At 39.5% G+C, this 114,451-nt stretch overlaps 1 protein-coding gene across 4 annotated transcripts; it reads left to right on the top strand.

Annotated features, from left to right (window-relative positions):
* The first annotated feature begins 41,939 nt into the window (after positions 1-41,939).
* Positions 41,940-112,134, top strand: SULF1 (sulfatase 1). Of its 4 annotated transcripts, XM_082284566.1 has the most exons (21): positions 41,940-41,968; positions 46,345-46,404; positions 46,721-46,955; positions 52,387-52,626; positions 65,227-65,378; positions 67,354-67,523; positions 77,061-77,211; positions 78,209-78,384; positions 78,947-79,075; positions 79,322-79,378; positions 80,362-80,491; positions 95,364-95,580; positions 98,766-99,012; positions 100,693-100,789; positions 100,875-100,969; positions 101,380-101,445; positions 101,942-102,114; positions 103,132-103,274; positions 103,381-103,504; positions 104,407-104,440; positions 109,737-109,848. In XM_082284566.1, exons 3-21 carry the CDS (start codon positions 46,784-46,786, stop codon positions 109,765-109,767), a joined length of 2,604 nt encoding a protein of 867 aa, XP_082140692.1. In that variant the 5' UTR covers positions 41,940-41,968; positions 46,345-46,404; positions 46,721-46,783; the 3' UTR covers positions 109,768-109,848. The 4 variants fall into 4 exon arrangements, with proteins under 4 accessions (XP_082140692.1, XP_082140695.1, XP_082140694.1 ...); XM_082284569.1 differs by lacking the exon at positions 104,407-104,440 and having other exon boundaries at positions 109,737-112,134; XM_082284567.1 differs by lacking the exons at positions 41,940-41,968; positions 46,345-46,404 and adding an exon at positions 47,568-47,628 and having other exon boundaries at positions 46,831-46,955.
* Positions 112,135-114,451: the final 2,317 nt, after the last annotated feature.

The following is a 114,451-nucleotide window of genomic DNA, read 5'->3' on the forward strand; positions in this document are numbered from 1 at the left end:
CTCATCCATTATGCAAGTGATGTGACCACCTGCACCATTCATCCATTTCTTGAATATCTACAGAGGAATAAATGTTTCCTGAAGCTCAGTCCACATCTGAGCCAACTTTGTCAGAGTTTCACAGTGTGAGGAAAGTGAAAGAAAATTCCATGGTTCTGTATAGGGTTGTGGTAAAGGGGAATACTTATTTATGAGACTTGTTTATAAGGTTTAGTATTAAAGACTCAAAATAACCTAAACTTGAGCAACATTTACTTCTTAAAACCTGGCTACTGTCCTGCTATTGTTGACTTTTTTGCTGAATTGAGTTGCTAGCAAGCACGGTCTTATTCAGTTTTTATCCATGCTTCTTCACTACCCTTTCTTTTGTAACTACTCATAGGTAACCATAATGTAATAGCAGTCATCACCACAAACCTGTAAATGTCTCTGAAACTCACAGCTTGTCTACAGTGGCATTTATTGACTTTTTGTACCAGTGCAAACTCGCTTGTACAGATGTATTGAAACTGGCTCAGCATTCCTCAAATAAATGTGATACTGGAGCCCCGCAGGCGTGTGGTAAGGGTACTCCTGTAGAAGAGACACATGTGACCACTCTCATCTGAAGGATGTTTCTAATTTCTTTAGCAGTGTTCTTTGCACCACAAAAGCTTTGACCATACAAGGGTTGAGCTCCTCCTATAACTTCCTGAAGAGTCTGGGTTGTCTAATCCTGAGCAGGATAATTTAGACACACAAGTTCTGACAAGGCAAAAGTGTCCTTCTCACTAGCAAGTTAGGTCTACTCTTTGCTCAGCAAGATGATGGGTCTGAAATACTGTCTTAGACTCCTCACTTCTAGCTTGTAGCCTCAACACAGATCTTAATTCTGCACTGATCCATGATCTCTGATGCATCAGGGAGATTTCAGAATCTCCCCTCCCAGCTCTTGCTCCATTAATGTCCTGGAAATTAGAAGTTCCATTGTAAACAAAGATGAATGTGCTCCATGGCATCTCCTCAGCTACTCTGCATCTTGATGCACATTGAAGTATTTTAAAATGGTAGTTTATATGCCAAGCTATGAACAAGAAGCACTGGGGAGCTCTCCCATCGGGATAGACCTCCGATTCCTCTGACTCTGTTAGAGGGTTAGTACACTTGTCCAGAGATAGGGATATAGAAATTGGAAGAGTTGAAAGAACTAATTTATTCATTTAATAGCATACAAATTTCCAAAGTTATACATCAGAGCCTTGAGTTTCGCTGGTGAATTGATACTGTGTTATCCTGTATACCATGATATTAAGGGAAAAATGCTAATACCAGTTTTCTGGCTGTAGGCCTCAGGAAAAGTTAACAATATACAATAGAAAATCTGCATGAAAGAAAGTAGATGTGAATTTTTAAGATCTAAAGTAGTTTTTATAGCTAAGAGCTTTCACAGCCCTTCCTATTGCTGGAGAAACTCAAAAGATACATAGACGTTCAAGAAAAAACTATTTCTTGGGAGAGGAGACAATGCAGCTGAAGCTTGACTCTTATCTAATTTAGATTTTTTGAGTAGGATGTGGAAAAAATGGTCTTAGTAAGAACTAGTTTGACCTTTGTGTTTTAATATGGAAAGCAAATGTTTTTTCGGTGTGTGTGCACGTGGGAGGCACAGCAACAGAAGTAAATCCCTGTATCTTTAGTGTTAGCATATACAATGTAGCTTTCACTCTTTTGGACTTACTTTAATTCAGAAATTTCCCATTTTTTAAGTTCATTATAAGGACACAAAAATAAACAAATTGCACACACATGAGAGAGGCAGTGCAAGCTATACTTCCCAGCCAATCCATGAGTTCTTTTGCCTCCATCTTTAATCCAGCTCTGCCAATATAGCAACATTTCAACAAAAGAGTATTTTTTTCCTGAGGAACAAAATTTGCTAGCACTCCTTATTATGCAATGTATTGAGAATGCAAAATGTCTGGTTACACTGATAAGTCACCTTTTTGACTTATAAAAATACATTCCCATTCTGATTACTAGAGCAGTGTTGCTTAAAGCTAAGGGTGTAATAGATACAAATTCATCCCATAATTCCTTTAACCTCAGTAAATATATTGCAAATGTTCAGTGTCTATTGTGGCAACATAAAGCAGAAGTCATAATTAGCCTAAACAAAACAAATCATAGGAGAGTTTCAAAGTGTGTTTCCAATTTCAGAAAAAAACTCATAGCTTTTTCCCTTTTTTTTTTCTTTCACATCTTGAATCAGACATGAGCAAATGTGTTTGTATGTGTGCATTTTCCCCAAAGCACTGAGAAGAATGCTGTGTGAGAATTATCTTTTCCATTCACAGTCATGCTGCTATTTGGTCACATTTCAATCCACTGAAAGAAAGAAAGAAGGTGGGGGGAATTGAGAGCACAACAGAACTGCTTAAATTATTTCAAACTTCAGTGGTGCTGCAACCCTTAACAGAAGGCAGAGCTCAGTTGTGTCCATGGAATGGTTCCACATTTCTTTAAAAAAAAAAAAAAGCTAATAAAAATTTTAAAAAGCACAGACATTAACAAGCTAACACAAAAGATTTATTACTTATATTTCTTTTATTTTCTGTCTTTTTCTAGCAAACTTGTGCATTTTCCAAATCAGAGAGGCAAATTTCCAGCAAGTGGGTTTATTTTCCTCCTTCCTTGCCTTCATGTTTCACTTTCCTAAATTGCTCCTTCAATTTTTAAATTAAGGTCACCTTGCTTTTTGACTCATTGATTGTAGTGACATTGTTCTTTATGTTCAGAAGGCAATAAAGAGTGGTCAAGTTTCAAGTCACATTGACTTTGTCATTTAAAGTACTGAAATATAGGAAAAGTCTGCTTTCTTAGACCCCCGAGTTATTTTTCTGTTTGAAACAGCCTTGTCAGTGGTTTGTGTTTCTTGCTAAACAAAAAGTTGGGTTTTGCTGCTGAAAAATCTGCCAGAGCAGTTACACAGAGGAAGATGCTGATATTTTATCAACTAAAAAAGTACACATGTAACTGGGGGCTCATTAACCCTCATCAAGTCACATCTAAGAAATTTCCTGCTTCACCTCCCCCTTCAGGTATTTTGAGTATCAGTTAACATTTTAAGCCTATTTTGTGGCTGCCAGGTCTTCCAAATACCTAAACTGAGATAGACATCCCTTCAAATGCAAATTAATAGTTTTCTGCCCTCAAAATTGCATACCAGAAACCTGAGAATGCTTTACACCCTGAAAAATTATAATAGTTGTGTAGAAGTCTATGTCAAGGAGATTCTGCTGCCTTTCTGGTGTTTCTAAGATGACACATACTTGTTTCCCCTTTCCTCAGTGATTGATCCTACTGGAATGATGATAACAGGAATATTCCCAAAATCTGCAGTTCTACTATTAGTACACTTGCCAAATAAAAGCAATCATAGATGCATAGAACGGTTTGGGTTGGAAGGGACCTTATAGATCATCTAGTTTCAAACTCTCTGCCATGGGCGGGGAACACCTTCCACTAGACCAGGTTGCCTAGGCCCCCATCCAACCTGGCACTAAACACTGCCAGGGATGGGGCATCCACAGCTTCTCTGAGCAGCCTGTGCCAGGGCTTCACCACCCTCATAATACAGAAATTCTTTCTAATACCTAATCTAAACACGCCCTCTTTCAGCTTGAAGCCACTACTCCTCGTCCTGTCCCTACACGCCCTTTTAAAATGTCCCTTGCCAGCAGTATGTAGGCCCCTTTCAGTATTGAATGGCTTCTCTAAGGTCATTTCAGAACCTTCTCTTCTGCAGGGTGAACAACCACAGCTCTCCCAGCCTGTCTTCAGAGGAGAGGTGCTCCAGCCCTCTAATAATCTTGGTGGCCCTTCTCTGGATGTGTTCCAACAGTTCAATCCTTCTTGTGTTGGGAGTCCCAAAGCTCAGTGGAGCACTCCAGGTGGGCTCTCATGAGAGCAAAGGGGAAGTAGAGGCAAAGAATCACCTCCCCTGACCTGCTGGACACATTTCTTTTGATGCAGCCCAGGATACATGTTGTGTTCCACTGTGAGGAACTGTGAGGAGTTCTTTTTTAAAAACAGATGGTCCGGAACAAAAATTAAGCCAAACAAGACAAACGTTGTCGCTGAGAACCGTTTATTGATAACAAAAAGGAGAAGGAAAAGGAGTTGCCCGAGTGAAAGAGGGCTAGAAGAGACAGAAAAGAAGAAAGAAAAATGGAAAAGGGAGGGGTGAGAGGAAAGAGAGAGGGGCAAGGGACAGAAAGCAAGAGACGGCGTTGCCACCAGCGAGTCAGGGCAGTGCTGTCGGTGTCCAGGCGGCGGGGGCTGTGCTCGCTGTCTGCCTGGGGCCGGGCTGGCTCTGACCGAGCCTGGGCGGCTCTCGGAGGGGCGCGGCTCCCGCGGCGACGGCACCGGGCACGCGGTGAGTGGGCGGGAGGACCGGGACCCTGGGCAGGGTCGTGGCGACCGGCTGGATCAGGGTGGCAGGACGGGCAGTGATCGGTGCAGCAGGGTTGGAAGCAGGCAGCCCAAGCAAGGACGCGGGGCAAAGTGGCAAGGCGGCAGTCAGGGGCACAGGAAGGCAGGACAGGTGCGAGGCCGAACCAGTGAGGGCAGGAGAGCCAGAAGGCAGGCTAGGACCAGAGCAAAGTACAGAACAAGCAGGAGCAGCAAACAGCAGCAAGCTGCCACAAGTCCTGATGGAGTTTTTATACCCCGCAGCCCCTCCCAAAGTCCTCCCGCTAACAGAGAACCATTGGCCCCGTCCAGCCTTCCTGTGCCGTCCATTGATGGAGACCTTTTCACGGCCTGATCGGAGCAGCCCCTCCGCTGTGTCTCCTGCTGCCTGCCTCGTGGGGGGTGTTGGCAGGCGAAGTCCCCCCAGAGACGAGGCTTTCCCCCACTCCTGGCTGCCTCCTGCCAGCGGCAGGTGTACGCTCCCTCCCCCCACATGCCTCTGACAGCCTCGGCAACCAGAGGTGAGGCAAACTAAAATGACTGAATTCAAACTGAATTGGCTCCTCACAACACAGTTGGCTTTCTGGGCTGCAGACACACGTTCCTGGGTCATGTTGAGCTTCTTGTCAACCAACATCCCCAATTCCTTCTATCCAGGGCTGTGCTCAATTCATACTCTGCTCAGCCTGTGCTTGTGCCCAGGATTGCCTCACTCGAGATGCAGCACTCCCTATTTGGCCTTGTTGGGCTTCATGAGTTTTGCATGGACCCGCCTCTCAAGGTGCCACTGGATGGCATCCCCACCTCAGGGTGTCAGCTGCACCCCACAGCTTGGTGTTCTAGGCAAACTTGCTGAGGGTGCACTCAATCCCACTGTCCATGTCACCAACAAAGATGTTAAACTGTGCCAGTCTCAATACCGACCCCTGAGGGGCACCACTTTTCACTACTCTCCGCTTGGACAATGAACCACTGACCTGCCAACCCTTTGAGTGCGACCACCCAGCCAAGTTTTCCATCTATCAAATCCACACATTCCAGTTTGTAGACAAGGAGACATTGTCAAATGCTTTGCACAAATTCAGGTAGATGACATCAATTGCTCTTCCCTTATCCAACAACGCCGTAACCCCTCATATTATATTAAAGTAGGAAAAAACACAAGTTGCATGTAAAGTAATAAAGTTATATTGAATTGAATATTTTTCTATTATTTTAGAGTGATTATTGTATTTCTATTGCCTACTATGCTGGCTTTATTGTATTTTTACTTTAATTCTCTTGGTGTTCAAATTTTTAGCTTCATTTTCTACATTTATGCTAGAAAGCAGAATTTTTCCTTTGTTCTTTTGAAGTTAAGAGTTGCGTCTAGTTTTGTCACCAGCTAGCTAGCAAAGCACTGGGAAACAGGCTTAAATCCTGTAGCCAGCATTTCTTCACAGTGTAGCAAAATAGATTCCTGCATCAGGCTAGCAAGTTTTTCCAGACATTCAGCTGCTACAGTAATTTTTAGTCATATCCACCAAAATAATGAAAAATTAAATTATCAGAGTCTTTTCTTTCAGGAGAAAAAAATACTTATGTAGCTTAATTTCATTTAATTTAAGGGGGTTGCTCATGGCTGTTAAAAGCAGTATTTACTCTTCAAAAAGGTGACAGCGAGTAGTTTTCTTCTGCACCTTCTCACCTAGAAATGGGGGTCAGGGGTCATTTAATGACTGATGCTGAATTGCTCCTTTTATATCCAGTATGTTGATAGCAGGTCATCTTTAGCAGTAAGTGATCAAAGCTGCTTATAAGTTAGTCTGCTGAGATAATCCTACTGAGTTATGAATATCTAAAAGCATGTGAGATCAGTTATAACTGTCACAGTTTTGCATATAGAAATAGAATACTGATCTTCATAGGCTGATCCATTTTTTTTAAACAATAGATGTTTCCATTGTTATGGCAATACTGCTGAACAAGTGCTGAAGTCAGTAAGGTTCATAAGTTGCTGACATTTGGTGCCTTTTTACTACTCTATCTTCTCAATCTATTACGAGCAAGGCAGATGGCCTGATAACAGTGCCAGGCAGTGGAAGAGCTCTGTGTGCACTGAAGGTCCCTTAAATGTCAATAATGGATTGCAGTTCTGAGAAATACTAGGGTATACCCTTACCCAGAAATACTTCCTGCTGCCTGCTGAAGACAATGAGAAAGACAAAGCCAGAAAAAAATTCAATGCTTGCATAAATTGTGGTCCCTCAGGCTGCTCTGCAATAGTGTAGATGGTCCAGCAAAAAAAGTATTGGATAACTGGAATCGGATTCTGCTGTCCATTTATTAGCAATTGTGACGTCCGCCACCAAAATATTTTCCAGCTCATTCTGCTTTCAGTGAGTTACTTTTGCAATCATCTTGCTCTTCTAACTTATGCATAGAATATTTTTACATATGGAAATGCACACGGCTGTCCACTGGAATAAAGTTGTTTCTGAGTGAAATAGGAAGCTGCATAAGGACCTTCTTTGTACATCATAGGTCTGAGGAAGTAATGAACATGTCTCTGGCTGAGTCTGTAGGAAGATGTAGGTCTGGTATTTTCCTGTTTTCTGAAAGATCTCCCTTCTGGTATGAAACTGAGTACATAAATTTAGGTCTGTCTGAGATGAAGTGAATCACCCACACCACTCTCTGCAGTCCCTCAGGTCTTCCTTGGAGGCTTTGTGACAGTGTCTCTTTTGTGAAATTAAATAAGATGATTCCAGCCCTAGGAGATGGTAACAACCATGTATTACCACTTCTGGAATGATTTGGAAAACTTTTTATCACCAATATGTCCCAGGTATGGAAAAAGTCCTGCACACAGTAACCTCTCCTATGTTTTGTGGGTTATCTATGTTGTACAGGGAGGATTTCTCTCAGTGTCACACATGCATTTACATTCCCCCAAATTCCCAAACAATATGCCATCTGGCAGTATCTAAACTCCTGCTGTTCCAAGGCAGAAACAATAAATAATAATTTTATGTATTACAGTGTGCTGTAAGCCTTTCTCATCCTGGGATGCTGTTAAGTTTCCATCTGTACCACAGTTTGGAAGTGTGTTGTGACAAGGTTCCTGGCTAAGGCTGTGTTAAGAATTTTTATAGTACATGGTTCACAGAAATCTGAGGAAGAAAAGTAAGAAAATAAAAAATTAAAATTCTAATGCAATTTCTTTAAACACAGCAGTGTTTAAAGCAAAGAATGAATCCCTTTTCCAAATAATAAAATTATGGTATAACATCCTCTCAAAAGTTAAGTCATAATGAACTCTTTTGTGCACCTACAGCAAAACATTATATTTTCATATGCTCATGAATGTGGAAAACAGGGATCTGAAAACTTTGACCATCTCCATACGTATTTTTCTGCTCTGTATGGACTTGTTCAGTGCCTATTAAGGTAAATGGAAAGATTCCTGTTGATTCCAGTGCTGTTGGATTCTTCTTCTATATGTCATTCAAGGGCTTATTTCATCATCACTCAGTTTCATCATCTGATATTCTTACTCTTTTGTATGTGTAGATAAAGAGATTCCTAAAGTCAATGTTTCACCCCAGATCGTGCAATTAGGTGATTCTTGCTTTTGTCTTATCGTGTGCTTGAAATTAGCATCTTCAGTGCAGTAGTGAGCAAAACAAAAATATTACAAAAAAATCATCTATCTCTCTCAGTGAAAGAGGGAGATATTTTTACAAGTGAAAAAAAGAGATTTTCTTGTCCACATGCAGTGAGTTTACTGACTGTGAACACGAATGATGTGAGGATGTTTTTTTAAGGATCTTCCCTGTGTTTAATTTGCTATTCTAACCATTGTTTTCTTCATTAGCTTAGTTTCATCTTAATAATTTGTTTTCTTTATTGTCTTTGCTCTTACATTCTTGGCCATTAGAAAACCATTTCCTTCAAAAAATTCTTTGCCCAATTTGTTTCCCATAACAACAACAATAATAGGGAAAAAATACTCCTTTTAATAGCAATTTAAGGGCCAAAATTCATCCTTTGGTACTTACATGCAGTCACCCTTTCAGTGGGATTTGCACTCACATTACTAAGGCTAAAAATCTGGCCTTATGCATCACAGCCCACCCCTCCACGTAACTACAACAAGCAACAGTAACAAAACAGAGCAGACTTCATTAATGTTTTAGAACTGAAGGAATAACATGGTTAATCATCTTGTAGTGTTTGCATACCTATCCTTCCTTCACATTCTCTCGTACTGTAGCCGATGGCTGATATTTCCTTGCATCATGAGGCTTGATCTAGCTAATACAGTAAGTGGGAAAAACATGCCTTTTTTGACTTCTTGGCCTTTCATTATATCACAGATTTTGCTGGGGGAACAGAATTGTTCTAACACTACTGTTCATTCACCCAGCTTCTGTGGGAAGGGCCCTGGTGCACTCACCCATCCCTAGCACTGGTCACCTAATAGTTATGGCACTCAGAAGGTCGGCAGAGCATTGCTGGCTCCTATGGTGTGGTCAGAGGAGAGCTTATCTGGCCATTGGGACAAACAAGTAGTTTTGAGGATCATTCACTATGAGAGTGCCTTTTTTAAATTCCTAACCTCTTGGCCCAAGCAATATACATGCCCAAGAGTGCGGAGGATATCCAGAGAGAAAGACAAGTCTTCGTTAGTTGCCCATAACTTTATAAGACATCAATGGTGAGCATAAAGGTTCAATAGTAGCTAGTGACAATGTCGAAGAAACCCATCAGTCTGATTATCCTAGACTGCCCTGCTAAAAAAATTGGAAATCAAGCAACAAAAATAATACATTATTAAAAGCTGGACAAACAAATCTTTCAATAAAGAGATCCAAAGCCACTTATTAGGTAATACAATAATATTAATTTTCACTTCTCTAGTTATTTCATGCCTATGTATTTTTTAAACATTAAGAGTGTTCAGTATAGATTCTGAGCTTAAATTTTCAAGGTGAAATTGCAGAAAACCTATTGGTTTTCACGGCCACTACCAAACTGAAAACCTAATAGCACATTGGTTTGTATTTTGATTTATTAGGAAGCAGGCTTAACTGAACTTACTGGCTGGAATCTAAATAAGTCTTGCTGGATTCCTGCTTTGCACCTGCAGAAGCACTTTAGAGAGCTATTGCCCTCTGTAGATACTATATACTGTCAGTATTATCTTCTCAAGAAAATAATTAAATAAGAAAAAGAATTGTTGATAAATGCAGAAAATTGCAGTACCAATGTACGTTGCTATAACTGCTCCCTGCTGTAATTTGAGACAATGGTCCCAGTGAAGTTTATGGGACAGCTCAAAAAAACATTACTGTAAGCAATGTTTTTCTTATTGCGCTGGAATTTACTCCTAGAAGTAATGTATTGATAAAGTGATTTGTTTGGTTTTTTTTTTCTTTCAAGTTGTTATTACGTTTGTTGCTTAGAAATTGTTATAATTTTCTACTGGTTTATTTATTACAGAAAAAAAAGACTGAACTGAGAGTGGAAAAATAATGATAATATTTCTTTCTTGCATAAGAAAAAGGTAAGATTTAGAGGACCATAATACTGCAGGTACTTATTTATGGCATACTAATAACCATGAGGTAATTTGTTAAGTTCCCAAATACTGGCAGCTTTTGATTTAAGCTTATTCAGACCTTCACAATCTTGGCTGCCTAAAAACTGATGATTTAAAATTCACAGTCCTTTCCAATTAACTGAGACAATGAATCCACTGTTTATGCCACTGTATTAACCTGTTCTGCCTTAGAGAAGAAAAGGTTACATTTCATTTAGCCACATATTAGGCTTGTATGTATTTCAGGTTCCTCAGTTTTGATTTATACTATCTCCAGCTTGTGTTTATTGAAGGGAGAGTTCATTCTCTTTTTTTCCTCCCCCTCCATTCCCTGGGAGCTATAAATGCCCCAGTTTTCCTGGGTTTGTTTTTTTTTTTGGTCCCAGGTACCCAGCTGTGAATGAAATAATGCTCCCCATCTGTGTTCATTGTTCGCATTGCTGGTGTCTGTGCAAGTCACCAGAGCTTTCCTAATAAGGTTCAGTTTGACCTTTCAGAGTTCTCAAATGAAGAATCTAACTGCACTCATCAGCCTCAAAAGAGATAGACTTCCCTGCCACTGCCCTTAAAAACAGCTGTAAGAAACAGTAAAGAATGGCTGTTCCAAAACCAAAGCCAGCCTTCTGAGCTGTTCAAGAGTGCACCAGCATTGGGCAGCCAGGGTCTGGCTGTTCTTCCAGAAGGGTGGTGCACCAGATGGAGAGAGAGAGATCCTGGAGAAGGGGAGCAGACAGACTGACAGACAAAGAGACTTCACAGCACAGGAAGCGAAAGTCTAGAGAGATGCCCTTTTAACAGATGAGCTGACTTTTAGGCAGGAAAGCACTGTCTGGTGGTTTTAGTGCCCACGTGTTCAAGGTGAGGCTTCAAGCTGCACATGTTGACTTCTGGTGTGGTGACTCCTGGTTCTCCTCCTTTCTTGTGACAGCACTGGAACTGGTGTGACAACACAGGCAGCCAAGTGAAAGAGCTGATCATCTGAAAACTAATCTTGCTTGCTGGTTTGCGCTAATGGTTTTGGCTGGCACAATTAGTACTTGGGCAGATTAGTTCTTTCACCTGGCTCTCCTCAGGCCCAGGAATGGGTGTGCTGACACATGCGGGGGAGTCTTGTGGCTGGGATGGTGGGGGAAGGTGGTGTTTCTTCTGTCAGAAGCTTGTGACTAGCTGAGGCTGAAACTATGGCTCGTGTCAACAAAATATTTCCTGTGTTCATGAAAATAAATGAAGCAAAGCCCTTTTTTTCTGTCATCTATCTGGATGTCACCTATGGAATCTGGAATCTTAATAATAGTTCAGTTCAGAAGCTGAGAAAGTAGATATTAACCAGGTGGTTTTTATCAAAGGAAGAAGATGAGCAGGGAATTTAGATTAATAAAGCAGATACTGGTAGCTACCTTTCAGATGCCTAAAGACAAAATAGAATAGTTTGTGCTAATTTATGTATGATTTTAATATTATCTCATTTTAGTAAAGAACAAGTGAACAATTATGAAAGCTAAGACAAGTAACTCCAAAACTGAAATTTCAATTAAAATATTACAAATATTCTCAGAAAACATCCCGACAAGTTATAAAACTTATTGATGGACATCTAGATATTTGAACTATTCATTAGAATCTGGGTATATTAAGGCTCTAAGTTCCTATTATTTTAGCAATAGCAACAAGCTAACTTGCAAGCAAGGTAATTACATGTTGATAAACTTGGTTCTGCAGAGTGATTCAGCAAAGTAAATCAGAATTAATAAGTTAAGTTTTGCAAAAAAATTCTAAATCCAGTATGAACAGAGCTTGTGTTACAACTGTGTGATTCCTAGTAATTGTAAGTATTAATGTGTTCTCCCCTTTTTGCAGGTTTTGCCCATAATAAATCCACTGAGCAAGACATACAGACTTCTATCCAATGCTATGAAAATTAACCAAGGCACATTAACTTCAGGAAATTTTCAAAGGTATAAAAATAAAATGTGTAGTCAGTAATTAATTAAACCAAATAAGCCATCAGCTTGTGTGACATAGTTTAAGTATTATGTCAGGTCAATAATTAAGCTGTAGTAAATCTTTTGGAGGTTCTATTCTGCCAAACTTTAAAGGCTCAAGACTAACCCAAGGACCCTTCACATTTTAGGAAGCCAGTAAATGATTACACAGATAGCTTTTCTATCTGAAGTTTGCTACTATTAACTTTCTATTTTTTAAGACATCCAGGAATTCTGTGTTTCATGGTTATTGAATAATATCCTGTGAAAAAATGTATGCCTGTCTTGAGTTTATGAAAAGGAATATTTAGTAGGCTTCAGTTATGTCAAGATAAAAGTGCAGTTTTCCTGTAGGGAAAGATATACATTAAGGGAAAAGTAATGGTTTGGAGTTTTCCCTTGTTTATGTGAACATGATGGTTATGAAAACTGGAACCTAATCTTGCTGTATGCAGCTGGTCATGGTAAAGAAAAATCATTATGCAAGCTGTCTGCCAAAGCAATTCCAAAATATCTGTGGTAGTTATGTGCTTTCAAAGTCTGGCTGACTTTTAGGGGCTCATAGCAAGTTGTGTGGTGACCTCGTGATGTGGGAATTATGGCAATAGACTGAGTATCAAATCATACATCTCAGCTTAACAAATAAAAATATAAAGCCACATGACAGAATACAGAGCAGGAAGTTTGAAGTGCTCTGAGATTCATTTTTTCCCTCAACTGTATTATTTTCTGTCACCTCATTTACATAAAGTATTTCTGGTTAAACAATTTGCAAATGCATGTGATTTAATAGCAGGTATATGTGTGGCAGAGGTAAATTTGGACTTAAAATTAAGACATTACTAGCAGTGAAAGACAGCTGGTATACATCAAGTTTATTTCACATGCAAGTCTTTGTATGGAATTTTCTTGGAACCAGTTACTCTCTGACATGTTAGCTCATAGTTTATTTTAATTAACAAAATATCTAAATTTCCAGATCTTCAGATAATGGTTCATAATTACTAGAATTAACATAAGATTATTCAATCCTCTTTATTTTCCCTCCAGATGTGTGGCTGCATATTGGTCCCATATAAAGCACATATTATTTTCTTGCATGCAGCATATCACAATACCCAGGCTGTCCTATACCAGTGATCCAGTCATTAACTTAATTTCCATCTTAATTTTCTCTCCCAGCTTTATCTAAATTATTACTACGCTTATCTATAGGTTTATCTATAATTGTCCTAGGATGCTCTTGAAGAGGTTAACCAGACTAGGGCCAAGAAAATGAATGCCACAGATTTCCACAGAAGTGGTAGTTATGAAATAATATGATATAGATGAGTGCTCTTGATTCTGATGAAGAGAATGGATCAGATTATTATTTGTCATACCTTTCAGTCCTACTCAGTGAAATGAAAAGTGATCATTTTGGTCATGTTCCCAGTCTACCAAAGGCAAGAAGCCCAAATAATCTTAAGAAGGACGTTATATTGGAAGAATTCCAAGCAATTTTTGCAGATCCAAAGGTTAATTTTTATTTTTTTTAAAGCTTGAACATTGTTTATCTGATGTGAAACTTTAGCGGTTCTCTGTTCATTGACTACATTATCTACTGTTCTAGAGAGATTTTACAAGAAAAGTTTATAAACATACCTTTTCTCTACAGATTTGGGGTCATAGTACCTCATACAATGAACCTATAACTGTGAATGTACATAAATATAATTCATATTTGTCAGTATTAGGAATGCCTTCAGAATATTTATTATGAAATAAAGTGTTATCACTTGCACCATGGATAAAGTAGTTGGAAAGTTCCAAGAAAAATGCAAAGGCAACTTTTTGACCTGAAGCTTAAAAATCATGTCTCTTATGTGTACAATATATTAATGACACTTTCAGTGCAAAGACTTTCCTGGCACATTATCCGCTGACATTCCAGGAGCCAACTTCAGTTAAGTTGAATACAACTGAACCCTGAGGGTCAGATCTTTTAGAAATGTATTTTCATTACTGCCCACACATGTATCCCAGTCCCAGTTCCAAATATATGTGTAGGGATCCCAGTTTGTTTTTGGGAAGTGTAAGAGGTTGAAAAACCCATTTCAGTTCATCTGAAATGAGTATGATCTTGAAAAGAGAGCTGGAGAGGCTTGCATGTTGCAGGACTTAGGAGAGTGAGTCTGCTTGAGGCCAAGAGTACTGTGCTGACCAGCGGTGTCTCCAAGAGAAACCTGGGTAGATGGTCAAATGGGTCTCACAGAATAACTCAGAAAAATCCCAACAGTCAGTAGTCAGTAGTTAGGAGAGGCTGGGAAGCTGAGGAACAGACACACAGAGCTTTAGAGCATGTAAAATTTTCTTGCAGTTCACTGCACCACCCTTCATTTTACTGTGTGCACACTGAGGGCACGGTCACTGGCCTATCAGCAAGGTATTGCTGAGAGTCCTGCTAGCAGGCGTACAGCAGAGCTACAGTCTTTTTGTAGGGTTCCTTTTTCTGTGCTGTGATATTTCATTGTTGTTATTTGTCTACACAGGATGCAGCCAAGTTGTGCTGAATCTGAATCAGGCAGCTTTTCCCTAGCCAGGATCTTGTCAAGTGTCTCCATCTCCTTGTCTAGAGGTTTTTTCTTTCACTTCTGCTAAAAGGTCACAAGGAAATACCTATCAAAAGTAGGGAAGTTCTGTAGGTAAAGTCCTCTAACACAGAGGTACCTCTCTATGTTGCATGCATATACAAGTTAAGACATGCACCCACAGAAAGATTATCTGCCAACAAGCATGCCAGGAAGTTATTTGCTTCTGCATCCCCCGTGAGTGATCTTTGCTATCAGTAACTTTAGCTCTCTGAGTAGTATATTCCACTTTCGCAAAGAAAGCTGATTCATTCTCAACTCTTTTTCCTCTCAAGTTGTCAAGCTTCTAAGTTAGGAAAAGTGGGTTATGTAGAAGGGGGATTATTAGCTGAAAGATAAGGGGGGTGGTTCCCCCTAAAGGCATTAGGGTGATTTATTTCTATCTACAATAGTTACAGCTGATAAAATTAGGTATTAGAAGAATACACTAATTTGCCCCTTCATTTCCTCTCCGTTTTGTGACTTTCTTGCCTACATCACATTTCTCATCTGACCTGGTAAACAAGTGCCTTTTCCATTTGGTTTTCTTTCCCATCACACTCTCACACATAAGCCTTTTCCATGTTGCTCTATATACACTGTTGATTAAGATCTAGAGGGTGTTTTTTTACAGACTGTCAATATAGTAGATAGTCTGTGATCTCAGAGCTTTCCCTTTAGAAGCTGTGAAAATGAAGATTCTTGGCTTGGCTTTTAGTAGATCTGTAACCTACCACATGTCACTTAACTTGTTTGCCTTTGTGGCTGCTCATCCCTATTAAATTAGTTCACACCAGTAGAGCTGCAAAGGGAAAGGATGAGGTTTTTCTCCTTCGTTTCCTCCTGCTACTTAGTGGGAAGGGGTTCTCAGCTGCTGATTATGTTGCTTCATTGGTTTTCTTACTGGCGTGTTTCTCTGCACCGCATGCCTTAATGAGGAACAGGCGGTCAGCAGTTTGGTGGGCAGTGTGCTCAGAGTGTGCTCTGGAAAAGAGACACGGGCAAGAGTAAAAGAGATCCAAACAGCTTCCTTTCCAATCTGCACCAAAATGAAGGCAGGAACCTGTGTCTAAGTTTACTCTTAGGATTTCAAGATCAAGCTGTCAAATTACTGATCTCTGGAAGTATTTATGAACTTTTTCCTACATTTAGGTGGTGGTTTTTTTTCCTGTAAGAGCCAAGTCACTTCCTTCCTGTCCAGTATCAGTCATTACATACTGGAGAAATATAACCATGCAAGGGCATCAAAATAAGACATTCATTGTCTGATAAAAATACTTCTAATATTTCATGTAAGAAATGTTTTTAAGGTGGATTTTGTAGAATTGTATGTGTCATTATTTCCTCTAGCCCTCCCAAATATTTCCCTTCAGATGAACATTTAAGAGCTGTGATATTTTTTTCAGCTATACACTTCTACTTCCAGGAGTATCTCAATGTTTTTCTTGCAAAAATAAAATTAGGCCTACAAAATCATTTGTATTTTACTTATTATAGAATCCTAGTCATAGAATGGTTTGGATTCGAAGGCACCTTAAAGATCATCTAGATCCAAATCCCCACCGTGGGCAGGGTCACCTTCCACTAGACCATTTTGCTCAATGCCCCATCCAAGCTAGCCTTGAACTCTTTCAAGGGATGGGGCATCCACCGCTTCTCTGGGTGACCTGTGCTAGTGCCTCACCACCCTCATAGGGAAGAATTTCTTCCTAATACCTACTCTAAATTGATCCTTTTGACTTTTAAAACCATTCCCCCTTGTCTTATCCCTACATGTCCTTATAAAATGTCCCTCTCCTGCTCTTCAGTACTGAAAGGCTGCCCTAAGGTCTCCCTGGAGCATTTTCTTCTCCAGGTTGAACAACCATAACTGTCTTGGTCTGTCTTCAGAGGAGAGGTGCTCCAGCCCTCTCATCATCCTGGAGGCCCTCCTGTGGATGTGCTTCAACAGTTCCATGTCCTTGTGTTGAGACCCTCAGGAGCTGGATGCAGCACTCCAAGTGGGGTCTCACGAGAGTGGAGTAAACGGGTGAAATCACCTCCCTCGACCTGCTGGCCGCTCTCTGAGGCAGCCCAGGGTACCGCTGGCTTTCTGGGCTGTAAGTGCACAGTGCTGCATTACGCTGAGCTTCTTGTCAACCAACACCCCAAGGCTTTATCTCAGGGCTGCTCTCAGTCCTTTCTCTTCCCAGCCGATATTTGTGCTTGACCCACATGCAGGACCTTACACTTGGCCTTGTTGATCTTTGTGAGGTTCACATAGGAAGTGTATCACAGGATATATTCAGGGAAAGGAAGAAAAGAATACTAGAAAGGAAACTCTTTTGTGACTTTACATATTAAGACCAAAATGAAAAAAGAAAACAGTTAAAGCAAAACTATGCAAAACAGGCAGAACTGCCTAATGTCATGTAAGTGGTGAGACAAAGCAATATTAAAACTGTAAATGCTTTTTGAGTGAGGTGTATGGGTAAGCTTGACATTTGTTCACAGAGGACTTTTTTGGACATCTAGAAAGAAATTATGTATCTGCAACTGCTTAAATCTACTTGCAGTGAGAACAGTACTTGGACATGTGTTTATAGAAGTGTATGTGCTATTGACATAGCCATGAGGCAGCTTACTGACTCAGGGCCAAGAAACACTAACGGTAAAACTTTCCAGCATTTGTTGTTGCCTTGCAGTTTTACAGCTATAAGGCAGCATTTCACATTGTTGCCTTAAGTTGTAGTCATTTTCCCTATTGCCTCCTCAATCTGTTCCCAGAAGGAAGAAGAAAATGGCTTATTATCTGTGTCACATGTAGGTGGAGTAGGTTTGTGTCATGCATGACATGCAACCAGATCAGGTACAAGTGAAGTGCAGGCTCTCACCTAAAGAAGATATTACTTCTGGGGAAGAACTCAAACATTTTTCACACTTTATTCCTCATGTGGAATCAAAATTCAGGGCTTTCCAGCCAGTTTTGTAGTTCTTAATATATAGGAGTATGTACAGAGGAGGGAGAGGTGTATGTACGAGACTCACTAAGTAAAATGTCATCCCCTTCTCAGCTTCTTTGGTGCTACATTGCAGTGAGAAAACTGGTGCCCTAGTTAGTTGGCTAAGCTGGTATTTGAAGGAACCTAGTCCCACCTTCTTGTTCTGGGCAAGACTTCCTGTATGACAGTGCTACAGTCAATGCCACAGTCATTGCTTCACCACCTCACAGGACAGATATGTTTAAGATTATGAAGTGCTTGGGTAATGCAGTAGTGGGATGCTCATAAATGCCACAGAGAAATCCCAGGCTTCATAGCACAGCAGCCATGTATGACACAGTGAGCATATTTGTCTCCAGGAACTGATCCTGGAAGCCACAGGCCACGACAGTTCCCACTGAAGGCATTCTTAGACCCCTCAATGATCAGAGCTTCTATGGGATTTTGAAATCCTGTGAGATGTAAGTTAAGCTGAATGAGGCAATAAAATATAAACACTGATTAACAAAGCAGGTCTGTATAGTCATTAATTTTATATTTATAAATAGCCAGGGACATGACTGAGTGACGATGTTCAACCATGCAACAAATTGAAAGCAAATAAAGATATGATGACACAGTAATTGTAACTGAAATGAAAACAATCTTCACCTATGTTTTTAGATTCTTATACACACATTTACTTTTTCTTTTAGGTAGCAGGCCTTCCCCACAACTCTTCATAGTTTAAATGGTACCAATTTAAACCATCATGTACATTGTGTGTTCCTGAGTATTTAAAACTCTGCATAAGTATTTAAATAATCCAGAATACCATAAGACAACAAAAGTTTTTCTATGAAAACTTAGACTTTGAATTTCAGCTGTGATTTAGATAAATTCGTAAATATCCACATGGCCATAATGCCATGGAAGTGGTCAACTGTGTTTGCACAGCCTGATGCTTAGTTACACTTAAAATTCCAGATGGATTATATTCTGTTGTGTTCAGAAAACAGTGGATGTATTTTATGCCTCAAAGTACTCATTAGGATCATAATGAATTTTTAACCTTATAAAAGAAAATATGTATTCTGAGACTATTTTGGGGTAGAAGGGGTGATTTTTATTTTTCCCCATGATTTTCCTTCTATTTAGTACCAACTACTATCCTATCAACTTCAGAATGCATGGTCTGATTCTCAGGTGCATGGCAATTTTCTGCTGGGTCTCTGTTGAGGCTTTTCTTCCAAACTGAATGTTGTATCACACACAACACAGGTTGGGATTAAAATAAAGAGAGGTTAAGGTGAAGCATGATGCTGAAATACAACATTAACAAAAATCTAACTATTAACTCAAAGGATATTAACTGGAATAGGCAATACAGCAATACTTACAGGCGGAAAAAATGGTGGTGAGAGAGAGCTGAGTGGATCTGTCTCATTCCAGGAATATATCAAAGGCAGAACAGCTCTACTGTTCTACTGACTTCTGAAAAATTTGCAGGGATATTCATTAATGTGCAACTCTGTTGTATGACCAGTATCATAAGGGTCCCATGCCTTTTGTGGCTCATGGTGGTTACAGCGACCCTGTTAAAGGTATACCGCTTCTGCAAGCAAGTTTACAAACATAATTTCTATCTTATAAATCACTATTACTAAAGGTGTATAGGCTACATTAGACATATTTCTGTAGAAAAAGTTTGCTGGCTCCAAACTTTAGATGTCCTATATGAGTTACTCATTAGGTTATCACCATTATAACAGCTGAAAACGACATCTATCTTTGGAGGACTTCTCTTCAGTTTTCGCTCTTGGATTGGTTCTAAATTTGCTCTTCACTAAGCAAATATTGCTGAATAATAAAGCATCACTTTGCAAGTTGAATTTTCATGTAGGGTAATAGTTTATGTGCATTCTTGATCAGTATATTGAATAGCAGCAAAATACTTCTATAGATCAGTCTTAGAGTGCAAACTTGAAATGAGTGCACCTTCTATCTAAAAAACAGCATAAGAGATTTCTGGCTCTAATGTTTCACTGACTTTTTTTTCTTTTTGTAGACGTGTCCTGTGAGTATAAATAAAGTAAAACATTTTCGAGTAGCACTGTTACTTCACTATATAAAGAAAACAAGAGGGATCATTTCACCCATCACTGAAATGCAGCCTTTTCAGTGGTGTGTAATTTTATTGAACCTAGCAAACTAAACAAGGGGTTAGTGAGCAGTAGAATAATATATGCTGTTAAAACCGCAGAGAAAACTCAAAAACTGTTTCAATTAAGGGAGATGTTTGACCTGCTTCAAGCTATAAAAGAAAATTTGTGATTCTCCTAAGTCCACAAGCCCTAGATTAATGTTAGTGTCAAACTGACTCTATGTTAAGCGCATCTGATGTACCTCTGGGCTATAAGATGTTACTTTGCCAGCAGCAAAGGTCACAAGTTTTCAGGTATTGACAGTGCAAGTAATGACAAGTTGTTTCTGTGTTTGAGTGGATCAGGGTCTTTTTAGATTTCATTCAATGAATTTGGCAAAGTGTAGCCTCTGCCCAAGAGGGCCCTGTGCCTTTGAGCTTGCAGCTGAGGGAATTATTAAACCTCCAGCTCTGAAATCTATGACTTCATTTAGTTCAGACCTCCCAAAGGAATGTTTATGCCGTTAGCTAAATAGCAAACAATTTTGAAGCTGACTTTACATAGGTAGAAAATTTCTTCTTGATCAGAAAGAGAAAGAATCATTTATATATTTAGTCATAAGAACATTTCCTTTAAACTATGCTTAGGTATGGTAGGTCGAGCTAGACTTACAATTGCAGTTACAAAAAACAGCAGCTTCTGTGAAACTTTGCAAGTACCATTCTTAAGGAAGGAAGCCTGATCAAACAGCTGAAACTCAGGAGCAGAGCTGAACTGCTGCTTTCCTTGCTCCTTCCTGGGTTCTTGAGTGACAAAGTCATGTAACAATACCAAGATTTACACAATGTTGTGAGTCATCTCTAACAGGCAATCAGAAAATATATTAAGCCACTTAGATGGGAGCCTGAAACTTCCCAAACAGTCACACAATACAGATGACCTCCTGTGCACTGGAGTGGTAAAGAGTGCTTTGAGAAAAGTTTTGTTCTCTAAGGCAAAAGGCAATAAAGGGAGTTTAGGTTAGAATGCTCTGGGAATAGAATTTGCTAAGTATTATCTGACAACTTCAATCTGTGGGGTAGGTTTTTTCCTCCCAGCATGAGATCTAAGCAAGGGGAAATGATAACAGCTTATAGTGGATGACAAGGGGATGGATACCCCAGATAGCTCTCTCTTACACAAACACAGATACAGTCAGTCTTCTCTGAGAAACAGATGCTTGGCGCCTGAAGTCATGTCCTCGGTCTCAGAGCTTGCTCTTAGACTGTTTCTACATTATCCCAAAATTTTCATTTGATAGGAAGCAGAAATATCTCAATAATGCCAGCAGCCCATCACCATACCAAGTGATCTGACCTGCAGAACTAAGCCCCCCTCCTGCTCCTCTCCAGCATATGGATCTTGCCTGGACCAGCTTTCCTAGAAGAGGTATATTTAACCTCTTGTCACCATTGCCTGGTGACTGAGGAACACTCCTGGATCTCCAAATATCATCATGAACAGGATCCCTTGAAATTCAGACTTCCAGTTCCTGCGGGATCCCCAGCATCCCATGAATTTTCCATGAATAATGTGTGCCTGACAAATTGGACTCCTTTGGAGAATTATGCCTGTTTTGCATCTCCCAAACAGCTTTAGCTAAAAGGCAGGATCTCAAGCAATTAGTGCAACACAGACAGGGTGACAACTGAGCAGACCCAGAAGCCCAGCATTAGGTCTCCAAAGAACTTGAGGTATCTTAAGCTGTGCAGCACGATAGGTATGGATTATTTTAATTGGTCTTGTGAAGTTAAGCCCCTAAGTTTCTCTGAAAGGGCACTGATGTGATTTGTTGCATACTTGCTGAAAAGCACATTGGTTCATGCTATAGTGACCCAAGTACTGACAGAGATTGTTAATTTGTTTGTATATGTCACAGTTCCTAGAAGTGCCTGTACAAGGGTTTAACTGAACCTGATTAGCTTAATCAGCACAGACTTGTACATGGACATGCCTTTCTCACATCTGTGCCATTTGTTTCACTGCCTCCTTTCTCTCTTCCCTTTAGTCACATTTTTTCTTAACGAAGTTTCCGTAATTTTAAACACTTCACTGAGTCTTTTCCTTTTTATTCTCTTCCTAGTTGCATTTTTATCTCTGTAGAAAGTTGAAGAAGGTGTAAAACTGGCAAAAAGAAATATAAGTAGCAAAAAGATGAGACTAAATACAACCTGAAAATGCAACTTACTTTGCCCCCAAGCTTTTCATAGCAGAATTTGGGATACAAACATCTTCCTGAACCTGCTTAGCTCAGTTGAGCAGAGAAAGGGAAACAGAGCACCATCGAGTACATTGATACAGTAGGCTTCAGGAGAAGGTAAAAAAATATTAGAGGACAAAACTGGCCATGCTTTCCCTCACAGTAGCATTGAGTACTCAGGCACAACTTCTCTAAAGCATAAGGAAAAGCAGTAAATAAATAATTTTAGTACTGCAAGTGTAGTCTTATGTCAGTGTCACTCTTCCAGAGGCAACAGTATTTTATTTCCTTGTATTGATAAAATTCAGGGTTGCAATTTTTCCTTCTGAATACAAGCCTGTATTTTTCAACCCAACTGTGGATCGCGAGACATTGATATGTTTTCTCTCCCATTTATGAGAAAGTAAGTGTACTAAGTTTTAAATGCATGCATAAGAAAGGAACATAATACATATAAGTGTGTGTGCACCTCTAAGTAGATGTAGTTGAAGACATAGGTGTAATTTCTAGCCTTGTTTTGCCATGTTGATCACTGCTTCCCTGACACAAGCTGAGAAATCATGAAAATTTATGAAACTGTGCCACTATTTAACCCTGTTCCTCTGTAACTTTTGTTCTTGTACAATAGTTGGACCATTGCATACAGCTTGAAGGAGCATAATCAGGGAGATTTTAATTCACGTATGCACAGTAGGTTGAGTATATCCTAAAACTTTCAAATTTGTGCTTTTCAATATCTTTTCAGTAAAAAAGGTAGGGCAATAGCTCAAAAAATGACACCAATTACCTCGTCTACTGGGCTGGATCAAGGCACCTAAATGTGGGTGCTAGGGTGTGAATATCTGGACTCCCATTACAGGCAATAGCATTTGAGTCAATACAGGCAGTGGAGCTTGGAGAACTGCACCTGGACAGTCAGATAGTTTCCAGGTTCCCCTAGCTGTACAGGCTAGATTGCTCTCTGACTGTCACCTTAAACACCTACCAACATTTTGAGAATTAAATTTTGAGGTCTGCAGTGTAGAGGTGAATCTCACCCAGGGAAATCATTTAAGAAGATGCAGATGTATGTGTAAAGTAGACAGTGATTGAATTAAAACTATTGTGATTTTAACATGAATAAATTCCTATTCTGTTATGTGGCCCTCAGGTGTTATTCAAATCCAGTGTATGGTTACCTTACTTTTATTTACCTGTCACAGGAGGGATAGATATGCTGTATTTGTGAGGCAAGTAACTCTAGATTATTTTTTCATGTTTACGATATTCAGGGTGGTCAGTAAGCATTTAGTAATGCTAACTCCCATTAAGCATTACATAAGTCAATTACACTTATTCATTTCCAATGGAAATATTAAAACCAGAAGTTAGAGCACTAGTTCTGTAGCGTTTGAACAATTCCAAATAATGATTAATACCATAAAGTAAGAACACTCAGAAGTTGTTTAGAACTAAGTATGATGAGGCCTCAGAGCCATGTTCATACCATGAGAGAGGCTCAGCCCAAAACCAGTGGAGCACTGACAAGTGGTCAAAACAGACCTGAAGTGATTCATAGATTTTCATGCTTGATCCCATGCATGAAGGTGAATCTGACTCTCTGACCTTCCCTTAAATAACAAGATTCAGTCTTGTTTTTCTGTGCAAAACAAGTTGCTGACAGCCTAGAAAAAGAAGGGATTGAATTTCTTTTCAGCTTAGAGCTCTTAAATTTTTCTGTCTCAGCACTGCCTCACTAGGTATATTGGTTGTGCACCCATTCATAAGCAGGATACAGTCAGCACTTAATTAGCCATGTGTCGCAGATTATTCATGCCACTTATACTAGCTGAAGCAGAGAGCTGCATGAATGTTTCTAAAGTCCTTCCAGGAGCATCTCAGCTCTGTAATCACTACAGCTGCTTTTGTGTTACACAGAGCTGGAGATAATAAGCCCATATAAATCTTATCTGGCTCCATAGTAAACCAGGTCCCTGGGAAACACAAACTGGTAGTGTTGACCTGTATCCAGCTGGGGTTTATTAATTTTGGCTCAATGTTGTTCTGCCAAACCTATAGTGGAGCTGGCTTTGGTGGCAATCCACCTGACGGTGACAAGGGGTGGAGGGAGTCAAGCAATTGCTTCTGAACCACAGTCCATTTTTCTAGCAGAGGAGTTTGAGGTTTATTAGAGGAGGCACGGTGTTACAAGATTTTGGTCCTTTTTAAAAATTTTTTCTAAGTTTTTCAAATTATTTTATTTTAATTTTTAAATTTGAACTAACGTCTTTTTGAAGTGACAGGAGGAGTTGCAAGGACTTGTGTTCAATCAGAAAAGTCAGTTCTAGATAGCTATGGATTGAGGGGACTTAAGCGCTTATTTAGTTTTAGTAGGATAGATGTTTTTAGGTTGTCAACAAGTAATCCATTTTAAAGATGTCTATTCATCTTTAAAATATACTTACGTCAGGAGACTTCAGTGCATCAATCCTAGGCTGACACTGTGACTGGACTGCTTTTGAAAGCTTCTGGCATGAAATAGGACTCCAGCACTAATTTTTCGGTTTCTCCACACTTTTAACATTCATTCATATGCAGTTTCTTCATATGACAGTGAGACACATATGTTCTAGAGTAAACTTGAAAGCCTAGCCTCAGATATATTAAAGTCTTAGTGGTTTATGGTGACTGTGAAAGTTGCTTAGTTAAAGCATGCTGTTTCCATATCTGATGGAGACACTTCCAATAAAGTTATTCTTAGAGGCTCTTGATTTTATTTTATCAAGAGCAGAGAATTCTGGACAATAAAATTTTGGATCATTCAGTAATCTTCTTTATGACTCTGTATTAATTTCTGTATTTTTAATTTTTCCTTTAAAAGTCCTAATTCAAGTATTGGCAATTCTAAAACTATAATGTCAGTTTGTGTATAAGTGACCAGAAACCTCAAACATTCTGTTAGACATGGACAAGACTGAGACATAACTAAAGAAAATGTAACAAGAAAAATATCTTAATTGTGCTGAAGAAAAAGTTTCTGTGGGCTGCAGATATTTTTGATTTCTACAGCAACTTATCATCAAGAACTTTCTAAAAATATGAATTAAACTAGCCTCACAATTTGAAAGATCAGTAAGAGTTATATTAGGATAGTCCTGTTTATCACTGGAGTACAGTCTGATCCAGTTGTGATTGATATTTGACAAGATACAAAGCTGTTGACCCAGATGGTAACAATCACATACAGAAAGTATTTCTAGATCATAACTGTAGTCAAGATTTTGATCCAAACTTCCTAGCATTTAATGTAAACAGTGGCAGAATTAAGACTGCTTAAACTGAGAAGGGAATTACTGTCAGTATTGTCTGTGAAGTGCATTGGGAACTGCCATTAATACAGGTAGTTCCAACCATGCCTTGCTAATTGCCGGGGCAAGTCCCTCAATCTTTTCTTATCAAAACAAGGACCAAAGACACACCATGTGGAACAGATTCTGAAAGCTCTGTGGAGCCAGAAAAATGTTGCCTGTGACCCCAGAGAAAACCTCACATTTGGTAAGACTTCAGTTTGATTGTATTTCTTTGAGCCTTTCTGCTACAAGTGTTTAATTATTTGAACTATGTCAATAATTGCCCAAGTTTGCCTACATGAGCTAAGTCATTTAAGAAATTACTTAGGAAAGTAATGAATTTGATGAGAGTATAAGTTAAGGTAATTAATCATCAGTTAGTCATGGCCTTGCGTCTAGACAAGCAGCAGTCTTGCAATGTGCAGTACCTGAGGCCAACAAATGAAAATGCTGTATTTCTCATGAAGTTTTAATTTCACTGTGATTGTGGTAGTGTATAGACACACTGTAACTTAATTAAAATGCAAAACGCAATGTACTTAGTACAACATTTACCCGTACTGTGTAATCCAGATACTGTATCCTTCAATTGAATTTACTCAGCCTGTTGGAAAAAGAAAGACTCTTTCATAGAAACACATCTTTCCCTAAAGCTTCCCTAAGGAAATTTTTAGTGTATATATGTAACAAGCAAGCTAATCTGTCTTCATGTTGTCTATGTTGCCGAACTATAATTCAGGAAAACAGATAATCTGTTGGGTACAATGCTCAGAACCATTTCTTTGTAGGTGAAATTCGGTGCTTATCACACCATCTAGAGCAGCTCTTGTTAGCACATCCTTTCTGTCCTGTGACTCTCCTGGACCTGAATGCTCTGTAGCAGCTTCAGAGCCTCAGTGTGTTTTTAAACAACTCATAGTCACACATGACACAGTGCTGCAGCCGAGCATTGATGGGACAAGGGTTTTTATATCTTTAGGGGATTTTTATCCAAGATGAATAATGTCACTGTTTTAATAACAGAAACTTTTAAAAAAGGTCTTTGTGGTTTCAGCTGTCATTTTCAACTTTAAGGATCTAACTTAAGGGCAGTTCAGTATATTTAGCTTTCACATGACAGACCTGTGGTGTGTTCCTTGTCTCTCACCAATGGTTTCCTACCTTTTAGCTCACATGAGTGAACTTTAGGTCCACTGGAGTGAAACTCTTTCAGTCGCTCCTCCGGTTTCTTTCTACTGTGTTTGTCAAATCTGTCTGAATTGTACCAAAGTTATTGGGCTAAAAACAGAGCAGTAACTAGGAATTAAGAAAATGATAATACCAGCATGGCCAAATGTACTATTCATAAAACAAAACAATACAATTTCACTGCTCAAATGAAAGCTTGCTTGCTATCCTCTACCAATTCCTTTATTTTACATGCTAAGTGGAAGATCAAAGAAATGTCTCTTTTTTAGGGGATGATTTAGTTCATTTATACCATAGCCATAGGCAAAATTCCTCAACACACTATATTTTGCTGTGAAAATATTCATGTTCTGAAGTCAAGTTCAAGTGTTTAGTCACTTTAGATATTTGAGCAAACCAGCTGTTTAACATTTCATGTCACTTTTTAACAAAGTCCATTTTATACACAAAAAAATGCTCCTAGCTAATTCTTGAGTTTACTTTGCTAGGCCAACCACGCTGAACCCTTGAATATCCAAGGAGTAGGTGCAGTAATATGAAAGTACTGTAAAAACACATTACTATAGTCACCTTAAGTAAATTTATTTAGAGGAGGCCCTGCATTAGCAAGGTGTCCAAGGAACATAAGGCAATTATGTGATGTAAAGCTGTAGTAGCAATGCCATTATTCCCAGCCTTGCCAGTACACAGTAAGACAGCAGCTTTCTTCTGTCTGGGAGAAGAAACAATTCTTCTGCCTGTTTCCCACTACTCCCCTTCTGACCTATCAAAATGAGTACAAGGACAGGATCCTCACCAAAACAGTTTCATGAAGAGGGAACTCTCTCATGCAGGAGGTACATACCAGCTCATATTTCGATAAGATGGCTGCAGTACAGAGAAGGGCTGAAATTTCAGACTCATATGTTCTGTGGCTTCTTTTGTGGCTTCCCACTCTCTTAGATGTGAAATTAGTTTATTGTAAAGAAAAGAAACATGGATTTAAAACCTTTAAATTCTATCAAAGTGAAAACCATGCTTCAGAAACATACAGCTGGTTTGGCTTGGTATATAGGAGTGTTCCCTCCGATTCTCCGTCATTAAAGGAGGCACTGAGGAGCATGGATTAAATTGTTAACCTAAATCAATTAACTAATTACATTAAAGCAGTAAGTGGATAAATTTATTCAGATTTGTTTGACAATATCTTGAAAGCACATTCCCAGCACAGCTTCACATATAAAGTAGAAAAGATTAATGCAACTTGCCTACAGGATTTGTACAAAGAATCAGAGGCAGAAGCAGTATTCAGAAAGAAATGATACTTCCAACAAAGTGGAGCAGTATTCCCTGACAGTTTCATTGATTGATTATTTTTTAATTTATTTTTATTATTTTTTTAAGCACTGAATGATACTTTGTTTTCGTGGAGGTAAGCTGTCCAAGCTAGCAAGCTACATGACACAGAAGTCATGTTTTGATTAACATCAGGATTCCTACATACCTAAATCAATTCATTGTGCAAACATACGAGAGTCCAAAAAAGTAATGCTAAGAATTAATGATGTTTGGTCATCCTTTCTCCAGTGAGGTTGAAAACACAGATGAATGTGGTGCCCTTCCCATTGTGTGTCATCAGATCTGTCTTCCTCAGTCCTGAAGAAAGCACATTTCTAGCACTGCCAGCTCACTCTCCTTTATCAGACATCTCATTTTTTGGCATCATATGATTCTAGGAAAACTTATCTCTCATTTGGAAGAAAGAAATAAACACATTTTAGTACCTAGGATTGCCAAAAATACTTTCAAAAGGCACAATCACAGAGGCTAGGAAGCCAAAAGATAAGTAACATGAGCACAGAATTTATTATTTTTTTAAATAATGTTATTTTGAAAACAGTTTCTTGATTTATCTTGGTCATTTGACTGAAACCTTTTTTATTAACACTTGCTGTTGGCTGGAGTAGAGTCTTCATTTCTCAGTGGTTCTGATTTCTGCTGTGCAGTAAATTGAACATCTCTGTCATTTTCATCCACATGGACCATCTCCTTTCTTTAATGCTACAGTTACTATTGAAGTAAACAAAAGTGTTGCAAATAATTTCAGAACAGACCTTAACAAAAGTATATTTTGGGAAATCTAAGCAGAGTCCTTCAGACTGTTTCAGACTGGACCTCTTGTGCAGCACGGTTAAATCATTGTTATTCTTTTATTCCCTCTGTATAAATATAACGGCAGTATAAAAATCTTTTTGATGTCGAGGATAGTGTATGGCATCAAGGAAAACTAAGGAGGTCTTCTAAGCTGATTAAATAAAACCAACAAGAGTCACAGGAGGGAAGGGAGGAGGGAAAACACTTGCTCGCCTGATCTGAGATGTTTGCAAAAGCTGCAGCAATTCTCCACCAGTTAAGGATTGAAGTTTCCCTGGTGGACTGATGACCTTTGATGTGATAATTGCTGGTTTTCCTGAAACTCCCAAAAGAGAGCATGTTAGAAGAAAAAGGGATAAATATTAATGAAGCATTGGATTTTCATTCAAAAACAGCAGGAGCCAAGCAGTTAAACGCTCCTTTTCATCCCATGAAGCAGGATAGAAAGCAAGATCCCTAGAATATTTGCCAGACAACTTACAAACCTTAATCTCTGAGTAGTTTTACAGTGTCATGTATCTCTGTGGGTACGAGCTTATTCTGTTGTTGAAGAGATCATTCATTATCTTAGATTTTTCTTCTTTTAAAATTGTTCTATGAAATTAAATTTCAATTTTTTGAAGTATTAAGTTTTTTGCCTCCAATGTGACACATACGTAAGTGTCAGCGTATTGATTTTCCATTATGGTGACCTTAGAAGTTTACTTCTTCAGGTAAGGCTGGATAAAGTGCCCCAGGATAGGAATGTGGTGGAAGTAGTATTCTTCTTTTGTTGTGGTTCACATGAAAGTTTTGGTCCTTTGCCTGAATCCAAGTGGATCCTAAGTTACTACTTTTCAGCATCCACATGCACACAATTCACTTGATCATAGAAAATAACAGGTAAATGTGCTATAGTCAGCATGCAGTTTGCTTGCTCTCTCACAAGCTGGGGGAAAAGAAAAATGTTTTTAGAGAAAAACGAGACACCATAGCCCATTGCTTACCACAACAACATTTTCTAGTTGTTTGGGGGGGTTTTGTTTTCTTTTTGTAATAGAGACAAACTTTTATTTATCTGGTGAAGTTACTTTCTTCTGGAGCTTGCTTTAGGTAGTAGGTGAAAAGTTACTTGGAGTTTGCCAAAAGGCTTATGATCTCCAGTCAGATGTTAATTTGCATGTCTGTCATGGCCTGGAAAAGATTGAGTATTAGCCTTTCCTCTAGCATCTCGGTCATATTGTGCTGTTATCTTGAAGTATTCTAAAGACAAATAAAATTGAGATTTTCAGACTGATTAGCTGGTGTGACTGCAAAGGCATTTTTGCCTTGAAGAAATGTCTTTGTTACAGCAGCCGTCATATCTGACCTGCTCCCTAGGTCAATAAAGATGAAGGGCTCTTGGTCTGTTGCAGAAGAAACTCATTGTGACTCACGACTGGCCCTGCTTTCATATGCATACACTTACTGCCAGCCTAGCAACATGCACCTTCTCTCCAAATGATTAATATAGCATCAAATGAGACATACTGTTTCTCTGGAAAACATCCTTGTAAAGCTGGCTGAAATGGGAGGTTAAATATCAAAGGGCTAACACAAAGAAAGGGACTGATCAAACAACTAGACTATTCTGTGATTTACATGGGTTATTTTGCTGATGATTAGGTAAAGAAAAACCTGCTGAGATGAAGAGTAAGCAATTACATATTGAGGAAACTCTCATACTTATTACCTTATTAGTAGTATTCATAGACTGAGAGACCCTCCACAGGGTGATCCCTTGCTAATTCCTTATCGACAACAGCTTTGATGTGCGTACGTTATGTGATTTTCTTGGGGGAATGGAAAAGGCAGGAATTATTCACTGAATACATAACCACCTAGCATCAGAGGAAAATTGCAGAATTCAGGAAACCTTCGTAAATAAAGAAGGCTGCATGTTTACTAATGCGTGTATACCATCGTCAGCTGTCAATGTAATTTCTTAGAAGGCTGTTTAACAAAAAGAATAAGAAAAGTAAGAAGAATCATAATCACTGGTTAGTTCAAGACAAAATAATTCCCAAACTGAGAGGGAGACACTTCACTGTCAGCACAGATGACAACATCAGTAATAGTTGGCTGTGGAAGGGGAAAAAACTTTGATTACTTGACCACAAAAGTTTCCTTTTACTGAAGTTTTGGTGTGTTACATGTACAGAAAAATTATACTTAGCAAACATTTTCTCTAGAATAGCCATTCCTGGTTCATCCCATCTGAGATGCGTCTTTCTTTTTGGTAAGGAACATTGCCTCTATTTTAAGCTCCTTTCCTGCTCCAGGGCAGGGGAAAGGTGCTTGAGAAAAACTAGGTTCAGATGTCAGTTAGACATTGTTAGACAGGCTCAAACACAGTGGTGGAATGGAAGAGGACATCTTACCTGTGTCTGTGCCAGTAATGAACCAAAAAACCCAGCAGATGGTGACTACTGTTCAAATGCCAGCAAATGTTTCTCCTTAAGGCACAAGCGTGTTGTGAGGACTTTTCTCTGTGGCAGCACATAGCATAGGGACCTGTGAACAAAGTAGCTAAGTAATACCAATAACCTGGCTATGGGATCATCAAATTCATCTGGCATAACTGTGCTAACTTACAGTTGTCCAAGATGTGCTGCATTTGCTGCAACAGGTGTCATGCTCGGTTAACATGCTGCATTTACCAAGATAGCCCACAACATAGAAGCAAGCATATTTTGGTCTTCACTGTTATTGTCATTTCTAAAGTCTGAATGTCCTGTAGATCATGCAATTTAAATTCCCTTTGTCTTCAAAGAGAGTGTTGAGAATTTAAATGTAGGTCTGTTGGCTGCATATTTATATATGGCAGAGAACCATAACACAGACAAAGATTGTAAAATAAACTTGTCTGAAAATTTTGTATTAGTAGATAGGTAAATATCAGTAAATCTTTTCAAGTTGCCTTACTTAGCTCCTAAGGTAATGCACACCTTACATTATTGAAGAAATACAGTGTCATGGTTTGACTCCTGCCAGTTACATAAGCCCCATGGAGCTGCTCGCTCGCTCCCACCCATCAGAATGGGGGAGAGAATAAAAACAGTAAAAGGGAGAAAACCTGTGGTTTGAGATAAAGAGAGTTAATGAGTCTGTAAAGGAGGATAATAATACTACTAACACTCATACTAGTAGAATACGCAAAACAAGTGATGGACAATGCAGTTGCTTACCGCTTGATGACCAATATCCAGCCAGTTCCAAAGCAGCCACTTCCAGCCAGCTTCCCCCCATATATACTGAGCATGATGCCATATGTTATGGAACATCCCTTTGATCAGTTGGGGTCAGCTTTCCAGGCTGTGTCCCCTCCCAACTTCTTGTGCCCCTCCAGCCTTCTCACTGTCTTCAGCATGAGAAGCTGAAAAGCCCTTGACTTAGTGTAAACACTGCTTAGCAATAACTCAAAACATGCAGTGTGCTCTTGACTTTGCTCTGGTACTAATCCCAAAACATAACACTATACCAGCTACTAGGAAGAAAATTTAACTCTATCCCAGAAGAAACCAGGACACACACTCTGTCTCATATTACTGCAGAATAGAGCAGTAAGTGAAATTACGGTTTTACTTTGAACATTGACTCAAATATGGCATTGTCAGCTTATCATTTCTCTTAATAATTTCTGAATGGTGTGTGATCATTTTACAAGTAAAGAGATGAATTAAGTGTAAGACAGTATTAGCTCAAATGAAAGGTTGATGAATGGGAGTTCAAGAACACATCTTCAAGGAGTCTTACCTGAATGATCATCAAGGATCCAAGTTCATGGTCCAGTCTAGCTTGACATGTCATCATTCATAATAGATTAATGAATGGTGTTGGTTTTGGTTCTGTCTGGTATAACATCCTCACTCATAATATCACTGGGTTTTAAGACAGGCCTTGTACTGATGACTCCTGTAATTTAATATTATAGGGATGTATGATCTGCACTATGCCTTTCATTAAGGGTAGAGATGGCCAGAGTATGACAGTTCAGCTTTCAAGGATTCAGATTTTTTCATTTCACACTGCAATGGAAACAAAAGACTTTCAGTGTTTTTTTGTTTGGTTTTTTTTCTTTTTTTTCATTCCATAGCATGAAATTGTATTGAAATTTATTTTCAGATTGAAAAGTTAAGGTTTTCCATCTGAGTCTCACATTTGGGAGTAAGCAGAAAGCTTAGTCTGGAGTCAAAGTAGTCAAGCTGATCCTTCTTTGTTTTAGTTTCAGTGATATTTCATTGATACCAGAGATAATCAATTAGCTAGTACTTTGCATGGTGAATCAGGGAACTTGGATGAAAGACGTTATGCAAGAAAACATGAAAAAATAGTGGAAGTGTTGTATTCCATATATCATTTACAAACAGAGAATGACAGACTAAAAATTTGTCCAAAAGTCCTATTCAACAGGATATTTCCATAACAGATGGCATGAGGAGTAGTTTTTCAAGCCTTAGGCAGGTATTAGATGCTAACTTATGACATTCATCATGCTGTCTAGGAGATCCATCTGATTCACACCAGTCAATCAGCTGCCTTGGTTTTAAGCAATTTCATGCTAAAAAGAGAATGTATTAGCAATAGCTCTTTGCTATTTGGTTACGGTTATTTGCTTCCTAAAATTGCCTTCCCACTGTGTCCTCACCTGTAAGCTAAAACCTCTATCATTCAACTGTTAACAATGGATATATATTTTGCATAGTTGCTGAACTGAATGTTAGACCATAGAAGACAGGATAATTTGTAATAAATAGGCTCCTCTTTATCATGCTGGTAAAGGTGATTTGTGACATTTTACTGTATCACAGGTCTTGGTTGTTGTTGTTTACACCGTTGCACACATACTAGCTAATTTTACGGTTTTAACTGTCACAATTTCCTGATCAAATGTACTTGCCCACTACAACTTTTAGGGCAACTTTCCCGCAGTTACAGACAATGGTTTTGATTCTCATTCAGCCAGATAGATCCTTGTTCAGTCACTTACAACTGATCCTGTTGCTGTCTGTGTGTGCCATAGCCATGAAGCACCACTGGCTCTCCCTGCCCCTGCCCACCCCCCAAGGCCTTCACCTCTTTGCCTATGGCCTAGGACCCCCTTTCAGCCCTCCAGGGCTCCCCACATCTGCCCACAGTATAGGACTCCATTTCAGCACTGCCAGGCATTTCCCAGCCTGGCCTGTACGTGTCCTCATCCCCTCGGAGCTGGGGCTGCCCCTGTGCCCTCCCCATGCCCTGCTGCTGGCTGTGGGCTAGGATGGGACAGGCTGCCAGATCCTGCCTGCTCCAAGCCATCGCCCACAGGGCAAACTCAGTGTCCTGAAAATGTGCTCATAGGTGTTACTGGAAACACAGGAGGATTTCATTTGCAGATACATAAAAATTACATTAACAGGTGTAGGAAACAGATGCCAACGCTCAGACATTTTGTCGTGTCTCTTTCCCAGCTCTACTCGTGAAAAGTGGAATATGTAACTCAATATTGTAATAAAGGCCTAGTTTTGGTAAAGAAAATCATGTGAGGAAATGTGCAAGAGTTTAACAAATCATTGCAATGTTAACATAAATGCCTCTGACAGAGGTCAACAGAGCTTTTTAAATGTAGGAGATAATGGAAACATAAGCTGGTGCCATATGATACTTTAGCACAATGCATTTTTCATTTCAGATTCTTTCTCCTCCTTCATACCCTGAAATGTTTGGTATATTTTTTACCAAATTGAAACATATCTATAATCTGACCATATTATACCAGTCTGGGGAAAAGATAAGTTTCTAGGAGCTTTCAATAAAATGGAAAAACAAGAAGGTGGAGTAATGCAAGCAGGGGACCAAGTGGTGGGTTATGCCTTGTGCTCTGTGGGTGCTGTCATCCACATCCTGAAAGTTGGCAGGGGATTTAAGGTGTGTTGTCTGTTCAAAACCACCCTGGTTTTAAAGGAGATGCTATGGAGAGCCAAGAATTTTATAAAAACACATTATAAACTTGAATAAAAGAGCAAACATATGAAGATGTTGTATTATCTGGACATCCTCCTTTCTGTGAAGTCCTTTGCAGTGCCTGTCTGCATCCCATCACCACCACAGTAAGTGGTTTTCCCAAACAGTGTCAGTGCTTTTTTTTATGTGCAAATTACAGTCTCCAGATACGCATCAGGACACTGAACATGATTACAGAGCATTCTCAGTCCGGAAATTTTTCTGTGTTAATGTTCAGTGCTGAATTTTTCTGCCACAAAGGAAAATGTTTGTGCAGAAAACAGTGGGGATTATGCCATAGCCTCCTTGTATACTTTTTCTGAAACTTTTGTCCGAGAGGCGTTGTTTGCTCTTCACTGTAAGCCACAGAAAGCACCTTTAATTTTGGCGGGAAGTTGTTTGGAGTCTGTGTTAGTCTAAGAAACCTGTGACCCTCAGTGTCAGATTATCTACTTAGACCTTATGGTGAGAGGTTGCCTCCATGAGTAACCTGTACTTTTGGGAAGATTCTATGAGAACAAATGCAATAACTACATTTGTAGAGTAGAAAAACTCCGGGAAACACATTAATCATTATGTGGTTAACAGATCATGATGATGTCTGAAGAATAATACATTTTTTGATAAATTTTAAGATATCAAAATACAAAAAGGATTTGTAAAATTTAATGCATGCAGAGCTGGTTATGATTTGACTTCTTTTCTAGGAGACTTTTCCTATAAAACTGCTTTATTGTAATTATAAATTTTCCATCAAAATTTCTTACATTAAATCTAGAAATAAATACATTTTGCAAATGCAATGCAATAGAGACTTTGGAAAATTATCATGATTCACCATCTGCAGCCCTGTGTTTAGAGTTTTGCAGTCTTCTAAGAAATGAGTAAGCAGTCCAAATGATATTTTAAGGAACAATTGGAACTTGTTGACAGTGTTAAAAATTGAAATTCCATATTTTAAAGCAGTAACTGTTTCACATTGTGAGACAGAGGATGTAGCATTTAAGCTGCCTTCATTTAGACTTTAAAATCAGTCATATGGGACACAAGGGGTCCCTCTGGAAAACTATTCGTTTAACTCAATAAATTACTCATTTTTGCTTGTTTATTTTAAAGGACAACATACACAGGAATGTATTCATGGCAGATGAATTAGCTCCTATATTATGAGCATGCAGTGTGGTTAGTGTGAAACATTTACACCACCCAGCTCATCAGAAACCAGTAAAATCATTTGTTTCATTCCAGCTGTGCTCTTTGCATTTACGCAGGGCTTGAGTATTTCAAATCTCTCTTTTCTCAATACATAAAGTTGTACTTTTTTTCCAAGTCCCAACTGCTTTAACTTTTTTATTAAGAAGAGAGAAAAAAACAGAAAATGGTTTTAAATCAGCTTTCATTTCTGTTGAACAAATGACCACTGAAATAATTGGAAGACCTCTCCCCATTTCAAAGGACAAGTGTAAAATCTGAAATTTTGGCTAGTTTCTTTGACTGAGAAACAAAATTTAGCTTTTGCATTTAAGAATTTTAAATAGGGGAACAAATTTCTTAATTGTAATTTCTTACAAACTGTGTACAGTGATGAAATAAGTGGAACAGAAAGTCAATAGAAAGGGTCTCAGACTTGTGGGCAATGACAGACACAGATGTTGCTCCATGATGCTACTATATACTAAATGCTAGAATTATCTAAAATTGTATGTCCACCTCTAGGTTGCCGATATGAGAAAGACATCAATAAACTGGAGTGTGTTTGGCAGATGGCCATGAAGATGCTTGGGGGCTGGAGTTCTTGTCCCATGTGAAGAAGTTATAGGAGAAGAGTTGTTCAGCCTGGAGAAATGAGAAGTTTTGGGGGGTCCAAAAGAAGCCCCACAGTGCCTAGAGAGAGGTCACTGATTAGACAGAGCCTCATTCTTGACAGTCATGTATGGCGGGAGAACAAGGCAGGAGGCAGTGGGCATAACTTGAAATGTAAGACATTTAGACTGGGTATAAAGAAAAACAAATTTCACCCTCAGAACAGTCAAGCAGTGGAACAGGGCCCCAGAGCATTTGGGCAGTGTCCACCCTTGGGGTTTTCAAACCTGACTTGGTAAAGCCCTGAGCAGCCTGGTCTGACCTCACAGCTGAGCCTGCTAAGGACAGAGAAGTGGATTCTCTATGTATTGGTCTAAGCATTCCTGAATTAGGTCATTGACATGGTTTATGAGACACCTTTCATATAAGAACAGCTCATCTACATTTAGGGAAAAAAAACCCCTACCGTCCAGTAAAGCAAGCATTGATGGTTTCCCCACAATAATCACTGTAAAATGAGATGCCTCCCAAATTCCTTCTTACACAAAATGAAGAAAAACACTACAGTCCCGTTCTTTGCCTTTCTATCTCCTCTCAATTTTCTGGGAATGATTTCCTATACATCCTAGTCCTTGCCATTCCTGATTCATGCTGCATTATTCAGAAGCTTCTACCTAATGATTACCAATTTCCATTCCTGTCTTCCCTTCTCTGTGCATAATGCACAGTCCAGTGTTGCAACATAAGGTTGACTGCCTGCTCCACCACTCCTAGAAAAAATAATTCAGTATGTGCTGTATCAAGCACCTGAGTAGAATCTTGGCTCATGAGCGGGCTTCCAATTAAATATATATGAAGATATATAGATATCTACATGTATAAAAAATAAAGATGGTATAAAATCATGTCTCTTAATTGCTAAATAGAAACTTTGCTTAGTAAGAAGTGCATTGGAAACAAAAAAATGTTGGTCTCAATGTATTCAGCCTCATCTTCCATGCTTTAAAACTGCTCTCTCATCTACAGAAGCCAGTACTGTGAAATTGAAATACCTGTATGTGTACTTGAAAGATGAAGAAAGTGTTTCTGCAGGCATTTTCACTAGGAAAATGAAGGTGCATTTATATGTGCTGTCCCTTCAAAATGTTTTCTGAGATAAAGTTGTTCACAGAATAATTTCTGCAAGTCATTCTTCAGTCTTTTAGATCTCAGACTGAAGATTATTTTCAAACAGCCCTTTGAGAATGGATTTTCAGAATTCAGGCTGGAAGAATTGGTGTTCCTCAGACAAATAAGCTGTATATGGTATATTCTGTCCTTGAACAGGCAAATGTGACTCTAATTTCAGGCTTTTTTGATAGGAGTTTTCAGATGAAAGCCAGTATTCAGATGCTTTGTACATTTTGGCCTTTCTTCATGTACCATTAGGTGCTTAGATGTTTTCTGAAATAAAGGTACCAAATATCTTAAAACATTGTTGCAGCAGGAATGTATTGAAGAGCCTGCAGGAAGTTGTTTTAAGGAGCTGAGCAGTCCTGTTGAGTACAAGAGTACTTACTTCATTTGCACAGCAGAACTTATATCAGAGGTTAAGTAAGTCTTAGACACGTGATTTGGCAGTAAAATCCATTAGCTGTACTCCTTGCTCATATTTGCTGCCATTCCTGTACAAAACCATTTTCACCTGATAGGACAGGGAGATGTGGAGATGACTTTCTGAGTTTCCCCATGGTGGATTAGTCACAGTCACTCTGCAAATCCCCCCTGAGCGTACACAGGTGTGTTCTTCAGGGGGGACTGTGGGACAGCGAGGTGAGGGGAGGCGAGAGGACTGGAAGGGTTAGTGTGATAGCAGACACAATTCCCCCATGTTCTTAGTAGCTGGGGTTCTGCCTTGTCCCCCACCAGGTAATGGAGCTTGGCGAACACCAGGGACTTCCTGATTACAAAGGAGATCAAAAGTAAGGGTTGATGGCAGGGTGGTGGTGTTCTCAGCAGTGCCTCAAGTCAGTGTATTGTCCTTGCTGACTAGTCTTTATGGAAAAGGATATGAAGCATCTTTTTTTTTTTTTTGTAACAGATTGGTTGGTTTGGTCTGTCTGTTTACTATTAATAGTAGGCTGGTTTCTCTATAGTACAGGTTTGTCAGGGAGGACTTTATTTGAAAATACATTTCTTGGTTGAGAAGCTTTTACATGCATATCAGAGAAGGCAGAATTTATACTGTGCGAGGACTGGAAAAACTGCTTGACAAAAAGAAGTAGCATAGTAAAAGAGATTCTTGCTTTAAAAACAGAACTCAGGACCTGATGCATTGGTGCATATCTTAGTAGTCCTACTAAATTCAGTTTGAACTGAATGAAAGTAAAACTCACTAGAATATAATGGTATTACATTAAAAAAATTATTAGGCTAGGAGTCCAGACCTGAAAGACAAAAACAACAGGCACCACATGCAATCTGTAGTGGACCTAGGTGCACATGAGCATGTTCACTGCCAGTAAGCACACAAAGTGCTGATGCTACAAATAAATTTACTTACTGCACTGTAGTATAATAGAGTGAGTTTTCCAAAAGCACTTAGAACTGCCTGACTCTCCTGGCTCTCCAGGAGATGGCACCTATCTAAAGTCCTATGATGTTTCTGAGTAGTCCATCCTTCGACAATACAACCGAAAGTACATTTGAGCTCCCCTCCTAGAAATATAGGTGATGTTGTCTGTTTACATACACACACTTGTGTAGATTCATACTGGCAGTTCCTCCCCCTTCAGTCCTTACATGAACTCCTCTGGTCCCCGAGAGCTCCTGTTGCTTCCTCTGGGCAGTCAGCAAGAGAGTGGCCCGAGCAGCCATGCATTAGGCTCAGCTCAAGACCACACACCCCTGTGATGGCACAGCCTACCCTAACCCCTCCTGTGATAACAGACAGTTGAGTAAACATACCTAGAAAGTTTTTAAATTACGAGTTTTCTGTCCAGAGGAGATGTGGAAAGCTATGGTCTTGCACAGTTTCTAAAGCCAGTGAACTTAAACAGGAATTTAAAGAAATGTGCAAACTGTGCTCCTGTTATTCACCTGTGATATGATCTCCCAATGTAAGACTACTTTCTGAATCACTGAACTGTCGCTGTGTTATTGTGTGGTATATTTTCACAGTGCCCCACACTGCTGAAGTGAGCGAGAGTATAGCAAAAATTTGTCAGTTTAAAATGCAATTTTAAAATTACCTGAGATTCCCTCATATACAGAATTTAATCATTATATTTGAAAAATACTTGGAGTCTTTTAGTAATTATATTACCTTCTTGATGGAAAGCCACCTCCTTTAAAGATAAAAAAAATCTGATATCAGAAGCCTGCTTGGAGCCTAGTGCACATCTAATTATCTCTCAGTCTTAATTATTTAGCAAGTGCTAATAAACTGCACGTATCATGACACTCATGTGTAATAAGCATATAAATTTAATTTATTTTTTTCCCTCTCTTTGAAGACTAACAGACATGGAATTCAATCACAAGGCAATGGCATTATAACCTCCAATATAACATCAGGTTTTAATAAGCCTCCTGTTTGCTGCACACATGTGCTTAAGACTGCCTGGAAACCAAATCAGTAGAAAAAAGGGATTACTTTAGATTACTTTGAAATGTGCATTGTTTGAAATGGCCTCTGGTGACCAGCTTTCATGAATGGCTGATTTTACTTGTGGGGCACGTCATCTGGCTCAATTATACCAGGCTCTTTTGTATGACAAGTGCACTTCTTGCCTGTGCTGAAATATGAAATTCTAAAACAAAGTAAATCAGATGGTGAGAAATAAATTTAGGTAACTGTATATTATTAGAAGTTTGTAGCTTAGCAATGCACATTCTTCTTACTGAAAAATATGTGGGAATTTTCTTTTGAAATTTTCACAGATTTGAAGTTAATATAAAAACATTCATTTTAATTTTCTTTAATGTTTTGTTCAGCTATAACAGCAGCATTACAATCAAATACATATTTTTCTTTTCTCAAAGGCAGATCATTTCTCCTACAGTTGTGTATTTTTAAAATGGTACTGGAGTTTGCTGTTTCACCCTAACAGATGAAGTGTTGGGAACTTCTACCTACTAAGAATATCCCTTAACCTGTAAAAAGTTATAAAAGTGGGTTAGCAAACCTGCTTTATACTTTCAAGTCACTGCAAGCTTTTTCCTTTCCTGTCGGTAACTGTTTGCAAAATTACAATGTAAAAACGTAATATAAGGTTATGATTCTCCCTACCTGCAATTACTTTAAATTATGGTTACTTTAAATTAATATAGCCCGAGGCACTGAGGATACATCATTAGAATACACAGATTTCATTTGAAAGGGGAGAAGATATCTGATTGATTAGTTAAGTGTGTTGGAAATCCAATAGATAATGATTAGATTAGACCCAGATAGGAACTACATTCTTTGTGTTCACTGTAAATCCTGTACTTTACAACCTAGATTAGGGGATTAACCTTGAAGAAGAGGTGGTAAATCTTGCTTTTTCCTGACTTCTGCTGTACTGTAAATGTGTTTCCCATGGTTGCAGGCTCAATATTCCCACAGGAAACTGACCTGCAGATTTACGCGGTCGTGCCTGGTAGTCTGAGATGCAGTGTTTGCCTTTAAATACGAGATAGAAGAGTAAGATGTGAGAAGAGCTTTAACATTACTAAACTTAAAACAGTCATCTGTCAGCAGCTTTTGCCACTGAAGTGCTTCACTGTATTTGTGAAAGTGAGAGTTGTTATTGTTGTAGGGTGTTACAACCCTCTAGTCATCAAGGCAATATGGTTTAAGGGAGAGATTTAAGACCTCTGAACTACTAGGTTGCTGGGTGCAGATGAACACCTCGCCTCCCTGACCTTTTATTATGTAGTTTCAATCTGTCTGCACAATCTTCATGTAATTACTGATCTTATGAAGTGCTAATTTTGTTGAGTCTCAAACCACACACTTTTTATGATTCACAGCATAGACCACGTGAGACTTGGAGAGGTCCATCCACCCTTTGACACAAGCATCAAAGATTCACAGAAGCTGTATTTGTGTGGCTCTGAGAAAACCCCTTTCACCTCCTGCACCCTGGAGTTTCTGTGTATGCAAAATATTCTCAAATACTGCAACATTGCCAGGTGGACACATTTCAATTTAAAGCATAGAACTTAAAATGGTAGGTGTAAACCCTGAATCTGGCATTTGTAGGGTCATGGGTGGATGAAGACATCTCCAATTTACATGATGTTACTGACAGTGATTTCTGGCACTACAGGCAGACTGGCAGGCTTTTGAAATTATGCTGAGCAGGTGCCCAGCAATGTGACCAACCCCCAAGGTCATATTGGAAATTACAAAACACTGACACTAGCAGAATCCCAACTCTGAATTAAGAGACTTTTTCTAGTTGTCCTTTGCCTTTGTCTTTTTCTTTTGACAGTCTGATTTTAAGGGAGCAGAGAAGACTGGGATCATAGTCCTGTAAGAAAAGCTCATTAAAGCCAAAACTGTCGAGTCAGCAGGTCAGAGGTAAGATACATAGGAAGATGCTCTTCTGCTTGAGATGAAGAAAGAAAGCTCATTTTCTTGTAGTGATTGATATCTGAGGACTTGTTTCTTTGACAGGTTTTATCCATTTATTTATCAGAGAAGCCTATAAGAAAAAATTATCTGAGTTTTTTTTTGCATAAAGGAAATGACACATAAAGGAAACACTTGCCTTCTGGTTCTTTTCCATGCATTTGATGTATTTTTGTGCAAGTTCCTTGCACTTGTCAGAGAATCTAAAAATGTTCTAAGTTGCAAAACATTTGTTTGTGGACTGTGTCTTAATTATATACAACTCTGTCAATTTATGGAGGCAGGGAAATCTAACTACAGAGATAAAATCTGTAGGATACTGGATAGTAAGGAGGAACACAACGCAAATAGGTGCTGCATTAGAAGTTTATTGATTTAGGAACCCTATGATACCTTACATTCTCAATTCACTGGGCATATGTATTACTAATCTCTGGGGAACAGAAACCAGAATTCTCATTCTCATGTTCGCTGATGAGACAAAACTGGGGGTAGTGACTGATACACCTGAGGGCTGTGCTGCCATGGCAGGAGGTTTGGACTAGATGATCTCCAGAGTTCTCTTCTAACCCTAATGATTCTGAGATTCCTAAGCTCCACAATTACAGTCCACATTTTTACTAGTTATTGTTATTATTACCACTGTTTCATTTATTGTCTGATCCATTTTTGTTTCAAAGGAAAGGCCACTAGGACAGTGGGCCTTTACCTATGACTTTGATAATATAATGCCTCAATGTTATCTCAAAAGAAAACACTAATGCCATAGGGCAGAAAAGACAAAGTTGTTTGCCTTTTGTTACCTCTTGGTCATGAATTACTGATGTGGGGCATTGCATAGCACATGGTAATGGAGATGGACATATGTCCAGTATCATTACTTACTAGCCCCACATTTGATGTCAGATTTACAAACAGGAAGTGTGTTCATGTGAGCCAGATTCCCTGTGCAAGGATATGTGGAAGCCACATTTGAAGAATATTAAATATGAGTAAGTTAATATGTATTTAAAACTTATAATGGAGTATTCATGTGGAGATTCAGTGCCCTGTTTCATAAATGAAGTGCATGGCTCTGGACAGATTTTTATTGGCCAAACACAAAATGGCATTTTAAGTGAACCGAGTGAAAATGTGGACATGAGAACCAAGTGGCAAATCTTCTTTTTTGAGTACTGGCTGTCTTTTTTTGTGTTCCAAACTAAGTGCTTTCAGTCAATGCCCTGAAAATTCTTGAACAGTTCTGTATCAAAATGAGTTACGAAACTACAGAGTTCCAAAAGGTACTGTTATGCCTTTTGCTTTTCATCTAAGTCACTGAAAGATGCTCTCTTAAGAGATCTGGAAAAAAATCCTCATAGGTTTTTATGCCACACCACACAAAGTGGCACTGTAGCCTTTCTTTGCAGTGCCCTACCAGTGTAATTCAAGTTTCATGAGTAATTAATTCTCCATGCCAATAAGTCCCTGAACTGCATGTTATAATACTAGCTGCATAGAAACAAGTTTTCAGGTTTTATCCCTTAAAAGGTGATTGCAAACTATGAATTTCTGCTCCTGTGGGGAAAAAATAGTTTCTTTGGATTTCTCTGGTTTCATTTATTTACTGACTACAATTTGGTTATCCTAGGTATCTTCTATAAAAGAAATTTACCCTAAAATTCCCATATAGAAGTTAGATCAGCACTTGTTTATTTGGCTAGGAAAAAAGCATTTTGTAGTACCGTCTTGATTTCTTAACACTGCCAAAAAAAAATTTCAGTTTCTTTCCCCATGTAACTTCAAAAAGGTCTTTTTTAGAATTCCTCCTATTTTTGTCTGTTTCTCAAGACAAATTGGAGTATCTGCAGGGGCACTTACATGCTACCAGCCAGTATCCAATACAAACATTGCAGCCTTGTCTTCCCTATCAAGCCTGTATTTTGACAGTTTTCTTTACTTTATTTCCTTCTAGGACTGGGAAACAGGCTGTAAAAGGACAAGTTGTCAAAGATCACCTATTAATAAAGATTTGCCATGTGCAAAACTGAAATATGAGCAACAAAACATGGCATTACTGTGCTCTTGTATAAGAACTACTCAGTGAAACTTGGATAATTAATTTTATATGCATAGATCTGTCCTGATATTTTCCTTTATCCATCAAGGAGAAAAAAGTTAGAGCTGGAAGGGAAACTTTCATACTCTTATTTCTAGAAACACCTGCCTAAGGTGCCTCGAACATGCTAGAGAAAAGGTCTTTATTAAAACTAACTAATAAAGACCAGACAGGTTGAAATGAGGAATATTTGTTAATGTCCATTTGGACCAGTGTAAATTTTATTAGCACTGAGGTGTAATTGTCAGGAACTTGCAGTTTCGTACGGTGGGGGATTATTCAAACACGTCGGTGCCAATGTTTGCTCAGCGCAGTCAGGATGACTGCACTTTCTGGGTCAACATTGTCTGAAAAAGTTTGCTGTACAGCTGAGGTAAGAAACTAAACATTGAGTCTCACTTCACATAGCCTTTCGTGCTTTGTGATCTGAGTCAAAGTTTCGCTATTTAAAGATCAGACATCTAGAGACATTGTGTTTCTGCTTTTGCACCAAGAGCATATATCTGGTGTCTGTCAGAAGGAAGCTGACTTCACTGGTAACTCTGGTCTTCAGGGCTCTTGTCAGCTTTTACGCGACTTAAGAACATATGCATGGAAATGGAACTATTTTTAAAAGTCCATCCAGACTAATTACAGACTTCCAGTTACTTATCTGAATGTTGTGTAATCACTGAAATAGCATTTGCTGTTTGATGGCCACCCCGTGTATTGACTTTGCAGTGCTGTAATGTTAGTGGAAGGCTGGAGTGTTGGTTGGTGCAGAGACAATGAAAGACAAGATTTCTCTGCCACAGACACTTGGATTTTCCTTTTAAAGATGTTCACACTCTTCTGGTGTAATTACAGCCTGCCAGAGTGAGGAGCATGAAACTGTTTAGCTTGCGAAGCTTAAAATAAAAGGTGTATGTGGAAACAGAACACGATCCTTTTTCTAGCAGTCCAGCACCAAGTCCTATCCCCTCCCTCTGCTGTGGCTTCTTCCCCTGCAATTTAGAGCATCTCCCTATTAATGCATTTTTAGGTGAGTGATTGGGGGACCCTTTTGTCTTCTGTGTTTCTCTCATTATTCCTGTTTCTTAATCTGTTTGTGGCTCATGTTGCATGTCTGAAGTCTCAGGTGTGGGTGCACAGATCTTGTGATTTATGCTCCAGTCTAATTATATAAGGCGCACCCCAGTTCCCATGCAGTCTTCCCCTTGGGCAGACTTCTTGATTGTTCTTGGGCTTGGGTGGTTTTGTGAGGTTTTTTTTAATTGACCGATATCACCGTGCCTTTATCCACAGTCCCAGAATAAAAACAGAAGAAACGTAAGTGGCAGGTCAGTACCCTGGAGGGAACAGGCATGACTCCGTGGTTTCTTTCCCACCCCCTTCCTTTTTGCCCCCAGATATTCCCTCCCTTCCCTTGTGTTACAGACGGGTTTTGCAGAGCTTCAGTCAGTAATGCCAAAAATGTTAAAGTGTAAGTGGCTACCCCTTCCTCTCCAGACCAATCAGTCATTTTCAGTCACAGGTTTCAATCTGCTGCAGCAAAGCCAAGCCTCTGTGCTTGCAGCAGGTCTTACAAAAGCAAGGCTGTGTGACTGACAGGCACAGAGAGAGGGTTCTGCTAACGCACTGAGACAAGTCTGGAAGCAGAGTATCAAGGACGAGGCTGTGGCAGAGGTACTGTGCATTATGGATGAGGCGCTCAGCTCTGTCGTTGATTGATTGAGAGATGGTTGTGCTCTTTCACAATGCTGGGTAAGATCATATGGACTGTCATTTAATATGAGCTTTCTTGTCAGTGGGAAGATGACTTTTCACACAGTGACCCCATGCAGATTGCAAATGACAGCCATGCTCTCTCCTCTGCTTTTTAAGGGTTTAGTCTCTCATGCAGGTGAGTTAACCTAAAACAGCGTTAGTGCTTGCCAGGTGTCATACGCTGGAATTAATGCTTATTCTCAGAATCTCACTGTAAATCTGACTATATATATTGGAAAAGCACCTGTGTCTGATGATGTGAGATACATGTCCTTTATCTCTAGAAGCCAAGGTGCCATCCAACCCCTGTGTAGGTATGGTATTAAATTCAGTAGGGGAGCCATGGGGAATGCAATTTTTTTCTATGCTTTTCTTTCAGGACAGAGAAAGAAGCTGTAACAAACAGTTCTGGAGACTTTGAAGCACAGCCACAGTACTGAGGTCTCTGATTGACAAGGCTTCTGCTTTCTCCTTCTCACAGGGCTCCTCCTACAGATGTTCTGAACGCGTCTGCATCCCGGCAATTTTTTACTGCGCCCAGGTACTGAATGTAAGGAACCAAGCTGCATAGAAAGAAGTGTGGGGTGTAGGAGAAGGAGCACTGTGAGGAGTATACCAGAAGTCATGTCTATACAAAATGCAAGCATGACTTCAAACAAAAATTATTTGAGAGAGCATAGTTGCAGAATGACCGAGTTTATTCTTAAAAAATGATAGAATAAAGCTCTCATTCAACAATATGGCTTATAATCATGTTAAATGGTATGTGTCAGGCTTGACTTCCCTAAGTGTCATCATTTCAATGTATGACTGGAAGTTTATCTATTGCTTGAACAGAATCTCTTTCCTCCCTACAGGTCTTGAAAACTAGAGTTCAGGAACTTCCGGATCAGCCTTTTCATTGAAATACTGGAACTACTATGAAGCCTTCTTGGTTTGCAGTCATCTTGGCAGTGCTCAGTACTGAATTGCTAACAAGTCACTGTTCCACCATCAAGTCCCCGAGGTTCAGAGGACGTGTGCAGCAGGAGCGAAAAAATATCAGACCAAATATCATCCTTGTACTCACAGATGATCAAGATGTGGAGCTAGGTGAGAAATAATTGTTTGCTACTACATTTGGTCATGCGTCTTTCAGTAGTTTATGTCAAGCAGAAAGAACTTTAAATTCAGAGAAGGTGCTGGTCCTGGAACAGTACCAGAATGTGGGACAAGTTTGGAAAGTGAGTTAACAAATATTATTTAATAGCATTCATTGCACTTAATTATAGACTTTAGGAAATATATGCTTATCAAAATCCACCATGGGAGGCTTTAATCAACACAACAGAAAGATTTAATAATGCGTGCAAGGACATACAGATACTTGTATCAAAAGCCTTTTCTCACTCTATGACTTTTTGCAGCATTTAAAAATTTGTGCCTTATGAGGCCAGCCTTTCCCTCAGTGCTGTATAGGTGTCTCTATCTCTACATATTTGTCACAGGGATGTATGTCATCTGACATGTTTACGCACACAGTAAAACTGGTCTAGTTACAGGACTTAGTAACCTTAATATTTGTATGAATTACTGAAATGTTTAAAATCCATCTGCTTTAAAAACTATGCTATATGTATAAAAACATGGTAGTTTTGCTTTCATAAGTATACTAAATATCTGAGCACGTACCAGTCAGAAGTGATTTTCACATATTTTTCTTAGGGTGGAAAAAGTTAAAACACTTGGATGATGTTCCAGGAGGCCTTTGAATGTTTTCCATTAAGTAAGTTAGAAAGATATTAATGGTAGTTATGCATATAACTGATTTTTTGGTTCACTGCCCAAAATGAAAAATCAAGGAGAGAAAGAGGATCATTTTAGGTTACCCCCAAGCAAATATTTTGGGTTGTGAGATCAAAAAGGTGAAAAAATGGCAAATTAAGTTGAAATGAAATCTTGAATTCTTTGCTTTTTTTTTTTAATGAGAGACATATTTTTAATAGAAGTATATAGACAAAATGCCATATGACATTGAAAAATAAAAATGTTTTATTCCAGAAAACTTAATTCTGTTCTAAAATCACATACTTTCAGACAGAAGATTTGTAGACAAAATATGGTCTGTATCTGCAAGCAATTCTTTGGTTGCTTGCGTTTTTGTATTTACCATGATGCAATAATAATTTCATAGTCCTTCAGGGTTCTGAGAAAATAATTAATAAGCTATATTTCGTGACTGTGGGTTGGTGCTTTTATGCAGCAGAGCTCCAAACACAGGCCTTTAGATCTGAACGATTCTTATCTTTTTTATTTTTCACTCTTTCAAACCTCTGCTCTGTTTAGCCATGCTGCATAATGAATAGCTGTTCCCAGCTCTATTTTTGGTCTAAAATACAGCTCTTACAATAGGAGTGCATTTCTTCTTGATAGAGTTGTTCTGAAAAATTTTATTAAAAGGGTCAAGTCAAGTCTTCCTTTTTGTGGTCTGAAAGAGCCTACTCTCTCCAGGGCACTGGGGAAGGTAGGTCAGCAGACACACATCTCTGAAAACAGTGTTACCAACTCGCTGCCTTCAGTCTTGCAAGAAGTTTTGCAAGTGGTGAAAAAGGAGGAAGGATGTGGCGAGTCACTTCGTTCATATTGTGGAGCTCTACTCTTTGAAAGCTGCTCTGAATGTTCACAGGGCACTCTGGCTCCTATTAGCAGGCAGCTGAGCAATAGCCTGGGTGTGTATGCATTCCCACTGCCTTGAATGAACACACAGGTTTCCCCTTTTCATAGATCATTTCACAGGAAACAGGATTCAGCCCCAAGATTTACTGTACTGCATTATTCACACTTCTGCTAATAAATCATTCTGCTTATTTGAAAAATAAAGCCAAACTGTTTTCCATGTGTGAATTTTCCTCTTGCTCTTCATTGATTCCTGAGGAAAGTCTTAAATTTCTCAAAGGTCAGTGGGAAGTAACACTTTCTGCCACAAACAGGATAAAACTTAGGCATTGGTATCCAAAAATCACAAGACTGAAAGTCGCTCAATATGGATTATTTGCTATTGTATTCCCAGCACGAACATTTCTAAAAGCTATTCTAAATGAATGCTTTAACATAAAAGCACATAAGGTACATTATAGACTTCAATCAGGAAGGATTTGTCTCCAGAGCATGTATAAGCATTGAACCAAAATATTCATCTACCTGAGTGCAAATGATATACAGAGGAGTTATCCAAAGTAAAATTTGCAAGGGACAGGGAGTTTGCATTTAGTTAGTGCTCAGACCATAGGAGTATGCACATCTTCCTATTGATCTGCACCATCCCCCTGACTTTTGCATTCTGAGTGCAGAGAAATTCAGTGGAGTTGCTGTCTCATTCACCTTATTAGATAAAGCTAACAAATTGCCCCACAACTGCAGTCACTTCCTGTCTGTGCAAGGAGGAAGGATATTATAGATCAGCTGGTGGATTGCAAATTAAGCTGTGTGAAGCAGCCTGGCCCACAGTTCTTGAAGAAACTCAGCAAATACTTGATCTCCAAAGCTGGGAAATTACTTCTTGAATTGTGCCACTGTGCACTTTCTTTCCCCTACCAAGATCCTGAGGGTAGAGGACTCACTGCCCAACAAAGGCCAGTGTCATCTTGCTCAAGGCAAAGTACCAGCTCCCAGAACCTGGAACTTCTCCCCTCCTGGAGACAGCATACTGTGGCTCTTCAGGGCTCCCACTGGGGTCAGCCCTGTATTCTCTTCAGTCCATTATTTTGCTTGCTTTTTGGTCTCTTCTGCTGTCCTCCCGATTCTCTATTATTTGCATGCATCAGTACCTCAAATTATGACACCCCAATCATTCTTATTGTCCTCACGGTAGAAAATATCTTGCATAATGTCAGAAAGGAGTAAAAACTAATGAATATGTTGGTAGTTCCAGTGTTTCTGACCCTTTTTTACAGCCTAATGCACCACCCAGTGAAATCTATATAAGCCATCCACTGAAGAGAACACTGGGTGAAGAGATCACAGCATCATCTAGACACATCATACCAGGCATAATTTGCATGGTGTGCTTTCCATCTTCACTAAAACTAAAGCACTAAAAAACATAAGCTGAAAAAATGGGGATATGTGCTGAGAACTGAAAAAGTCCATTACCTTCCTGGTGACTTGCATACAACCCATATAAAGAAAAAGTGGCTCCCAGCTATGCCTTTATAGAGATGCCCACCCGTGATGAAAATCCACAGCAACTTTAAGACTTGATATGAAACCTTGGTTGCCAAACATATTTCTTGAGGTATGATAATAGACTGAGAAGTGACATTGAATGTCTTGTCTGACAAAACTTACTAACTTCTGTGTCCAAAGTGGCCATTCCCAGTTATTTGGTGCCCTCAGGTGCTCCCCAATCAGTCATGTAGAGCATGAGTGTCCTGCTGACAGACAGCGCCTGAGTACATGTGCCCTGAAGACTGCAGGCCAGATGGTAAAATATACAAGCTGTGAGGAGAACTACAGACAGCAAAGGATTATAACTTATATCAGCAAGTTTTATCTCCTGCTTGTGTTTTGTTTTCCAAATGAGGAAGTCTCACCTGCTTTGAAGTGCCTATTCCAGAATTTCCAGAGGGGCTTAATCTATTATCAGTGTCAGTAAGTGCATACCTAGAGGGAAAACTTAGTCATAAACAGCAGGTTTGCAAGAGCAGAGGGCTGACCAGCTGGAGGAATGAGGAAGCACTCTAACAGCTACTCATTTATAATACTTGGAGGCAGGAAGGTGCAGATCAGCTCTGCTGCAGTTACTGTGCATTAGGCTACCTGAATAGCCCACTTTCTATCTGAGCACCTCAGCACACATTACAGCTGAGTTCTCAGGAATAAACTGTGACTTTTCAAAAATTGAAGAGCTCTGGTGAAAACAAAACAAAACCTAAAAAGTCAGCCTGGGGTCCAACATAAAGGCATGTAGAAGGAGGATGATTTCTGATTTGTCTTAACAGTTGAGTGAAATGCTCCTACTCATGCAAATGGAGACCTTTTGTGTTCAGGTACCTCTCAGTTACTCTTCTACTTTTCTATATCCCTAAGCACAAGGGGTTCAGGAAAGCACAACAGCAGATGTTCATTTAGAAAATAAGGACTATAAAGACAAAGAGTCTAAAGTGATGATGATTTTCATACACAGTATTAAATGTATCTTTAAAGACAGAGACCCTTACATTTTAAATGAAATGCTGAAGACCCTACGGCCTCTTCCCTTTTTTTAACAATTTTTTTTATACAAAAGACTTCATATTCAACACTTACTCCGTAGCCCAAAACCAAGACAGAGCATGCTTAACTTTAGCTAGTAAGATAATTTGTGAGATTTTATGGCTATAACCTAAAGTTGAGTCTCCTTGGGAGTTCTGTGGTTTTACAGGCAGGTTTTTAATTGCTTTGGAACTTTTTAAAATTTGATTTTCAAGCAACATAAACAAAACCATCAAGAAAAATTCTTGTTGTATCAGTGGAATCAACAGATTTAAATGTAAAATAAGGACAGTCAACTATGCAAAAACCAAAGGAAAAAAAAAAGAAAAAATTCCAGAAACCTCTTTTTAACACCAAAATTGTGCAAGTACTACAATTCACAAACTTGTTTCCTGGGCTCATACTAACATATCCACAGTTAACCCTCACCCTTCAATCTCTGCTCTGTTGGATAACATAAAGAACAAACTTTGACAGCTGTCAGCAAATACTGACAGACTCTATCCAGGGCTGCTCAGCCTTTCTGCAGTCAGAAATCTGCAAGCCCTGCCTCTCTCACCTTGCAGTTCATGAAGATGATTTGAAGGATGCAAAAAATGTCTTTGTTCTTTAAACATTATCAATGCAATTTCTTGAAAAAGGTGCTGCATTTTACCTTTTTTTTCCATAGTTTTTTAGCCCCGAAAACTGATTTTGAGCACAGTGCTTTAGCTTCAGAACCAGACATGCTGATCTTGTGTCCACAGAAACTTTCCTGTAGAAGAATTGCTACTGAATTCTCTCTTTTCTTTCTCCATCTCTCTCCCTCCTTTACTCCCTTCCTCTCTCTATTTTTCTCTTTCTTCTGTCATCTGATAAAACAGAAAGAGTATTAGCATTTTCATTGGTAATCTCAGCATGCTACATATTTTAGTGGCATATTGACTAATAATTCAGTCTGTGTAACATACTGCTTTTCTACAGCTGCATTTGAAGAATTGATTTTTGATCAGATATTGATCTGTGAATTTGATACAGCTTGGACACTATTTCTAGATTAGCCCATATTTTAACTTTATTTTGAAGTCTGAGAACAAAAAAGAATTCAGTCTTTCTGGAATCCTGAAAAATATTTTTATTGGTATAATAAAAATGTGACCTTTTGCCTAAAATTATGAAAGCTGCAGAGCGAAGCACACTGATGTTCAGACACAAGCTAATCACTGATACTTTACTTTTAATAGCATAATAACAGCCAATATATTCAAACAATTTTTTGCAGCACAGTGATGATCAGTACCTCTTATTACAGGGTCCATGCAAGTGATGAATAAAACCAGGAGGATTATGGAGAATGGAGGGGCCTCTTTCATCAATGCCTTTGTAACTACCCCGATGTGCTGCCCGTCGCGGTCCTCGATGCTGACTGGGAAGTATGTGCACAACCACAACATTTACACCAACAACGAAAACTGCTCTTCTCCCTCATGGCAGGCTACTCATGAGCCTCGTACCTTCGCTGTGTATCTCAATAACACTGGGTACAGAACAGGTAAGAGACAAAGCAACAGCAGTTCTTCGTTTAAAGTGAAGATGACATATTCAGCAATTGGTCTTAAATCACTGCCTAAAATGAAACTATTCTTGGTTGTGATAGAGTTTATTTCCTTCCTAGTAGATGCTATAGTGTTGTTGTTTGGATTTAGCATGAGAATAATCTTGATAACACACTGAAGTTTTAAGTTGTTGCTAAGCAGTACATATATTAAGTCAAGAATTTTTAGTGTCTCATGCCCTGACAGCAAAAAGGCTGGAGAGGCACAAGGATTTGGGAGGGGTCACAGCTGATCCAAACCAGCCAATGGGATATTCCATACCATACAGCATCATGCACAGGACATAAACTGAGGGAAACCTGGCCAGGGGGTGCTGCTTGGAAACTGGTTGGATATTGGTAAATGAGTGGTGAACAATTCTATTGAGCATTACTTGGGAGTTTGGGAGTTTTTTGTGGGGTTTATTTCTCTCTCTTTTTGTTGTCTCCCATTACTACTATTATTATTATTATTATTATTATTATTATTATATTTCATTTAAATTGCTAAGCTGTTCTTATCTCAGTCCATGGATTTTACCTTCTTTCCTATTCTCCTCCCAATTCCACTGTGGCTGGAGGTGGGGAGTGAGAGAGCAACTGAGTGGTACTTAGTTGCTGGCTGGGGTTAAACCACAACAGGAGCAACTGTTGTCCCAAACTGGCTGTGCAGGGCAGAGGTTGAATGTCACGGAGAGGGAGGGTAGTACTGCCTGCAGCTCCACATCTGCAGTAACAGCCAGGTAAAGAAACTCACTGGTAGTGAAGCAGCATATTTTCACATTTGGATGTCCCAGGTGGGAAATAAGCAGTTGGGCAGTTGCACCTACTGTGAAAGAGATGCATTTTAGTGGCATTGTGGGTCTGAACTGGCAGTTCCAGACGTGATTATGGTCAGTATTACGGCCTGCTTGTGGACAGCTGCTAGCAGTTATGGAAGAAGATGTCAGGGCCAGGCTGGGAACTGGTGCCAAAGACCTCACAGGAGTGGAGGGACTGTCATGGGAGCAAAACAAGGTGAATGGTATAATTTAAACTTTGCCATGGGGCGATATTTCATTTGCATTTTCTGAAAAGGAATAGAAACATGCCTTTAAGAAGGATTGTTCTTCTGTGCACCAATAAGATTTGATCATTTTCTTGTAAATTCCTGGTGGTTTTCCGTAGTCAGGAGATCCTTTTCCTGTCTACAAAGAACTCTTCTTATTCCTCTCGTCTGTGCTTCAGCTTGATGTAAAACCCAATTCATTTCTGTATCGCCTATCCCCTAAGACTGAATCTGTAGACATGTTAGGCTCCAGCCTGACTTCCCCTTCGCAAGGTACCGGAGTTGTGCGAGGTCGTCAGAGTGCAATTTGTCCAGAAGTGTCGTTCAGCTACAAAGACTCCCCTTCACAGAGCAACGAGGCACTGATCTCCTGCCAGCTGCCTTCCTTACAATGTAACTGGCAGCAAAGAAACTTGCCTCTATCGGCAGTTTAGGCACAAGAAGGGATTGCTTTCAAAGCATAGAGCTGGCAAATGTCTCCATGCTGTCTGCTAGTCCTAAATCTCTTAAAGCTGCTACCTCCAATGCCTCAAGTTTATCTGCCTCTTTCTTCACCACACAGGCAGTTCACTCTTCTTTCTTCTGTCTCTCTGCATCTCTAGTTCTGGAGAGCTTGTGCTTCCTGTATTAAAAACAAAACCAGACAAATCTTTAACTTTTTTGGACTTAGTGTGGGCTCTGATATGAGCTGAATAGTACTTCAGTCTCTATTAAGTTGGTCTCAGTGAAGCTGCCATCTGAGTACAGCACTGCTAAGCCTGAGTAGGGGTCAGCATCAACGTTTTGGAGGAGAAAAGGAAGGGAGAATTGACCATCACTGTTAGAAAAGGTGCTGAATTTGACCTAAAATGAGGTTTATCTCATGACTTACATGTCAGAAATCCTTTCTGCTTGATATATGGGTGCTTCATGTGGGACCTGGCTTTAGTGATTATAAAAAAATTAGTATCTTATTGGTTTGTCATCTATGCTTTGCACAACTAAATGCTTCACACAGAAACTGGACAGCTTTGTCACTAGCCCTCTCTGCCCTTCTGGGGGTAGACACTGCTTTGAGCATATCTGCTCCACTGCCTTGTTATTATGAAGGCATGTGGAGATGCTTACTAAATGCAGACTTGACCCTATTACATGGAAAGGAAAAGGGGGTCAAAAGGAAAGGAACAGGGAAAAAGTGCTTTTTCAAAGGCAAGCAGAGAGAACATCAGTCTTAAAACTGTCAGGATAGGTGAGTTTTAACAAAGGGCAGAAAAGAGTAAAAGAAAATGGAAACAAATGAAAATACCTGCATGAATCTCCAATTCTGACTGAGGTACATTGTTCAATCCTGCAATACTATGGCTACAAAGATTGATCTTTTTACTCCTTGTAAGATGATCCTACCTTCTAATTTAGCCACAATTATTTTTTGAGGTGGTAACTTAATTAACAGCAGATCTTATAATACATTTTTCAAGGATAGTGTTGCCTTATTAAAAAGTCACCCAAAGTCTGCTCGCCAAGCAATAATCTACACTTCACAGCTAGAAAGTTTAGTAAAATTTTAGTGACTCAAAAATACCTGGGAGTCAAAAATAATTGGGAGCAAAAATGAGGGAACTGGGGATAGAGAGGTTGCAGATGTTATGGATACTTACCCTGTGAATTTCTACATGTTTCGACAGTAAATCAGTAGCCTCCTCATTGGGAAACTGAAACACAGAAAGAGAAGTGAATGACTCAGGCCAGTCACAGTTTGGTGACAGTCCTGATAAGGCCCTTGACCAGGGAGCTCCCATCTGGATGAGACAATGTACAATATCTCCAACCTGGTACTCTGAAATTATGAGAATTTAACTCTCCCTTTTTGCATAGGATCAAATTATTATATGTCAGTGGAAATAAAGGGGTGGGAGAGTGTTTATATGATGTCCTCATTTCTGTTCACTCCAAATCGTTTTCAATATCTATGAAGCATCCATTGTCTAAACTTGCAGCAGCCTTAACTAAACCCTCTATATTGCAATTGATCACATGTGGGCAGACTGTTATGAGGGGAGTTCTGCTGAAGCCACGAGGACTCCACACAAGCACAGCAGGCCCTTTAAAGAGAGGTCTGAAACGTGCTCTAATAAACTGTGGTTATAATTAGAGCCCACTGGGAAAACCTGGCAAGGGACCGAATGGGTTCTTCTTTCTTTTTTCTGTTTTATTCTTCTACTCTGATATGACCTAAGGGTGATGTTGCATTTCATGGAAACATCCCTTTTTGAAGATTGTATGTCAGTGCTAAATCATAGGCAGAGCTCTAGCAGGGCAGGCAACATTCAGAAACCATACTGGGCAGTAGCAGGGCAGAAAATATGCAGAAATAACACTGCCAACCCAAAATCACTTTTCCTTCTAATTATAATTTTCCAAAGCTATTAAGGATGTTTCAATGTTTACAGTTTCCCTTATTCACAAGCTGTATGTTAATGCAGCAATGAACCAACTGCAAAGCTTCTTGATTGTTCACAAAATTGGTAATATTAAATAAAAATTTATAGGACATAGCAGGGAAGGTACACAGTAAATAGGTAGAAAGAGAAAACAAAGCAGCTATGGAGGGTTTCAGAGATGACATTTGTTTTAATTACATAGGATCCAGGCATTCATACTAGAGAGGAAAAAGGGTCTCTTACTTCCAAATTTTGTGGAAATTGTGCGAAAAGCTTGAGAAGTTTTCTTTGATCTCATAGTTTTTAGCATCACCAGATATTCTTTCAACTATTTAGATTTAGAAGTTTAATTCATAAATTTATTAACTTCAAGAGTTAGAGATTTTGTTTGGTGCTTTCCAAAGTATTGGCAGGTCATTTGCTGTTCTTTCAGTCTCATAATTTCTTTACCTTCTACTGCTCTGTCCCAGTCCTACAGCACATAGTCTTGCCTCTCAGATGTGCCCTTTGCTGTTGCTGGTTGCCTTTGCCATTCACCTACACAAAGACAAAAGAAAACCCCAGAAGTGCAACCTTGGCATCCTTAATAGGAAAGGGGAATTGTGCTGCATCTTAATAATTGAGCAGCATCCAAGCATAATCTTGGTATTTTAGAAGAGAAAGCCATCACATGAGGGCAGCCAACATCCAGAAGATATAAAAAAGATAAACATTTTCTTTTTAAATAATGGATCATACTTTGCCTTGTGCAGGGTTTTACGTTTTTGCCAGCTGAAGTTTCATCCCTTTGCAAATATGAAAACAAGTACAAGCTTAAAATTCTTGCCCTGACTTAACACACCTACATATTCTAAACCCTCTCTGCTTAATGTTACTTTGTAGAACTACTGCTCTCTAATCCTCACTCCTCTTAGCCCTACACAGCCAGTGTAACTGTGCAGGTGAGAGCTGGACTCTGCCTTGGCTCAGCAGCTGCTGACAGCCTCACAGCACGATGCCAAACACAGGACCAGTCTCTCCCTTCATGGAATCCCACCTGAAAGAACAGGGATCACCAGATTAGGCAATTGTTTGCTTGCACTTTTTAGAACTGTCTTTGGGAAGATGACTTCCCAGTATTTTATTTCTTGCTCAGATGTATCAACTGACTGGAATAACATTCAAGATTCATGCATGCGAGTGTTCTGATGTCATTTGTGGGACAAAAATGGTAACATAGCAAAGTTAATCAGCTCAAATGTTAATTCCTAAGTGGCTTCATTTGTGAAACTCCAGGCTCAAGAAGTGACACCAAGATACCCCTATCTGGTGTGTTTTGACATTAGTCACAGACTTCTGTGCAGTGATGAACAGAAATGGTCACTTGGTTGACAACTGGGTAATGTGTTCAACAGCACACGTCAGTGTGTCCATTGACATCTGTCACTTATGGGTACATTTCTTAGTGTAGTGAACAAAGAACTCATAAAACACTGAGATGACAGGAAGCTGAAAGCTAAGGAGTATTTAAACTGTGCACCATTCCCCTCTGACACACAGGGACATGTTAATCTTTCATAAAGCGAGCAAAAGCTATGTCTCCTGAAGGTGTGGGCAGACAATCAGTTTCCTCTAGAGGCAAAGCCAGTGTGTTTCCTGTTCACAGCCTTGCACTACAAATCACTGCCAGCACATGCTATTTTTAATCTGCATCATTTCAGTGACCTAATTTGTATCCTGTCTCATGCACCCTTTCAAAGCAGAGAGAGTGGCACAATATGATACAGGGCTGGGAATGAGTGAGCAGAGAATGAGTCCTGGTTTTCAGATTATTTCTAAAGTGAAAATAGAGAGAGAGAACTCTGAGTTTTCAGATTCTTTCTTAATTGGTGTGAAATATTCTGGGAAGCATCAAACATAATTTAATCTGTAAATATTTAATCTGTAAATATTTTAAATAATTTTTTAAAGTCTCACTTTTCAGAATAATTTGAACTTTCTGACAATGAAAAAAATGTATAAATGAAAGTGAAATATGCTGAATGTATGCACATAGTCCACAAAAGTAAAATGTAGAAGAGGAAAAAGGCCAAAAGGATAACATGCAGGATTTTCTAGTTCTATGGCATCATGTGAAGTGAAACATTTTGGTTTCTGTCCAGGACCTCATCAAAAACCACAGCATATCTGCCTACTTATGCTTAAAGCAGAATTCTATGCTATTAAATATCACACAGAAAACCATACACTAAAAGACTTTAAGCAAGTTTATGTATTCAAGTGCTTCATTTAGGAAAATCTGGGTAGAACATTGTCTATGCAACCGTTTCATCTCTTGTTCACATGGCTAAATTATAGTCTTTAACTACATAACAACATACCACTTCATGGAGGGTGAAATTTCCTCAGTTTGAAAAGATAGACCAGTTCTATCCAAAGACAGTGCTGGCTTCCAGATCAGCAAGGCTGGGAGGGTCTCATATCCCATCGGCGCACTCCACTGCTCACTTGCTGAGAAACCAAGCAAAGTGGGGTTTTATCACATGCATGGGGCTGGGCACACTGTTATAGGTTTTCAGATGTCTTATGAAAGGCAGGTACCAGTGAGATTCAGGAGTCCTTTCAGACATTGTTGGGTCCTCCACTCTGACCAAAAGCACTTCTGACTCCCTTCATCCTACCCCATTAGGCAGTGCACTGTCCACTCCTCAGTTTTCTCATCCCAGTTTTCTGGCCCTGCAAGACCTCACTTTGGCCTCTGCTCTAAGCCTTGTTCCCCTGCTTGTCTGTCCTCAAGTCATTCCCTTTCTCCCTCTCACCCTCCCTCCTCTCTCAGGTCCAGTCAGTTCTTGACAGACATGTCCTGTTCCCACTGCTTACCATTAACAATCTCTTTTTCCAGCCTGATCAGCAGATCTGCTTCTCCCACCCCCCTTGTCAATCAGCTTCTTTCTCCTTTCTGCACTCATTGTCCCGTTTCTTGGTTGACATTGCCAGTCCTGGGCCCCCAAGCCCCCACTGCTTCTTCCCCCCCCCTTAGCTTCTTTGCTGGATTTCCTGCTGTTCCCCAGACTGCTTGTCCTTATCGGGTCACCTCCTGCCCTCTGCATTTCAATCAACTTTCTCCCACCTACTGACACCACTCACAGGTGGACAGGGAATAAATGTCCTGAGGTGTCCAGATCTCTAGCACATGAAAATTGCACGGTTTTTTCAAAGGATTCTAATAGATGCCTCCTTGACAGGAAGTCCATCATGCCTTTGACAGAGTTCCTGCTCTCAGTGCAGAGCATGGAAGTGCTATCAAATGAAAGCTCACATAATTTTTTTCAGATGTTAAGCATAATTCCTTTTCCATTACTCTGGTTCTCAAAGATGGCTACTGTTTGGGCTAAAAAGTTTCAAAAATTCAGCCTGAGGCAGACATCCAGTGTGGAAAATTTAAATCCAAGTATAAGAGAGTTATAAGCAGCTGAAAACAGGGTCTTATAATGAGAAGTGTCAGACAACATCAATATTGGAAAGTGCTACCAGCTTGGCCCATAATACAGGCTTTGTTAAAGACATCACCCAGGCTAACAATTGCTATATCAAGTTATAGGCTAATGCCTTTTGCAACTGCTGAGTTATAAAATCTTTAATGATCTTTTTGGTTGCAATGGTAAACCTGGCAGCGACTGGGAAAGACCCACAAAGCTGGAGAAAATGTAGAAAACCTGAGGTTTTCTACTGTGTTTAAGTTACAAGACTGGGAACTGTGAAATCTGAATTATATTCTTGGCAATGTCACAGGCTTCCTGCGTGACTTAGGTCTAGCTCAAGGTTAACCTCCTGGTGCCTCAGTTTCCTCACCATATTTTTTGGGACAATGCTTATTTCATTTCCTAGGCGTGCTGGCATACTGAGCTGGCTTTCTACACTTCAATGCTGTGATACACTAATCCTCTGCAATTTTTCAACAGAAGGGAAAAATCAAACTTCTCGGGTTTGAATCTATGGCTTGCATAATGGGAAGAAAGCAAGGAGGAATTGACTGGAATGATTCAGAAGCTCAAGTTATGTTGGGTTCTGTCCACGGAAGCATAGGATCACTGTGTTTGAGTCCTGAAATGTCATATAAACAGTGCTTTGCAACTCCTGTAAATGGTTTCCTGACTTTGTTAAAGGAAGTGGGCTGTCTACTTAAAGCTCTTGTCTGGGTCATGGTGACTAAACCTTTCTGCAGCTTGGTTTTTTAAAAGTTTGCGTTTGTTTTAACTTGGAAATGTTCCCATAAGCCTCAACAAATAATAAGGGTGTAGAACATAATATATGTCCTTTGATCTGTGGAAGTGCAGAGATGTGTCACTGGTAGATGTAGCCCAGTTCACCTGTACACTAATCCACTAATGCTGACAGGAGTTAGAGGACTAACTCTATTGTGTAATACTGTAAACATGTCATAATTGCTTGTAAAACATGCAGGGAAGAGAAGTCTTGGGAATTATGAGAATTTGAATCACACTCAGCTGTTAAGTATTAGAGATCCCCTGGATCAAATGATATTTGTCTTGCACCCATTGCAACCCCCTGGACCTCTCAGTCCAGTACAGAAATCATTAGCTCATTGTAAAAGGGAAAACAAAACCCTGCCTTAAGGCATCTGTTCATGTCAGGTACCAGGCATGTATATTCTGCAGCCTCTCCAGAGACTGATGTCTGTATAACTGTTCACCATGCCACGTGTTGTTGTTTGCATAAACATAATTGAACATGCTAATACAGAATACCATTATTCTGATATACCAAACTACACTACATGTGATTAAAAAATAACAATGTGTCCTGGGAACAGTTAGCAAAACTGCCAGAATGCAGATAAAAATTGTCTTATTAAAATGCAAAAGTAAGCATTTATCTTTCCTGTTATCCCTATGGGGGCCATTACACATAATAATGAAAAGATGTCCCTTGAAATGGCCTTACTTTTTAATGAGGCTTTTACCCATTGAGTCATAATCTCCATTTTACTAATTACAAGCAGAAATGGCTTCCTAAACCCTCCAACTGCTGAGTACAAGCGGCTTCTAAAAATGAGGCTTCCCAGTCGGTTCTCAGACTTGGGCAATTCAGAAAGTGTTGGGCTACAGCTGAGTTAAAGACGGGGGTTGACTCTACAAGCCAAGCATGTGAAGACCTGTCGCAGCGGGGATTACTGCAACAAGCATATTTCAAACCAGGAGTCCCGGGAAACGAAGTATATACGGACAGATTGGTGGTAGATGTTTCAGAGATGTTTATTTCTCCAGCCGCATGGCCGGGGCTCTGCTCAGGAAGTCCGCAGTCACGGGACCCGAGGGTCCTTGGCCACCCCGGGGAACCCAAACCAACCAATGGGAAACAAAGGTGACAGGAGACCCCGTGTGTCCCCTCAGGGCCCATCTCCCAGGGCTACATGGCAGGGGAGGGACCCCAGCAAAGACCCAGCAAAGACATCTGCACATCACAGTTCCTGGGCAATTCTGTGACATATTCCATAGTGCTTTTTTGTTAACAATCCTCTGGTTAAACAAAAAACAAATGGGACACCCATTGTGCTTACTTGCTGATTGTTATTTGGTCCCATGGACACTCCTGTGCTTTCCTTTTACTCTGGCACTTGTCTTCACACAGAGCCTGAAGAGCCAGACACTAACTGCTGGTGCTGGGCCCCAGTTCTGACTCACTTGCCCTATCCTATTCTCAGTAGTACTCAAAAAACCATACAGTGCAGGGACTTGAACGCTTGTATTTCAGTAAAAGCCTGGCTTTTCCCTTCATCTGTCTATTTACTCATATCCTCTTGGGCTTTTGACCAACAAACCATTTTTGGTTAAAGTATTTTGGCAAATATGATCCATTATCACAGCCACTGTTTCTTCTACTAGTATTCAGGGCTTTGCTACACGTTTGACATGGGAACTGCCTTACACAGCAACAAGGGTAAGCATCTATTTCTGCAAGCTGTCACTCAGGGAGCTGCTTAAAACTTAACAGCACTGAGATTATTTTTATGATAAAATACTAAATCATTGCCAATGCAAAGGTGAATGGTTCAGGCTGTCAGTCTGAAGTCTCATAACATGCACTGAAATAGGGGGTTCAGGGGGCCAAAAGGGTATCTAACAATGCATTATTAAAGTTAGAAAACTAAGTAATCTAAAGGAAGGAAATTCCAAGATGATTTGGCCCTCCCCAGCTCCAAGCCATCCTTTCTTTTCCAAATTCAGTTTATCTATTCTCATATTGATGCCCCAGGTCATTTCATCTCTTCATTTTATGCTGGTGCTTTTTTCTCAGGTAATGAATATCAAAAGAGAGGATAGAGAAGGAGTGAGAGAAGCTGATGACTTTTTGTTTTAATGTCAAAAATTCTGCGAAAATTCCCTGGTCTGTAAAGGAACACTCCATTGTGACGTTAAAGTGAGAAGCTGGAGTAATCATCTGTGTGCTACAGTTTTTCTGAGCTTGGTCATTTTGAGACAGATTTTCATAGCTACCTCTGTTATTTACAAAGGCCCTACATCAAAACCTACAGACACTAGAAGTTCTTAGAGAAAAATTTGTCTATTATTTTTAAATGGGTGAACCCATTTCTTTTCCATAGTCTTTTTCTTGGAAATTACTGAACTGTTTGGCTAAAAGGTTCCATAGAGCAAAATACAGCCTGAGTCAGATAGCATGGAAACTATCACCACTAATGATTGAAGTTTGGCAAGACTGTAAATAGCAGAGTCTCTGAGTGAGTCAATCTTAATAATAGATGGGGCAGTCAAACCATCCTATATGATAAATTGTTATAACTTCCATTTCAGTTTGAAAGCCGCTGATGTTTGTGAGAGGCAGGTTGTCAGTAGAGCCCTTTAGTGATCAGCACAGCATGCAGAGGTTCCCCAAAATCAGGCAGCTGCTGTTAGCCTGGGATGACACTCAGAGGGGCTGACCTCATATTTCCCCTGTAACCACAGACCATCCTTGGTTTTGCTTGGCTCAACAATGCTTCTTCTCTCTCAGTTACATCACTCTCCCATAGTTTTCTTCACTGTTGTCTCTCTCTGACTTCTCTTCCCCTTCTCCTCTTTCCCTGGCTTCCCTTCTCGCAGTATTTCAGCCTTTACCCATACACTTTCCCATGACATCTAACTGAGAGTTTAAACCAGTTTGGCTGCCTTAGATGAGAGGTATGGTTTCCATTCCGGGAGACAACAGTGCTGGCCATGTATTCCCTGCCCACTATCACCCTCTTCACCTCACAGTTCTTGATTTCTGGTCGGCCTGAGGATAAAAAAGGAGGCAGGTTGGATTGCTTTCTTGGTGGCTGTGGGAAGAAGAGCTGGAAGCCTGGTCTAGTGTCTGTAGGACTTGTTTATATGTCACATTCCATGTGGTATAGGAAAGTAACACTATATATGACTGTAATCTCTGGTTAGTGACATTTGGCAGCTCCCTGACTGAATTGCATCATATTTATGTTGCCTCAGACAAGTCTTAATTATGAACACTTTGATTTTTCTACCAGTTTTCCCAAGAAGTTCACCATGCCCACATCAATCAGATCTGAATTATTTGAGCCCTTCCACAAATGTGCTTTTTTGGTTAGATTGAATGTGTCTAGGTTGGATGTGAGGTTTTCCAATGTGACTTTATTTCCTAGTAGGAAACAAGTACAGGGATCCAAGGTATGTCCCACTGCCCAACTGAGGGACAGCATCTCTGGACAGCAGCTTTTTGCAGACAGGCCTGACTGCTGGGTTGAGGCTGGCAGCTAGGGCAGGGGCTGGGCACTGTGAGGGGGGCAGGGAGGGGGACAGCTATCACCCAGAAGAGCTCTGTCCCTGGAAAGGGAGAGGTCTCTGTCATTCTCTCCTCTTCAGTGGTGTCTGATTTTGTGAGCACCAGGGGTACCTGTGTGTAGACTGCTGGGGACAGCAGAACTACTGGCACAGGTGACCCTCCAGGGTCTTGTGAATCTGAAGAAAACTAAAAAGGAAGACAGTGAAGATACTGAGACTCCCCATTAACTTGCTGGGACTTAACTGGATGTAATAAATCCCGAAAAACCCACATTGCAGACCTAATCAAGTGTTTTGTCACTGCTTTCCAGGCAGTGGAAAAGCAGGATAGAGCCATCCAAACTGACTATTCTATCCAGGTCACAGACCATATAGAAGCAGCTAAAGATCTCCCACACCCCTCCCTCCCTAGAAGCAATGTGGCTGCATTTGCCAGGGTGCCATGCCAGCATTAATGCTCCTTTCCAAGGCCAGCTGGCTGGCTTCTGGTGTCTGTGTATCTTTGCCATAGGCAATCCACAACTCCCAGATAGCTGGGAGCCTGCTGCATTGTGAGACTGCTTTTCTTCCTACTTCCTTCCAGAGGAATTGGCAGGAGCACCTATAAACCTTTGGTAAAGGCTGAAATTTTCAGTCTGAGTGGGTTCTTACTTGTCACCTTGAGCTAATGGAAAAACACGCATGAAGTTTGGCACACCAGGTAGAGGAGATGGACCTCCAACCCTTTGTCTCTTTTTGGCAAGTTTTGCCTTAGAGAAGATGTGGCAGCCAAGCAGGGTGGGGATTCCTTCTTGCTCTACCTGAATATGTCCTAATGGGATGGAGATCTGTACTTCTCAGACCTTTTATCAAACCAGCAAATGTAGGCAGGATAGCAGGCCTGAACTTTAAAAGTCAGAAGCCAAGCTCCAAAACATCACAGGACTTGCTTAAAACCACTAGGTGTTTCTCAGATGTTTCCTCTGGGCACTGAGCTTTTATTTCATATTCAAGTGGAAACCAAGAGGAACATACTCTTTCTAAAAAAAACCCCTGAAAATATTTCACATGAACACTAGATTCCAAAAGATTAAGAAAAAAACATAGAGTCACAAAGGCTTTCAACTCCCATAAAACTCTGGAAATAACTTATTTTAATTTCAAAACCCTCTAAGCTATAAAAGGAAGATTTTTGGTAAAGCAGCTCTGACTCATTCTAACACATTCTTGTTTCATTCATACATTCTTTTGACTCAAAGACTAAAAGACTTGGATTGCAAAGCCTCATGCATGTGTGTTCTTTTTTTTATTTACTTCACAGCTTTTTTTGGGAAATACCTCAATGAATACAATGGCAGCTACATCCCTCCTGGGTGGAGAGAGTGGGTTGGATTAGTGAAGAACTCTCGCTTCTATAATTACACCATTTCTCGCAATGGTAACAAAGAGAAGCATGGATTTGATTATGCAAAGGTATTTTCCAGACGCATAAATGCCACATGATTAATCCATATAAAAATAACTTTCAGATAATTAATTAATTAACCAACTACAACCACGAAATTGAGATGTCATTTTCTCTCCAGGGCATTGCAGATGAATTTCCATGTGAGAATATTAATCACTCAACAGAAGAAAGTTCCCAGGGCTCTTCAGTGGAGCCTGGTGATTCTTCCCTCCCTCTCCCTGATAGAAAGTCATGTTTTGGTGGCAGATGCAAACAGTAAATAAAAGCCTTTCCCCAAAAGAACTGTGCCCCCTGCTCTACTGAGTGTTGTCAGTTACTACCCACAGAAGAACCTTGGTTAATGTCGTTTTCCATTATAGAGTGCACACCAAAGAAAGGCTGTACGCCTGTGGTGTCAGACTCCGGATATGACTATGAAAATAGATAAGGGCAAGAACACAGCCATTGGAAAGGTTCAGAGATTGTTTGTGCTCTTGACAAAGTGTGGAAAGTATGCCAAGGTGACCTGCCCACTGCCGTGAAGTTTCTTGGAAAGGGTTAGGAGCACAGATTGCAGACTGCAGAAAGCAATCTGGAATTTCCTCAGATTGTAGCTCAAGGAAGATGATACAGATGTTGCAGCTGTGCTTTCTGACCCATGTAATGAGTTTTTATTGAAAGCTAGTGATGCCTGTTTCTGATTTTCCCATCCATAGAAATTGCATTACACTGATTATATATTTATAGAGAAAAAACCAGAAAATATAGAATATTGGTTAGTCATACATTCCTTACACACCCTGTGTATGTAGCTAGAATAGGAAAACATGAGAGGAATAGATGCTTTGGGAGAGCAGTCATACAGGCATTTCACTTAAACAGGCCACAAACCCAGAAATTATCACAACCCTGGTGCCTTGCACTCATTATCCATTTTGGAAACTGAAGGATCACTCACTGTCTCATCCATAAGTTTGCAGGGTTTGTAGCAGCCAGGGCTGCCGTGTGTGCTCCAAGGGGGCTGCAGGAAAGGGGAAGGGGCAGGGGGACAGGGAGCGGGTGAGCGAGGAGGTCACAGCTGGTTGGCTTGTCCTAGCACTGACATGCGACACAGACCTTGTCCCTCAGGCTCTGCTTTTGCAGCTGTTCAGGGCCTCGAATCCACAACATAAGATTAGTCATGCCTGGAAGTGCTTGAAATTACAAACATTGTCTCAGCACTTTCTCAATGAAGCTCGAGCTAGACCTCCAGGCCAACAGTGAATACTCCAAGGTGGCAGGTGGTTTAATTTAAGTTTTCATCTTTTTTTCTTAGTTCCATTTCCTCCCTTTTCCTTGTAGGCTTCCATTTGCCACCTTAGCTGTGGGTTAAGCCAGTTTATTAGCGAGTCACAACCTTAATCTCAGCAGCTGCACTGCTTAAATTTGCACAATTAAATGAACAGAGCCCACAGGAATTCAACTGCTCCCTGCATTCTCATTTGCAATTTCTTTGATTAAGATTTTTTGCAATCTGTTGCCTGTTGTAGCTGTCTTCCACTTTGTACATATGCAAAAGTACAGTCTGAACAAAGAGTGTGCAACAAAGGTTTATGTAAACATAAAACCAGATTAAGATTCAATGTTATTTGGGAGCCATTACCTTGTGAAATGTTTTATCAATGAAATTTAAGAAACACATCTTTGTCAGTACAGTCTGTCATTTTAAATGTTACTTAGCATTATCTTACCAAATCTGGTAATCAAATTTACTTAAAACTTTCTGTTGTATCTGATTTGCAAAATACTGTCTCATTTATGTGGCATTGCCTGCTTAAGAAAGTAATTACTGCTCAGTCTCCTCTATTCTCCCTTAAATCATACATCTCTTTGATGGTATGTTTTTACTTCCTGATCTGAGCTTTAATGAGGACTTGAAAAATAACGTAATAACATGATAGTATGTGATCTAATTAATCATGCACTTTGTAACTTTTGCTTTTTGTTAATCGTATGTTCCAGGACTACTTCACAGACCTAATCACTAATGAGAGCATTAATTACTTCAGAATGTCTAAGAGGATATATCCCCATAGGCCCATAATGATGGTCATCAGCCATGCTGCACCCCATGGCCCCGAGGATTCTGCACCGCAGTTCTCAGAGCTCTACCCCAACGCTTCCCAGCATATGTAAGTCAAAACCACAGACTGCCAGACCCGCTCCTTGTGTCTGCTGCTGTGAGGGGTTTGTGGGGTTTGTTTATGGAGACATCGCAGGAACAGGGAATTCAAATATGAGACACTCATGTAAGCAGAGAATGTTTGCTTGTTTCTTTTGCTGTGCTTGCTCCTTTCGCGGGGGAGAGTGACAGCTCTGACCATTATTAAAGCAGAGAGAAGCCCTTTTCCTCCTGGGAAGTTGTGGGAGATTAAAAGGTCAGTATTTGGCTTTGTAAGGGCAGCTTCTTACAATACCCTGAAAATATGTAGACACAGGTCAGGATCTGTTGGAAAGATATTACTTCCTTCGTTTCCCTCTAAGATATGCACTTCCTGGGCTCTAACTAACTGAATGCATTGAGAGTAAAAACACCCTTTTGAAGCTTTTGAGTGTACCAGATTTGTTTAGAGACTAGATACTGGCAGATTCCCAAAATAGCCTATCAGACTGCATTTTTAAATAACATGCTTGATCTTTTCTGGTGAATAAAATATAACAAAAAAACCCCAACTCTTCATTTTGTTTCTAGAACCAAAATCAACTTCAGGTAAAAATCTGTGGGTTGTCCACATCTTTGGATTCCACATATTGCTTCATAGCTTGAATATTCTGGGTCCTTTTCCTTATAGTGAGAGGCAATGGAAGATTTCCGCTGCACTTGTGCCTACCATGGGTTTGTAGACCAGTCTTTCCATTTGTTCTAAAACAATGTCTTTGCACACCTTCAAAAAAAAAAAAAAAATAAACAACCCAAACCAAACCCCACCAATCACAAAAAAAACCTTAATTAAATATTTCAGCTGGATTGTACATTTATTTGTCCTCTCAAAATGAGGAGAAATCAATTTCATTAGACAATGGGAAAGCTTCTTGGTCTAAAAGTTGTATTTTGGACATGCTGCAATAGTTCACACACAAGGATGGTTTTTCTACTTACATCAGATACTTTAATATTTCAAGGAGTTGTAGTTACTGCATAAACAGCATGCATAAACTGATCACTAGTTGGAGCCAGAAAGAGATTTGCTGTTCATGGCACATGGTAACATTTTTGTTGTTTTGCATCTTTTTATCCTCTTACTGGCTGCTACTTTCTAGATATGCCAGTTTCCCTGACCTTATAATCTTACATTCTCCATGATCCCACATTCCTGGGACTAGACTGCAAGTAATGCAAAGCAGTCAGCAATGTTTTGTAGTTATTTATATATTCAGAGTAATTTCTGCCTGTATAGGGAGCTAATGAAGATTTTAGTTGATAAATAAGGTAGACATGAATACTTGTTATTATTGGGTTGTATGGAAGAACTTCCTCAGTTAGTATCCTGAATTATGTGCTCCAGCAGAAAGTAGCAGGGAATGATGGTGGGGCGAGGAGAAAGTAAAACCACAAACTTTTTCCCTGTGTTTTTCTAGCTTCTACAAATCACCAGTTTAGGTGAAGCATCCAGGTCAGTGTGCCCCATTCTCTTTGCACTGATTTGATCTCTTTTGGAACTCTGGTGGCAGCCTCACCATCTTGTGGCAACAAGTTCCACGGTGTCACTCTCTTCACAGGGGACAAAGGGCTGCTTTTTGTTTCCTTCTAGACCTGAATCTTGGTTATGCCACCTGTGTCCCCTACTTCCCATTCTGTGAAGAGTAATGAATAGTCACTATATCAAACTGAGTGGATTTCTCCCATGCCTCCTTTCAATTGCCACTTTTCATAGCAAGAGTGTTATATCTATTTGTTCTCACCCCATTCAACAGATTGCTTCCCATTTAGTAGCACAGACTGCCTGGCCTCAGGCAAGCCATCCTGTCTCCTGGGGGACTATCCATCATACAGGAGGGCAGGATTCAAACTGTTTCCGCTTAGCTGTGGGGACAGTGTCTGGAAGAAAAGCACTGAATCATTGTATCTCACCCTACCTCTCCCCAGGCCAAAGCAACTCATTTTAGGCTCCTTGCTCCCTGTCTTCTGACAAGTGCTTGTAGGAACTTGCTTTGGTTTATCATGCTCTTGACACTTTCTACTGCTTGGTGTTTTCAGCCTGCTTGTTTTCTAACTTGTGCTAGTAGAACAAACAGCTTTAGTTAGTCTCCAAATTTTTAACTGCCTCTGCACCTTATACAGGTTATATGTTACCTGCAAAGATTAAGCAAAATCTTAGCTAAAATTAATTTTTATTTGTGTGGACTCCTGGGGTCTAAATACCTTGCTCCGGTAGGCTGCTTGTGAGAGCACTCAGCTGTGCTTCTTCTTGCCTTCTGGTGTTGTTTATTTCTTGGCAACCTTCTTGCAAAGAGTTTTTTCTCCAATGACCTCAAGAGATCCTTGCTGGCTTGTCTTGTTTCTTCTTGAACTGCATGTGTTAAAGTTCAGTCTGCAGACTGAGAAATGAGACAAATTGAAGATAAACTGCTAACTTGGGTTTTGGTGGCTGAAGATTCCTACTGATTTCTCTATCAAAAATATGAGCAATGTGCTCTAAAAGATATGAGAAGTTCAGTTCTCACAGAAATATTCAGTGCTCCCTATGAAAACAGCACAAGAACAATAAAATCCCTCCTGCCAAGGTTTGTGTAATTTGAACATTTAACCCTTAGGTTTTCTTCCTTGGTGGTCAAGCACCATTTGAATGTCTTTTGTTCTGACCTTGGGTGACAGCCATCTGACCTTGGATTTTGTTTTTAAAAATGTAGTTGCTGTATCATGTTACTGTAACGCCTACCTCCAACAAAGAAGGGAAACCAGGTCAAAAGCTGCTTGCTGGCTTAACAAACTGAGATGGAAGGTTATACCTACAAACCAAGGATTAAGATAGCCTGTCAACCACATGTGAGAAGTTTTGCTTAAAAGAACAGTAGCTGAAGCAGACCCTTAAATTATGTGATGTCTCTTTGCTGGTAAAGTGCCTGCTAAAGATGGAAATACTGCCACTATATATTAAAACAAAACAAAACAACATCAAAAAAACACCTCAAAAGTTTGTTTAGAAGAAGTTTTCCACTGGCACATATAAAGACGGGAGTGGCTATGGCAGGAAATACTCCAGTTCAGGGAGAGCTCTGCCCTCAAGTGTGGGCGTCTATTGGTCTCATTTCCTCACTTATCAGCATGGCAAGAATAAAATCAAATGAATGCAGCAGCAAAGTCCGTAAGATTTATGAAAAGTACGTCAAAGACAAAAAAAAGTGAAGAATTACCATCATTATGTTACAGTCCTGTCCTCCTCAGCACAAACAGGCTCAGTCGCATGGAAAGTCTTACAAAGACATGAACAGTAATGATGTGTACACTGTTTACTTATTAAGTGATTCCTGTTAATTCTTATTAATTCCAGTTTAAAATTAAACACAAACTATATCATACTGGAAACAGCAGACTCTATTGTTTTTAAGCATCCATTCTCCCTCCCACTCTCCCACTTCTCTCCGTAAAATATGTCCTATTTCTGACATCTAAAAATATTTCTGAAGGTTTATTCTGGCTGCTATCACCATAATGAGTGATATATTTTCTGAAAATAAATCACACTAATGCATGTACTCTAACTATCCCCAGACATTATTTCTGTGAAAGAAAATGGGGCTGTAGAAGACGTACTAGATGAAAGCAATAGTGAGATTTTTGCTGTGGTAATGAACATCATCTGTCAAGGAGCAGGGTTGTTAGGCCTTTGGAAATGTTGTTGTTAAGTATGAAGTTATGTTACAGGACAATCTTGTTTCATCAGACAGCTGAGCAGGAAAGCTCTGACTCAAAGGATGCTCTAATGAAAGCCTGAATTATCTGTTATTTGCAGGGCCTCTGGCACTTTAACTTCCCTCTACCTTCCAGTGTGAACCAGTCTTAGGGGAACTATGAATCAGACTTAAGCTGTTTATAAGCTGTGAAGTAAACAAACATTAGAAGCAAAAATCTGCAGGAGACAGGTTTACTGAAGAATGTAAAAAATGAAAATCTGAACCACTACTGGCTGTGCTGAGTTAAAATCCTTGGGCTGGCAGGAGAACTGACAGCCAGATTTTATGACTACCTGGAAGCAATCCTATTGCCAAGCTAGGAACATTAGGAGGAGCAGATAGAAATGATGTCTTGGAATAGATCAGAAACCTTCATAAGCTAAGAAAAGGCGGCAGATAAGAAAGGCAGAACTTTATATTTCCGTTTAAAGATCATATGAAAGCTGCTGATATACCAGGTGTGTAGGTCAGCGTGTCTGCAGTAGGGAAGTGTCAAAAGAAATGCTGTTGCAGCTCTGGATCCTCAGAGTAGTCTTTAGTGTGAGTTTAGGGTGTGAGGTGGCTGCAACTGGAGTCACTGAGGCCGAGTCTCAAACATCTGTCAGTAACAATGGTATTTCTTGTAATGTGGACACGGGACCATTAGAGTGGGCTCACACATTTGCATCAGCAATAAATCTTGACATGTCAGTGTGTAGTGTCACTGCTGGCCTGAGGCCTACTTGGACCCCTGACTTAGAGATAAATTATCAAAATCGTAACACTCGTCACTGTGGGTGTGATTTTAAACAAGACAAGAAGAAATGGTGTGAAATAGAAATGTAATGTTCTAGTTGCACAGTTAACTTCTGCGGAAGCATCAAATTATGTTTCCTAAATGAAAAAGGTGTTATATTTAACAGGCAACAACTGTTTTACTTCTTTGTTCTGAAATATAGCGGTTGCGTTACACTTTGGAATGTAAATTTGGAAACTTTCATACCCCACATACCTAGATCAATAAATATCACTGGGTTTAAAAGATTCCCCTTTTAAAAGGCAGCAAAAGCAGACCCAGAATGGTGAAATTCAACTTCACTTTAATACTGATCATGGCCACTGGTTGTGGGGGTTTTTTTGACTTCTAATTTTGGCCAGAACCTAGGCTTCCTGCTTTCCAAGAACAGTGTCTAAACCTGGAAGTCTACTTTCCCTGGAAACAAGGAATTTGCTTCCTTTGTTTATTTACACTTGAAGAAACATGACCACTTATGCCATGTTTGCTAATCATATTTCAAAGAATAATAGAGGTGCTAATTCTGTACAGAAACTATTCGGTTTTTTTCAATCAGTTTTACCAGAGGTATTATTTTTAAATGTTGTTGACTTTTATTTTTATGAAACAAAAATGTTCTTGGGCCATCTAAGTACTGTATTATTTTCACTAACTGGAGGAATCCCAATCCAAACAGAAGATTAGCCAAACACTTTTGGGATAAAACCCCCTGAGAACTCTATGGAATTATTCAAGCCCAACATTTTTAGACAGTATTTTTGTGAACATAATTTCTTTTGTTGAGTAGAAACAGGAGGGAATTAGGAGATTGTAAATAGGAGCAAACACAGATTTTTACTATGAGAAATTGAACAAATGTTTGGAAACATACTTTTTTCTTTCCACATTATCCCATCTGTTAGAGACATGTATATATTTAGATCAATTTTTTAGAAAACAAATGTTAAAGTTGTACTAAATTCTTGAAGCTCTTAAAACATGCTGAACTCTCGCAATCCCTTCTTAAACTGCAAAATATCTTTTAGTAACAGTGATTTGCAAAAGGGCTATATTCTATTTATTTCATTATCACTATTCAGTTCAGTTACTAGTAGAAGCTAGTCATTTCTTAATTATTTGTTTGGAGACTCCATTTTAATAGATCCTCGAGTACAAGCATCCATTTTTTGGGTTGTTGGGGTTTTTTTATTGTTTCTTGTCTAAATTAAAGTTATTGTGGTACCTTAAAAGCCAAATAAGATGTGTTCTTAATTTTGAAGTTCAAATTTAAATATATAAATATAGTAAATATGTTGTCAGTTACCGAGGCCTCTTGATTACAGCAGTGACTGCTAATACTACTCCTTTTCTCTCAACATAACTATAAGTATCTATTTGAACTTATGTTTACAGACAAATAAATTATAAATTTTGTGGAGAATCTTTCTGTAAAAATGCTGTAATGCTTATAAATATTTATTCCTTCCATAGTCTATAGATCATTTGATTATCACTGTAAATTTCTCTGTAAACTTATTCACGTATGTAATTGATTACAAAATCTCAGGGTGAAATGTTCTCATTGTAAGTATGCATTTATAGGAAAGTACCTGACTATGTTCAGCATTTGTTATTGTTAAGTATTTTGAATTTTTTTGTTAGTTTAACTGAGAGTATCAACTCAGGATTTTGTGAACCTGACATCTTCCAGTGCCAGAACAGATCTGTTATGGAGTGCCAAGTGGTCTCTGTGTATTAAGTTCTTCACAGTATGTGTTGGACAAATAAAAGTGAGCAGCAGAGCAATCTAGATTTGCCCAAGTTAGTATATTCTACAAGAATGACAAGTACTACAGTAGCAACTTGCCAGACTTAGAGGGCATGGACAACCTGAAAATAATGGGCTACCTGGTATTGTGTGCTGATCATGGGTGAACTGATGTACTCAACACAAGATGGACTCACGACTGAGAGGAGTCCATGGAAAACATGGTACCTATCTTCAACTTTATCCTTCCAGTGCAAAGAAGAATCAAGGAAATGTAGATGTCAGTGTTACTTTACAGCAGTACTTGTCAGTACAAAGCAAAGTTGTTCCCAAAAATGGAAGGATAAAAACAATGACAGACCATGCCATAATGACTTTCAAGGGCTTATAACAGCTGAGCATTTAATTGATATCTCCAGCTGCTTCAAGAAAAAAAGTTGGGATAAAATATTATTGCTGACCAGGAAGAGGTTTGTCTACATGGAAAAGTTTTCAGAAACCAGCAATATTCTGCCTAGGATTTACCTCTGCAGTGGTTGGTTGGCTGGTTGGTTGGTTGGTTGGTTGGTTTACACCAAAAAAATAAAAGGTAGGTAGATTTGAGAGCAGGGTCAGATCTTATGACTGGCAACCAGTGCCATTCTGGTGGATTTCTGAAAGGCCCAACAAACTGGGGTACACAGGGAACATATAGAAGTGGGGTTTTGAACACTTGGACACAAAACCCCACAAGAAGTGGGGTTTTGGAATTCCTTTCTGTCTCTTCCTTAGTACTCTTTCTCTGACATTATGGACCCCTGTTTCACATTTATCCATCAGCCAGCAACACTGGATATTTCACAGAGGGTTCCTGTTCCTTGAATTGTCTGGGAGGAAAATTCTGCTCACTCTCTGCCTGCTGCATTTCTCACCCAGAAAATTCAAAATGCATTTGGAAAGTGTCTGTGAAAGGTTTTAACCACCCTGCTAAACCCTTGAGTGCTGCTTTTAAAAACTATCCATTATGTGGAGGAGGCTTCTCACAATAGCCTGGGAACATAAGACCTGAGCCTGCTTCAGCAGCTGGCTCTCCTTCCTGGCACAGCAGCAGGCTGTCACCGCGCTGCCGGCTGAGCTCAGCTCACAGCCACCTCATCCCTCTGTGGCTGGGGCACTCAGGACCCCACTGAAAAAAACCCCAGGGTTTTACTAGGAAATGCTGATTAATCAAAACTGAGCTCTTTCATGGGAAAACGTCTTGTCTGATGAACTTCCAAGGAAACAGAGAAAAATTTGCACTGGAAATATCCTTCTTTTCTGTCTGATAACTGATAAGTTCCTAAGACTTGCTTCTTCAAGGTCTGGGTCTCCCTCTGCTAGTACTGCTGGCTAGGCAGTAAAACGGAGGGCTGTGCTCCTGGGATAAATCTTATTAATTTTATGACAGTATTAATTTTAAAAGTCAGACTTCAACCATGGGAAATTACAAAAGCTTTGACTTTTCAATATGAAATAAAAGATTTTTCAGCAGAAGAGGAATTCTAGTTTGTGCTTGTCTTTGCTCAGTAGGGAGTTAACCTTTTCATACTCCTTAATCTCTATCAAAGTCCTGTGATACTGTTGCCTTACTTCTGTTTTCCCTTGAGACTAATGATTAAGTAGGTTAGTCAAAACTTGCTGCGTTTACTAGAGGCATAGTTCTCAAATTCTACCTAGCTTCTCAAATAATGGTCTCCAGTTAAAATGTGTACTCCAGTAATTTATTGAAGATGACTATCAGTTTACTACTTTATTCTTTCAGCTGATTTTTATCCTCAGAATATGTAGCTAAAGGTCATACATACAATATCTGATACAAAATCAACTTGATTCCTGTGATCACATACAACCATGTAAAGAAAAATGAAAGCTAAGGGAAGGACTGGTCAAAGGTATGACTTCAAGTTATACAGTATTCTGAAATTGTTCATTTTAAGAAAAGACAACTACACATAAATATTTCAGTGGGAAAAATGTACCTTTTGTTAATGCACGTTATAATTTTCTGTACCTAAGCAGCAAATTAATATTGAATTGAATTTTTATTCTAAACTGAGAAGAGAATAATAAGAATCAAATTTATCTAATCACACAACAGTATTTTCTTCACTTTCTCTTTATGTTTAATTTTCAAATGTAATGCTGCAATTCATGCATCATGTACTGCAGTGTAATAGAAACAGGGGGAAAATAAAACCCAAAGAACCTAATCAGAATGACAAAGCCTAGATTCCTTCTTTCTAGAGAAGGAAATTGTTCATATGTAGGTGAAACCATTATGGGACATCAGTTTTGCTTGGTTTCTCTTCACCTTGTAGTTGCCATGTATGCTAGGTATAAAAACAAGACTGATGGAGAGCTCTTTAACATGTTTCTCTGTAGAGAAAATTCACGTGACACATTTTTTGCCACACCTTTTCTTCCAAGGTGATATCTCTGGGAAAATATTCTTGTTTCTTATAGGACATCTTTCATAATACACTGGCTGTGGATAGAACACCGCTCTTAAATATTTCTTTTGATGTTTGTACAAACTCCTAAAGCATCATTCTTTGCTTTAGATAGGACTCTGTTCCATACTTCTTCTTAGTACTGATATTGAGAGCACTGCTAGCTCAGTTTTGTTGTCATGGTTCATTTTATACTTGCAATGCACTGTGCTTTGCATTCACATTAAATAAATAAAAACACCTCAATAGTATTTAGTGTAGAACCAACTGTAACACTGGTGCTGTTCTTAATACTGACTACTCAATTTCTCTATACCACTGGAAAATACCTTTCTTTGACTTTAATTTAAAGGTAATTTTTCTACTGGGAGCATCAGGGCAATATACCCTAATATTAAGGGGAAGCAGTCATTTTTGATCTCTGACTTCCTTAATTTTTCTGCTTATCTATATGAGATGCATCATTCAGATAAGCTTTTTTGATGACTACAGTTTTGTTTGAGAAACAGATTTTAGCAAATCCCAAATGTTAACATGGAACCTGTAGTGGTCTTTGAGTGTGAAAGAAAGCTTGGAAAGCAAGCAGTTAAAATATTTTTAGGTGATGATACATGACCAAATGAAGCTTGGAAGCCACTGAAGTGATGTTTGTTGGTATTTGTCAGATACCGCATGGAATTTGTGATTTATCTGTTTGTTGGCTATTTCTGTGTTGGAGGAGTTCCCACCTCCCTCTGATGCCTGTCATGCTGCACAACTTTTCAGATACATTCTTTTCCTCCAGCACTCCCAGCTATAACTATGCACCAAACATGGATAAGCACTGGATTATGCAGTATACAGGGCCCATGCTGCCAATCCACATGGAGTTTACAAATGTCTTGCAGCGCAAAAGACTTCAGACCCTGATGTCTGTTGACGACTCTATGGAAAGAGTGAGTGCAAGAAACTGCTGTGAATACAATGTTATTAATTGGTAACAAAGTTTAGTTCTTTCTTTACCTTCACCAACAGCATTCTGGGGAAAGTCATTGTGCTATGAGGAATTACTCCACTTTTTCCCAGTAGAAATGAATTCTGGTTCTCTGCAACATGATGCCAAGCTCCTGGCTTTCTTCTTTCAATTGCTGGGTTAAAAAAACTACTTTTTTTGAAGGGAAAAGTCATTGGGCCTAATATAAAGCCTGGTATTAACAGAAGATGCATCACCTGTGTGTACACATGGATAGACACAGGTGCACACATGACAACTTCTATTCATTTCACACACTCCCTTCACAGTTTGTCCTTCAGTTGAAATCTGGGAACTGGCAAATCACAGCAACTCAGGTGTCAGTCTACGAGTGTTTGCAGAAGTTAGGCAATGCCGTGTACAGCTAATTATAGGTAACATGATACATGAACTATTAGGTGTACTTTGTATGACTTTTTGTTCCAAAATCAAGTACCATGACCAAAGATCTTCCCCCAGAGAGATTTCTTTAAACTTTAATAAAAATTTACAGCTTTTTCCCAAGCCCACAACTGTAAGGAATGAGAAAGTTGTAGACTAGCACAGTAAATCAAATATGAGTACCTTTTCCCCTAAAGCTGTAGCAGACTTTTTTCACAAACTGTGTTTGAGTACACTGTGAATTTTGGACATACTAATGCAACTATCCCATCATTACCATATTTTTTCTAGTCTAATTTTCTGGACTTGCTTAATTGTCCCCTCTGTCAAGTGTGAAACTGAACCTATATGTTGATTTTTTAGCAGCACGGTGAAATCAAGACATAAAAATGCCAGTCCCCAGAATCTGTGTCAACAACCTCATTGATGCCATGTTTGGTCCTGTATATTTAAGAGTTGTAAATGATGGTTATACATGATTATGCACAAAACACGTTTTGCTACACTTAACTCAGAGTTCTTTCTGTGCTGGCTTGCAGTTACACCAAATGCTTGCAGAGATGGGAGAACTGGAGAATACCTACATTATTTACACTGCTGACCATGGATACCATATCGGGCAGTTCGGACTGGTCAAGGGGAAGTCAATGCCGTATGACTTTGATATTCGAGTTCCTTTCTTTATTCGTGGTCCAAGTGTGGAGCCGGGATCAGTGTATGTTCCCTTATTTCTCTAGCACAGCTGTTGAGCCTAATGTAAAATGTTTCTGAGAGCATGTAATTATCACTCTGTCTAGTTTCATTTCATAAAGGATGCCCTATTATTGCAGAGCAGCGAGTCTCATGAAGAGGCAGTTCTTCCACTTTGCATATTATGAATAAGTTATAATGCCATGAGAAAATTGTGTAATGCATAGTCCTGTAGGGTTAGACTTGGATTTTGCTTTTAAAAACGATGTGCTCATCTTTACTGCTCACTCTGAGGTTTAGCAGAATGGGTGGCATCATGCCCTCATTGTCAGTGAGATAAGAGCAGTGTTGCTGCTGCACCTCCTTGTTTTATTGTGCTTAACTTTTTCTTTGTGATGTCAGTCTGCAGTACTGGCCTATCGTTCTGAGCTGAAGACTTCAAAGGGAGTTTTCTAAACTTAGCACTTCTGTAAAGCTTTACATCTTCAAAGCCCTGATAAGCATTAATTATCATTCTATTTCCAAGAGAATGTGAAGACTTATACATTGAACACATGACAACTATGACCTTTCCTGTTGACTTGCAGAGTGCCTCAGATTGTTCTGAATATTGATCTTGCTCCAACAATTCTGGATATAGCAGGCCTTGACACACCTCCAGATATGGATGGCAAGTCTGTCCTAAAGCTTCTGGACTTGGAGAGACCAGGAAACAGGTGGGTCCAAAGATCCTTTTTTGGTCAGTTCAGAAGCAAACGCCTTAGTAAATTAACAACTGAGTAGAAAAACAGATTCTGTGAAAATGATGACCACAGCTTTCCCATTTGAAGCGTCTCTTAAGAGTAGATCTCTGAAATTGCACGTATATATAAATGGAGAGTTGTTTTTTACAGAAATAATTTCTTAACACTTACAGTGGTATACTTCAGTGCCAACAATAAATATTTTTATTTTACTTTCAGGTTTCGAACAAACAAGAAGACCAAAATTTGGCGTGACACATTTCTAGTCGAAAGAGGGTAATTATTAGGGGTTAGAGATTTTTGGGAGAGCCTGCCTGCTGGGAACACTCCCTTGTACACACTTTCCTTTCTGCTTCCTCCTCTTCTTTTTTATGGTCAGAGAAGCAATAAGTTTTGCAAGCAAACTGACAGGCATGACTTTTTTCCTAGTTTCTCACCACTGCCTTTGTAAGCTACTGTGCTCCCAAATCCCTTTCTCTGAAGAAAATTGAAAGCATGCTTTTCTGGTGATTCTCCTAGCCTCTTTCTCTGACATTGTGCTTGTGCCCAGTTTTGTCATCATCTGAATAATTTTCTTACCAAATCTGTTTCAAATCCAGCTGTGCAGAATCCTCCTATCAAATGATTTTGTATTTCCCATCACATATTAGAAGCATTCTTCATTTTTGTTCCAGCTAAGACTTATGTGTAATTGAGATTCATGACTATAACTGCTCCTCTCTTCACTGATAACTCCTTATACCCTCTCACCTTGCCAGTTGTTGCTGTGAAAATTTTCTGTGGGTAAAAATTTTGAAGCAATTTTCTTTTGGCACTTTATGACTTTACAGATTATGAAAACCTTGTCTGATGTATTACACAACAGTGTATACAAGACACATTGTAATGTGTAAGATACAGCCAAGCTTGTGCTGAGTGTGAAAGTCCTGTTGTGTCTTCAGCTGGGTTTTTCAGCCAAGAAAGTACTGCTTCAAAGAGTTTTGCTTTGTGAAAGAACCTACATTTATGTATGAACGGTGCTGAACTGTACCAGTTAGACATATTTTAGCAGCACTTGCTTATCTTCTGGCAATTTTCAGCCAATTACCTGAGCCTTTTTTCAGTATGTGACCTACACCGAAGGTCAATAACAGAAATGTGGGGATTTTTTTTCCCTGAGAATACATTAAACCTTCAAGTAGCTTCATTGTTCAAGTTACATTCATCCTTAGAGCTTAGAACAATGTATCTAAAACATTCAACTTTATTTTTTCAATAAGCAAATTTCTACGTAAGAAGGAGGAATCCAACAAAAACACTCAGCAGTCTAATCAACTACCAAAGTATGAGAGAGTAAAAGAATTATGCCAACAAGCAAGATACCAGACGGCCTGTGAACAACCAGGACAGGTAAGCCACAAGTAACTGCAGTTTTCTAGATGTCACAGCGAAATACATTTTTACACTATGGGTCAAAAGAATTTGAAGAATATGGCATTTGGAAGGTAACTAAAAGATCACTGTTGTTAATATCTTCTGAGCAAAAAGGACCAGAAAAATTTCTCTGACCAGTGGTCCAATTTAAGGTGTTGAAGACCCAGTCCTTCATTTGCTGTCTTAGTACAGAGCTTATTGTAAAACTCCCATGCTCAAACATAACATGAAATGACTACTTTTTCTTTGATCATGTGTATTGATAAATATGCAAGATAGTTCAGCCACAATTGTTAATAAGAGAGAGAATCTTTTTGAGCAGTGAAATCTTGTACTCAATGGGCTAGTCCAGGATTACCAAAGCAAGCTGGTTAGTCCTGAGGTTTTACATTAGTTCATTTGCTGGGATGAACAACTGAACAGCACACTTAGTAATCATCATCCTATATTATTTATTGAAACACCTTAAATAGAAGGCTCCCCTTGCCCAGAAACACTCCCTATTTCAGGTCACTGTAAGGATTCAGGCAGTGATAACCATACCCAAGCATTACTTTTTCTTCTTGCAGCCTTAATGATTTCATTATAATGCCTGACTCTGATACAAATTGTCTGCTCGTAAAACCAAAAATTACTGCACCCCTGGCTATTATGCTTACACCTGCATCTCAGCAGTGCTTGCACAGGAGAAGAAATAAATTAAGAAAAGTGATTCTGACTCCAAATTGTCTTCAATCCATCCTGAATTAATGCTATACCTATGGTAACATATGAAGATGGATTTCCTGGAGAGGTGTAAGCGAGCTGTGTGCCTTCTCATTGACACCACCTCCAACCATGCTGAGGCACATGCTGCGGGCCCCAGGCAATGGCTTGTGCCTGCCTTGCTGTCCTTGTGCTCCGTCCCCATCCTCACACACCTCCCCAGAGAAGTGTGAGGTGATTTCTCCCAGGCAGGCACTGGCGCTTTCCCCTCAGATGTTTGCTCAGAGCACTGCAGCCAGTCGTGGGCCTGGCGCTGAGATCTCGGTGGGCTGGTTTGAACGAGGGCACAAAGCCTTCTCTGTGCTCTGCTCCCCTCCGCTGCCACCCATGGTGCCTCTCCCAGAGCAGGTCGTACTCTGCCCGGCCAGCCCGAGGGAGCTGGGGGGAGCTCGCCTAGAGAAAGGCTCCATCCCCTTCTCATCCTGCAGAGTGTTACAGTAAGTCTTGGTTAAGCACAGATTGGGCTGAATTAATGTTTCGGCTGTCACATCCTTGGTCAGGTCCTCTGTCACAGCTCTCACCTCACACGTGCTCCTTAAATGCAGCCGCTTTTGAAGGGATATACGCAATGTCGCAGTCTCACCCAAGGGCAAAGTTTCCAGGAGTTCAAGCACTGCCATTGTAAACAGAGATTAAATTTGAAAATCTGAATGCTTTATAAAACCTAAAAGAGATCATTGAAGTCATTTAGACTATTAGATGCTAAGATGTTTCATTTTAAAGTAACAAAATATTTTCTTTGCAATTATTCCTTATATTTACTGCCTCTTATGCTGAAATCCGGGTTTGGAGTAACTACTTCTCCACATATGAATAGAAAAGGTTAAGTGTCCTGACCAGATACCACACCTGAAGCAGTAGGAAACACTGCTCACAGCCCTGTTCTCAGCCCAGGGCAGTAGATCATCCCATATTGGTGAATCCAGTTTGATAAAACGGTGTAGGAAGAAGGGCTTCAGTCAGCAAGGAGGCTACAAGAGCAATAGTGTTTGATAGTGGGTCTCCCACCTACAAAGTCTCATGGAGGTCTTCTCAATGCAGAAGATATGTTGGCTGCACAAAGCCCAGCAGCCATCCCTCACGGATGAAGGACAGGGCTGAACTGACCTCTTTAAGACCAATTTTCAGACGCAGCCATTGGTGTGTACACGTTATTTTCTTAAACAAATAGATCAAAAGTTGTCCCTGATAATTCTAACATCCTGAAGGCTTCCTGCAGGGATGCTGAATTAAATGTGCCTATGGAAAGTTTCTGTTAGGCAGAGCATCATGAGGCGTGGAGCATCCTCTCTCTGCGCTTGTTCAGCCCGTGGGGCACAGACCCACTCCTCCCACTCCTTTCACCCTCATGCCAGCCCTAGGAAGCAAGGCCAGCTTCTCTCTCAAGGACAGACTACATGTGGTGCTCACAGGAAAGCCAGCATAGAATAGGTAAGGTGTGAATTTGAAGACCAACACTGGAATAATATGGACTTCTGTGAGGCACCGCAATGTGAAATAAGTGTCTGCAGGTTTTTTTTCTTTTAGAGAAGTTCTTAAAAAAAAGTTAGTAGGTCAAATAAATATACTTTAGTCCAAATATGTTCCTTCTGAGTTCCAAATATGCACTTCTGAGCCATCATAGTTTAATATGAGGTTCCTGCAGGAGATTTGCTCTAGTCATTTTGCACCTCTTAGAAAAGAGAAAATATTGCTGTGTGTGACTTAACCTTGTTTTATCTTTTGAGATTAGTATATTTGATTTCAGTTACATAGGTGCATATATAGAAATAAAATCTTCCTTTAAATTATGATGGTTTGTAATACTTCCTATGTTTACTCTAATCAGTTGCAGTTAACATCAATTGAATTAAAATTACTTTCACAGAATGAGTGCTGACAGATTTTTAAATAGTGAAACTACTGGTCTGTGGGAAGCTGCTGCTAAATGTCTGAAGCTAAGAATAAGTATTTGGGGAATTAATACACTATTAAAAGCTTGTTCTCAATTTAAATTTATTCTAGTCAACATGTAGTTTATTTGAAAAGGAGAACACCAGGAAACTGAAAAAGGAAAAAAAATTTTTTCCTGTATTAAAATGAGGTGTGATCCTGAGACCCACTAGTTCCAAAATCTCCAAGGATGTGGTACTCAGGATAATAATTGCTTCAGCTTATTTTGTCTTAAAAAACAAGGCATAGTAAAGATCATTTTTTAACTAAAAGTTTCAAAATTCCTATTTTTTCTATGTGCAATATGTATCTGAAAATAGATAAACCTAAAAAGGGGGGGGGGGGGGAAGAAGTCTAAACATCTGTAAAATATAAATATAAAATACTTTCACTGTTATTTTTTAATGCATTTAAATTTTCTAGCACCATTGGCAGATTACATCACTTTCATTGTATATCCCATTGTAGATCACTGTCCCCTTGCCATTTTTTCATAATCTCCTTTATGGGAGGACAGTTTCCATGAGTTCACCCTCCTCCCTGAGAACATCTCAGAAATGAGATGTGCATCGGATGTGTTCCCTCCTGAGTTATGTTCCGGCAGTCGTTGACGTGGGTCGGCAGTGAGCCCATGCCAACGAGGGGAGCACTCCTGCTGAGCTGCATTAGCAAGAGCACTGCTAACAGGTCAGGGGAAGTGAGTGCTCACCTCTCCCTGGTGCCTGTGGGCTGCAGCTGGAATGCTGCGGCCGGCTTGGGATCTCTACGAGCAGCGGAAGTTCGGTGCGCTGGAGCAAGTCCAGTGGAGGACCCCAGAGATGGGGTGGAAGTACTGAGGAGGGGCAGAGGTTTGTTTAGCCAGGGGAGCAGAAGGCAAATGAGGAAGCTAATTGTTTCCTTTGATTAACTAATGGCTAATTAGGGAGAAGACAGACCTAGGTATGTCTCGGAGGTGCACAGCAAAAGGGCTACCAGTAAGAGACAAGCTGCAGCAAGGGAAATTCTAAATAGATCCATGGAAAAAATGTTACCATAAACGTGATTAAGAACTGGAGCCTAAAGAGGCTATGGAAAGTCCATCCTGGGATACTTCCAAAACCTAATAATTTTGCTACTTTGAGGAGGAGGAGGATGAACTAAATGACCTCCAGATGTTCCTTCCAGTACATGCTCTTAATTTTTTTGCTTGCTTAGTACCTGGACTTGAGGATTTCATGTTTTCTTCTTCCTCCTCAACTTCATAACTTGGGAAGTGCTGTTAATTTTATGAACTTGTAAGTGAGTTATGGGTCACCTGCTGTAGTGGTTTGGTCCAAAACACTCATTACTGTTTATCTGCTGTGAGATAAGAATTAGGAGAAATGCAAAGCAGGCACCAAACTTGAAAGAATATAAAGTTTATTAACAGACCTAAAAGAGGGAAGGAAAAAAAAAAATTATACCACCTTCAGAACTCTCCTCCTCCCCCCACCTTCCTCCCTTCTCCCACTGACAATGTAAAAAGACAACCCTTAAGATGTTCAGTCTGTTTACCACTTCCATAATAACCTTGTTTAGTCCATTTAGAAAGAGAAGTCTCTTCTTGCTCATGCTATGAAAACATTATCACAACGAGACAGCCGCCCACTTCCAAATATTGTTCAGTCCATTTAGGAAGAGGAGTCTCTCTGCCTGCGTGTGAGTCCTTTCCCCCAACTTGCAGCTTTTCCCGCAACTGCTTTCGAGGGTCCACTCCTGAAGTTTTTTGGGGTACAATTTTAAGGTTGAGCCGTTCAGAAACAAAAACAGAGGCCCTTCTCCTTCCCTGGGAGCAAAGGGTCTTCATCATCTTCATCGTTAAGACTATCTCTGGGAGCATCTCTAGGTACTGAGGTTTTCTCCTTTCCCGTTTGGAGCAAAAGTCCTCATCTGGTTCATCTCTAGGGACTGAGGTTTTCTCCTTTCCCGTTTGGAGCAAAAGTCCTCATCTGGTTCATCTCTCCCTGTCCAAGCTTCTCATGAAATTACAGCTGCGTCAGCATCTGCCTATCTCAGCGCAGGTGCTTTTGCTTACGAGTTGAACACTCCACCCCCCATATCTTCATGAAATTACAACAGGATACTCTGATATATCATAGCTTCACAACAGAATTTCAGCTTTAAGCATCTCCTCTCTCTCTCTTCCCTCAGGTTTCAGCTCTTCACAGCAGTAAAAGGGTTAATCTCACCTCGGCCTTGCAGTTTTGCAGCTGGAATGTTGAATTTTTCTTATCGAAATGGAGAGGGGGGAGAGCCGAGCCGCTCCGGCTGCCCACGGCAAGGCAGTGGGGGGGGTTCCACGGCTGGAACAGGTCCATGGCTCCAGGATGGCCGTGGCCTGGCCTGGCCCAAGCAGGGCCTGGCCGGGCCCGCTGGCCCCCACACGGGGCCTGCAGCCACCTGTGCCAGCGCCAGAAATGAGAGAGAGCTTGGAGGGGGAGTTTGCCTATTCTTAAATGTGGATCACAGAGGTGTTCACAACTTTAAGTGGCTTAGAGAATTGTCCATATTCAAACTGGCCAGCTGATAGGTTCTATCAGTTCCCAGAGGAAACTGTAAGCACCCCTTAGCAAGGACGTCCCTTCCGGGACTATGCTTGCTAACCTATGACACCTGCCCATGTCATATTTGGATATAGGCCAGATTTCATCTCCTGCCCTGCCCCAGCTGTTGATCTGTGCTCACCCAAAGCAAAGGCAGTCCCATCACACCAGGCCAGGTTCACTCCCCCGGCAAAGGGAGCAGGAGTGGTGGGCTCCCTGATCAGCTTTGGGGCTTGGAGCAGAGTGGAAGTTTCCTTTGTGGTCCCTCCACATCTCCACATGAGAGAATGATCAAGAAATTATGATTGGAACAGGAGGTTTCTTTCATAGTTTCTGTGCCAAATTTGTCACCAGTTTACATGGTGTAGCTTACTGAGGTCACCTGATCCAGCCCTGTTGGTTTAGCAGTGGATACCGATGGGTTTTAACACTTAAATGGTTTGCAGGGTATTTTTATATTTCCCTGATAGATATTTACCGTTTCGGTAATAAGTTACACAGCACAGAAATATTGATTAATCTGCAGCATTGCTGTCCCTGATTTTCTTTTTTAAATGAGAAATAGTTGGTGTCAACTTGTAACAAAGCTTTGTTAATTTTCCAGTAGAGCAGAAATAGTAACACGTGAACAAATGTTTCTTTGGATTAATACAACCTTATCATGACACAAATCTCTTTTCAGCTTTCCACTGGAATAACCTGAGACGAGAATATATGTTCGTTCAGGAGGTTTAGAGGCAAGCTGCTCTTAAATCCTCCAGCAGGTTATTTTTCTTGAACTCATTCCATCTTCTCACTCATGAAATTCTTCTGGATACTTAGCAAATATCAAATAAAACCATGTTAACTGTGTTTTCATTTATACTTTTTCTTTCTCTCTTCCCTTACCTAAACATGTAATTAAGGAGTTGAGTTAATTCATAAGTATTTATTCTTTTTCTCTCCAGTCTGAGTCATAGGAATTTTCCTAAGGCATAATTTTGACTTCTGGGACCTAACACTCTTTCCCAGATCACAGTTACCTTATGAGGTCTGGTGACTGATAGGCTGGGTGTCCCCAGTGTACTGCTCAATCCATTATTTATAATCAGTATCAAATCCATAGCCAAACACACATTTTTGTCCTCTTAGAAAAATTACACAAACCACAATTTTTTTAAATTTTCCCAATAGGGTAAAAAAAAGAACCACCCTCCCAAAATAAGGACTGTGAAGCACTGTGTTTTAAGTTTCAGCTCTTAGATTGGATGACTCAGCAGTGAAACCCAGACATGGGTCTGTTTATTTTATGGGCATACATCTCCTACCATCTGCTCGGCACAACCTGCCAGTTTGTGAACAGCAAAGGTCTGAAACTTGTAAAGATCCATGGTCTTCTGCCAGCTCCAATGAACACTGACAGGGGGCAGAACAGAAAAATGCATCATGCTGCCTTTTTGGTATGACATGCACGCACATGAACTCACTCTGTGCTAGACAGGTATAACATTTTAGCCACACCTTCCATGTGCTCTCTTTTCATGCGTCTCAGCTTTAGAGATGCATAATATTGTGTTTCCTCCTGAGGAACTGTGTCCCAAAACTACCCTGAGGAAATAAGGTTTATTTGGAGAAAATACCTGAAGACTGTACAGCAAGATTTTAGTTAGATTAGGTCTCAGAGTATTTTACAGTGATCTAAGGCTTTACGGGTAGTCACTGGAGACATGTTGCTGAATCCAAACATCAGCTCTGTGGTAAATGTGCAAGATTCTTCTGGCTCTGCTCCAAAAAGCATGTTATGTAGCCTGTACTCCTATTTCTCACATATTCTTCACCCTCTAAAAACCTAGCATAAGAATTTAATTTTATTATTGATATTCATATTTATCAAATTATCATATCAGCATTCAGTTGAAAGCATGTCTATTTGTCATAATAAAAGAACACTTGCCATCAATCAGCTTACAGATAATATTGTAAAGGAAATTAGAATGGGGCTTATTAGGTGTAGTCTGGTTTGGCTCAAGTATCTATGCTCTCATAAAACAAATATCACAGACCATACATTTGTATAGGTCAGCTTTATGACCAGCTGCAGAGTATGAATAAAAACACATACGCTGGTAAGAGCTGGCCAGAAGTGTCAGATGGCTGGCCAGCCACTGACAGCCAGACCCTGAGCACCCACTAAAACTCAACTAAAATTATGCTATGGCATATAAACATCACTCATGGATTCTCCAGATTCCAGAACAACCTCCTGATACTTGTAGGAGTCAAAAGGCACTGGTGATCAACCTGTTTTACCAGAACATTGATTCAGAGCTGTCTCTTCTTTGTCATCTCCCCGTTGATACCATCTTTTCTTAGTAATAATTCAGTGGAGCATCTATACACTGACTTAACTGGAAGCATATGTGTTTGGGACCAGTTATGTGCTTAAAACTAAGTGCGTGCTTCAGTGCTTTTGTGAACAGCTCATGTAGCTATTCCTCACTTTAGACCCTGCAGAGTCATCCCTCATAGCTGACAGAATCATGCCTGCAACTTAGTTGCTCAAGAATTCGTAGGAATTTCCAGAAATTATGATACTTCTAGTTAAAATACCAGTCTGTTTATGAGTTAAAACCAAATATGAAGATAAGTTCCTTTATCTCTAAAAATAATCTTTCAAGGCATGGTATTTCATATTTCAGCCTAAATAGTTCACATTTCAGCCTAAATATTTAAGTTTTTATCAAACAGAGAGCAGCTCTTCCCAGATTTGACAATTCTTTAAATTCAAGCAGTTCTTAATCGGAAGTATCAAGTCTATTCTGGATAAAATCCAGAGATGTTCCAGGAAGATCACTGGATTCACTGGTTTCATCTCTTTCAATGCACGACTGTGTTCAGCATTTTCACTATCATCTTACTGGTGTTCTCTAACAAGAAAGACTTTTTGGTAGAATGGCACCTTTTTAACAAAGCTAATTCTTTAAACATTTCTTAAAGTAATTCTGTGTACCAAAAATGTCTAGACAGAAAACATAGTTTACGCAAGAATTATTTTTAAAGCTTTCTGTAGTACTCCTTTGTGGTTCTCTTTTTGCACAGTTTCCATTTTAAAGTATCCAGTGAAATAGAGTGTCAGGTAAGTCCTCTGCAAGTTAAGTGTATATGACTCAATACTAACAGATTGGTATTACTATTTATGGCTAAAAGATTAAATTTATCGTTTTCATTGGCTCCTATTTGTTTGCACCTGAGAGTGGATATTTATTGGATAGCAACAGAAGTCTCTTGATGTTGAGCCTGTAACTACAGGCAAGTTAATAGATTTGGTAGAGAATGCTATGCAGGTGAAATATTTGCTGTCTTGACCTAGGTGCCTACATTTCTAGAGCTGACAAGGCAGGTCATGCATTTTTTATAACTAGAAAACTGCTAGAACTGTGACACTTAAAATCAATCTTCTCTATACAGCAAGAATGCAAAATTGCGTAGTCTGTAAAATTCCTAGGCAATTTTTTCTTTCTTTTCAAAGCTTGTGAAGTAGCTCAAAATTGCCAATTTTTATATAGTTATTCCTGTTATCCAGTGATTAATTCCTTCATTCCTTTTTCCCTCCAGTTCTGTCCCTGTGCATTTATCTGAATGTATTTCTAAAGCCTGTCATACATTTCTGCCCATATTGCACCAGATCTTATAGGACAAACTTTTTCCCTATCTGTTGAACCACTGACCATTGCATTTCTCAGGAACACTTCTCAGGGGCTAAGCCTGTATATAAATAACCATCTTTGAATGTATTCATGTTGTCAGACTCCAGAGCATGATTCAACAGAAAGTGGTTCAGTTATGAGAGAGTGGTACAAAAATTGGGATCTGCCATTACAGGCAGTATCAACTCAGTTCTAAAATGGAGGAGGAGATTTTTTTCCACAAAAATGCAGCAATTCCAAATTCCCTGAGTAAACCTGGCAAACTGTCCCTGTTAAACAGCTGCATTCATGTGCAATGTTCAAGTACTGCTGAGATGAAACAACACAGATCAGTATTTCCAGGGGCATTTAGGAGCCTTGGTCAGGACCAGGGTTCAGTTCTGCTCTACGGGAAGGCGTAGAGGAGATGACCTTAGCCAGTAAACATTTCTCAGTATTCAGGTCCAGTTCAGCAGAAATGAACTGCTGCTACTCTGCACTGTTTACCATAGACAACTAATTGCAGGGCACTTTTCAATATGTTGTGTGACATGGCCTCTTTTAATAGCCCAGAGAAAGCAAAAGCAAGACAGTTCTGATAGCAGTAGTGCAGCCCCGAACCAGACTCCTTTTCCAGCATTATCACATCAAGTTCCCTGGCACTGCCCCGGATCTGGTTACTGCTAGGGGAGGAAAACGATACACATGTATCCAGCCCGTGATGGTATTTCCATCTAAACTGTTTTCAAATTTAGAGCATACCTTTCGAAACAGGAAAAAAAGGAAATGAGATCTTGAGGACATGTTTAAATTCATGAGGTCTTCATTTTTAAGGTCTTATCTTAGCATTCCCTAGGCTGAGCAATAATACTCAAAGTCAGTCATACATTACAAAATTGAAAAAGCACCTGTAAAAATATTGCTGCTATGTTATATTTCCAGTTGCATGTTTTTTGGGGTTTCATAACTTTGTGATTAAAATCTGACAAGGTATTTAACACTGATGTGTCTACTGCAAATACTAGATGTTTACATTTCATAGAAGCCTTTAGCTTGCCTACTGTTGGGACACTTTTCATGACTTGTCTAATTCATTTCCCCTCTATATAAAGGGGCAGCAACTGTCTCAAATCCATCATGGTCTATTAACTGCACAAAGCTGATTTGAAGTCCTGTCTAAGTAGCTATTTACAGTGAAGCACGTCACAATGATTCATTCTGAATGTATAGTTTTATGCCTTAATTATAATCAGTAATGAAATAGACTTAATTTTAAGGCTGTGGCACAGCTGATTAATACCAGGAAATTGAGACCCCAGGTAGTTATGAAGTCAATTGGTGTTGTCTTCCTTATGTAGCTCTAAGTCACAACTGGAGCCATGCCAGTAGCAAGGCAAAACAAAACCACCAAGTACAAACAATCCGTTTTAACCAGCCCATGTTCTACCCTTTTTCTTTGAAATATTTTTATGGGGACAAACTTCTACCCCCAGAAGAAAATTCATCATGCTAGTGCTATTATCCAGGGAAAAGCTCCTGTTGCAGTACTGTTGCAGTGCTTGCCTCAACCCTGAGGAACAGGCACAGGTACTTAAATGTTTTAACTTCAGGTTTGGCAGAGAGTAAAGCAGCTTAACTTCTGAAGGATAGGATAGGATAGGATAGGATAGGATAGGATAGGATAGGATAGGATAGGATAGGATAGGATAGGAATATTGGTTTAATCTCAGCCAGCAACTAAGCCCACACAGATGCTCAGTCTCTCCCCCACCGGTGGGATCAGAGAGAGAATCAGACAAGTAAAAGCTGGAAAACTCATGGGTGGAGATAGAGTTTATTAGGGAAAGCAAAAGCAGTGCATGCAAAGAAAGCAATTCGTTCTCACTTTCCCAGGAGCAGGCAAGTGTTCAGCCATCTCTGGGAGAGCAGGGCTCCATCACATGTAACAATGATTTGGGAAGACAAATGCCATCACTCCAAATGTTCTCTTCCTCCTCCTTCTTCCCCAACTTTATGTACTGAGTATGATGTCATATGGTATGGATATACCATATCCCTTTGGTCAGCTGGGGTCACCTGTCCCAGCTGTGTCCCCTCCCAACCTCCCAGGCACCCCCAGTTCCCTCACCAGCATGGCAGCACAAAAAGCAGAAAAGGCCTTGGCTCTGTAAGCCCTGCTCAGCAATAACAAAAACATCTCTATATTATCAATCCTGTATTCAGCACAAATCCAAAACACAGCCTCATAGCAGCTACTGTGAAGAAAATTAACTCTTCCACAGCCAAAATCAGCACAATAGGATAGGACTGAACTATTTCTGTTGGAAGGGACCTGCAATGATCGCTGAGTCCAACTGTCTGGCCATTTCCATGGCGTGTTGTTAACAGCAGTGTCCAAATGCCTCTCGAACATTGACAGGCTTGGGGCAACAACCCCATCTCCAGGAAGCCTGTACAGTGTTTGACCACTGTTTTGGTAAAGAAATGCATCCTTATGTCTAGTCTGAACCTCCCCTGGCACAGCTTTGGACCATTCCCATCACTGGATCCACATGTCCCTCTCTGCTTTCCCTCCTCAGAGAGCTGTGAGGAGCAATGACATTGCCCCTCAGCCTGCTTCTTTCAAACTGGACAAACCCTATGTCCTTAGCTGCCAGTCCTTTTGCAGTTTTACCTCTCTTAAGCTCCTCTGCACTTTGCTGCCTGGGGCAGGGAAGGCACTGGGAAGAGCTGGCAGCCAGCACACACAGACCCAGCCAAGGCTCCAAGTGCATGTGCAGAACAAACCCTGCTTGGTTCAGGGTGGCTAGCAAAGCTCCTCCCAGTGGGGTAAGTTCCATCAGCTTTCAGGTGTGGGGTTTCAGGTGTGGAAGCATTAAAGATCCTCTCTCACTTTTGCTTCCCCTCTGAACCTAAATTGAGGAGGAATGTGAACTGAAGGTGGGGAACTGAGGTGAGAGGGAAATAGTTGCTGGAGGGTGGGTGATGAAATGAGGTGAAAGAAGGAAAAGGTGAGTCAGTGATGAGGAAAAAGGCTGACACAGATGAAGTTTCACAACATGACTGAAATGATGTAACAGCTTGTTGCAGCCAAATGTCAGGGTCTTGGGTTTTTTTCTACTATTAGTTTAGAATTTTTAATTCTGAGTTAGTTGTCCTTTCTCCTACTGAGGTGAGAATAAATCAGTGCAGGGGTCCCTAAAACAGCATGAAGACAGAAGCAAGAACTGTCCTATATTCCTATGGCAACAGTGAATTGTTAGATTGGCTTAGGTGTCTTGTGAAATATCACCGTAAGAAAGAATATAAACATGGGGAAAATAAGAAAACATATACCAATTAAAATTTAATGAAGGGATATTTCGTTTGTGTATATGCTAATAGCATTATTTAACTGATGGAGAAATGACAATCCAGAAACCAAAATTAATAGTCCTGAACTTAAAAGAATAGTTTGGTATTCATAGTGGGAAAGAAGGTAGAAAACAGGGGAAGGGAAGGGGCAGTGCATTCAGTCAGAATCTTCTTTTATGTGCATTAATGCATTTTATAGATCTAAAGATGAGCAGAAGGACCATTATGACAACTGTGTAATGCATGCTCAGTGCCTGATTACACTGGCATGGGCAGGGATTCAGGAAAGTTAGACTGAAAATTCCATCTTAGAACTCTAAAACATCTTTATAATGACACTTTTAAAGTAAAATTTAAAAAAGAAAAATAAAAGAGGAAATGAATCACATCTAATCCCTGTTTTAAATAGGGAACTATTATTGGCTTGTACTAGACACAGAGCGTTTTGTTTCAATGTTAGTCATAATACTGTTAAAAATGATCTAAAAGGTTATTGAAACCACTCCTACAACCTCTTGCTATAATTAATGCTAGACAAAGAGAATACTTATTCTACTTTAAAATGCTGCTTTTGAGACTCTTTAAAAACTAGTGCCATATGTTTATAACTATAACACATACCAAATAAACACAGGAACTATAGTGGTGCAGTCAGCTCTTACCCTTTAACAATCATCTCTTGCTAAGGGAGGAAGAGTGCACATGCTATTGCAGAACATAATCTGCAAAACTTTACAGCTCTTGGACACCTTTTCTTATAGAAAATTATGTTGTCACCTGTAGATATACCTTTACACTGAAAGTCTGGGCACGAGTGTAATTTCTCTGCCAGCCATCAGACTTGGTCAAATTAATGTCCTTTTACACGTGGCGTACTGTTCTGAGATCAGTCATGCCAATCCACAGGAGGATCTCAGCATGGAATCCATCTTTAACTCAGCCCATATGTTAGGCCAGAGAGTGCTCTCATGGTGCTGTGGTTCAGACCCTCATCAGCTCATTCCTCAGGTTATCAGGTCAGCAAATCTACCTGAGGCTTTATTTTCTTTCTCCGTTCTTCAGTCAGCATGACAGCATCCCCAAAACAGGCCAGAGCAGCCATTAGTTAATGGAACTTACCAAAATAGGTATGCTCTGATATTAATGTCCATTTCAAAAATTAAGATGGAGACTCCATTAGGACCAGCATCCATCTGTCTTCTTATTATTAATGAGGCAAGAGAAAGCTACTTATTCTATTCAGTCATGGGAACCAAAAAAAAGACACATTATAGAGAAACTTTACTGAAGCTGCAGCTAAAAGGCTCCAGTTACCAATAGCATTATTGAGTTTTGTTCTTTGCAATATCCAGCCAAGCTTAATTGCTTTGTATGCAAACTCTGGTCATTGTGGCTCAAGATGCAAAAGTGAACGAAACTTACTGAGTAATAGTTATTCATGGTTGTATTAAAATTATAAATAAACATAGGTATTTGTAGTTCTCCCTATTGTTATTCAGACTACCACTGACTTAAAGTCTTCACAGACTTCTTATTTTATTTGTGTGTCATGAGTACCATGTATGGCAAGCTTTGGGTATGGGCAAAGGAGCTCTGATCTCTCAGCACCTACCCATGTTTTTTTTTAAAGACGTTTAGGTTTTTTAAGACAGTGTGATGTGGAAAGGAAATTAAAGTCCCAGTTGCTTTTTAATTTGAAATGTGAAGGCAATGGGATCCACTGGAAAAATCCACCTGGAATCTTCCATCTGGTTCAGTGATGTTGATAATTAAGTCAGACAGATACTGTGCAGACAAACAGAAAAAACCTCTGTTTCCTCTCATTCTCCCACACTTGCTCTGATATTCAACACACATACAATGCTTTTTACAGGTACTCCTTCCAGACCTTTTCCTCCCAAGTTTCATATGAACCTCCGGACTTATAAATCCGAAGGAGTTTATCCAAGATAATTTCTTGTTTACTGTCCCTAAGGTTCTTCCCCTTGCTTGCACCTGCTGGCTGTAGGGAGTGGTTTATGTATTTTTCTATAGATTACATCCACAATTTGTCCTTTTCTTTCCAAAAAACTCTACAACTGAATCAGTTCTTCATCTGTGGGTTGGGGTTTTTTTTATTTTCCCCAAACCATGCTAGAAAATCCAAGTCACAGAACAAAGAAAAAAAAATTTTTTTCAAAGAAAAAAAGTTGGTGAAAACTGCCCTGCCAGTACTCCTTGACTCAGTAAATTAAGGCTTTTTACTTTTCTTTTCAGGGATGTGTGTAGTCTAGATACTCTCAATTTATATATATATATATGTTTGTTTGTTTGTTTTTTAATCTAGGTTGTATTTTTTTAATGCAGATTTGAAGTGATTTCGTTCAAGCTTATGTTTACCTAGCATGAGAAAGACATTGGGAAGAATGTGACTGAATTTGTGCCCTAAAACATTTCCCTTCTCAGTTTGCTGTTTAGGGGACAGCTTAAATTTTAAAAGAAATTTACCTTTCTCCTTTTACTATCCACCTGAAAGCAACAGGGGTTTGGAAGGCTGCTGGGAAATCATCTTCATCTCTCTCTCTCTCACAGAAATGGCAGTGTACAGAGGATGCTTCTGGCAAACTCCGAATTCACAAGTGCAAGGTGTCCAGTGACATCCTGGCCATCAGGAAGAGAACCCGCAGCATCCACTCCCGGGGATACAGTGGTAAAGACAAAGACTGCAACTGTGGAGACACTGATTACCGGAACAGCAGGGCCCAAAGGAAAAATCAAAGACAGTTCTTGAGAAACCCTAATGTGCAAAGTGAGTGTTATTTGATCTCTTGGACTCTGAGGCAGAGAGCAGGGGAACATGGCTAGCAGAGCATTTTCCTACCAGAGTGCTCTTGCTTTCACCTTCGTGTCTAATGAAGATGTCCGTAATTGGTAGTCAGGTTCTACGTAATTGCCTCTGTAATGAGTACCTAAAGTGGGCCTAAAGATGGAGAGGGACTTTTTACAAGGGCGTGTAGAGACAGGACAAGGGGAAATTGCTTTAAACTGGGACAGAGCAGGCTTGGGTTAGATATTAGGAAGAAATTCAGTACTGTGTGGATGTTGAGGCCCTGGAACAGGTTGTCCAGAGGAATTGTGGATGCCCCATCCCTGGACATGTTCAAGGCCAGGTTAGGCAGGTGGAGCTTTGAGCAACCTGGTGTAGTGGCAGGTGTCCCTCTCACGGCAGGGAGCTGGAACTGGGTTTTCTTTTAGGTCCTTTCCAACGCAAACCGTTCTGTGATTCTAATCGCATCAATAGCAGCAATATTTATCCTTTGGATCACGGGGGAGCAGCCTTTGGGCTGCGGGTGGCGGTGATGCTCTGGTGCCACCTCCCGCGCAGCTCAGACATGGCAGCCCGGTGGCCTCCGCCGCGGGCCGGGGCTCTGCTTGCCCAGGCGGCCGGCGCAAGTGTTTTGTTGCCTGGTTAAGGCTGAATTCTCGCTGTTTGGTAATGCCCTGCACACATTTGCCCCCCGAGGCACTGCGGGGCTGCTCTCGGGCTGAAATACTGCTCGGCTCTCGCTTCCCTTCTCCCTTCCCTGCGCGTCCGGAGCGGGATCCCCGCAGGGACACGCGTGAGATCACAGTGTCCTCTAGCGGAGCGTGTGCTGAAGGCGTAGTACAAGAGGGTTTGGGAACTGTAGCGCTTGGGTTTGTTTCTGCTAATGATTTCTACAAAAGAAGCCTGTTATTTTAAATGGAGCACGATTTTTCTTTTCTCTGCCCAGCAATGCAAGTGAATTTCTGTAGCTGTAGCGATAGAAGCAGAGCAAGATTTTAGAATTTGTTGAAGAGTAGGCTGTATTCTCCTGCTCTTTAACTAGAGTACTAGGCTGGGGAATAAAATAAAGATGGGTCTTTAAAATAAGATGATAGTAAAGTCATATGAGAAACAGAAAAGTTAGAAGGTGCTACACACATGTCTAGCAAATAAGAAAATAATGTCAGTATCATTCGAAATATTTCCTGATTTAAAGCCTCCCCACTCTGGATGTGAACAAGAATCCCTGGTATTCTTTGTGCATTCAACCACAATATTGTCTGTCTTAAGTTGTCTCATTGTTCAGCCTAAATACTGTTTTGATCTAATTTCTTCCATTTGTTTAGTGTGGTCTAAGGAGCCTCACAGTGTGTACAGGCAGACCTCTGCTGAAAAGTGTACATGCCACAGACTGCCAGGGTGATTCTCAAACTGGGAAATAGTTCCCTCAAGTGATATTTTCATAGGGAGATAACTTCTGTGTACCTTGGAAAGAGGTGCTGCCAAGTCACCAGCAAGGGCTGAAAGGGGATTGCAACTGGAGCAAGTTACTTGGGGAGAGGAAATAGGGAAAGGATGGAAAACATCTGAAGGAGGCATCAGAAAAGTTGCTTTTTTATGCTTTAAATCTTTACAACACTTTTATATCTCTTCCCTTCTCTGCCTCCTCCAAATCAGCCTTAACACTCCTCTGAGTGGAGCAGGGAAAGATTCATAATGATGACATATTTTTAAGGGAATTACTAGTTCAGGCCTGTCTTCAGATGACACGTGCATGAGATGCTTATACATTCCACCCTTTCAGTCACTTGTTTATTAAGTAGTATAATCAGAGGCTGTTAAATGCAAGAAATTGTCCCATCTGACCCTATGAATCTTTCTACATAATTTTATTAAGGAGTAATATGGTTACAGATCAGGAAGATGCTTTGAAACTAGTTTTTCTGTTCATAAAAATAAATGTCCTCATTGCCTTGATTGAGACTTTTTCCACCTGACAGCAGGCAGTTGCTGAAATGGTTTAGGACATGGTGGTTTGAATGAAAAGTTCAATGATATCTTTATGATATTTTAAAAGATTCTTGCAGGAAAGGTTCCATGTGAGTCTCTCAAAGACACATAAAAACTTCTCTAGAACTGACATTGCCTGCCAAAGGCAGTACTTTCCTACAGCTACTGTTTTCTATTGCATAAATTAGTGTTAGGTGACATGGGTGTGCTCAGCATAGATGCAACAGATGGAAATGCCCTACAACTGACATTTACAAGCTTAATTTTGTGTGTCTAGAGCTCTCTGTGTGTGGTTTTGCTAGGCAGGACATGCTTTGGTGTGGTATTGACTGTTGGTTTTATCAGCTTGGTTTGGGTCAAGTGCATTTAGCAAAAGAAGTAAAAAGTGTGAGTGAGATCTTTCAGACTGAGCCCAAACACAGGTTTTCTTGTACATAAAATTAAAGACCCCTCGAAAGAGTTAATTTCCTTAGTTAGTCTTACTCACATACACAGTAACCAAAAGAGCTGTAATCCTACTAAGGTCAAGGGTAAAAATGATATAATAAATCTTACTGTAGCTCTGCAATGCAGCAATGTTTTGATGGTCTATGACTCGTACACATAAATACAGGTGACATGCGTGTCAAAGTGTATACATATATACATGTAGATACATACAGATACTGGTATCTGATGGACTCTTACCCTTTAAATTCTTACCCTTAAAAAGGAAAAGGTGTTAATCTTTTAAAATTACTTTTTATTCTAAAGCATACATTAAATATGTCACATGCCAATTTACAGGTGGTGACCTTGTTTCACAGTACTGAATGATTCAATTTTCTAAAGTGGTTTCTAATCCTGTGGTCTCTGATTTTTTTTAGTGTCTCTTTCTAGATATCTGATTTCTGAGATAATGTTTTCTATGTGAAGATACAGATACCAGCTGTGGCATAAGGTCAGACTAACATGAAATGCAAACCTTGAAGCAATCGAAATTTCATGCTACTCATGGAAGTGTGGGCCACAATGTATCAAAACATCATTAAATAAGTTTCTCTAAAGTCACAGAAAAAATAAACTGGTTTTACTGAACTGCATTCTTCTCTTTGGAATATGTTTTCTGTTCATGGCACAGGCCATGTATACATCTATATATGTATTATATTGAACTGTGAATGTTTCTTTTGCTTCAGAATACAAACCTCGATTTGTTCACACTCGCCAAACCCGGTCCTTGTCTGTGGAATTTGAAGGTGAAATATATGACATAAATTTAGAAGAAGAAGAGCTACAGGTGTTAAAGACCAGAAGTATCACCAAGCGTCACAATGCTGAAAATGAGGAAGAAGCAGAGGAAACTGCTCGTGCTGCTCGTGACACAATGGTCGCTGATGGCACTGATGCTATAGGTCAACCCAGCTCTGTCAGAGTGACACACAAGTATGATTGCTTTCTCTATATGGCTTTTTTTTGTTGTTTCTTAGAAAAAAATCTTCATTTTCTGATTTTTCTCTTTCTCCCTCCATGTCATATTTAGGAACTTGAAACTGCCAGCGCAGATTTCAGATAAACCTGAGCTGTATTTTTTAGGAAGTGAAATCATTTATATTTAGTGTGTATTTTAAATGGAGGTCTCTAGTTCAGGTTTTATTTCTGAGGAGGAGTAGGCATCTGCAGAGGGAAATTCATTCTTCATATCAAAATATGCATGTTATGATGGATTCATCACCCTGTTAAGCTGATGCTCCTGCTGTTCATTATAAAGTCTAGACTACCAGTTTAGCATAGAGGCCTAAATCTGAGATGACTGAAGTTCCACTCTACACGAGGAAGATTAGGTCAGTTATATCATGTTTCTTAATCCTTAGTTGTTTGCAGCCATTAACATTAGCTAAGATACATCAGACCTGTTTATTCAAGATACACTAAAACTGAATGAAAAGGTGCAAACATCTCAAATTAATTTTTAGTTTAAAAATGTTAATATGATTGGTTTGAAAAGCCAGGAAGATGCAGGCAACAAAAATCTTTGTTTAATCTCTTTTATTATATTTAAAACATAGAAAGATTTTCTCTCTTTTCTTCTTTTTACATTTTTTTAGGGAAACACAAAAGTTAGTTTAGAACAGTAAAAATTATCCTTTCTTACATTGATAATTTCCAACCATGGAATTAATATAGCTGTAAATAATTTTCCAGAAAAAAGGTTATTATTTCTCCATAAAGTGTTTTGACCTTTACAGAACAGTATTGCTTTCAGAATTCTTTGAGTGAACAAAAAACCAGCATAGGATTGCATGGGGAGAGATAAACATCTACATCTTTTTTTCTGTTATTCTTCTCAAAAATTAAAAGAAGGGTTCTGATGAAGCAGGACCCTAAAATAGTTCTATCTATAAATAGATATTTCTAACTAAGGTATTTCTTCTTGTCAACATGATGACTTTGAAAGCCCAGCCTGCACTCTGCTGGATTTTCTATCTCAGTCCACTGCCTCGGTCTTTCTTGTGCTTTTTTTTCCTTTTGGTAGAGCTGTTTTTTCAAACACTGTTGTGAATGATTTTGTCCTTACAATGTCTTTTAACTCAAGTTCTCTGTAGACTTTTTGTTTAACCACCTGTTTGAACTCCTTCCTCTAACTTTGGTTCTTGTTGGTCTTTACTGATTATATTGATCTTCAGCCCTCTGGCTGTATGTTCTCCTCTTGAGTGTTTTGCCTGCTGGGAAGATGGGCTACACTCATGTGGCAAGAAGAATAGATTTCTCAGCAGCTGGTGGTTAAATAAACAATGACACATTTGATTAACAGGAGGCTTTAAATTCTTAACAGATTTTTACTTCAGTTTCAATTTCATTTCTGATTGATTAAGAATGTATTTCATTTTTTGCTTAGCAGGCACAGACCATCTGTCATGGATGATGAAGTTTTTTTCCAGAGAAACCAGATCAAAGCAATTGTTATTATTAAGTCAACACAGGAAGAACTTGTAGATTTTTTTTATTTACTAGCAGAATATAAAACATAATTGATTATGAATGTTGGAAGAAAGAGAAAAAATGGGTGGGCAACTGGGAAATGACTGACCTTCTTTTTCCTATTTCTTAAACTCACATCTACAGATGTTTCATTCTTCCAAATGATACTATTCACTGTGAGAGGGAGCTGTACCAATCTGCCAGAGCCTGGAAGGACCACAAGGCTTACATTGATAAGGAGGTAAGAGGTATTTTAAAATCTCAGTGAAGTCTTTACACTGCTATCTTTTCAAAGAATAATTCTAAGTCAGAAATATTCTCTGCAGATTGAAGCTCTCCAAGATAAAATTAAGAATTTGAGGGAAGTTAGAGGACACCTAAAAAGAAGAAAACCAGATGAATGTGATTGTAGTAAACAGAGGTATGAGAGATGGCACTAAATACTGAATGCTACACTGATTTCTAAGGTTTATGCATTTTCCAGGGGTTTTGAGATGGAAAATAAAAGAACAAAGCTTTATTGATATTTATAACCATTGTAGGCCCCTATTTTAATTATATATGGGTAGAAGCTACTGTGAACCACAAGAAGATAAATTTTAACATTTTAAGATTAAAAATGTTTGCATTCTACTAGCATGTTTGAATCCAGTTGTAGTTCTGCTATAACCTAGCATAGGAACACACAGATATAACTTTGGTAAATGAAGTGAAAATTGTGAGTCATTCTGTATAGTTCCTTAAGAAAATGCCAACGATAGTATATTTCTGTTTCGGTTTTGTGTTGAAAATAGTTTCATGACTTAATAATTCCTAAAATTTTCCCTGTAGCTATTACAACAAAGAGAAAGGGGTAAGGGCCCAAGAGAAACTCAAGAGCCATCTTCATCCCTTCAAGTAAGATTGTTATTAACCTCTTATTCTCACAGTTAGCTTTTTGGTGACTAGAGAAATACAGCTTTGGGGATTTGGGGAGTTTTTTGGTTTGGGTTTTGTTGGGTTATTTGTGGAGAGAAGAAGGGACGAGCTGAGGGGAAGAACAGGTCACACTTGGTAAGCTATCACAAGAAACCTTCAGTAGTTTTGGACCAATTTGTGAAAGTTTATGGACAATATTTCTTCAACCTGTTGATAGAAAAAGGATGAAAATAGTATTATCAAAACCAGATCAATATTATTTTTTAAAGATCCAGTGAAACCTAAATGCAGCAGTGCATCTTTTCTCATGCTCGCTGAAGAGAACACCTTATCTTAACAGCTGGGGAAGCTGAGCTAGAAGGTCACTTTCTCATCCTTCCGCCTTTATAAAATCCAGAAAGATGTAAAAACTGCTAGATCTTAGCAGGTAGAACAAAGTTCTTAGTCAGACATACCCAACTTCCTCTCTGAACAGAGAAGCAGCACAGGAGGTGGATGGCAAACTGCAGCTGTTCAAAGAGAACCGGAGACGGAAGAAGGAGCGGAAGGGGAAAAGGCGCCAGAAGAAGGGAGATGAGTGCAGCCTGCCTGGGCTGACGTGCTTTACCCATGACAACAACCACTGGCAAACAGCACCATTCTGGAACTGTAAGTCTTATGGCAAAATGCAGATGTGATCCAGGCTATCCTCTGCTGTATTACTAGTTTTCCACTTCATGCAATCAAAGAATTATTCTGACCTTTAATGCTGTCAAAAACTTCAGCACATAAAAGGTCTACTTTAATTTTAACGTTTTTATTTCAAAGTATGTAATAAACAACTTATCGTGACCAAAATGCAGATACTGTCCCTTATGAATTCTTCCCATTACTCCATTTTTTTATGCTAAAATAGTTTCAAAATCACAACTGCATAGCCCTTGTGTATATGAACAAAATATTAGAGGTAAAGCATATTTTAAATCTCTTTAAACTTCATGGTATACAGATTACTATTCTGTTGAGACATACTTCAACATTTCTCAGTATTCGGCATTAACAAACAATACTTTTCTCATTTTTGATGGTGGAGAAAGAAAAGTGATTGAAAACTTTATTTTCAAAAACTTCAAGATCAGGTGAAAATTAAGTTACAATATATTTGACTTGAAGCTGAAAATTTGCTAAGAACAACTTTTCATTTGGAGAGAGAAATTGTCTCCTAGTGGTAATCTGTTCTGATTGCACTGGGATTTCTGCTAATACATATTCTACATTTTAAAATATTTCTAAAGTAGTCATATGCATGTTTTTTGTTTTAAAGACAACAATTATATTGGCTAATTACTTGTTAACTGTGGAATAACAAAAAGTTATGAAAAAAATTCTCATATTGCTGTGCATTCTGGTAATGCTCCAGCAAGAGTCATGGGGTAAAAAAAGTCCTTTTGGAACAGTCCAAAACTTAAAGAAGAGCTAACGTATTATACAACAGTTACTGTTTTTATGAAGTCTGTTCAAAACATTGATACTGTTCACAGCTTGTCACAGTAACCAAATCTAAATAAATCTAAATAAAAATCTAAGGCAAGGCTAGTATTTTATTATTGTGATTAAAGGTACTAGTAGAAGAAACAAGCATATTATTTTTCACTGAAAACTAATAACTTGTTTCTTTAATTACAGTGGGCTCCTTCTGTGCTTGCACAAGCTCCAATAACAACACTTACTGGTGTTTGCGAACTGTTAATGACACCCACAATTTTCTCTTTTGTGAGTTTGCAACTGGCTTCTTGGAATATTTTGATATGAACACTGATCCCTATCAGGTAAACCCCTTTTCCTGTTACAAAATGTCATTCACCAGGCTCCTCTAGGGTTTTTTTAAAATTTTTGTTAACAAGTATCATTTCCCTTCATTCCTCTCTTTCTCAGCTGACCAATACAGTTCACACAGTGGAAAGAGGCATTTTGAATCAACTACACATCCAGCTGATGGAACTGCGAAGTTGTCAAGGTTACAAGCAGTGCAATCCGAGGCCAAAGGGACTTGAAACAGGTACAAGAGAAATAGAAATGTTTATTTCCATTTTATTAATATTTTTTTAATCTACTTTAGCTCAAATTGTATCCATGAAGTGTCACTCTCCTAAGTGTTGCTCTGAAAAATTTAGAATTATCCATATACACCATCCTGCACAGCCACATGACCAGGAAACTTCTTTGTAAGTTTGCACAGGTTACTCTTGCCATCTTGGTGTTGATGGCAAAAACCATCATTTGACAGAAATGCTGCAGAAGGGAAATCGTTATTGGAGCTATAATGGCCACATGCAAATCTTCACAGCTATAACTCTTTTCTCCATTGCAGGCTTTATTTCATTAGCTTTTGCCTCCCAGTATTGGGTGAGGTGTTAAATCCAGTGTTTATTTCAAATGCTGTCTGCCTATATGAACAACTACAGGTTCCCTACCAAAACTGAGACTTAACGTGGCAAACTTCTAATCAGCAGTAGTCTTCTTCATTTTTGAAGAAAGCAATATTTCTTTACAAGAGTCTCTGGGTAAAAGAAAAGCTGGTTTTTTTACTTCTTGTCTCTGGAATTCGTTGCACTTAACTTTGGTTGATTGAACACTGTGATTTTTTTTTTTTTCCCAGGAATACTCCATTCTGCATAATTTGTGGTGTTGCATCTTTGTATCTCTTTCTACATCTACAAATGTTTCTCCTTTTTACAATATCTAATTGTTTGGGGGTTTTATTATTTTTGAAAACCTGTGGGTTTTCAGTTCTTTTATGTAAAACTTCCAGGAAATCTTTGTTGGACTGCAGCTCTGTCTTTATTTAACACAGTACATTTCTTTTTAGGAATTAGATGCTGTGCATGGAAAACTACATTTTGAATGGTTTTACAAGTTCTAAACACTAACAAAAGTTACTCTTGTATTTTCCTATATCAGGAAATAAAGATGGAGGAAGCTATGATCCACACAGGTATCCACACTTTTTTATTCTCCTCAGCAGCTTCTTTCCAAATAATTGCATGACTCCAGTCCATTTCAACTAATGTCTGTATCCTGCCATGTTGCACACAGCATAGCTTTTGATGCATGCACTTTCTAACTACTCTACACTGAACTTGGCCATTGTTTTTTAGATCTACCATTCTGCATTTAACGTAGCTCATTGTCATAGCAAGACTTCATACAGCTCATATTTCATGCCTGTACTTCTTAGATGTTTGCCCAAGGAAAATTACCCTGAAAGAACCACCTCTTTTGGGTTGCTCTTATGTTATCCTGTTGATTTTGGATGGGTTGGAGGTGTTTTTCTGGTTTTATTTAGTAAGTCTTCACAGCTGTTTTTCACATGTAAACCAAATACGCTTACAAGGCTTTCTGGGGTACAAGGAACCTAATCAAACCTATGGAAGCAAAGCAAAATCTTCTCACTGGCTTTAGGAAATGTTGGCAGATACCACTTTAAGCAAAAGCAGTGCGCAATATGAGCAGCCTGTGCTCAGAAGCCAGCAGGAGACTGTTCAATATAAGTGTGGCAGAAAAGTGAGGCTCCTTTGGGCTGAGACCAGATCAGACAAGCATGAAATGAAATTTCCTAAAAAGGTGTATTATTTGAACTGAGGAAAGGCAACAGGTGAGGGTTTTTATACCTAAAAAAGTATATGTAAAAGGCTTGAACCTGAGGAATACATGACAGACAGCTCTTCGAAAGTATATTTTTCTTTTTAAAAATATACTTATTGTACCTACATGTTTATCATGCAGAGCCCTGTTTCTCCTGGTGGAGAAACCAGTCAAACATAACATAAAACCCTGAAGATACTGAAAAAACCTGCAGGTCTTAACAGTACTGAGCTTGCTGCTCATTGAGCCGTACTTGTCCTCAGGGTGAAAGATTAACATCTGTGGAGTGTCATATTTAGACTGGGCTCCTTTTCACAGTTTATCATTTTTATACATTTTCATCTCTATGCACTGTAGAGGAGCAGCTCCTGATACACATTGCTTACTTGAAAAGTAAACAAGGGAGTCCAAGGGGTATACAAGTCTACATAAAATGTTTTTCACAGGGTCTTCTGAAAGGAACCTTGTCATTAGCTTCCAGCAGTCAGAGAACAATTAAACTAATGTATTTCAATGTACAGATCTCCAATTTAAGCAGCAAAATTTTGTTTTGCAGCCAACTTTGTATTTTTTCAACTGAGTTGTTTTGGGATCTAGGAAAATGATAAACTTACATTTGGTTTATATCCCACTGTTTGCATTGCTCATTACAGCCTGGTGGGAACTTGTTACTACAATGATAGAAAGTAATCCCTGTCATTTTAAGTCTTTCATTGGAAGGCATCCTTGTAAGTAAGCATTTCTCATTTTAACTACAGATCTAACAGAAATGCCATTTTTGAATTGTAGGATTGCATAAAATAGTAGAGGACACAGGATTAATCCTTAAATTTTATCTTCCTACACTGTTTAGTAACAAAAACATTTTAACTTCTGGTACCAAAGAACATACGATAAACATTTTACTACTGTGATAAATAGCAGGCGTGATACAATACAAGCAATATTGCTCTGTGCTATGACATTCCAGGCACCCAGTTATTCAATTTACACAGATGCCTGGGTTCAACATTTTGGTTCAAGCCCCATCTTGGTGGAGTGTGTTTTTCTTTTCTTAAACAAAAAAAACCAACCAAACAAACAAACCAAACCAACCAACCAACCAAAAAAAAAAAAAAACCAAAAAAACAAAAAAAAACCCCCAGAAACAAATCAAAAAATTAAATTAACAAACCGCCTTTATCAGGAATCATTAAAACAATCTACTAGAGGATCCTTTTCTTGCTCCCTGCAGAGAAACAAATGGAATAACAATGGAAAGTCATCTGAACTGCCCTTTAGGCTTCCTTCAGATCATGTAGATTCTGCACTCTGACCTGTTTCCAGTTCAAAATGCCCTGAGTTAGTAAAGCACAGCCTGTGTTGCAGTAAAACACTGGGACAACAGGCCCATGTGGAAATAGCCAGTACAATGCAGTTTGCTTTACACAGAGGGAGAGAGAGCTTCAGCACGGAAGAGTTGGTGTCACCTCTGTCCTTTGATGGACAAAGTGTGGCTCTGCAGATGTGGTTGATAACAGGATGTGTCAACTTCACATTCCTCTCTCCTCTCCTGCTTGTCTGAAATTTTTCAAAGCCACCAAGAATATGATTGTACCCACCTATCTTTAGTCTCAAAGGAGACGTATTCAAATCTCTTCTTAGTTTTGAGACAACACAGGCACAGAGCGGATCATAGAGGATGCCAGGGTAGGATAAATGGAGAGTAAAGCTTAACTAAAGCTTGATCTAAAAATGAAAAATCAAACAGCAAAAAAATTAGTAAGTTTTGTTTTGAACAGATAGCAACAATTTTTTCTCTTTTGGATCTATATCATAGCTGAGAAATTCCAAAATGTTGATCAAGGAACCCACTGCTGTGCTGTTTCTCAAATGTAACTCATCTGCACTTTCCCGTTTCGTACCTATATGTAACGAAATTTCTTACAGGGGAAAAAATCTCTTCTTTCCTCTCTCCTTCCCTCTGTATGCTTTGATTTCAGTGGGAAACTTTCCACGCTTACTGCAAGTTGTGGAATTAAACTGTGAGGTAACTTGCTCAGTCAACCAAAATAGCTCTAGGACTTTAAGACTTTGCTTCCCTATTTGTTTAACATGTATGAATACAAGTTATCTCTGTCTTCAAACAAGCTATTTTTCTCTGCTTTACACAAAGATCATGGAACAATTCCCAGTGCATTCCCAGCTGTGAAACTTCTCTGAGATTGCAGAAACAGTGCCACGTTTAGAGGGAAAAAAATAGATCCAGAGTGAAGGACCATGTAGCTCTGACTTTCAGCTGTTTTGTAGGAATACAGCAAACTCCTTGCTAATCTTACTCCTGTGCAGTACAGCCCCATTGCCCTGCTGCTGAGGCTCCTCAGAAACCCTGCTCCTCTTCGCTGGTCCCCAGACTTTCCCACTTCTCAACCTGCCACCGCAGCTCAAGCCTCTGTCCCACTGCTGGGGATGGGCAGCAGAGGCTCTTCTGAGCCCAAAAGCACCTTTCTGGCTGCTGCTTTCCCCCCCACTCCCCTGGTGTATCCCCAAACCTGTTACCAGTCAAACAGCATCACTTCTTTTTCAGTTCCCTGCCATAATATACCAACCCACTTGACTGTCCCTACAACAGTTTGTTTTCCTATACAGGCTCTGACGTGGCAAAGAAAAAGAAAAAAGAAAAAGACCCCTACCAACAGAAGTAAACCAGAAAAATTTATATATTTTTGCACTTGTGTTGTGGTTAATATCTTAGAGGGTTTAATGAGTAAATTCCTTGACAAAGCAGCCCCCTGCCGTGATGTTTTCTAGGGCCCCTTATGCCTCTAAGCACTGGAATAGTAAATCTTCTTTCTTGAAACCTCTGTGGTATTTAATTATCTTTTGTTTCAGGAAACAAATTATCCATAATTTGACTTATGAAGATGGCTCTCATGTGGCCATGCTATGATTTCATTTCTCTTGTCTACTTCAGGAAAGAAAGAAGATGCTCTGTCATAGTTGTTCAAACAAATCCAAAAAGCTTGCGTTTCTTCGTGGAACAGGAAGATTGTCTAATGTTTGCAAAAAAAAATATTTCTAGAATTTCATATTAAAAAATAAAATACTTAGATTTTACGTTGTGAAATATTTCCAGTTAAGAGCAAAGATTCAGGTGTTTTCAAATAAGGAAAGTGGTCTCCTTTTGGTGGGAACAGAGTAAGGCCCCACATTGTAAAAAAATCTCAAGGGTTTTTTCTGACCATAATGGTATTTTTCTGACTTTCCATGTGATGGACTAAATATTGGAGAAATTCTTTTACTGTGAAAACCCAAGCTAGTAAGAAGCAAAGAATGTAATCTGTGATGGAGACAAGTTGTATCTTCTGTTCCACTTAAGTAACAAGAAAGGGCAACTTGAAACACAAATTAATGGAGATGCCAAGAAGCATCTGTAGGGATGCAGGGCTCAATATAGATGAAGATTTGAGCTCAGTTCACACAGTTGGACTATAGCCATTTGAACTTCTAAAGTAATTGCTACTAGCCTACCTGCCTATACAATTTTCAGGAAGAGAATAAATCATTACCAATGAATTAATTACTAAAGATTGCATGCAATATCATTTATAAGGACAAAATTGTCACTTTCCCTGACAGACATTTTCATTGCCTGATTTGTCTTTCCTTGTAGACCACCTTGTTGATGAAATCTTATCAGTGAATCCAGTCTGCCCAGTGAATTAAATAATATAATGCCGTTCAGTGTGACTTTCCAGTATAAAATGGCTTCACACCACAGTTGATAATCTGAGTCACTATAGTTACTGTAGCAAAACTTTTAAATATTTTTGAAATGGGATTCTTTTGTGTCTTCACATTTTCTGGCTGTGATCAATAAAAAGTGCAGCTCCATTGTTACTTATAGACTCATATCTATGCCCTTTATTTACTTACTATTTGAAAAGGCTGTTAAGATACTTTTGAGAGCTTTTTTTTAAAAAACAAAACCTTAAGAAGGTTCTCTGTGTATATTTTAACACTATTTCACAAAGTGGTGCAGTCCTATAAATTAATTCGCACCAATTTTTGACAGTTTTTATTTCCCTTAATTCTCCATGTGAACTAAAATGAACGTTAACAAAATAGATTAAAACCCCCTTTGGCTATCATTTACTAAATCAAATGTGTCTGGTTAGTTTGTAGATCATATTTTTTAAGCTACCCAGAATCAAAATTCATGTGAGTATTGAAGTTCAGGTGACCAGTGGCTTTCAGATTGGTCCCATCTTTTATATTTAACCATTGTTTGGTTATTGCATATTTTGCTCGAGTGCTCAAGAGGCAAATGGATTATTTGTGTATTGAAACACTTTTCCTACCTGGAAATATCAGAGGAAGGACTTATCTCTGAATGCCATCACAAAGCCCCATTAGACCAGATTCTGTTCTTTTTTGACTCAGCCCAAGGATGTAGCAGGAGACAGGGGGGGTTCTTGGAGCTGTGAGCATATCCTAGGCCAGAACCATTCATCTGATGACAGAAGAGGTGGAGCATCTTACACTTTGAGCTACCTACTTTATGAGCAGTGGTGCTTTCAAGCCAATTGGAAGTAGAGACACATGTGGAAGATTTGCTTGCACCTTTAATAGTGTTCACCAGTAGGCTTTATTCTTTCTTTCAACAGAGGACAGTTATGGGATGGATGGGAAGGCTAAGCTGCCCAATTTCACTGGCGACATTGACTGGCAAGGACTGGAAGACTTGTACAGTGTGAATGAAAGTGTATATGAACACAGACACAACTTTAGACTTAGTCTGGCTGACTGGACTAATTACTTGAAGGATGTAGATAGAATGTTTGCACTGCTGAACAGTTACTACCAGCAAAATAAAACAGACAAGAATAACACTGCTCGAAGCAACGGGGATGGGGACGAATCATCCACACCGTTCACCCTGGTGGAAATGACTTCTGCCGAGGAGTCCAGCGGCCTGACTGCAGAAGAGTTGCAGCTTATTGTGCCAACAGACTTTGCAGCCCTTGCTTTGAGCACGGTGAATTTAAGTCAGGAGAGGAAACTTGAATTAAACAATGATATTCCTGAGAAAAGTAGTTTGAATGATGCACACTGGAGAAATAGTCATCCAGCTGAAAAATGGATGGAGGATAAAGAATCGGACCGTTTGGATATGGATTTCAGTGGAAATGGCTTGATAGAGTTGGAGTCCCGGCATAGCTTCATGCTACAGCCCATCAGCATTCCTCAAAAAGACACTCATCAGGACAGTGACACTGTGGAAGATATATTTGAAGATCAAATGTATCTTCCCATGAGGTCTGATGAACCCTTTGTTCATCAGACTGTGAACATATCCATTAGGGATTCACCTGTCAGTACCCAGGAAGCAGGAACTTTCTTAAAAAAAACCACACAGAGTCTTGCAGGAGAAAGTTCACAAATCCTAAATGCAGAGGGCAGTGCCTCAGCTCCACTGTCCTTGGATTAGATCAAGTTGTAAACCATTAAATAAGTTCTTCCTTTTCTTATTAGCAAACTAACAAAGGTAATCATGACAACTGACATTCCACGTTTATTGTAGATACGTTTTGCAGCTAAATTGAGCCCAGTTCAGTATTTGTGCATTTTTTTATTCACATGCACTGCTCTCACTGTAATTCTCCACACTGGGAAGCAAGATTTCCAGTTTTCCATTAAAAGAAACAGTGTTAACTTTCAAATGCAGTAGCACCCTATCTGAAAGCTAAAAGCTATTTCTTTGAAGAGGACACTCAAGTTACTTTCGCTATTTCCAAATGATCCCACCATGAATGAGTGTTTCAGTTCACCCAATATCCCTGCATAATGTCTTTTTCATCAATTATTTTAACCACTGGCAATTCTTAATGCCACACTTTCAAGTAAAATGCACTTTTAATCTGTATGCCATACCATTTATGCATCTAATACCTTACAGTTTCTTAGTTTGCTTGTTGTCTTGTGAAATTGTGAAACCAATAAACAGACTGACCTGAAAGAGGTAAACACCATGGATTGTGGAAAAAGATTCTTCAAATATTATTTTAGCAAAAATATTGCATGTTTTTGTTGCTTTATTAAATTTACTCTCAGAAAGGTATGGCTAATGATTGTTAACTGTAGAAGGATTTGTTTAAATTGGATTGTTTCCCTATATGTTGATATTGCAGAATTAAAATTCCATTAATTTTTTTGACCTTTTTTTTTTTTTTTTTTCTGATACTGGTAGAAAGGTTTACATCAACACATAAATGTTTTTGTCACCCTGCCTGTTTTTTATTATTCTCAACAGTATCTTGAAAGCATTATTATAGTTTTGAGTCTTGAATTCCTTTTTTGTTTTGAACAGGCATTAAAGGGAATGATAAAATCATGTTAGATTTCCATTATTTTAGACACAAAAGGCACATGAGAGTAAACAATAGTAGTTTAGTAATAATTTTTGTTGTTGTATTCTAAATTTTTTCTTGAACTTTACCAAACATTAAATTGTATAAAGTATAATATGAAAATGACTCAGAAAATCTGTTACTCAAAACTTAACATTGTCCCTTGTTTTTTTTATAAATTTCTAAATAATTATGACAACAGCAACTAAAGAGAATTACCTCAAACAGATGTAATTCCACAGTGTCCAACTCATGGGTGTGTTTCCTACCTGTTACATGTTATTTTGTGTAGTGAATATTTTTTGGCTATTGCAAGCACTGCAAGTTAAACTTACATTCATTACATTGTATTTTAAGTGGAAACTTTTTAAAAAGCAGATTCTTTTAGTAGGATTTTAATAATTTTAAGAAGCAGTCTTTTGATGGACTCTGTAAATATGTTAAAATTACTAGTTCTTTATCTGATGTATGTGTCATGGGCGGATTGATAGAAAAACGTATTTATGGTCCTGAATGATGCTATTTGTACATAGGTCTTAAGTTACTAGGATACAAACTGTGTTTTTAAATCTTGTATAATATTTCTGTGATACTTTTATAGTACAATTCTGGCTTCGGGAAAGTCTAGAAGCAATATTTCTTGAAATAAAAAGTGTTTTACTTTACCTGCTTCAGAGAAGTCCAGATGATCCAGTTTCCTTCCTGAATAAGTTTTATTTCAAAAATATGTTAACAGTTTCAGCTTTAAGAATCCATCCACATTAAAAACAGGTAACAAAATAACACACAACATTCTGTTAGTTATAAGTTATTCCTGGAGATGTGAGTAATGTATATTTTGGTTGTTGTTGTTTAAGGCACGCTGTGATTTTAGTTTTTTTAATTCCAAATTCATCAAATCCTTTCTTGCTTGAACTCCATGCACCGAGCTGCACAACCAGCAGTTCCCAGAAGTAACGCAGTGTTTCATGGAGCCATGCCTTGCTTTGCTGCTTTCTCTCCTCACTGCACAGCCGTCCCTGGGACAGCAAAGCACTACAGACCAGACATGCAGGGCTCACCAAGAGTGAACCACAGATCTCTAGCCAGGAGTTGTGTCTCCTTGTACAAGAGTCAGCATGAAAAAGAATTAAGCCTTCAAGGTAAACTCTGTCTTACATGAACTCTATGTTTGTTCGATGGCCTGTGAATAAGATTACCTTCATACCTAAACTCAGCCTCTAAATCTGTGCTTCTTGAACTCTTCTTTCTTTCACATAGTCCTTGGACTCTGATGCTCCTGCAGACATGAAGTTTCAGGTTATGTTTGTGGGGATCAGGAAAGGGAGTGAATCTAAGTGTTCAAAAAGCAGTTGTTGCAATGTCAGATACAGCCTTGAGAGAAATCTACCCTGAAAGCACAGTAGCAAGCACAGGATGTATTTCAAAGCAGGGTGCAGAGCAGGCTGAGCCAGCGAGTTTGGGAGGAGTTGAAGGACAAAGGCAAATTGAAGCAAAGTCCCACACAACCATGTCTTGTGTCTTTGTGCAGGGAATAATCCAGCACCAACAGTGTGCCCTTCATTCTTTGAAAGTTTCTCTCTTAATGCTTGGGTAGAGCAGAGAAGAGAATGGTGCAACAGTGTGGTCCATCCATTCACCCCACTTGTCCTTCCTCCTTACCTGAGAGCTTAAAGTACTCATTCAGGAAATGGAAGAGAGAGCATCTTGAATGTTGTCTACCTTCCTTCTAGGACAGTACTCGTTCATCTAAACTATCAGCTGAACAGTGCCCTATCTTCTAAACTAGGTGGCAGGCTTTTTTACAGGTCTCTTATAGGAGTGTGGAGGAAAGAAAGTATAAAGGACACTCATTATGTAGGCAAGAGGTAAAGGGAGCAGTGAGCTCTGATCCTTGCTTTCTTGGAAACATGCATGAAATATAAAACCAAACCCAGTTGAAAAGGCCAAAATCTGTCATATCTCTAAGTATGCAGCCTAAGCAGTGTGTTGCTGTCCCAATATGTTTTGCACTTCTTTCTGCACAGTACTTCTTGTCCCATAGCTGAAGCAGTTGAGTCCATGAGCAGTCCATGGCATGACTGTCAGGAAGCTTTTACAGGCAGTTGCAGGCTCAGGAACAAAACAAGTACCTAAATCTGACTTCATTGGCAAGTGCTCCTCACACCAGGGGAGGGCCAAGAGGATGACTTTCGTGGCTTTTTGTGATGTGCAGAGCAGTGGCAGATGTTCTATTCTGAAAGGTAGTACATAGTTCATTACTTTCTGAAGGGCCCCTGGAGCTGGACAGGAAGAACTTTAAAACTTGCATATCTTTGGGAGGTAGCAATGTTATGTGAAAAGTTTCATCTGGAATTTAAAATAAGGCAGCCAGTATTGCCCTCACATCCTTGGAAAGTGTGAGACACTTTCTGAGACACCCTAGACTGAAAGCACTGCAGAAGAGCAAAGATGTGTAGTGCTTCATTTCCAGAGCTAGACACAGAATCACAGAATGGCTTGGGTCAGAAGCAGCCTTAAAAATCATCTACTTCCAACCCCCACCATGGGCAGGGACGTGACTTAGAGCTGTTATCAACAGGTGAATCTTGTTATTCCTGAGGTAAATGCACACTAGCAGCTTTGCAAAAAAACCAAACAAACACACAAACATTTGAATCAGAGCATTGTTCTGAAGTTCAGCCATCTGTTGTTTTTGTGACAGTTGAGAGAAGATATTTTAGAGTGCAGGTCTGAGCACAGACCACCCCCACTCTCCCAACCAAAATCCCTTGAGATGCCTGCAGCTGTCTACATTGGAAGTCACACAAGCACAGTCAGTGAGGATCAGTGTAAAACAGTCAGGGCTGAGAAGCCAAGAGGTGCAACAGCCCTGTCCAAGGAAGATCTGCCCAGACTTGAGCCCGGAGCAGCCATGGGTGCCTGGTACGTGTGATGCTGTAACAAAACTTCTTCCTTTAGTTTCAGCAAAA

Source organism: Coloeus monedula, assembly GCF_965178545.1.
Source record: "Coloeus monedula genome assembly, chromosome: 1".
In the NCBI taxonomy this organism is placed as follows: domain Eukaryota; kingdom Metazoa; phylum Chordata; class Aves; order Passeriformes; family Corvidae; genus Coloeus; species Coloeus monedula.

Bases quoted from the DNA above. Each gene is read 5' to 3' on its own strand.
- SULF1 (XM_082284569.1), top strand. From the start codon at position 46,784: ATGAAGCCTTCTTGGTTTGCAGTCATCTTGGCAGTGCTCAGTACTGAA. The intron at 52,627-65,226 runs GTAAGAGACAAA...TTTACTTCACAG, and splicing joins TAACACTGGGTACAGAACAG to CTTTTTTTGGGAAATACCTC. The intron at 67,524-77,060 runs GTAAGTCAAAAC...CTTTTCCTCCAG, and splicing joins CCCAACGCTTCCCAGCATAT to CACTCCCAGCTATAACTATG.